The sequence below is a fragment of the Meleagris gallopavo genome, chromosome 13, assembly GCF_905368555.1.
Source record: "Meleagris gallopavo chromosome 13, MGAL_WU_HG_1.1, whole genome shotgun sequence".
Taxonomy (NCBI): domain Eukaryota; kingdom Metazoa; phylum Chordata; class Aves; order Galliformes; family Phasianidae; genus Meleagris; species Meleagris gallopavo.
Genome location: NC_139416.1, coordinates 16,372,804 through 16,516,982, shown reverse-complemented (window position 1 = coordinate 16,516,982; position 144,179 = coordinate 16,372,804). Strand labels below are relative to the sequence as shown.

The 144,179-nt window shown below is 41.7% G+C and overlaps 3 protein-coding genes and 1 long non-coding RNA gene across 10 annotated transcripts; 1 reads left to right on the top strand and 3 right to left on the bottom strand.

Annotated features, from left to right (window-relative positions):
* Positions 1 to 55,109: 55,109 nt before the first annotated feature.
* LOC100539929 (uncharacterized) lies at positions 55,110 to 65,065 on the bottom strand. 2 transcript variants are annotated; one of them, XM_010718106.4, is made up of 11 exons: positions 64,738 to 65,064; positions 63,620 to 63,754; positions 61,897 to 62,021; positions 61,511 to 61,579; positions 60,185 to 60,298; positions 59,801 to 59,916; positions 59,180 to 59,235; positions 57,669 to 57,721; positions 56,939 to 57,066; positions 56,588 to 56,744; positions 55,110 to 55,576 (listed from the first exon to the last, which is right to left on the bottom strand). In XM_010718106.4, exons 1-11 carry the CDS (start codon positions 64,939 to 64,941, stop codon positions 55,474 to 55,476), a joined length of 1,260 nt encoding a protein of 419 aa, XP_010716408.2. In that variant the 5' UTR covers positions 64,942 to 65,064; the 3' UTR covers positions 55,110 to 55,473. The 2 variants fall into 2 exon arrangements, with proteins under 2 accessions (XP_010716408.2, XP_085091123.1); XM_085234997.1 differs by lacking the exon at positions 61,511 to 61,579 and having other exon boundaries at positions 64,738 to 65,065.
* Positions 65,066 to 68,742: 3,677 nt separating this feature from the next.
* ZDHHC7 (zDHHC palmitoyltransferase 7) lies at positions 68,743 to 86,773 on the top strand. Its single transcript, XM_010718103.4, has 8 exons — positions 68,743 to 68,937; positions 73,958 to 74,041; positions 75,885 to 76,207; positions 78,245 to 78,369; positions 82,449 to 82,545; positions 83,017 to 83,098; positions 83,365 to 83,495; positions 84,528 to 86,773. Exons 3-8 carry the CDS (start codon positions 75,902 to 75,904, stop codon positions 84,702 to 84,704), a joined length of 918 nt encoding a protein of 305 aa, XP_010716405.1. The 5' UTR covers positions 68,743 to 68,937; positions 73,958 to 74,041; positions 75,885 to 75,901; the 3' UTR covers positions 84,705 to 86,773.
* On the bottom strand, positions 84,992 to 123,723 carry LOC100540396 (hepatocyte nuclear factor 4-beta-like). Of its 6 annotated transcripts, XM_085234664.1 has the most exons (16): positions 123,701 to 123,719; positions 120,737 to 120,861; positions 117,076 to 117,187; positions 113,698 to 113,926; positions 110,851 to 113,364; positions 110,010 to 110,156; positions 108,911 to 109,038; positions 102,183 to 102,387; positions 100,297 to 100,391; positions 94,789 to 94,895; positions 93,875 to 94,030; positions 93,437 to 93,524; positions 92,731 to 92,883; positions 90,780 to 91,016; positions 90,055 to 90,168; positions 84,992 to 89,031 (listed from the first exon to the last, which is right to left on the bottom strand). In XM_085234664.1, the coding sequence occupies exons 7-16, from the start codon at positions 109,023 to 109,025 to the stop codon at positions 88,895 to 88,897; spliced, it is 1,407 nt and encodes a 468-aa protein (XP_085090790.1). In that variant the 5' UTR covers positions 109,026 to 109,038; positions 110,010 to 110,156; positions 110,851 to 113,364; positions 113,698 to 113,926; positions 117,076 to 117,187; positions 120,737 to 120,861; positions 123,701 to 123,719; the 3' UTR covers positions 84,992 to 88,894. The 6 variants fall into 6 exon arrangements, with proteins under 6 accessions (XP_085090790.1, XP_085090792.1, XP_085090794.1 ...); XM_085234666.1 differs by having other exon boundaries at positions 102,183 to 102,354; positions 110,010 to 113,364; positions 123,701 to 123,723; XM_085234668.1 differs by having other exon boundaries at positions 84,992 to 88,820; positions 110,010 to 113,364; positions 123,701 to 123,722.
* Positions 123,724 to 123,829: 106 nt separating this feature from the next.
* LOC146543508 (uncharacterized) lies at positions 123,830 to 142,671 on the bottom strand. The gene is made up of 6 exons (XR_014886055.1): positions 142,460 to 142,671; positions 139,407 to 139,514; positions 134,576 to 134,729; positions 133,004 to 133,082; positions 130,356 to 132,436; positions 123,830 to 127,089 (listed from the first exon to the last, which is right to left on the bottom strand). It is a non-coding gene; the product is annotated as an uncharacterized LOC146543508 (long non-coding RNA).
* Between the last annotated feature and the right edge of the window lie 1,508 nt (positions 142,672 to 144,179).

Sequence of the window (144,179 nt, the reverse complement as noted above, 5' to 3'; positions counted from 1 at the left end):
AGGCTCTCAAGCTTCACACACCCCATCACACTCCCCATGGTGAGGGTTCCCAGGCTGCTTAAGTGGAGATTTCTGATGGCTGGGATTTTTCAGAGAAGAGGCCATTTGGAGCTCATCAGTGGCAGTTGGGAGCCAGCAGAGCGGGGGACTTACTGGCCAGCACAGAAACACGCAGTCATAAATCCCAGCAGGCAGCCCTGGGAGCCCACACAGGAGCTCGTCCATATTTCTCCAAGGTATCATTTATTTTACAGTGCAGATAATATTACTATTTTATCTTGGAGAAGAAAGGCAGAATATAACCCTTCCTGTGCCCTATGTCCACAATATCCTCCACAGGCTGTTTTGTCCCATGGCTATCCATACTGTTGCCAGACATGCTTCAGGATAAACCGTCTGTCTGTATGTAAATGGATAGAAATTCCTAGCCATTACAGCAGGAGCTGCCTTTCAGTGGGACATTTGTGTCCTGCATCCCAGATGACCTCAGAATTTCAGGATGGTGCTGTATGAAAATTGCAGTGTGGTAGAAACTTTTGGACTTTTTAAATAGCAGCAGATCCAAGGTTCTTGTCCAAGGAACAATTAGGGCTGTAATTAAAACAATAAAACCTCCTATGCCATATATTTCCATAATTAGAGCTTATAGCCCCAGCCGTGTTTAGCCATGGCTCATGATGTCAAACATGTAACACGCATAAACCCTAACAGTGACAGGAGGCCTTTATATAGCAGTTTGTTTGGCTTTGAAAATTGAAGATGTTGGGTAAAACCGTCTCTTCCTCCATAAATGGAACAAAGCAATAAATAATGTGTTGAAAGGAGTGGAAAGCTTTCTGATGGGATGTGCCATCTGCCGGGTGCTGGAACAAGATGGGCTTTTCCCTGGTGGGGGCACCAGGCTTTCCAGTCAGGCAGTAGCATGAAAGGGAAATTGTTTCTGTGGGATGTTGCAGGAGACCTCTTGGGCTGAAACAGGCATTGCTCTCTGCCGCAGACAGTTTTCCAACCCATGCTTCCATCTATCATAGCCACTCCCCAATATGACTCCAAAATTCCCCTTCTGCTGGGGTGGACCCAAGGCCCAGTGGGAGGCAATGGAAGCATCCGGGACGGGGAATGGACAGAGCATCTCCAGTACCAAAAGGATGGAAATCACACAAAAAGTAGTCACCTCTCAGAGGTCCTACCTCTGTCTCACCTTATAATACGAATCAGGGCATTGAGAATCTTCCACCTCCCACATGGGCTTAGTAGAGAATAGCTGCTGGGTTTATTTTTCTGATTTATAATTTGGAAGAGATTTAGTGTAGAGATGGGAGAGCTTTCTCAGGGAAATAATGTGACTTTTTCAGATTAAACTTCCAACTTTTGTTCCTGGTTTACCTCTTACTGAGCTGCTTGGTGGGAAAGGTTCAGTTGCACCATTCTCCTTATAGAGCACTCCAAATTATCATGGGTTTTCAAACACTTTAATAAACTTCTCTTCACACCTTCAATGCATATTTATTTGAATAGGAGCACAGCAACGTAGGGACATAAAAAATACCGTCCTCTGTGCTGCAGTGCGCTGCATAGAAGGCCACCTAGCTCTTTTGGCAGGCTCCCCTTGCTGTTGGCTGAACCCTGAGGTTCCTGTTAATAGGATAGCACTGTTTATTATCTCATAGAGATCATTATAAATAGATGCTGTTAAAGATAACGCCACATTGTAAATAAAGGCGCCATATGAAATCACAATATTTAACTAGCTGCTGTCAAGATATTTCTTTTCAGGAGAAAATATTCAACAGCCAACACTTTGCTGAGGTGAAACCATCTAAACAACCCTTGGTGACAGATCCTTCATAAAAATACTTCCGTCTATATTTGAAATGGTTCATTCCATGTGCCTTTTTTAATCTACTTCAGTGGATGTTGATTTGGAACCCCAAAATGATTCAAAATCTGTCACTTCTAGCAGAAAGTTTGTTCCTCAAACAGGAAAGCTGAAACATGAGAGGCATAAGCAGGTCATTGGTTTTTTACCAACTTGCAAATTCAGATTCAGATTTATTAGTCTGGAAAAAAATGTCTCTTTAGGGGGGGGATGGAAACCAAATGCAACAGCATTTTGGGTATCATATTATTGCAGAAAATACAAACCTAGCAAAAATTAGGAAATGTGCCCCTCAAAATGGCAACTCTTTTTACCTCAAAAGTGCCAGACTTCATCAGACTCCCAAAACACATCCCCTCCCCTTCCCTCCTCAGTTTCTAAATGAGTGAAAACCCAAAATTATTTCCAAATTGCCCCTTCTCCAGACTTTGATTGTCTTCCCTCAGTACAGCCTCATGCCCAGTTTGGGGCACCTATTACGAATGCAGCAAGCGTCTCTGTCCCAGACAGCCCTTAGCTTGCCAAGCACACAAACAGCAGCTCAGCATCCCTGCTGAGGAGCACCGAGGATTCGCTCTGAGTCGTGTGATTCCCATCGCACGGTTCCCAGAGAGATGACAATCGCTTCAGGAAGTCTGATAGCACTGAGAGGCTCCAGATGGGGAGAGGGCAGGGGGCAGAGAGGATGGGAAGTTAACTCTTGCGCCACCTGAACCAGCTCTAGAAGGCTCTTTTGAGGGTAGCAGTAGATTTGTGTATGTCGTTTGTATTTGGAGTTTTATCGTTTAGCTTGAGCAGAGCTGGTGGTGCAGCCGTTGATGGGATAGGTGTAACAGCATGATCAGAAGTCTGCACTTTCTGGCCCAAGTTGTTTGTAGAAGTGGTGTGCACTGCATGGAGAAGGGTTTGACCAGTACCAGTCTTCTACATTAAGAAAACTTCTCTGACAAAGAAATAGATCAAAGCCATCATAGAGAGCTGCTCTGCCATTCTCTGAAGGATATATCTCAAATGTCTGTCCTTGCCAACTGATCCCACTGCAGAGACCAAAATCCTCAGCTGCCATTCTTTGACCTGTTAAAGCAGCCCTCGGCATCAGGATGAAGCTATAATTACTCAGGATGAAGGATTTTGCTTAACAGAACCTAGAGGAAGCCTGACTCGGGCAGAAGCAGCAGTATGATAAGTCAACCAGGGCAAAAGGTCTGATTGCTATTTCCCTTCTGAAAAATGGGAAGAGTCAACTGGGGAGGGAGAAACAGTTTTTGTCCTCAGGCAGACTGTGGCTTTTCACTGCAAAACACCTCACCAATAATTGGCAGATGTTTCGTGTAAATCTGCCATAGGACATAATTGTCCAACAGGTCAGATGAGCAGATGTACAGATAGGGACAGGGAAATGGAGGAAACTGCCTTTCCTCTGGAGAAATACCAGGAAGGAGTTTTCATTAGTACTATGGACACAGGAAATGCAAAGCCTGGGAGCTATTAATAGAAGTGGCCCCATACATGGATGGTGGGGAAGGACAAGCCTCAAGGAATGAGGAAATGACAAACGGTTACAGATCTACAGAAGCACCCTTGAGTGATGCTGAAAGATATTCCTACCTGTGCCCTTCTACCAGGACTGACAGATCATGCTGCTGTCAGTTAATTTGGCAAACTCTCCCACTGGTCAATGTCCAGGAAAGAAGAGGAAGATGCAGTTTGGCCATGGAAATGCTCATTAGGGAGTTTATCCAAAGTCCGTGAGTCTGATTAGGATTAACAGAAAAGGTTTTTGGAGAAAGACTGCTGTCTCTGGGGAGTGAAGAGAGTGATCCCAAAGATGGAATGTGTGTTTGAGGAGAATTAGGGCTTTTCAGAGAAGTCTTTCCATGGATGCCATGGTCTTGTTGTCCCATGTGTTTTGTACTCAAGAGAGTACTCTATGCCTCCTCCTGGAGGCTATATTGTAGTGCTAATATTCTTTCAAGACTCTTTACAATCCCAGAGATTTGCTCTCTTCCTCGCTTTCCTAATCTGGGAAATGGAGATAATATTTAGCTATTGCACAGATTAATGTCACGCTACTGCAGAGATGTAAAACATCCTGCAAGTACTATGTAATTACATTATTATGGTCCTATAATAACACAAGCAAACTTATTTTACTTAAGTGTTGGCAAGAGTAACATCCTACTATACGCTAAAATTCATTCAATTTCTTTCCAGACTGCTAAAATGGCAAAATAATTCTAACTATTCCCTGTGGCAATAGCATTTACAGTAGTTAAAAATAGCAAAAGAAAATTAGTTCAAAATAATGAAAACAGAACATTTTATTTTCACGCTACCTACCTTGCTGTTGCTGAAAAGTTGGCTTTGAGGAAGATTGAAAAAAATAAAAAGGAAGCTGTTGGACACTGGCAACGGAATGTACATGTTAATGACCTTTTTGGGCAAAGCTTTGGCTTTCCATTATTCTGTGTACTTCATTGGTTTCAGATACCCAGCTTGTCTCATCAGAGTAAAAATTAGCCATTTTTTTGTCAGTCTTAATTATGTCACCACTTGCATTTGTTGTTTGTCCATTGGCTCACAGACCAAGCTAAATTCCCTTGAGTGCTTAAAGGATAAAGCAAGAAAGAGAAGCACAGTAGAAATGAAGATGCTGGGCCCTCCTACAGATTGGGTGGGGGTCTGGCTGGTGAGCACCAGTTGGAGATGTCTCCAGTTGGCCCCACCACCATTCTGTCAACTCATTTTTGACTCACCCAAACCCCATCTAAGATGGAAAAACTGTACAAAAAGGAAATATCTGAAGGTCAAGTTTGTTAATTTTGATTAATAGTAGACATCTTCTAGCTGGTTGATGTGGTTACCTTCATAAACCATCCTCTGTGCCCCAAGGAGAAAACGATGCAGGGATGACTCACACAGAATAAACCAAATTTATCCAGCCCACAGGAAGACACGGGAGCAATTGTGAACTAGTTCTCTCTTTGTGAAAGTAAACTTTCCACTTGTCTCTGTAGAGGGTGTTGACAGAGGAAAATTTGAAATCCATGGCTTTGGGAGTGATTGCAACATCACAGGCTCCAGTGTTCGCCCTGCACCCATCCAGTACACTGTCTATACACTTTAACACTCTGAACCAGGCTGAGGGCTGCAAAATTGTGCTTTGCGGCTGGTGTTGGTGGTGTCACCAATTAGGAATGCTCTTTATGGTATGAGAACAACTCCTGTTCATTTTGATGGCTGCTTTTCTTTGAATAATTTGCACTTGTTGCAAATCGGATATTGAATCCCCAATGGTTTGGGGTATATTAGCTAATAGAATTGTGCCTTCTCACTTATTTCCCTGGTCATGAAGGTGTTAGTTAACATTATATATTGTTTCAGTCCCTTACTGAATTCCAAAAGTGCAAGAAACCCTTTGACACAGATATAAGATTATTTTGCTTTTAAGCCATTAGCTCCACCAGCTCCTCTACCTGTTTGTCACACCATACTGTTCCATATTTTCATAGACCAAAACCAGAGTTCTTCCACTCTGTGGGCTTCTGATCGATTCTGTGAATCACTGGCTCAAATTCTTCTTTGGTAGAAGTTCACTTGTAAGGTCTGATCAAACCCTGCTATAACCAAGGATCAAACATCACATTGCCCATGGGGTTCTCCAAGGGGTGGTGGATCCTTTCCCTGGAGGATTTTGTCACTTAATGTCTGGTGTTCCTCAAGCCAAAACTGTTGGACATAGCTCCACAGAAGTCAGGATGCTGTGGCTTCACCAGAAGACATGGAGTCTGTGAACAGCTGAAACTTACCTGCAAAACTGGGACAACTTGCACGCATATGCATGGCAGGAAAAAAAAAAAAAAAGGAAAAAGGAAAAAAAAAAAAAAGGAGTGAAGAATTATGGTAGATTTTTAGGAAAAATAGGCTGATTATTTTTCCATCTTGGCCTGGCTCTGTTCAGAATGTGTGATTTTACTGGCCTTTGCCAAGGGCTCATTTTTTGGGGGTTATTTTTGTTTGTATAAAGGAATATGTTTTACAGTCAATATTATAGCAGAGGAGAAAATCTTTTGGAAGAGACAAATGCTTGCAGTTGCTGGGGTTTATATCCTCTTCTTTTTCTAGCTTTCTATTTCTCAGCAACCTCTATGCTCTCTCACTACAGGAAACCACAACAGCCCTCATGTCAACAACTGCCTTTCTTTTTCTCCTTCCCAAGGTGCTTTCAACTCTTCTCACTGTCTTCAGCATCTCATTGCCATCAGAGGTGAAAAAAGACCTTTAACTGCTTCCTCTGCTGCAGGGGCATGATTGAAGGACTCTCCATTCGAAGTGGCATTGCCAATCACACCTCTTGGGGAGATGATTGACATTGGTATTGTCATTTCCCAGCTGGCCCCAGATGAACAAGCACCTGAATTCACCTGTGATTGAGGAACATTCATTACTGCTTGACAGCCCTAAGCCCATTAGCGGAGGAAGGGTCATTAAAGAAGCAACTGCTGGCTTGTTCTTGCCATGACCATGTTTTATATGGTCCAACTAAAACAAATGTCCGAATAAACATTCCAAGCATAATAAAGAGGTTTCCATATCCGTTGCACTTTCATTGCACAACACTCTTCAATAGAAGTGTTCAGCTAATGGAAACCCAAAATTGCTCAGCACAGAAAAAAAAGGGGGGGGGGGGCGGAAGAAAAGAAAAAAAGGGAAAAAATTGCCCCCTTTTTCAACATCCTCTTTGCTTTCGGATGAGAAAGGAAAAGGGGATGTTGAGAAGAATGCAAAGAGCAAACATCTTAAAATGCCAGCAAGAGCCTTTTGGAAGCTGATTAGAACCATTTGTGTGTGGTCAACAAAAAAATTGGAGCTTGCAGAAAATGGAAGGGAGACAACCTCTGCTCTGTTCTGAGCCACAGAACAGATGCCAGCATTTCTTCTGACTTTACAACTTTTTCTTGGCCTATCTGGGTGAAAGACTGATTAAAAATGGGGGCTGAGAATGCCTGTTGAAAAACCTCCCAGATTGTAACCCTAGCGCAAGGGCAAAGGCAGACTCACAGTAAATCACTTCTTGCTGTCTGGACCACTTATCGAATACAGAGAGCAAAGACACCCAGCCACAGCCATAGGAAATCGCACGTCCGATGGTCTTCTCCTCTGCTTTTATTCTATGGGAAGCAGAGGGCAGAAAACAGATTACCCAACATTAAAGCCAAAGGCCGAAATAAAGAGAGAAAGAAAGAACAAGATTTTCTGTAAGAAAGCCATAGACATGGATGGAAAGAGATTTATCTCCTCCAAAACCATTTTTTCCTTCAGTGGTGTCCTAGGTAAAACAAAATAAACCAAGAGGATTGAATTTCACTGGGAGAATGACTGTGAGGTCTGCTGCGCAAGCCAGATTTTCCAACCATACATTTAAAAGCGGTTACTCAAGTTTGGGTAAAAAAACACTTACCCAATTTCCGAGCAGTCTGTGAATTGTAAGGTTCAGTCTGAGATACAGAGAAACAGAATGCTTGTTTACCACATGCACAGAGATCTTTCCAAAGGACGATAGCGCCGGGGCTTTTTCACTGCCCTCCTGACCTTTCTAGGGAGGTTGTGTCATGCTGTGTTTTATTTTTCACCATCAGGGGCCTTAGAGAACATAAAATTCCTTTCCCCATGAACGCTCCCAAGAAAAATGGGCAGCCAACATGAGCTGCCAAAGATCTGCTAGGTGCAACAGCCACGAGTGTCTTGAATTACCGGAGTGCCAGTTAATCAAAGGCGGCTCAAACTGGAAATCTCATGCTTATGGTAAATTTAGCATCTATTATATCCACTAGCAAAACCAGCTGAAAACACTGGAAAGGGAAACTTAAACATGAGAAAGCGAGGAATCCCATGCAAGAAGCATGTTCTCTATCAAAACAATAGGGCTGAAATATGGAAAGGGTAAAACCAAGAGCTCAAGGAGCACTGATTTATCAGTTGAGATCCATCCAGAAGTGGTGAAGGAAGAGGCTTTTCTTTTGGTGGATTTTTATAGGAGGCAATTAATTTGCTACAATTTCCACTGGAAAAAAAAAAAAAAGAGAGAGAGAGCTGTTTTCCAGAACTTGAGATAACAAAGCAGCTGGAAATTAGTATCAATTTAAAATTGAGAACTTAAAATTCTTTTAAAAGGTTTTCCATTAGCAGCTGTTAGTACTTCAGGCACATTGCCACCGTATTGAACCAAAATGCAGCAGTTTTTGCTTTTTTTCCCCAAGTTTTTTTTTTTTTTTTTCTTTCAAAACACAACAGTATTGCAATAAATGGTGGTTTCAATCTTTGAGGCCTTGTTAACCTCTATAAACTGGCTTCTACTTTGATGTAGCATGCCAGTTTTCCTTGTAGCACCTGTGTCTCCATATGAACCAGACAACTGATTGCATTCATTTTTCTGGTCGAACATTTCTCTTCCCTGTTTCTATATTTAACCTGACTTTCAACAGCATCATCGTAGATTTTGTTTTTGTACTGAACATTTATAACTTTTTTTGGCATATCATGTTCTCTTGGCACGCCCTAATGCTTCTAAATGGTGCTCGTATAAATCACTCCTTGGCCTTTTTCATCTGATGTGTTTTATGACTTGATCTGAAACAACACAGTTGCTCAAACTATCCAGAGGTGTTGTAATGGCACAAAGCAGAGAAAGAATCCAAAACCTGAGAAGAGGACAGAACTCTTCCGCTCTTCTTCTTAGCTTTGCAAATAATAGGCATGGATTCTGTGGCAGTGAGAAACCAGAAAAACCAGAATGCTCTGTAACAGAGAACAAAGTGGGCCACGGTTCAGTTTTTACAGAAGGATAAAAGTAAAGGTGTTATATTCCAGATTCCTGAGCTTGCAAATACATCTGTTGTTGGAGAGGTTTTGTCAAAATATGGAATGAATTACATCAGATACTCATCTACCTTGTAAGATCCATCATATGCCTAAACTTATCTGAAATTTTAATTGGCAGTGGGCCTTGGTTTTTCTCTGTAGGCCCCTTTCAAGTGAACTACTCTATTCTGCACTTTAGAAATGATCATAAAATTTGAAGTTCACATGCTACAAGCAGGAATCCAACAATAGCAAGGTCTCAGCTTAGTAAAATCTACTCCTGATATCTTCATGCTCATACCAAACACTAAAGAGTTGAAGTGCTGGATCTGCTCATTAGTCCTTCTCATTTAACTGCAGTTTCACAGGTTTATTCATATTTTCTCCTTTTTTTTTCCCAACCCCACTGGCTGCCATTGGAAGACAAGAATACGCAACAACTCTCAAACACAACAATTTTATTTCCAACCAGATGCATGGACATAACCTTTTATTTATGTAAGGGCCCATTCGCTCCTGGCAATGTATTAGGTGAGAAGAAGGAAAGGGGAGGACTGTTCATCACCCCAGCATGCCCCACCTGTAGGACCACACAGCTGCTCCCATGGCACACCCACACAAACCACAGATACTGATTTATTTCCCGTAAGAGCCAGAGCTTGGCATCAGTATGTATTACTGATAGAGCAGGTGGGGCAGATTTGCAAATAATTGCTCCTTGCAGATAGCTGTGTTAAAGGGAAGGTGGGGGTTGTGGTCATCTTAATTGGTGTTGCTCCAAGGTTGGTGCTAGATATGCTCCCTAGGCTTTGTTGAGCACTAGCTTTCAGGAATCAGGTAGTATACCTTATCTTTTTTCCTGCATTCCAATAGAAAAATATCACCTATTTTTTTCTGGTTTCTGAGAAAAGAGCTTCACTTTTTACAAGCCTAATGGAAAAAACTGAAATGCTATGAATTTGATTTTTCAGGTTTTATTTTATTTTCAGGTTTAGTTTTTGGTACTGCTAAGTTTAAGCAAGCTGTTTTGACATCCTAACAAATACCTAATTTAAAAAGATATACACATATATTTTCTGTTTCAGAGAGGAACTAATTCATTTCTTTATCTTCGTGGGAAGGAAAGAAACTAGACAGATATATTGCAGTCCCTATCACATTTTCTGAGTCTTGCACACATGCTGTTGGAGGAAAACTTTGGTTCAGAGAACATGCTAGTAGTTAAAGGAGAAGTATTCTGAGATGAAATTGGACGCTCTCTGTAAAGAGCAAGCCAAAGAGTGCAGTAGGGATCATCTCAAGTCCTTGCTCTCCTTCTATGCAGAGGAAAGAAAGAACTCTGGTTCCACGCTTTCCTCTTTTCTATTTAAAGTGAACTTTGCTATCTTGCTTCCTAATTCACCAAGAGTGCAAAGTGCTGTCTCTCAGAAAATAAAACTAGTGAAAACATCAGCTTCCTTGGAAATACTGCTGATGGGCTCACCTTTTGTAGTGAACCCTGGAGCAACATCCTGTTCTCTTATTTTTTTTCATTTTTCACTACTTGGCTACAAAATTTGGCTTGTATCGAATGGATACGTAGGCAGCTTACAGCAATATATGTAACACTTTTTTTATTTTTCACTGCCTGTCTTAATTCTACAATGTAAAAAGCCCTCTACACTTAAGTCCTGAGTAGCCTTGATATTGAGAAGGCATGCGTTAAGGTTGTAGCATTCATTCTGCTGGTTGGTTCAGAAACACTCTAATTTACAGCAGTACACGACCAGACAGCAGAATGCACCCTATACACCAACAACTTGTTCTCCTGAGGGTAAATTTTATGCTGTCCTCTGTTAAAGAGAAAAAAATATTTTGCTAGGAGGTGTTAAGCCAGGACTCTGCTTTTTACTCATTTGCTGAGAATGCAAGAAGCCTTACTACTGAGGGAGGAATCACTGATATAAACTGCAGAGCTATGCAAGTAGTTGAGTAATTATGGATTGAGGTTTCCAAATGTGCCTCTTGCTGAGGACTCTGCAGAATACTTCTCATTCTTCACATCAGATATTTTGTAGGTGTTATTCTGGTAATGAGTGGAAAGGTGGGCAAAGATATGAAAGGAAAGGTAGAATCTTTTTTACAAATATATTTTATTTCTGCCTGAAGAATGATAACATTTCTGTCTATGGAAGGTAAATGCATTTCATGTAAGCTCTCCTTTTTTACTGAATCCCATACCATACTGTAGGGATAGAGAACTTTGTAATGTTGTAATGGATGTTTTTTAATGTGAGGAGTTGTGTTGGTGCTCAGAACTTGATCCTACATCTTATCTGAAGGTCTGGAGGCTCACTTGCTACCAGCCAAAGCACCCACATTAGTAACTGAGGATACTGGGGAAAAAATTCTTCTCCCCAAGAGTGGTCAGTCATTGGAATTTCCCAAGCAGGTGTTGGAGTCACCATCCCTGGAGGTGTTATGAAAAGGACAGGTGCTGCATTGAGCGGTATGGTGTTGATGGTTCGTCTAGATGATCATTAGTGGTTTTCCCAATCTTAATGTCTGTGATTCAGAACTGTGGAGGCCCGCCAGGGTACTGTTCTATGACACCATTATCTTGTGAGCAATGGAGCCACATTTCCCCCACCTCCATCGACTCCTCAGGTCTCAGTTTTCCATCTCTGCCAGCAACTGGTACTAGCATCATTTTCTTGCACTGGGAAATATTTGAGTTGACACCAGCAGTGTGATGCTTTGTCAATAAATTTGTCACTAGATGTGCATGCCATGAGGCAAAACCTACCTCTGTTTTGAGAACACAGATGGAGCTCTTAAAACTGAGTCAGCTTCCACTTCATTGCAGTTTCCTTAGCAGTGACAATGCTTTCCTAGCAGGAGAAGTTCAGCAAATGAGGTCTGATTTTGGTGTTCTCTCAGCTTGTAATGGCAGTCAGGGGAGTGTGCCAGCACTTCTGTGTTTATAAGCCACCTGATGTAATGGTAATAAGATGCTAACAGGAGAGTCCACCTCTGATCTGCCAGCTGTTGGCTGCTCCAGCCCTTCTTGGTTCAGGAGTTTTAACAAGATGTTTCTGGTCTGTAATCAATGTAAACTTCCCATGCAAAACCTTATGGAACATCCTGAGTCTGGGATAAAACACTCAGTGCCTCACTTTGATTGTAATTTTGCCTTGCGTTAGCTAAGGCTCTGGAGCTGTAAGCAGCTTCTAATCCTTTTATCATCTAACACTCTAGAAAACGATGAAGCTGGTAGGTGGGATATTGAATGGAGACTAGCCAGTATGCTGGAATCATAATGTTCTTCAGCCTTACCAACATTGGCAGCATCTCAGACCATGTCTTATGGATGTGTAGCAGCTTTAAAAGCGTATTTTCTTTCTGTTTCACTCCATCACGAGCACACTAGCAATGTGATAAGTGCTATATTTAATGAAATAGCCTAACCTGTCCTCTTTTTGCTTGCAGGATTTCAAAGGTAAGACACGAGGAAGGCATTCTGGAAAACAAAGCTCACCACTTCAGTAGTGCTATGGAAAGGAAACGGGGTGTTAGGAATGCCAGGTTGATTTGAAACACAAATCTATGTTTTGAATCTGATTATTGTAGGCTTTGTTCAGAGGATGGGTTACAATAGTCAAAGGAGCTGGATGCCCATACTGGTCTCTCCTGGTACTCTGTGTTGGTTAGAAATCCTATGAAACCTCCAAAAATGAGCAAGTTAACGTCATGCCCTGTGTTTCTGTTGTCTCATTGCAGTGGAGAAAGTAATTTCCCTTCAGGCAGGTTCTGCTTTTGTTCTGTCGCTGATGGCTTGGAGCACTAACTGCTTACAAGGCTGGGGCAGAAATAGGGACATCCGAGGGTCCCCCACCACAATGCTATCCCAGGATGCACTATCATAACACAAACCAAGTGCTTTCTCCTGAATCTCGAGCAGAGCAACTTACCTTTGTGATACTGTCCCCTCTCTTGACTTGAACACAGGCCTTCCAGCTGCAAATTCAATACCAAGCGCCTGCTTTCTATTGAAAGCTGCTTAATTGGCTGCTATTCTTGCTCCTCCAGCTGAATTTGCATTAAAGAAAGACCTGCGATCTTTGGCATTCCCCATTCCAAGCTCCGTATTTAGCGTAGGGAGCTGGCAGTTCTCTTAACGCCCACATCTGTCTCTGCTTGCCACAGCTGATTTATGTTTAATATCTTGAAGGCATGTGGTGCCAGTCCCATGTTGAGCTCTGGATTGTGGTGGTCTGTCTGTATTTGTTGAAATTGGGCCCAAAGAAGCTGGCTTGGAGCAGAGACTGCGAGGAATGCGAGCCAGTGGCCGTCCAGACAGCTCTGTCAGCAAGCTCAGGAAACTGGCTGAAAAATACTGGGAAGAGGCCCAGGTTTTAAACAACCTGTGGAGCTCTCATGAGAACACTGTTTTAAAACAGAAAGTTGAGTGATACTCTTAATTACAGATTTTAAAAAATGAAGGTTAATGATGTCCTTGCCCTTGCAGAATGCAAGGCATGTTCCTCGAGCTGTGGTCATCAAGCGAGCAGTTTTGTCCTCTTGCATGAAGAGCACGTTTTCATGTGCTGCTTTAATCCGTTTTCTTCCCAGGCAGAGATAAAGATCAGGAGGCTCTTGGGGTCCCACAGCCAGGGGTTGACCTGTAACTCTGCAGCAACACTGGCCATATAAAGAAATCTTTGGTGTAAGGTTGATACTTCTGTGCCTCAGCAGGTGATGGTGGGTTTTGCATGTTAAAGCTGTAGTCACACAAAATAAAAATCTATCAGCACCAAGTTAGCTTCATCTCCAGAATTAATGAGCTCTGGGGTCTTATATCGGGGTGGAATACCTTGAACACAGATATGATTTGACAAGGCACGTGCTTTAGGGCTTAACATTGGAGGGATGGGGAAATGCAAGAGCCTGGGTTCTTTGCTAGATGGTCCAATGGACCTTTTTGGTCTTCAGTTTAATGAATTCAGGCTGTGATGGAGTCTGTCATGTTGTGTTGTTAAGAGTAGGGGAGAATGACCTACGAATTTTAATCACAAAGAGGCACCTTGTATCCTGTCTGCGCTCTTAAAGCAGTGCTTAGATGCTTTTTCTTGAGAAATTTGCATTGGGTTTTCTTTACTTATTGGTCCTGTGACTTGGTCTGCGTCTCTGAAGCTTGGGAAATTGAACAGATTTAATATTGGGCTGCCATTCATTTTATCTGAGTACTGGAGTCCTTCCATGTTGGGACAATGTTTCAATGCCTTTTCAAGTCAGGAAGTGACTATCCAGTATCTTGACTTGAATGGAGCTTACAGATCTCAGTTAAACCTGTGTTCCTAAAAGATTGTTCAGAGTTCACTCGATTCTTAGTTTTTTATCTCAATTAAAAAGCACACAGAGAGCAAATTTTAAGGCATTGAAATGGGCTGCTCTCAGAACGAGAACTTGGAAAAACCAGGAGCAAACTTAAGAGTAAGCCATTTTATTTAATTTGAAAATATTTCATATGAATGGAAAGAGGTTTCCTCCACTTAAAAACCGATCTTCCTATTATTCGACATGTCAGTGCTCTACAAACTTCTTTGAATGTTAGTGAAGATGCTGAGATGGAGAGAAAACAGAAAAAAACACATTAAAAATAAACTTTTGATAGTGACTCGGGGTTAAACAGGGTAAAGCTTTCCTTGCAATATTTGTTAGAGGCTGAAATTATGTGGTTCTTTAAAACTGACTATTGCTGTGTTTCACAAAGATTATCTGTTAAATACACGCTTCTTCTGGTCAGCAGCTTGGACGCAATGATTTATGCCAACTGGCTTAGAAACCGAGAACGTTAATTTATGGCTCATTCCCAGTTCCCTGTTAATATGTCTGTTTGAAAAAGTAGGGCTGCGAGAGAAGGAGGAGACTTCAGAATTTAAGTGAAATGGAAAGCCAGAGTTACAGACTCCTTAATGGCTATATTTAGTACCTCCTGATCCCTGATGGCTGCTATACGGGCAAATATTAAATGCTGGGCTTAATGGAGAGCAATGGAAGAAAATCTGCACAATTTAATAAGCTCTGGACAGAGCCTCCAAATACCAGTCCAGAAATAAGGAACTGCAAAGAATTTCTGTGGTCCATTTCCTCCTTTTAATTACTTTACTCCACCATTTCTGCAGGAAGTTTGTTCCAGAGCCCCTAGCTGCCAATGGAAGCGATTTGATCTCAAAAGACCATTCAGAAAACTAGGTGCTCTCTGATCATTTCTGTTCATTCTCTACCCGTGAATACCTTCCTGGTCAGCAAGTGCCATGTATGCCAATGGTTTGGGTTGTTGTTTTTTCTATGAGGAATATTCTCTCTTTTCACCTCTCTGTTTCCCTGGATGTAGTCTCAGAGAACAGTAATCTTTGCTCCATCTCTTCTTTGCCAAGCTGAAGAGGATGAGATTCCTTATTCTGTCATATTGCATTCATTTAGATTCAGATCAATGACTTGAAGGTATGCTGAACCTTAGGAAAGGACCAGCGTCTCTTCTGCAGTGATGAGGTCTCCAGGCTTAAACTTGTTTTTGTCTAATTTTGTCAGAACATTGATATTACAGCTGTTGGAGCAACACATGAAATTGATCTTTATGATTGGTCTCTTGGGAACTACCTGAAACCTCCCATCATCCAACTGTCTCAGATAGTGTGATCAGTTCCCATTTAGTGGATCTCTTACTGAGTTGCATCTCCTTGACTAACCAAGGACTTCCTCTGCTTAGAGAATGGGAAAAGTCTCAGGGAAAGATGCCATGTTAGAGCTGCTTCAGGTAAACTCACATTTTTTTCCTTTTCTGTTTAGCTTGATGTCTGTAATCACAGATTTTTCCTAAAGCTTTCCAGATTTCTGAGGACAGCCACAAGCATCTGTAATTACTCAGGTCATGCCAGTTGAATGCATTTATTTCTATGCTGACTACTGGATCATGCAAGCTTTTCCACTCTTCTGGGTGATATTTTTCCCTCTGTACACTGATTTCAGCATATTGAGTCCCCTGAGTTTTCTTCCCACCTCAGATGTGGTCATTTCCAGTCGTTCCTACGAGCCATGCAGCCTTTACCCCATATTCTATATGCTCTTCCTTACTGAAAGCACATGCAATATGTTCATTTAATTTTGGGAGTTATACTTGGTTTCTTTTAATCTCAGTGCCATGCTTACTGCACAGCAAACCCGTGTCTTTCCTTGCTCTCCTTTGTTCTTCTGGTTAAAGAACTTTGTTTATTTAAATATGCTTTGCAAGGTCTAACTCAGCTTGACTTTTGGCAATTCTCATTTTACCCCTATGCTTGCTGACCTCTGAAATACAGCTTCCTTTGCCGATATTTTTTTTTCTCACTCTCTATTCTTTTCCCTAACAAACACTCTGAAGTGATCCAGTCTGCTCAGGACCTTTCAAGTTTTTCTTCTACTATTTGCAATGTAAATTCCACACCAGTTTTCCGCTTCTGATGCACAGAATTTCCAAACGTTCTGCAAATATAAGTCAGCAGAATCTCTGTTGGAGCTGATTGCCCTAATCAGAGCCTTTTTATATTCAAAGACCGTGCTTGGAAATAAAAGTGTGCAAGCAGATCCAATAACTACAGACTTTGTGATTTATTCCACCCTATCTCAGAGTATCTGAAGTTTTATTTGAAGTATCTTCTGCCAGAAAATTCTCTCTAAGAGCCAAAAAAGGTGGAAATGTATTTCCCTGTTGCTGTTATCTGGTGAAGGTATCTGTTGGCAATGATATCTAGAGCTTCCATATCTTGCCCTCACCAGTAGTTTGTCCTTGTGTATCTGGCAGTTGTTGGTTCACATGTTGAAACAATTCCTCATGGCAATATGTTTTCTAACATCTCAAACAATTTCTTTTGGTATTATATTTCTAATAATGCTCTGGATCTTTGTTCAAATCCTGAAATGTGAATGTTTTTTCCTGTCAGTTGGAAGATAGCTCACTGATTTGAGCTTGGCACGCGATGGATAACATGGCAGACCTTACTCAGCAAAACAAGGTATTATAAAATGAATGAAATAAACATATCTCCAGCTTGAGAGATTAAAAATTCTAACAATACCAGCATAGAACCTGGGAAGATTCTTCATATGATACAGTTGTTTACATGCACAAGTAATTTGTGCTTGAGTTGCCTGAAAATATTCCTCCAAATGGTTACTTAACCAAAATTAAGCCTTTAATTCAGTGAGTTTCTCCAAGATCTGCCTGCTTTGGTTGCCTTCATTTTTAATTAAAACCTTGCTAACTTTCAGCATTTATTTCCAATGCAAACGGAGAGATGTGGGTTTTCTTAGTAATTTTTCAATTTTTGTGTTTACAGTAGTAGTTTGATTTTTGTGGCAGAAACTTGTGAATGCATGAGTAATTTTCAGGAAAACAAACTTTTTCCTTTACTTTTTTTTTTTTAAACAAACGTGTCCTTAGGATAACAATGTGCCAGTGCACAAGTTCAGTACTGAAAAGAGCTCCGTTTTTCCTTCCTGGTGAAGCTAGCTCAGTGTTTCATAAGCCTTTGAGGAACACGCTGTCCTACAGAAATACCAAACTGCAAATGAAGCTGAACTGCTGTATCTTCCATTGAGATACATGGGAGCTGAAGTTGCACAATCATGACTTACTCTTGGGTTACTATTTGTTTTACGCTTGCAAAATCCGAGTGAATATCCAAGTGAACATATTTATTCAGCTTCTCTGCCACAGCATCATGGGGTCCAAAAGAATGCATTTGGGAAGAGATTGGACAAATTAATGGTGGGTAAGTTCCCTGGTGGTTACTCAATATGGGAGTTTGGATGCAATGTTTGGCTTGGTTTGTTCCTAAACTGTTGGGAACTGAAAGGACGAACCAGGGAGACAATAATTTTGTTCTTGGCCTTTTTTTTAATCTTTTTTTTCCTTAATGAGTAATTCTTTGCTGCTAATAGAGCCAGGATATTGGGATAAGGCCACATTTTTTAAAATTCATATTTAAATAGATATTATTCGGATTTAAATAGTCGCTTGATACTCTGAGAGTTTTTGAGACACTCCTTGCCCAGGCTGTATCCTTATTTGATAATCTCTCTTAGCACCTACTGCCCAGCTGCCTGAACTGTAACATGAGTGCAAGATCAAGTATCTGTAGAATATGTTTCAATGATGTAGACATCTCTTTTTACCTTATGTTAAAACTAAAGGAATTCTTCCCATAGGTGTGCCACTAATTATTATACTGGGTTCCTTTCAAAGCAAAAAGTTTCATTTGAAGCTTGTAGGCACCACATCTCTGGTATGTGAATTTCTATTTTCTTAAATCCTGAGTATGTCTTGTCTTCTATTATTATTCCAAACGATTCATGTTTAATTTGTAACTAACAGGAACAGTATCCTGCTGCATCTTCAGAGTTATCTGTGTTTTCTCATGTCTTCTGAAGCTTTAGTCTTCAGATCAAGAAATGTTTGACTTCTTCAGTCAGATATAATTTTATCAGGAAAAAAATTCACCACAGCACACTAAAGATCTTAGTAATCCAATCTGACTTTCAGGTATCTCTTGCTGTATCTTCATTAGAATTAATTAACACTCATCATTACTCAAGTATAGATCTGTTTAGACAGCGGCCGTTCCTGATTTTGATATTATCCAGACACTCTTGTAGAATTGATTCCTGTATCAATATCTTCCAGGTGTTATGTACCACATCTCTGCTCTATCACTGTTCTTCATTAATGTCTGCCTTGGGATGAATTTTTCATTGTCCAACTGGGACAGTCCCCAGAGTCATTACTTCAGTTTCTATCTCGTTTCGTTTGGTCTTAACAAATTCTACCACATGATAATATTATGATTTTAAAAAGTCCTCTATTTGAAATGATAATCACTAAATGAAATATCTACAGATTATTTGGATGACTTTGTTGGAGCATAAAACAATATTTTGAAGAGGCTTGAAAGCATTTCTCTACTGCAACTCTGTCTACTATGGAGACAAGGTCCAACCCCAGTGCAGTTGAGCAACATCAGTGCAAAAATAATGGTAGGTATCCACTCATCAGGTGGTTTGACTCTTTAAACTGGATTAGATAAGAGAAGAAACGAACAAAAAAGGCTATTTTCAGCCAGACCACGAGATCTTGTATCTTACTGTACATAACCCACTTTCATACTCACTCCTAGAAAATATATAAACTTTTGCAGTGCTTTACAGAGATTAGTACAACTGCTTTCAGAATGTATAATGAGTACGTTGGTTTCTGGTTTACCAAATAAAAACAGAGAAGGAAAAACTCCTTTTTTTTTTAAATCTAGCCAGATAAAGCTGGATTGGCAGCCACAAAATGACATTATAATCAAATCTGATGTAAACAAAGATTTTTTTTTTATTCGCTAAATATCACTGGTAATTGTATGTCCACCACCAGATAAAAATTAACATTAAATACGTAGTATTTCTTGAAATGTGCTTTTGTAGTGGCTTGCGGAGTATCTGTGAGCAGTTTTCAAGGCCCTTGAATCTGTTCTATTTTGTTCCATAGTAATCCACGTGGGTATTTTATTCCAATGGATCCTGAATGTGTTTAGAAATATTGAAATTAGAGCTTTATAGCTCACTTTAGACAGACCACATATATACTTTTTCAGTGAAAAATACTGAAGGTTATTTGAACATGTAAATTCAAGGTTTGGCTTCTATAATAACTTGCCAATTGCTTTCCACAAATGTTTTCCTAGTACATTTCAATTCTTATAGTCCCTTATTAAGCAAAGTGCCTACAGATTTATTTAGATGCTAAAGTGTTTTGGTGAAAAAGAGGTGGAGGTAAGAACAAGCATAAAGTTAAGTACATAAGTAAATACTTTGCTGAATAAGACCAAATGATTACAAAGTGGGATTTTTTTTTTCCCTTAAATTCAAATGAATGCTCAGGGAAATATTTTGCATTAATTTCTCGCACAGTATTTGGACAAGCAAGGAGGGAGGTAGCACAGACTGCTGTAGCCACAAGTAAATTCTGCAAAGGTTTCATGCTCTGTATCCGTGCTTTGCATGGATATACTGCATGGGTGATAGGAAGCCCATGCTCTGGCACTAGGGAGCAGCAGAAGGCCCAAGGAAGCTAATTACATGGCAAACAGTGGTAAAGGAAAATTAACATGATCCAAAAAATCACATTTGAATAACTCCATAGCTGTGATTTAATATAAGAAAACTCTTTGACAATTACAATTGTGTGCATCTGCTTTACAGTTTAATTTAGGTATCTTGCTTATCTGGAACTAATTGTGTAGCTAATTATCGTCTTGCACTGTGGTATGGTTTCTTGTACAATTACACAGGAGACAAAGTTGTATCTTTGCTGGAAGGAATCTGTCAGTCAGCAAACTCTATTGGAACTCGATGGCCGTAGGCCAATTCAGAATCATAGAATTGTTAAGGTTGGAAAAGACCACTAAGATCATCACATCCAACCAACAAGCCATCACCACCATGTCCACTAAACTGTGCCTCTAAGCACCACATCAAGATGTTTCTTGAACACTTCCAGGGCTGGTGACTCCACCACTCTCTGGGGAGCCTGTGCCAATGTCCAACTATTCTTCTGGAGAAGCTGTTTTTCCAACCTGATATGCCATTGAGCTTTCTGCTCATGCCCATGAGCCTTAGTAAAAATAACAATTAGGAATTAGGGCTGTTTCCTGTGCACACAGCAAATCGTTTTGGAAGAGTCTGTCATTTTGATTTGCAGCTTCTTGGTGGAAAGAGAACAGGAGGAAGGATTTCTTTCCAGAAAATGAAGTATTCCTCTAATCCTTTACAGTCTGTGCCTGAAGCTCAGCAGCTCTTGCTCCTACTGCTGGGCAGTGGGCATTCATTGCTTTCCTTTATTAAACTGGAGACCTTGGTGGGCTGCTGGAAAAAAGCTTGGGAAGGGGGTGCTGGAGAGGGAGGTGAGCGCGTGAGAGAACCACATGTTAAAGCAGCCTGTGTATGAACAGCAAGCTTTCTGGCTTGACATTTATTGAAAAAATAGATCTTACGCTGTATCCACCCAACACCTGTTGAGAAACACTGACCCCATTACAGAGGTTGGATTTACACTGGCTCTGTATAACACTCTATAAAGGAGGCCACTGGTGCAAAAGATTAAAGAATGCTGTTAAGTAAGTTGTTTTATTTCTTTTGAGACTGAAAGAAAGCTGCAAAGTGAGAGAAAGCTTTCCTCGGTTATTTACTCTTCATTACTGGGGATCTTGAAGGGCCTTGTATAAACTGCTCTAGTCGGGTCACGACAACACTTTATAAGGTGCAAATGTTGAGGTGGAGCCAGTGCTGTACTGTAGGGGAAGCAAATGGAACAGTCCCTCCCGACTAAATGGAAAGTTAGTGCTAATAAAAGCTCATGGCTTTGGCATGGCTTCCCAGGCACAAGGGGCCCATGAACACAGGTTTGCACCGGCCCTGCTGGGCCTAAAGCAAGTGCCCCTGGCCGGCACACGGCTGAAGGCAGCAAACACTGCAATTGGTGAAACTGCTCCACGTGAACTTCGTAAAGTCCATGTTGGAGCTCAGAAACGTGCGCTTAAGGGCTGGGGGGGAAAAAAAAACCCTTCTTTTTTACTAGCTGCCGTATAATGAATAGCCCATTTCAAGGAATGTGTGAGTTCCTATTAGGGCCGAGCGAAAGTTGCAAAACACTTTCAGGCAATGTGTGTCCCAGTTTTTAAACAAATGGCTTTCTGTGCACTCGCTTGCTTCTGCCTTCCTGTCATCTGGAGGATTTGGTTCTACCTGGGCAGGAGCCGGTGGGAACAGCCTGCATCCTTCCACCAGCTGTGGGCCAAGGTTGTGCTCCTCACCTCATTTCTTTCAGTGAAATAATGCTCATGATGAAAACCTCAGGTGTTTGGGGGTTGAGTGGATTGTCTGGGAGCTGAAGCAAGCATTGAAAGGGGTAGTGGACTCAGAGCTGCGTCCAAGCAAGGCAGTGGATGATTGAGCTTGACCCATCAGTAGGAAACCAGAGCTTAAAAGTATTGCCCTGGGGCATTCTTATCTGAGAAATCTACAGGGGCCTGACAGGTTTGATACAGAGCTTGAGGAATATCGTATCCTTTGTCAGTAACGGTTGGAGTCAGAGACCTCTGCAGGCATCTCAAACAACATTAAGCACCTGCTCGTGGGTGCTCACTGGAGCCCTTCTTCACCTGCTGTCTGAAGGCTGGGAGTGTGGAGGCTCAGAAAATGCTCAGCCAAGACAGATAGAAGAGATGTGCCCACTATTCAGACCAGGAAATCACAAAACTGGGTAATACTTTGAGGCGTGAAGATCCCTGGTAGGAGACTGCTTCACTCAGTGCTCAGCACAATCCTCCATCTCTTCTGCATTGCCTTAGAATAAACCCCTTCCTTTGTAGAAGTTTTGGTGCAAAACCTGCATTCTTTCTTTTATTTATCCCATGTGTCCGAAAAAAATAAAATAGAATAAAGAGCACAGTTCCAACAAGCTCTGAAGTGGGCAAAGCAGCTCAGAGTCACACGAGGTTCCCTGTTGACTTTGGGACATCTGATATTCAAGCTGCAGCATGTTCCATCGAAAGGGCCATTTCAGGCAATGAGTTCCAGTCCCCCCAGGTGCTCCCATCACCATGTGCTCTCTGGCTGTGGCCAGAGGTGGACAGACTCTGGGCAGCAGATGTTAGGCTGTGAGAAAGTCTGCCTTTATTCAGCCGGCCTCTGAGGCAAGCTTCTTTCTCACCACACCCTTTCCACTGCTCTGCTTGGATGCAAACACAATTTGTGTAGGAAGAATTCTTTCATATCCAGGAAATATGCACTCAATGAGACCTCCTTTAAATAAAACAAAATATATATATTTTTTCTTTTTCTACCTATTTTAATCCCTCAGGACTGGGACTAGTCCCTAATTTCCCACACGGAGATGTAAGGTTGGCATGTGCACATTTGCAACGGTCAGAGCAGCTGTGCGTAGCTCCCGGAGTCAGGCTCCTTGTGCGTTAGAACCAAACCCTGAAGGTTCAATTTCCAGCTGTTGGAAATGAACCAACAGCTGATGATCCCCAGGCTTGTTTTAAATGGAGGAAGGTGGCTGTCAGGGAAGAATTTACCTGCTAAGGTCTGGATGCAGCTGGGACACACAGAGAGGCTGAAAAGCCGTAAGTCTGGGACCTACACTGTGATGGCTGCAGAAAAAATGTCCCATTGCTGTGGTCATAAGCAAACAGGGACTGTCTGTGTGAGCGGATGCTTTAGATTTTGATTTGCGTGGATGCTAGAATCTATTTGCTTTCCAAGTCACAAGCTCTGGAATTTTGTTCTGATGTCTATAAGGAGAAAGATGAACAGAAAATATGTTTGCAAAGTGGGGGAAAAGGTGGGATTTATATATTTAAAAAAAAATCCAACAGTTTTCTTGAAAAATGTAAGGGCCCATTAAGTTAAAAAATCTTTCCATTACTAATTTCAGTTAATTACAGACTTAAATAAATACAAATCTTGGTTACCACGATCAAAGGCTGGGCCTTCAAACTAAGGCAAATTCTCTTGAAGTCACAGATTTGGAAAAAGGCCTAAACACACAGCGTGGAGCTGGTGACGCTAAAGGGCTGGGAAGGTGAGCATCACGAGAGCTGACAAAGGAGGCAGACCTGGCCCCACACCTTCACCTGGAACATGGGCACAATCCCGTGTTGTTTCCACCATCCAGATCCAGAAGAAATCACGGGGCTACTTGCCGGCTTCTGTTCATTTAGGTGCTTGTGTTCCCATCTGGACAGCTCATGCTCTTCCTTTTGGCTCCTGCAAAGCCCAAGGTCAGAGTAAAACGCATGTGGCTGCTGCTGATGGATGACTAATTTGGGGTGAAAAGTCCTGCATCAGGAGTTTTCCACACAAGAAACTAAATTCCGCACTCTGGCTTTAATTCTATTTGAAGAAAGCCATTCAAAAAACAGATTTCAGAGAGAATCGGTTGAGCAAAGGGAAACTAGAAAGCTGGCTGAGTATTTATTTGTTGTATCTGTAGCAAGCAGTAAAAGAGGAGGAGGGGGGAGGAGAGGAGGGAGGAACAGGAACACTCCGGGATGACTGGGAAATGCACAAGCCTTTATTTATCGACTTTGTTTACTTTAAAATGCATCCAACTGGAAGGCTAGGTGCAGACATAAAAACTAAAATAGAAAACATCCTGGGCCAGGCTCTTGGAGAATGCAAATTGGCATGGGAGTTCCCATGGCTTCCAGCAAAAATCTGCCACATTTACACCACTTGCATTCAGTTTCTCTCAGTTTAAAATGAAGAAAAAAAGAAAAAAAAAAAGCCAGCTCCACCTCGATTTTGCAAGGAGATAGAGGAAGGGACAAACAGAAGAGGTCTCTGAGGTACCTGTGAGGAAAACCATTTGGGGCACGGTGAGTCTGAGTGAGAGCAGAAATGAAAGGAAAGCCAGCATGGGTCAAGGAGCGCAGGTGGGCTCCAGATATGAGCAGTACTGTGAGGCACTAAGCTGTGCTCAGCTTGCTGCTGTTCCTGGGTGGTCCAAAGGTGTAGTCCCACCGAGGGCTCGTTGCTATAAACCAAGCCTTTGCCTCATGGACCTGCCATGGAGTTGAGGGAAGCAAGTTCAAGTGGGGTCACAAGCAAGAATACGATCATTGAGTGGTAACAATGCATAAAAATTAGCAACAGACCATGAAATTCAGCCTCAGTCTGCTTAAAATGCTGCAAATCTGGGGAAAGAAAAAAAAAAAAGAACAGTTTAAAGTCATGTACCCAAAATATGATATTGAATACTTTTTTGAACGCTATTTATATCTTATTAGTAGAATTAAACCATGTTTCCTTAATTAATGAATCCCATGCCTGAGCATCAGGACATCTGGACCAGACAGCAGTGGAGTTTGGAGGGGCAGCAAAAATGCTCCCAAATCCCTGGCAGCAAGATTGGAGTGACCACAAACGTCCAGCTCTGAGTGGCAAATACGTTTTCCCTTGTCACAAATGGATAGGATTCTCTGGACAGACGGGAGGTGCAGAAAAGCTGTTTTCTGCTGGGTCCTGGATTACAAATCATGATTGGGTCCCATCTGAGCATCTCCATCATTTATAAACATTTTGCTTTTCTCCTAGCGAGGATTTTACAGTTGGCTCTGGGTTTCTGCAGAGATTTCCACAGGGAACATGTTCTTTTTGGATTAAGCCATCTTCCACGTATGTTACTGGCTGTGCAGTATTTTGATTTAGACACCCAAACAGCCCTTTCCCAAATGAAGCCCTTCTAGTTTATCGCTAGGGAAATCAAAGCTGAAACATTTCAAACTGAACAGGAGATGCAAGAAATAGAATATTTATTTTGCAGAAAGAGCTCAGACAGAATTAAGCTCAGTGCACATTTGATCAATTTTGCCTGCTTCGTGCACCTTTATGAGCTGAAGATAAGAGCCAGCCGACCGCGCTTGCAATAATACGGTCACAAAAAAATACCCCAGTGAACTCTCTCTGAGATAACATCTTCAATAATCTTTCCGGTGTAAAATAAACAGCCAGAAAGGAAAACAGGAATGGATCCAAATATTCATGTCTCCCTGGCAGTTGTGTTTCTGAGAGTGGAATGGTTCTGGATGGAGGATCCTACATATGGCTTAGTTAATGGGTCGTGATAGGAGTGAAAACCTTCCTAAAGAGGAATTTAAAAACGAGGGCTCAAAGAAGAGCCTTTCTTGTCATAATTTATGGGCTGAATGCTTGCTTAAGGAGTGCAAATAATCCTTAGCAGACACGACAGCCATTGACATCTATGAGAGCAGGCACTGCAACAAGAGCTGGGTTTGATCTGCCAAAAGATACTAGGGGAAGGTGGCTGCATGTGGTACTGCCTCTAAGGAAACTATTAGCTGAGAAAGCAAGTCACATTTCTCTAATTATATTAGTATTGGCCAAATCTGGGAGTTCTCACCTAGACTTTATTTGGCCAGAATTTTTCTTGAAGTCAGTTGGAATTTGCTCGAGGTAGGGGTTCTGTAATGGCTGAAAGTGTCTTCAGGACCAAAATCCACTGTCCGTTCTTTTGTCAGATGTTCTGATTAAGCGTCAAGAAGCCTCTGCCAGGGAATTTATGGATGTGTGTAGTACATGGGCTTGGGAATATGCACAACCACTGTAGGTGACAGTGAACAGTATTTCCTCTTGTATCTGAGCACTATTGGATGAAGAAAAGAAGATAGAACCATACTTGGAAATGTGAAACAGAAGCAAAAATGAGATGGAGGCATTTCTGGGTGTGAAGACACCATTAAAAACAATAATGATGATTTAAATTTTGCTGTTTCATCTGCATTTCTTCTATTTTTCATAAGACAACATGTTATATTATTCTGGTCCCCAATGGTATAATAACTTCCACATACAGAAGGATGAAAATGAAAGTGAAAATTATGAAAATAAGCCATTGAGAAGTAGTGACATTAATATATATATATTTTTAATGGGCTTTCAGATCTTTAATCTGAGCACGAGGTCTGTGCTATACTTAGCACCCTCAATAATTCCCTGTAAGCTGGATCTGAGATAAGATTGTATTCATTTCTGGTGGAGCAAAATGGATGAAGCAGTTTCAACTCCTTTGAGCCATGCTACTTATACAGCTTCTATGCTCAACATAAACACCTGCTTGATATCTTATATTTAATATTTATACACTCTTTTTTCTTCTGTTTTTCATTTTCCCGCTGATTTTTGTTATAAAACCAAAAGTGCATGTGTGTTTTGATATAGAAAGCTAAAATGTTGTTTTAGATAGGCTTGTTCAAGTATTCTGAATTTTTCTTTCTTTGTCTACAGAAAACAATAGGAAATTAAGAAAATATCTTTAAGCTTACATACATTAAGATTTGGTTGTGTGAGAGTGTTGTACGGGAACTGTTGAGTCAGGGCCTGAAGCACTGATTGAGCACCTGGGGAAAGAACCCAGTCAGCCCTGGGAGCACAGGTGAAGACAATTCATGTGTGAGACCAGGATGGGTGGATCCTGGCTGCACCTCTCTTAGACCTCATTTAAGGGCTGACTGCCCTGGGGAAGGATCTCTTTCTGGAGATCCCTGCTTGGTGAAGCTTTCCTCTGTGAACCTGGAATCTTCTGATACAAGTGAGCAATCTTCTTCTCTTATAGCACCTCTCTAGTGTGCCAGTCCTTTTGTCATCACACCTTTGTTGTAATGCCTTTCCCATTGTATTGATCTGTCCAATTGCTACAAGTATGTTGAAACACATGTATAATGCATATGTGTTTGCACACGTGTATGTGTATGAGGATGGAGAACAGTCTTTAACAGAGTGGGAATTTCCCAGCAGTAGGAAAGATAGATCATTTATCTTAAGATTTTTATAGGGATCCTTTTTGGGGCTAAGGTGTGAAAATTGGCAGCTCCTTTGCGTTTTCTGACAGACTGTTGAGGATTGGGTAATTAGAAATCAGCTCTGATTCCAAGTCAAACAAGTTGAGGCCATGAAGTCTTCATAGGATGTTTGTCTGAAACATTTCGGTGAGCGCTAATATGTTCAAAGAGAACAATATTGTTAATCCATGTTCACAAGTCCAATGCAGAGCTTGTTATAAAGCAAAACTGGTATAAAACTTGTTTTATGTGAGTGCTCAGTCTTCATGATCATTCCAGCCAGGAAATCGAGACCAAATCTTATGGTCTGTTTGTTATTTATGTAAGTGCTCACACCGATTTAAGTGCAAGAGTTAGCTTTTTAGCTACCTTCTGATGGTTTATTCAGCTTCCCAGCTGGGGTGTTTAAGGTCAAAGGATTTCCCAAAGGTTGTAACATTCAGTGATGCATCAGTCCCTATAGAAGCCCCCCCCACTCTCCAACCCTTGTCACTCAGCTGGCTCCTCTGTTCTCTAACAAGCTCCACACTGGTGAGGCTGAGGACAGAATTTTGGCCCCATTTCCTCAGCCTTATTAATTTCAAAGCACTCTTCTGCTAAATACACGCTACAGGCTTCACAAGTCCACATTCTGGCCTGAGAGGTGTGGTAGTTTCCCTAAAGACACAGTGGAAGCTTCATAACTCAAATTGCTCAGAATTGGGTCTGACAAAGCATAGATGAATATGTTGGTGTGAACAGAGTTCCTTTGGCAGAAGATGTCAGAGGAAAGAACTTAATGTGCAACATGCTCTCACGTATGCGTACTCAACATGCAAACTGCTGGTGGTCTTTGAGGCATCAGAATATGAACTGTGAGATGATAGCATATTCTTTGGTGTGTTTTTTCTGTCATTGTTGTCACTTCTTAAGAACGTTTGGAAAATATAAGGGGAGAAAAGTAAGCACAAAGTACTTAAGTTTTAGACTGATTTTTCTCAGCACCACACCAAGTGGTCCTTGGATTGTATGTCATGCAACGGTCAGATTGACTGTGGATTGAGAGATGCTGAAAAGCACTGTGGCAGTAGATGGAAATGAAAGCTAGGTTGAGAGAAGCCTTTTGCTTGTGTTCTGCACTGGGAGTAATATCAAAATATTCATTTGGTGGTGCTGGGGTCATTTCTGATTTCAGTCTCATACTGAGATGCTGGGTATAATACTAGATCAGCTTTGGGATCCAAGAGTTGTGCTTTGTTCCCACCACATCTGCTTTGACTTCTTTGTTACTTACATAGCTTCTTGTGTCTATGTCATTGTAAAACCAGGAACTTTTTAATGAGGTTCTCATCATTCTTCTGTTTTGACGGCTGTCTAAGATGTGTAAATTGTTGGCAAATGCCTGCTATTACCATACTGCTGGAAGGCTTCTTCCAATCACACTATCTAAATAGCTGCTGCATCACAGCCCTTACATATTGGGGATTGGCTGTAAAGTTTGAGATTAAAGTCTGAGTTTGGTGCACAAACAATGTTTACTATGGGAAGTAGGATTACTGTGTAAAAGAGCATTGACAATTCAGTACCATCGTGAAGGCAGAATAATAATTTCAGGGGTTGTGGGGTCTATCTGGGTTCATAGTGGTGAGATAAAGGGGATTCTTCTAAATTGTTTTGAGGATGAGACGAGGCTTTGGGCAAAAGCAAGGAGGGTAATTCCTTGTCTCTGAAATCAGTTGTTTTTATTCACTCCATGGGGAGATTTAACCTACAGAAAGAGAAATACCCGTTTTTTCCAATGTGAGCAGTTCACAAGAACAATGCCAAAAGAATGGGATCATTCCCCATCTTCTCACATCAGAGGTGTTGGATTCCTTAGGCTTTGTACATTCTAATGATATTGAAGTGTCTGTGACTTCATGGCCACTGTGGAGTCAAGCTGAGGTGCTCTGTGTTCCTGAGATGTGTGGTCCATACCACGCAGGCTTAATAATGCTTTTCATGCCTCAAATGTTAGCCTTTAAGCCTGTTTTATTTATTCTGACTGTTTAAACCACTATCTGTTTTTGAACACGGCCATTTTTTATAGATTGAGGAGATCATTATTTGCACAGTTATCTGTTCTCTCGTTCATTTTCAACTGTTTTTGTTATATACATATGAAGTACTTTGGATCCAGCAGAGTTCATAGAGTACAAAGGCTTGTGCTGGAAAAAAATATTTGCATTTCGCTAGCATTCAAGAGAAAGGTCAATAAAATAAAGCAAGATGAGAAATCATGGGGTGAAATGCTGGCCCCATCATAGTCAATGGGAGTTCTGCCATTGTCTTTAGCAGGGGCCAGAATTTCAGTTGTTGCCTCAGATATGGAGAATGACTCCTTATAGTCCACGTTTAAAGCCTTAGGAGGCAAATGGAATAGAAATAAATCAATATCCCATCAGAAATGCAGATTTCACCTTATTCTCTATGTTTCTGAATCCATAAAACATAAATTCCAGATAAAATTTGAACTGTGTTTGACTTAGGTTTTTGTTATTCCTTTGGATTTCCAGAGGACTGACTGTTACAGAGGTTGCCAGGACAGGCTCTATAGGTGGAACAACCTGAACGACAGACATTCTTATAAGATGAAAAGTTCCTCTTATAGATCCAGGACCGGACAGGCTGTCTGCTCCACACAGTAACAAAGACTGAAACCATATTGGCATAGTGCCTGTTACAACACTAAATGCTTCCCTGTGGCTTTCTACTCCCAGGGAGAAAGAGCAAGGAAATCAGCAGGGAAACCAGTGGAAGTCATGGTTTGACAACATCAAAGAACAGCTTGGACCCTATCCTTATAGAGAGAAAAAGGTTGCCAGGATCCCATGAGTTGGCTGACTAATAAGTGAAATTCTGCCAATGCTCCGATTCAGGATGGCTTGGGGTGACCCAATGACTGCTGGCCATCGCTGGTGGAAGAAGTTAACAGGAAAAAAAGCAGGGAGATAAAGAAAAATAACCAAGCAAATACAGGAATTGGGAACTCATAGGAGCACAGAGGGACTCGCCTCTTGAATCAGAAACGTCTGTTAGTAGTAAGGTCAACAGTGACTTCTGAGAAGCATTTGCAACATTCGTTACCGCTTCCGTCCTCTGACATAGACACATCAGCGTGTGGTGTTATTTGTCTTGTCCACACGGATCAGAATAATGGACAACGTGGCAGGGAAAGGCAGAAAATACATCATTTAAGAAGCAGGACGGCCAGATGTACATGAACACTGGGATTTCACATAACGCACATGGGTCAGCCCCTTCCAGTTATTATAAACAGCCTTGTGCTCTTTTATGAAGACCAGATCCTCAGTGAGGTCTGAGTGATTTAATTTGCTCAACTGTGCAAGAGAAAGTGGTTAGAGCAAGCCATGGTACTGCAGGGCAAGGGACAGGCAGCTGCCTTTGGGTAAGAAGGGCTGATGATTGATGGTAGGACTAGATGATCTTAGTGGTCTTTTCCGACCTTTATGATTCCATGATTCTAAGGAGCTTTGTGAACATGTTGTGGGTGAAGGACTGGTTAGGCTGTGCAGAAAATGGTTCCTAGTCCTCCTAAAGTGGAAAAGTCTTCTAAATCAGCCTAAATGAATTGGATGAAAGCTACTGCAGCCTTAAGATTTGCTGATGTGAGATGTTAAGGTGAGTAGGGTCCTTCTTCAGTGCGCCGATATGCTGTCCCTGTGCCTCCTGGACTTCAGCTCATACTGAAGAGCACTGCAGGACCTGGATTCCCCTGGAGAGGATACCAGTGCAGCACTAAAGCCAACATCTAAGTGAGAAGAATGATTCTACTGGTGGATCTCTGACCACAGACATGCATGCTGCTGGCTCATGAGTCTTGTTATCCCTAGATCATGGGATGACCAATGCAACAGGGCTGCAGGTCTGTTCACAGCCTCTTTATGTTTTAGAAAAATCGCTTTCCTTATTTCCATACATCTGATTTTTGCCTCTTTCTGGTTAAATTCTTAGCTCCTCAGAGAGGTTTGCAACAGAATCGTGATCTCTTCTGAGGCCTCTGAACACCGTGGTAATATAAATAATAAGAAAGCATTTATCAAAGCATACAAAGGAAACTCTTTGTGCTTTGATTTAAAGCATGTAAAATGAGTCTTGGAAAACATTCCTCCAAAGGAGTAGAGGATTAATTAACACTTGCCCAGCCTGCTGCGACCACAAGCAGTGCTAGGAACCCTGTGCACAACTGCGTTACCTGCAGGAGCATGGGCAGGCACCAGATCCTGCAGAACATCTTGCTTTAACTTGTTTTGCTTTTCTACACCAAGAACCCCAATGGAAACCAAAGGGGCACGCATGGAACTATTTCCTATTTAAAAAAAAAAAAAATTGAGAAGGTGTAGTTTAATATCTATGAGTATTAGCATACTTATTTCTAAGCTTTGATATGTTGCTGCATATTTGATTACCAACCTCTTTCAAGGATTGCAACCCAGAAATTTCCTCCAGGATGGCATCTGAGTGACATGGGGACACCTCACAGCTGCAAAGAGCAATGTTCCCATGTACCATCTGGTCAGAGCTCATCAGTCTTCCTTGCTGAAAGATTTCAGAGTAAAAGTTCATCGTCTCAGCTGGTTCAAATTGCAGAGCATGAGAAGGAGGGATGGTTTACCAGCTTTTAAGTGAGGATAATTTGTTTGCTTCTTTTTTTAATTGCAAAAATAGTTTAAATCCATCAAGTCACTCTACACAGTTATAGAGGTGCAATAAATCCTAATCTGTTTGGACTCCATTTCTGATTAATTTTTTTGCCAAGCACCCTAGTAAAAATGGATTATTTAAAGCTATGTGGAAAAAATATATAATTTTACAGCAGCTTTTTTTTTAGCTGGATTACAATTTTTTTGTATGCATGTTTGAATCATTATAATAGCAGTAAAAAGAACAGGCAATTACATTGCCTGTGAAGAGTCATTAGGAATGGAAATTTATAAAGCCCTGCAATTAATGTTACTACATGAGTACATGCACATGCACATACACAAATGTACTTGGAAAAAATATGAATACAGTGGATAAATATGGGATATGGAAAGAAAAGGAGGCTGTTCTGGAGTCTAAAAGAGCTGTCTTCTAGCTTTATTGGATTGGAGTGATCTTTGAGGTCTCTTTCAGCTCAAGCCTTTCTATTTATGAAATCCTAGCAGTGTTGAGGAGCATCTACCATGTGTAGATGTGGTACTTAGAGATGTGGTTCAGTGGGTGTTATAGGTGGTAGGTGGACAGCTGGACTAGGTGATCCTAGAGATCTTTTCCAACCTTCATGATTCTATGATTTTGTGATTATGTTCCCCAAAGAAGAAATTCATGCTGTGCATGAAGCACAACCATGCAGCAGACCCTCAGGCAGGGAGCAGTGTGGGATGTCTGGGGGTGAATGAAGAGTGTGCCACTGGAATGCAAGGAGCATCCCACTCTTGGGTGGGAATGCCCATGTGCCCAGACCCTGAGAGCTGGGCATAAGGGTTAAAACAAGGAGAGATCAGTCACACAAGTGCAACCTGCCCTCATTTCTCAACTGATCTCTGTATAACACTATGAATGCCAGAGCTCAACAGTTATTGTCTGCAGTCCTGGTCACTGTCTCAAATCAGGGACAGCAAATAAACACTGCTGGCCTGAAAGGCTCTGTTGTCTGTAGAGAGCTGAGTGTTTTTACGTGGTAGTATTTATGAATGCACTGTGATGAGGAGACAGTGCTCGACACAAGGTTAGAAGACAGAAAAGCATCTTTTGGCAACCCAGGAGCAAACCCAGCCCGACGCAAGGTTTTTTTAGCATGTGTGCTGATGATGAGAAAGCAGAACCAGTGTCATCTCTGCTCACCCCACTTCCAGCTCTCCAGGGAAACATGCTCAGGAAAAATGGGATACATATTGCAAGAAGAGAAACTGTGGAGAGCAGTGGGCTCCCATCACCTGAGAACAAACTTTCCCTGCATGTAGGTGGTCTGGGCTAGTTTAAATGAATGCATTGGAAATGCAAAGAAAAAGGCCAGGGGAGAAAAGCATCCGTCTCTCACAAGAGGATTATTCATAAACTTGTACTTTAAAAGCATTGTCAGACCTTGAGACCAGTTGTTGTATTACAAAAGGAGAAGCTCAAAAGCTGAAAGCATGGGTTCACTTAAATGCTCAAATTGAAGAAATTTTCCAAAAAAAAAAGTCAAACTTCAAGAAAAATAATCTCAAGTAACATACTGTTGCCAAATTCATTCAAAGGACTTTCTTGCCTCCTATCAGTTGCTTTTGTATCCAAGGACAACGTTATTTTCCCATTTTTGGAAAAGCTTTGGGTGGATGTTTGTTTATAATAACTTATTAGAATTTGCTAAAATATTTTCAGCATAAGACCCATGGCGTCAACTCATCTTTCCTCGCTAAACCAATAAGCATGTATTAAGGCACAACGCGTTGGGCTTCCTGTTTACATCCGCAGATGGCAAATTAATGCTCGCTCACTCTTCATCAATCTCTCCTTTTCCCACATAATCCATAAATGAAGCCCAGATGGAAAGAATTAGCTCAAAATCTCTCCTGTTCCCCCCCCCAAAAAAAAGGTGGAAGAGGAGTTTTGGTGGCACTGATTACACTGCAGAGTTGTTCTGTAATTCTGAGTCCTGAAGTATATTGCTGTCTCTCAGTCTCCATATGGGGTGTACTGCTGTGTTATAGATTATGTATTATGGTTTGTAGATTCTGCTTACAAGGCCAGGGATATTAAATAGAAAGTCTTGAAAGCATGAAAAGCAAGCAGCTAGAAACTAATAGAAACTAACCTGAAACCAGCAAACCCAGAGAAGAGACTCCCAAACAGCAGATATGGGGTTGGGCTTTTCAAAGTCCTACAGAAATTGAATCAGTGTAGGCTGTAGGCACTTACATTGTTTATGCACCTCTAACAGCAGTCTTATGCATAAAAATACATTCTGTGTTTGGTTTTCAAGGCAAAAACTTGTCATGAGATGCCTGTGATTCCTTCTGCTGATTGCTTCTTGGAAAGCTTTGGATAACATGAGCATGTTCTGAGGCAAATGGGCTGGGAAGAGCCATGTCCATCGCCCATCCAGACTCACTCGGAGAAAATCAGTGCCACCAGTGATTTCTTCTATCTAACCTTGGTACCAAATCTCTTGTCTGTTAGGATACTGTGTCATATTAACAATATTCACTTTATTGAACCCCACCTCTTGCTCCACTCAACCCGTTTTGGCTCCAGAGATGTTCATGGGTGGGAGCATCGCATAGCATTTATTTCTAGCCTTAATGGTTGGTTGGACTAGATGATCTCAGCAGTCTTTTCCAACCTTAATGATTCTGTGATGGTGTTCTATTTTATGCAACTCCAATGATGTCATGGCCGATTCGTGATCATTCTGAGTCAGTGCTTACCTAAAGGCATTCCAAACACAAATTCATCAAAGGGAATTAAAGAACTCACTCAGCCACACGTTCACCTCCTTCTAGTAAAAACAAAACCACAGATGAAGTATTTTAATCTGTAATTATTAAACCACTTTAAGGAGTGACACGGTGCCAGCGTGCGTGCTGCTGCCTGCCCTGAGCCGCCCATAAACCTGGGGAACATGGCAGCACTGAGCCTGAGTGCAGGAGCTGGAGTTCCACAAGGTAGAAATTGCTTTGCAGAGAGGACAGCTTTGAAACTGTGAGCCAGGGGATGAGCTGATAGGAATACGAGGCAAGAAGTTCACCTCCTTTGGGCCCTAGGCCACCGTATGCACCTTGAGGTATGGCATCTTCCTGCATTGTTTATACAGGAGTTACTGGCTCTAGTGAGAAATGACATTTTCTTTAACAGCTGATGAATATGAAAAGCTGACAGATTGGAACTGTCATGAAAATTGCATCGCTTCCAACAGCTGCTTAAAAAATATGAGTGGTTTAGGGGTCCTTTTTTTATTTTATTTCACGAGCGTTGTAATAATCAGAAATGTTACTGTGGTGTTTGAATGTGTGGGTTTTATTTCTGAGCATTTTTTTCTTTTTAACTTGTGCAATAATGTCCTTGGTGAGAAATCTGTGCGGGCAGTGAGGGAAACAGATTCAAACTGAACCCAAGAATCAAAGCGAGCAAATGAAAATGATCAAAAGTGCAGAAGTAAACTCAGTTTAATGGCAAACTGTGATCTTTGGCATAACCATTAAAAGAAAAAAAAAAGGGGGGGGGGGAGAGGGAACTTAGAAAATGAAGAATTTTGGAGGGAAAAAAAAAGTGCAAAGAAAATACTCGAATTGTGTTCACTAAGCATTGAGGATTCAACGATCAAGGTAGGATCCATTGGAAGGGTTTTTTTTATTTTTCGTTAGTTCTCATCTGCAAATGTTCTGGAAAAAAAAGGGGGGGAAGAAGAGAAAGAGGAAAAGGAAAAAGAAAAAGAGGAAAAAAAGGAAAAAAAAAAAAAAAAAAAAAGAGCTATTCAACTTAAGGCTGAGTTGTTAATTGTTGAAGGAAACTGTTTCCTCCAAGACTGATAAATACCATGGAGTATTTCAAACAACTGAGTAGTAAATCAAAGAGAAGTGCTGTTACATTATACAATGAAATCAAAGTGATTTGCAGAACCCTAAATGTTTCTTCGTTATCCTTAATCCTATACCATTAAAGTAATGAGGAACTCTGATAAGGTTTTCAGACGGTGACAAGGGAACATGAAAATTATGGGCATTTTTATTTAAAGCATTTCTCTCAGTCCTTTAGCTTTTAAATACAATGAAATATTGTAAATACTTCTATGAGGCTCTAATACAAGAGGCTGTAAATGAACTTTAAGCTGAAAGCTTTGTCAGAAGTCAAGACCAGGATAGAGTCATGCTGCTATCCTTCTAGATCAAAAAATATATAGTTGAATGTTTTGTGGTATAGTAGGCTTTTTACATGGCAACAAATGAACAATATTTTAAAAAAGTAAGTTATTTTTTCAGCAGCACAAAATGTATTATTTAAGAAGAAGGTGAGTGAAAATGATTTTTTTTTGCAAGCAATGTAGAGAAGACAAGCGTATATTATTATAAGTGTATAATATTACGAGTTTCCTCCAAATGTGCATATCAGGCATATTACACCAGATCTCTGCCATACATGAGATGCACACTGCAACTTGTAATGAATGATACATTGGAGCTGACACACTCAGTGCATGTGCTGGGATGGAGATCACACCTACTTTTGTACAGCATGTTTGTGTGGTGAGGAATGTGCGTTAAGCTTTCTTTGTGCAACAGCCGCACTGATAGTGTCTACACTGATTATTTTTTTTTTCATCAGTAAGACCACACATATGTGTAAAAAGACATGGAAAGCTACTTCTCTCTGCATTTCAGCATAAGAAGTTCCTTTTTTCCCATTCAGTGCTGCCAGTGTGAGTCCAAGCGGCGGCGATTGGAGGGCACTTATATCCAACCATGCTCTAAGATGAGATCGTGGACAAATCCCGGTCACTGTTACCCAAACCTGGATCATTTAATCAAAACTCCGTGCTCCCAAATGAGGAGAACACTGCTTTAATTCTTCTGAGCTGGATTAAAAGGAACACATGCCAATGGCCCCGCGCGGCAGTGACAGAGCGGCCATAACTCACTGCTACCAGCGAGCTCCGACTATTTATTTATCGAGTTCAGCCAACAGACTTCTAAGTGATTTAGATGTTCCCCAAGATAAAAACAGTGGAGTAGTCAGGGGCTTTGCAAATCTAGCGTTGCATCAGCAGCTGAAAGGGAACGAGGGAGGGCAGGGAGGGGGAAGCAGCTTGTGCGTAAATGAGCACGTTTTGGTTTTCTTGCTGACCGATATTAGCAAAGACAGTGAGCTGTGCTGTTCTTTAGGCACGTCCCTTATTTGTTTTCTGTGCAGAAAAGGAGACAGTATAGGGAGGACGGGATGGAGCAGCACACGAGATGCCAAATCAAAAGGCAAGTTTAAAAATTGCAAGGATTAAAACAAGGGAGGCCTGGGGGAGAGGGAAAAAAATAATCAGTTCCTATAGGGAATAAAAATGTCACCTTCGGAGGATGAGAGGAATTCCTTGTGTAGGGGATTTAGCAGTGAAAGACAGATTTTCCCTCACTCCCCCCCTTTTTTTTTTTTTTTTATTACTTAAAGGCAAAATATATGTTAAGCCTGACAAGCATTTTTGAACTTTGAACTCTCTGACCTTTGAAGCCTCCAAAATGAACCCGGGCTGACTCCAACGGAATGGCAACAAATGGCAGAGTCAGTCCCTCTGTTGGCTTCACCTCTCCTATACGATCTGTTCAAGGAAGGCTGTGTTTTGCCCCAGTTTGCACCTTTCCTCCCTCCTTCCTCCTTCTGTCCACTGCTGCCTGGGGCACATGAGACAGTCCTCCATGGTTTATGGATATTTTCTGAGTTTAGAGATATCGAATAAAAAAATATACGTATCTCACAGGAATGGGAGCTTATCATCCTGTCTTGAGAACAGTAAATGCCAGATATTGCCCTTAAACCTGGAAGTCTACATCAGCCACAGTGCAAGAAGAGTCAGGGGAAAGTACATGGAGCAAAACGTCTCACCTCTTCTGCGCTGGGGTTGCTGGAGCATTTCTGCATTGAGAAAAGGGAGAACGATGTTTGCATCCCCTCCTGAGTTGTGCTGCTGCCTCCCTACCTGTTCTGTGCCATCATAAAGTGTAAAATAGTGCCATCTACTGACACTGCATTTCACTGCTCTCTCCAGATGGCTCCTACAAGTGCTGGGCACTCAGAAGACCTCAAGAGCTGATTTTGTATCCTTTGGTTACTGTGTTAACTCTCAAACATGCTGCTTGGATGGCACCAAGTCAGCCATAGACCAACCACTGAGACGAATGTTAGTTTCTGATGGCACCAAAGTCACAGGGAAAAAATGAGCTTAGCCCCAAAGGTAAAAATCTACCACGCTATCACCTTGTTTGTAACTGCCATCACCCAAAAGCCAACCACAAGAGCAACCCAATGCTGCACGTGCTCCCCCAACACCAGTGGGGGGGGGGTTATTTTTAAACACACGCATAACTCAAGCTTTTAAAGTATATAAACTGTATGGAAGGTGTGCAAAACTGAGGACAGCCTCAGTTTTGGAATAGCTTGCACAACCTATAGTGTTACTCCCAGAAGGCGTTTTCCCATTTCCCAGCAGGTTTACCCCAAAAGCATCCTTTGCTGTAATTCCTATGTGGGTGAGGCACACGCAGCCCTCCCAGGCTGGCTCCTGCAAGCTGCTTAGCTCTCCAATCCCTCCTCCATCCTCCCAGCCATCACACTGCAGCACGCTTTGGCTCCTTGGCCAGAAGTCCTGACGTGACAAATGAATCTGTGTAACTTTCCATTTACCAGCCTCCTCGAAGAGGATATGCAAACGTGTGATTACAGCATGTTATCAGATACCAGCACTGGGATTTTTCCCTCTCCTGTTGTTTTTATGATGACGATGAGTTGTTGCAGTCTTTATTTTACAAGACAGCACTCATTGGCTTGGCCGTTGGAGCAGGGTCACTGATTGCTGTGACATCCCTGCAGGTATAAAAGCCAGTGATTTATGGTAGGGGAAATTCATATTAACCATAAATATCTTAATAACTAGCTGTGAGGAGGAGAAAGCAGGCTGTGCATCCAGCTCAGACTAATTGCTGTTTAATGGGCAGCGTCTAAAACTCTCTGAAACAATGCTCCTGGCAGAGGGTGTTGCTGAGGTTATAGAAAGGGCTTTTAATCTGCAAGAGGAAACAAGGCACTGCGGTGCGACTGCTGCCCTGGGCTCAGCCCTGCAAGCCTGTGTCCTGTGGGAGCTGGTTATCTCATGGCACACAGATGCTGTCTCCTGTCCCTGGCCAATGACTGGACCCATAACACCCGACTCTATGTGTCCTCCCAGCTATTGTGTGCCTAAAAGGTGCCTTCAAGCTCCTACACATCAGTCTGGAAACTCAGGCTCTGGCTAATTTCAGTGCTTTTCATCCAGGAAGACTTACAAGTAGCTTGAGGCTGAGTTGGAAGAGAAAGGTGGATGTTGAGATGCTGTGGTTTGCCATACTGGCTTCTTTCACAGTAAAGTGGGAGGTCTAGAGACAACTCTGCTCTTTATGACCACCCTGTGAGCCCCTTGTCCAAAAAGAACTGCTCACCAGCTCACCCCATTGGTTTTGTGTTCCTATTGCAGGAAAGACAGCTCTTTGGAGCAGTGCCTTCCCCCAGATCTCTACCTCCTTGCTCCTCTCTTAGCTCAGACTTCAAAGGAACCCACCCCCTGTGGCACTTTCACTGAAGGCGAGATAAATGAGTTTGGGGATTGTTCTCATTTTTCTGACTTAAATCCCATGGCTTTTGGTTCCTAGGATCTCTTTCAACCTATAGGGAGGTTTCATCTGTATAACGTCTAAGCCAAAGGACCTCCTCAGGGTTTACCTCCTTATTAAGGTATTAATGAAAATAAAAGGACTGTGGTGTGACCCATGGTTCTGCCTAGATGTAGGATCATTTTCACTTGCTTTGAGATTAGCTGGCAGGAAACACTGCTCGTATATTAAATATCTCCTGCCTTTCTATCCAGGATCATGGCTGGGGTTCTGCACAGAAGTGAGTGATGAGGAGCTGCAGAAATAGTTCAAAGGTCTGCCTGTTCCCCTGGTCAGCCATGCTATGTGATGGAGCATTGCTGAAAATGTTATTAATGTACTTACTGTTTCAGCAATGCTCCTCAAAGTTCCCTGCTCTAAGAGTAGAACTGCTTACCACCAATGTTAGAATCAGAATCATTTCAGTTGGAAGGGGTTTTAAAGTTCCTCTAGTCCAACCCCACTGCAATGAACAGGGATGCCTACAGCTCCATCAGGATGTCCCTGTTCATTCCCACTTCTCACTTTTAATGAATTTTAAAATGAGCTATGAAATAAATGTGATCAGTATATCTGGACTTCGAAGTTAGTCTAAAGTTCTAGAAATGCTCCACAAAAAGCATTTCTTGGATCAGAACAAGATGTCACCGAAGAGCAGAGGGGTTGATAAAACACTTGTCAAAGGAGACAAATGGTCCATCGTGTTGTATTTATTTCCCAGCCTGCAGTTAGGCTGTGTGAACTGTTCACAGCTCTCCTGAGGCCAGGCAGGCTCTCATAGCTCTCCCATCCTCAAACAAGCCATAAATGTGGGCTGCAGATGCTGGTTTATGGGACAATTGCACACACCCAGTAGATCCTCTCTGGTAAGTACAGAAAGCATGGAGATGTTGCTTCTCCTTCTCTGTGTCTCTTTTTTTTCCTTTGGCTGCTTGTCTCTGTTTTCACTCATCACTTCCCATTTAAGCATCAGTATCAACACACCAGTTGTGCTGGCTGCAGATAACTGTAATTGTTTAGGTGTTCCAATCCTCTTGTAGTCTCCTTGGTATCACCCAGAAGAGTTTAACAAATCAGAACCTGATAGGTAAATTGCAGCCTTCATCACCATGATTTGCAAAATCAACCTCTTCCATAACCACCTGGAAAAAAACCCAACCCCAATCTGCATAGCAAAGTGAACATTTCCTCCAGATATCAATGCCTCTGCAGCTCCAGCAAAAGTGATGGCAGATGCTGTCATCCCTTAGGGTTTGTTTTCATGGACTGAAAATCAGCTTTCTCAGCTCTTCTGAAATCAGGCTGCAATGCAAAACCTCCCCAAGTTCTTCTCAAATTGAAGTCACTTGTTTGTGTTGACAGCCAATCACCCGCATGAGCAATCTTCCCTGTCAAGTCATTGGAAAGGAGCACATCACTTCCCTGCCCCTATTTGAGTGATCAAAACAGAGATGGTTCCAATGCAGATGCACATTTGCATTTTGGAAGCAAAGCCAATGTGAAAGCACCAAGAGAATTAAAGTTGCCTGATGCACGTAGCTTCAACATGCTCCTGCCCCGTGGCACACAAAACTTTGTGTCAGGAAACAAAAGGGTGGAGGACACATTGCTGCATCCTGGGTCCACCCTCCACCTCTTCCTCACAGAGATGCATCCACGCAGGGACCCCAACATCCTCTTGTTCTGATTTGTGTTTGGACACTGAGATAACAAATGCATGTAAAATGTGAAATGGAGGTGGAAGTAGAATTTGTAGAAAGACGAAATGGGTTTTATAGGACTGACTGAGGAGAGGTGAGCTCCAGGCGTGCAGACTCCATCTGGAGATAGACTTAGCTCTGCCAGTGTTGAGCTTGCCCAGTTTATTCCAGAAAAGCACTGACTTTTCTCATCTCCGATCTGGTTTTGCAGTGTGAGAGCTGATGTTTAACCCAGGCTATCAGGAAACTGACCCACCATTTTTACCAACCAAGATGAAGGCTGAGGGGTGGAGGTACACCGAACTGCTGTCACTAGATGCTCTCCCAGATCCAGAGGTCTGGATGCTTTCCTTCAACAAATTGCCAGCAAACCCCAGCCATCTTCACCAGCTTTTCTTCTACCACAGCAACCCCACAAAGCATTGCCATACCTACATGAGGTGAGTTAACCTTCTCTGGAAACCCATTCCACATTGCAAGTGAGCAGCTCCGCAGCCCACACCTTATTTTTGTTCTTGGTAATAAATCTGACTTGAAAAATTGCTCCGATAAATGAACAAGCAGATTCATGGGATGGAGGGTAATCCTCAAGGGGAATGGAAAGAGTACAGTTTGGCAGTAAAACGCTGGGTAGTTGGTACATAAATTTCTCACAAGCATGAAGACAACTGGCAGGCAATGTCAAAGGCATTAACACCTACCATTGAGTGTAATTATTTCAGTCTGTTACCAGTCTCAGGGTTAATATGCATTTCAAAAACTCTGCGAGAAATCAAAGTCTGGGAGGTCTGTGCAAGCCATTTCAGGAGGCTGTAAATTTTATTTTAAAAGGAAGAATTTAGGATTGCATAAACAGTGAACTTTTTTCTACTGAAGAGAAGAGTGTTTTACAGCATTGGCCTTAGCCAACAATCAGGTTGTCTTTTGCATTAAAAATCTTTAAATTCAAAATTGCATGCATGCTTCAGGGGAAAATAGCTATAGTAAGACTAAAAGGCTAAGGGGAAAAGCCTCAACAAAACGTCTCCTCCCACATACATGCTTTTCCCATTAGACACAGTGTGTGGATTGTGATAAGACCCGTTTGTAGATGATTTACTCATGCTGATTGCTCCTATTTCCCCCAAAATGTTATCCTCAGATACAGCCATCTCAGCTACCTATGACCACCAGGGACCTTAAGAGAAGCCAGCTCGTGAAAATGTCTTCATCCAAACAACAGCAAGTATAATACTTCAACAGCAGATGCAACAGGAAAAGCACAATTGATGGCTGCATGGAGGCTTATCTACACTGGATATCCCTCCTGCATGGAAAAGATATTTTGCTGTCAGTGTTTTATAATACTCTTCTGAAATGTGGGTACATATTGTGGTGTTTAGATAGCAACTGGTTCAAAGCTGACACAGTTACTACAACATGGTCATATCCAAGGGACTTAGTTACTCAAGAGGACTTGAGCATCAACCTCTTGGAAGGCTGAGAAATGCCCCATGGGATTCCCATTCCCTACAGTATCTTTCTTCTTCTTCTCCTTGCCCTGGTTTTATTGATATCTGATTTTTTTAATTACTTGGGAATATTTTCTGCCAGATTACAAGTAATCTTATACAAGCATTCTGCCATTGTAATATGTTGCTTTTCAAGAGACGGTGCCATTTCATTTTAGCACCGAATGTTCAGTGGAAGATTTGGATGGGCTATTTATCAGGACTTTAAGCCACTTTGTCACAGTAATGGTGATGTGGCACTGCATGCTGAAGGCCTTTCCAGCCATGGCATCAGGAGCAAGAAGAAATTAATCTCCTTGTAAATTCTTCATCATTCATTGTCAGCAGAGCCAGTGGGCAGCTTAGCCTTCAGGTATTGGTCACTTGTGAAATAGGTTCAATCTCTGTAGAGTGAAGTTGAGAAAGGTAATAAAGCTCTCTGAAAATTATCTTCCTCCACTGCCTACAGCTCCCACCACCATCTGTTTGTGCACAGGAGGATGTAATTCCTTGTTTTCCTGTGTATGAATTCACCAAGATTAAACACCATGAGCTAAATCCTCATCTGAAGGAAGCCAAATTCTGTGGGATAATGTTGATTTACACCAGCTCTGGAGATAATCCTTTGAATCTGGACAGATCTTTGAGTAAAATAAAACCAACAGCAGCAATTCATTGGGGGTGGGGAGGGGGGGAAATAGCTCTATAAATAGATAGATTAAATGATGCCCAGAAGGAGAAAGAACTCCCCTACCCAATATCAAAGCTTGGAGCAATAGCCAAAAAGCTATGGTATCATTCAGGGGCAGATGAAAGAACATGTAAGTTCAGCATGATGTCATGGCTGTTTATGCAGTTAAATCGCTCTTTATCATACACCAGACACATAATGACTTTCTAAGTCTCCCACTGGACGGATGGTCCGTCTCTGTAATAAATGTTGACAAGTTTTATATAAAACTGTATATCATTTTCAATTCCCAGTGTAGCCATTTGAACCTGTGATTAATAACCTCACAAATCTTATCTGTTTGAAAATAAGAGGAGCTGGGTTTGTTTCCTTCAGATTAGGGTTCAGGGCTTAACAACAGGAAAATAGCCTGCTGAGATCACTCTGGTTTTCATGGCACATAAAAAGTAAAAATTAAGAAAATAGAATTTAAAAATACGTTAAACACTCGTATCACAAAGCAAATAAGATACTTCACGAGTCGTGATAACATTGATTCATGGAGCCTGAGACCAAACAATTGTTTAATATCAGGCAGAATAACTGTGAACGGAGAGATAGGCACTTGTACATTTAAATTAAAACACTAATTGGCTGATAAGATGTACCGCAAAAAAATAATCTCCAGACTCAAACGTCTTGGTGGTTTGTCAAAGTGAAATGAGAATGCTTTGGGCAAAGATAGAGGGCAAAATGGGGAAAGAATTTGGGATCTCAGATCCAAGTCTGGCCTGGTTATGGTTGGTATCCAGAAATGGGACAAAAGAGAGAATGTTTGTGGATTGGAATCCATGGGATGCCGCTGTATCAAAGACAACATTCAGGCAGTGGTAAAGCTGGTGGAAGATGGGCAATTGCTTTGGCTTACTCCAAGTGGGAGGACTTCCCATCCTCACCCGCTGCTCCTGCTCAACCAAGTGCAGTTGTAAACGTTAAGTTTAGTTAAGTTTCATGCTTAAAACTCAGTATTTAAAGCATTCCTACCATGCCCTCTGAAAAGAACTGTCTCTGAACCTCAACAATTCTATCCTCTTCTTCCAAACTCCCCCACTACCATTTTGCAGCAACAACCAAAGCCACCAGTCACCAGTGGCTGATGAAAAATGCTGATAGTCCATTTTCCTGCAGAAAACCAACTGAAAAGGATGAAAAGGAATGCATCCACTCTGTGTTTTTCCCCTGGTGTGTATCAAAATATATTCATCTGAAATATGTCTTCTAGTTTGGTTTTACATAGCAATTTTTTCCTGAGAAATCAGGCATTCCGTGCCAAGATTTTAATTTATTTGGAAATGCAGCTTTCCGCCCAAAATTGTCAGCAGATTTTCTTTTAAAAGTGCTTAGAGTTATTGCAATATTAAAAAGAAAAATTACCTTGCCTTTGACTTCCACACAGTGAGCTGCTCACGGAGGCTGGAGATAAGCACTGAGGACTGAGTGCACTTCTCAATTATATCTCCTTGATATAAAGCTTCTTGTCTGCCTTTGGTTTTATGGCACTTCCATGCAAAGTCAGGGCAGGGATGAAAAGAACCACGTTTCTTTTTTCTTTTTGTTCGGTGAAAACTTTGAGTGTTACCAACAATTCACACACAGTGAGGGAAGCATGGAACCAAAAAAAAATGAGGTTGTTTGTGGAAAATTTGAAAAAGATTTGGAAAAAAAAACCCACAGCTTATTCCTGCATTATCAGATGGATGTAGACATAAGGATTTGGGGACAAGAGTTGTCCCTTCCAGGGCACAGATCTGATCAGGTTAACACATTTTGGGGGGTAAAAACCACTGATTTATTTATTTATTGAGTGTTGTTTTTCAACCATTGAACACCTCTTCCTATCAGCCTGACGTATGCTCAGTAGGCCCCAGGTTTCCATTAACCAGATGGAAATTTTCTGCTTTGTGACATTGGAAAGGCAATTTCACTGAAAAATGAGGTCAATATTATAGGTTTTTAGGATGAGAATAGCACATTCCAAATAATTTCTGGTTAATAATGAATGTGTGGGAATACAACTTAGTCCTGCTGTTTTTTTCTGTCCTCCTATAGATCCATACTGTCTAAAAAAGTTAAAAGTACACAGAAACTCATAAACCCAGTTTGGTGAAATGCAACAAGGCGGCTACATACACCTGAATGATTTCACTGCTCACCAGCTTCAGAGTATAAGCATAATTACACACAAACAGAAAAACTGCAAGAGATGGTAACATGAAAAATTGTGGAAGTTGTCATTTGCTTGGTCAGCAACACAGAACCAGGACCGGCCTTCGTGTCACCATGGATCACCAATAACACAGAAGTGGGTGAAAGTCTGGGAAATTAATGCATCCTCTCACTATTGCAAACATGTAGCATGGAGGAAACAAGTGTGTTTGTCCACGAGAGGTCTCCAGAGCCCTGTGTAATCACAGGGTATTCCCATGAATTCCTCTTTGCGTTGAAATGAGAGGGGTGTTTGAGATGAGTTCAGCTCTGTTCACCAATGCACCTTTGGAGGGGGAAGAGCAAGAAGCATTAGACATCCCCACAGCTATGGTGATGGGTTAACCATGAATCCTTCTCTGTTAATGTGTCCATAGTACAGCACTGAGACAGGAATGGGCTGAAACCGTCATGTTCAGATCCCCACAGTCTGATGCAGAGGGAGCAGCAAGTTTGAGGACCTCTGCCCACTGCTTTTCCAGGGGGCTCTGGATGCCCATCTCCCCACATCAGCTCATAAGAACCCCCACGTGAGCCCCTATGGAGCCAGCCTATTTGTCCTTCCTTAGGTGGGAGAAAGAGGATGGATAGGAGATGTGAAGAAGAGGCAGGCAAATGTCCCCAAGGGGGAGAATCAGCATGCATCCATGCTCTCCTAGCAAAGCACATATTAGCCCACAGTTCAAGCGAGCAGTAAAGGAAGAGTGTAAATATTGCTCAGTATTCCCAGTTTCTGGCAGTGATTTTAGGGGAGCTGCATTGCCTGATTACACATTCTACAAATTTTGGGGCAGTTTCCTTAGAACCAACATTAGCATTAAGATTTGTCTTAATGTTCTAATAATCTCTAGGATCAGAACAAAGCAGCACATCACAAAGCCCAACGACAAGGAGCAAGACGCTGAAGGCTGTCATGGCATTCACAGATAACCAAGAGAAAAGGTATTTTTGCTTGTGAAAGCATCTTACCTGGTATCAAATCACTGGTCAGCCAACGATGGGTGAAGAAAGGGAGAAGTGTCAAGTGTTTTTTTTTTTGAAATAGTTTTACCTAGAGACCACTAACATGCTAGAGGATATTTGCCAAAGATGCTGGATTAGCAGATGAGTGGCTACTTTAGCAATTTCTCTGCTGAAATAGTGGGAACTCCCTAAAAGCTGTTGACCTTTCAAGTTTGTCAGCAGTTTGAATAGTTTGCACAGCTGTATTACTGGAGCATTAATATTGGCTTCCTTACAAATATTTGTCCTTCATGCACCTTGCAGGATAGTCACACAAAGTACATTATGATTCAGAAATCAAATTAAGTTTTGTTTGTATAATTGATAATCATGTCTGCTCTAATCAATGACTGACCAGGAAGCAGAAGAATTAATAAACATTAATATATGTAAATCTCCACCCCAAAAGACTTTTCTGAAAGCATTTACTCATGATATTGCACTGAGTGACATGGGTTAGTGGGCATGGTGAGGATGGGTTGGGGTTGGATTCAGTGATCTTAACGGTCTTTTCCATGCTTAATGATTCTATGGGTACATTCTGAGAATTTATTCTCACAGTATCACAAGAAAAGATTGTTTGTTTTGTTTGTTTTTTCCTGTTTGTTTAAACTGTAAGTTGCATACTGTTTGCCAGTTCCATCCTTCACTTCCAGAAGGATATTGTTTCTTCAGCCTCTTCTCAGCAAAGGGAAGGACAAAGTCAAGTCTGCAAAATTGATACCCCACTATATACAACTCCGTGCTGCAGAACCTCATTCTTTCTGCCAATCTTTCTACCATCCTGAGAAGAAAGAGGAAATCAGAAGAAACGAATTAAACAGCTCATTTCAAAGACAGCAGAAGATTGTATTTCTGCTTTCCATTTTTTTCTCAGCTAGTCACTGTGATTGGGATTCACGGAGCGTATGGCTGGAGGAGTGCAGAAGCTGTAATGGGCTGAATTAGCAGTGCTTATACCAAGCACGGATGCTCTCTTAAAAGCCATGTAAGCATAGATGGAGTATGGATAATGATAATCAGTGTGAATTGCAGCTACGGTGTGAAATATGAACTGCCTGCAAAGAGTGGAAAGGGGCTCAGCTTTCTCTCACCATAGGCCATAGCCCAAGACAAAGCACTTTGAAAGTTCCAGCAAACACTTATGCCCTTTTTAATTGTTGAGATTCATCTGATATTGCCATGAGGACAGTAGAATTCAGCACTATAACTTTTAAAGAGGAACAAAATAAACCTTTACCTCCTCCAACATGTATTCCACCAAATCCCCCTTGGCTGTCATAAGTAAGGCATAAATCTCCATAGCTAATACCTTTGCATATTCTTCCTTGGAACTCTTTTCTCTCGCTTCCTTTACCAAAAATGGAAGCAAATCCCTGCAAGACAAACACTGTGCACTGAGAACAGGGGCTCGGCACACCCGCTCAGCACCAGCTTCCTCCCATCACGACGCCTTGCAGCCTTCACAAAGGCAGAGGCCCCCAGAAGATCTGGGCTTTGAACAATGAATGCCTTAAGTGTGGTTTTCAACTTTTCTTTTTTTTTTTTTTTTTTCTGATTTGTGGACCATTAAAAATGATCCAGCAGGGATACAGGATACCCTTTAAAATATGGAGATTTCTGCATAGCATATGTGAACTCTTCTTTCTTTCTCCCCTTTCATGGAGCCCCAGGGAACTGCTGAAAACGCCAGCCCTGGGAGATCAAACAAGACCAGGCTCTGTTCAAATTCAAGAGACAAGACCCCAGCGGAAACACCCTCCGGAGTGGTTCAAAAAGACAAATTGGAAGTGCAAGTCCCAGCAGACAGCAAAACCATCCCGAGCTCATGAAAGGAGAAGGCAGCAACCTGAGGTGATGCTTTTCTGTGGGACTGCATTGTTGATGGGAGCAGAGCTTCCCACCAGTGTCTGTGCTGTGGCAACATGAAAGGCAGCGAGCACATATGGGTGCTCTCCTGCTCCTGCACAAATTCATCCATCCATGCACAAGAATTGTCAAAGATCTTTGCTCTTTAATTGGTATGAGGTCTGGGATACACTAAGTTTATATTGCTAACTCTTGTGTATTTATGAGAACAAAATAAGTGTTACAAGAATTCAGCCCAGACTGGTCTTTGGGAAGGACACTCAGCACAACGAAGAGCCTGATGTTTCAATCTGAGGAAGTCTTTGACACTAATTAGCATCCACTTGCCCTGTCACAGGAGAAACCCTTGCTGTTCTGGTTATGCCAGGGCTGGCTTCTATAAGGTTTGAAAGAAGAAATGATAAATGTGAATGCAGGTCTGAGGTCTGTCTGTGAACATCACCACATGCCATCTTGTAGAGTTGGACCTCTTTTACACCCTTTGCCACTATATCCTGTTAGTGACGATGAATAAATGTTTGAAATGATGTTACTGTCAAGTTGTAGTCCTTTAAAAAATACTTTAACAATTACTGGTGCTGCTTTGTATGTCGCCTCTGTAGAGTAGCATACAGCATTTTCATTATCCTATGGGGTATGTGATGAATATTTTCTCTCTGAGACAAATGAAACGACATGGAAACAGTGTATAAGGAACATTTTATCCACAGTTCATTAAGATGAGAGATAATTGATCTAATCATAACTTGTTTTATTGCTTCCATATTCTTTCCAGAATACCAGAATTTCCAGGAACAAAGTGCTGCACTAAATATCCAGATAACGCTAGCTGCAGCTTGAACTGATCCAACCACCACTACAAAACCCAAAGACAGCAGTGTTTTGAAAGAAAAACGTCGGTAATACCCCCACGATGTATTCAAAATGTACATTCAAAACAGAAGACTCTTCATAGCCATTGGGCTCTCCACAGAGCAAGGGGACAACTTCCCACCCACGACATGCAACACAGCCTCTGCAAAAATATTTGATCGTGACACATGTCCCACCCTGAAATGTGTGAAGGCTGCTGTAGGTCTGTGAGTGCCCACAGGGAAGCTGAGACAAACGGGAAGTAAACTCTGGGGTTAACTTGTAAAGAATGCTGCTATAGAATTGGCTAGACAGCTCCTTCTCTAGGGTTTTCCCATGGGTAAAACGCAGACCATAGCTCTTCCTTCCCATGAAAGGCACTTTGATCTCCCTTGATGAAATGCTTTATGTATTTTGGGAGTTAGCGTAATTGGTTGTGATGGCTCAAGGCTCTTCCTCATCCCCAAAACTCCTTTGTGTTGGTATTCGCTCTGAAAGCCTCACACAACACATGGCTGCTCTAAGTGCACGCCAGATCAAGAGGAGTGTATTTATGGCTTTGGGAAAGTCTCATTACAGATCATTTAAAATATTCCATCTTCATTATGAAACAGGCTTTGTGTGGCTGTTTTGTCTTCATGTGAGCCAAACCCCATGTAGTCACGAGGCTGCCTGACACATACAATTAGCCCACCTCTGCATGAATGCTGGAGTAATTTGTCATGCAAATGGATTTTGTCTGTAGTTATTAGGCATTTTTCCCCTAAGGAGCACACCATCAGGGAAGCCAAACGTTTCTCATCAGGACTGGGATGCACACATGTATCTCACATCTGCCTTTGTGCCAAGCAACTCTGATTTCCTCACCTCTCCGTGAGTTAATGCCATCTATTCACAGCTGTTGTTTTGGTGTGGAGAGCGTCGTAAACATGGCTGTATCTGAAAAGTCACTCATTTTGTTAATCTAATAGAGGAAGGAAAACATTCCTGGCATTATGGTTTTATCAGCTTATAAACATGTGGTAGAAGCCTACATGCCTTAGAATAACAGCAGAAACAAGACTGGGAAAGGAAACATTGAGATCTGGATGCTTTGGTAAAGACAGCCAGCAGCACAGCACACCATGTAACTTCAGGGCTTTTCCTACTCCTCATCCCTGCAGAACATGATTAAACATTCCTACAATTTCAGGGCCCCTAATTAGTTTTTATTTTAATTCCTTATCAACATATCATCCACTTGAAGGAATTTCTCATGCTTCATCCCAAAGGAAGGTTTAGAAAATTAATCAAAGCATGTCAAGTGTTCATAATTGGGGCCATTTTGCAGAAGGAAAAATTACGTTTCCCAAGGAAAATATTTCACAGAACTAGCAGCAAAGACCTACTGGCTCATTCTTGCAGTAGATCTTAAATGAAGAGAACTGTCTGTGCACTTCAAGTCATCCATGTTAAACAAACAAAACCAACAACGACAAATCTGAAGTATGTTAATATACACTGAGTGCAGAAAATATGAATATATTACCTCCTTGCTTCAGCAGTAGTAGAGTCCTATCTAGATGTGTCTTTCCCTTCAAGGTGCAAGCAGAAGGAGATCAAAGGCTTCCATCCTTCGTGCATAATTAAACGTTATAATTTTGTTAATTTACAAACATTTCTTCGCTTATGGCTTGGATGGTTGAGTTTACATCAGCCTTTTCATAAAAGACAGTGTGAAGACTTTGAGAAATAACAAAGAATTTGACTTTTAAGTTGAGTGGCACCGCCTTAAAATGAATTGAAATATCCAATGCCAATGTTTTCTCCTTGTGTGGGTGCTTTTTCACTAGTGCTTCGGCAGAGGTTGACTAAGATCCCTTTTCAGCCATGTTTTGAGGACTCAAACTCTACAGGGATATGGGCAGATATTTACTTGCAATTGAAAATTTCCAATTTGCATTTAAAAGCCAGTTTTATGGAGTGAGATCTCTACGTGCTACAGAAAGTTCCTCCATAGTCATGAAACCACAAAGGCTATAAATCTACGATTTATTTTAGAAAAAGAAAAGACAATCGGATGACAATAAAGGAAAAAGGAAAAAAGAAAATGAAGCTTTCAGGCCAAAGGGCCGAAGGGTAAAACCGAGGTCAGCTCTCAAGCAGGAGGGAAAATGAGGACATAGAGTTAGCCAAGGTGATGGAGCGTGGACATGCCAGATACGCCCCAGAATGCAGAAACTTCAGTCACTTGGTCACATGCAGAAGAAATCTTCACCTTGTTGGGGTCAGCACTGCTGTTCCACAGGCAATACAAGAGGACGCTCCAGATGAGCATGGCACTCCTGCTTTCCACTCCATATCTTTCCTGGAAAACATTATAAATATGTGAGGGAAGCTGCTGCGATGTGTCAGATAAGCATCTCCACCCCTCTCTGCAGTTTAAGAAAAAAAAGCCATTCACTGCTCAGCATATTTGGAAAGTCTGGTACACGGAGCAGACACCTCCAGACGTCTCCATCGATGACGTTATTTATAAGTGGACCAAACAGCTTGTTAGGCTAATTGCTCCTGGAGGGATTTAACTCTATTGAGGAGGCTTGAACAGGGCTCAACTGTTCCAGAGCATTAGCTGCCACTCCTGTCTTTGATTTACATCCATCGTAAAATTTTATGGCCAGATTAGAATGAACTTCACTTGCACTGTGTTTTTGGTAAGGTTTTTGTGCTGAATAAAAGCAAAAATCGATGCTGCAACTAATTACAACCTCAACCAGGAAAGGAAAACAGCTCCAAATGCTGGTGGAGACCCCAAAACCCCCGAGGAGGGATCCCTTCAGGGGCCCTGCTTCAGACACCTGAGCTCTTAGTATAAGAATGTTAGGAGAGCAACAGCAATATAAAATGACACAGTTTAGGGAAGAGCAATTTTGGATGGAGTAAGACTAATGTGGCTTTTTATGGTAAACAAGAGGGAGTAGGAGGCAGTTGGGTTCCAGTAAATACGAGAAGGGAGTGGGTGGTTATCAGCCACTACGTCTGGTATGTCTTTGAGTCACTTGGCTTGTTTTCATGGAGGGAAAAGTCTACTTTTGAAATAATTGGTTGCTTTGCAGAGGTAGTGCAGCCACAGCGGGCATTTTTTTTTTTTTTTTTTGATAGATTGTGGAACTCCCTGGGCTTTAGTTAATCAGTCACTTTGCTTCAATAACTATAAAGCTAAGCCATAAATCCAAACAGAAAAAGGGCTTTTTTCTTTTTTTCTTTCTTTCCTTCTTTTTGTCATTGAAATACAGTGTCACAGCAAATGACCTTTATATATATGCATACATGAAAGACTGCAAAAAGGAAGGAAAATAAATAAGCCTAGTAAAATATTTACTGTTGTAGACATCAGTAGCCAAAGCCAGATTGATGGGAAATGCTTAGTTTGGAGGCTGACAGCCTCTAAATGACCTCGTTACCACTGCCTGAATCTTGAAATTTAACATGCATGTGAGCTCCATTGGGATGTGCAAGCATTCTGTGCAAGCATTTTGCCGTGTCAGGTACTGGCCCATTGACAGCAGCAGGAATTACAGGTGCTTGGTTCCTCCCAGATGTGCAAAGCAGGGATGCTGGAGAGCAACTCATCCTGCCCAGGCTCCAGCTGCCCCAGTTTGTGCCGGACGAGAGCAGATTGTATGCTACATTTCACTTCTGGCCAGGATTTTCCTCCATTTACTGCTTTTTTTTTTTGCTCAGAATTAATGCTTTTGGGCTGCAGAAGCATTTCCCAAGGTGGATTTTTCCACCGAGAAAGGAGCCGCAAGAGAAGGACCACTTCATATGGTCAAAGCGTGGGGCTTGGTAGATTTATTTTAAATTAAATAAGTTCTTCCATGTGTCCTGGACACAAGCTCACTATAAACTAATTTAAAATCCATGGAGAAAACCCCCAAGAGCCATTTTTTCAGTCCTTCAAGCTGAAATACCTTACCAGTAGTTCATCACCTGGCAAATAAACCTGCCAGCTCCAAACTTTATTAATCATTTTCTGTACCCTACTTGAACTTTTCTAAACTGAACTCAGGAGTACTCTAATTCTCCATCCACTGGAACCAAAAGAAACAAGTAAAACATGTGGAAAGGGAGGAATGAAGGCTGCATCAACCTTCTCTACCTCCTCACTGTGGGAACACGGAACTTCAGAGATTATGTTCCAGGGGACATAGCTGCCATTTGCCCCACAGCATTCACAGCTATAGCTGTAGCTCTGTTACAGCTAGCTAGAAACAGCCAGACAGATTCCTTGCTCAATGGGATCAAAAGCTCTCGACTTGGGCAGGGGATATTTTTATAGAAATGTCTTCAAATATCAATCTGGAGTAACGATTAACAGCTTTTCTCATTATCTACGTTCTCTGGCTGAAGTGCACGCCTCAGAAATCTTTGCTTGCTGACATACCTATATTTCTTCTTCTAAATTTTATATTTAAATCTTTAAAAAAAAGGAAAAGTGAGAGGTGACAAAAACTCCACAGAAAGAAGTAGCAGATGTTCCTGAGATCATAGCAAAAACAATCCACATACTTAGTAGGAACAGATTGTGATGTATAACATTGATGTTTTTTCTAACCTTCCTAAAATTACCCATTTGACTGATTTCTTACGTGTAAAAAGAGGCATAAAGCCTTTGCTTCTGTCAAAGTACCATCGTCTCGAATAATTTAGAAGCTCCCTGTTTCAGTGCATTGAGACTTCCAGAGCACAGGCAGATTTAAGACACCTTTAAATTTGTGCATGACTCCCAAGAATGTGTTTCTTAATACCACTGTAACTAGAGATGTATTTATAAAAGAGCAGCCAGGATCCAAAGCTCTGAATCAATGGCAGTCCCAAAAGAGATGCAGTCATAGTGCTGCCTCGTGCACGCAGCCAATGGCCTGGGGTGCAAGGAGGGGATCCACAGCCAAATTTGCAGAGTCCAGTTCACAAACACCAGTTCCACCAATATGGAACCGCAGCCCTGAGAAACTGCTGACTGGGAGGGCTGAATAATTGACAAAAGCCATATGTGCCTCAACTCCAATTAGGCATCCCAAATTTGAATAAGAAGTCATTGCCACAGTGTACATAGGCTTGACAATGTTATATTTAAGCACTGGATATCTCTTCTGCAGATAACATTGCTGTAGTAATAAGTGCAAGAACTTCCTCAAAAAGGAGAACATCTTCTTTAAAATCTCTTTCATTACTGAATAAGCAGGAATTATGAATATGCATGGAACATGGGTACACATATATATGATTTTTATATATAATCTTCCACATGACTCTTTTCTGTCTTGACATATTTTAAGTATGCTTAATTTGCAGTATGTAATGGCAAGATATAACCAGGCAGAGAATGGACTGTAGGTTACATGGACCAGCAACTACCAGTGACTTTCCTGCATTCTGTGATGAATATGGCATCTAAGTCCAAGTGAATGATGAAATATTCAGATTATCATTGAAACTGAACTACCAGACTCTGCATTCCCTACACTCAATCAAAAAATATGTTTGTGTCACATATTTAATTAGCCTATATATAAATGCTATTCCTAGAGGACAGCCCATTCAGATCTGTTTCTCCCTATTTCTTCCAGTTCGACTTCTCATACAGTTAAAGACTATCAAACAGTGTAGTTTCCTGTAGTAGCTTATGCCCGTGCTTTAATGACTACACCAACCAGAGTTCAGACAGATAGAGCTTTTATTTCAAAAACAAAGCTGAAAGAACAGAGGAACTACTATGTGGGTCGGAGATCCATGTAGCCCTGTGCCCTGCTGTTCACATTGGAGAGCAAATGACAAGTCAGGAAAAAAACCAAAAGCCTGAGCTTTTCAATCAGCCATGCAGAGATTTCTTCTCAATCACCTCCAGGCAAGGTTAGCAACACTAAAAATGTTCCTCATTTCTCTGCAAATCCCTTTATATCACTGACCTCCAGAACATCCTGTGACAATGTGTCTCACCCTCAGAATTGTGCATTTTGCTGGAAATAACATTTCTGGAAAGCTGCTGCCTGCTAACACCACTGGGACAAGCCTGCAGGTGCTCACAGAAGAGAGCCATTGCTCACAAGGTGCAGGGAGGAAAGGTCTGGGCCTTCAGTGTTGGAACCAAGCTGCAAATTGGGAACCCTCTGGGCGGCTTCATCCCTGCAAGAAAAGCAAGGATGCTGAATGGTGAGAGGGAAGAACCAGATTGTCATCTTTTAATTTCTGACATGATTTTCACTTGGAAGTAGACACAAAGGAGGAGCCTATATGGAGTTTGTCAGCATTGCCATATGTAGACTGCTTAAAAATCTCCCAGGTGGTTCATGGATGGAGTGGAGCAGCTACCTAGCAGCAGCTACAAGCCACAGCTTACAAGTTCTAGCAGTGTGCTTTTTGGGGGTGTAGTGCCCTATTTTATGTGCTTTAGAAATGTCTGGTTATCAGATGAAGCTGAGCACTCAATTTTCTGAAAGTCATCTACGGCATCTCCTCTGACAGCCAAGAATCAGTGTTTATTTTAAAAAGTAATCTAAATGAAAACAAGCAAACTTGCCTATCTTTTTTTTTTTCTTTTTTTTTTTTTATGAGAGAAAAGATTCAAAAGGGAAAAGGCTGCAGTAAAAGATTGTTGTAATCATGTGGCAGGAGAAACAGCAATTCACTGAGAAACACAGATTTTGTTGATATAATCCTTTCCCCTATAAAAGGCATTGCTATATTGATTTTCTGAACATTTATCTGCTTTGTGCTCTACTCTGACAGATTTTTGTGTCAACAAATTTTGCTTTGTAAATGGTCAGCCTGCTCTTTGAGATAGAGGAGTCCTTCTATTTGGGATATGCCTAAAGTAAAACATCCAAGGACTCATTAACCTATATGGAGACCTATATAAAAACCTGTATAAAGCTATAAAGCAAGCAGCTGAACAAGTGTCTATGGCTTGTTTGCATGCACAAAGTGCTTGTACAATTGTTCTTTTTTAAATAACACGTAATTGTAAAATTAATAAACACATCAAGCTTTAAACAAAGAACACTTCCTTATGCCAAGCAAAAAATGTGTGTGTGCGCATCCATTATCTGTGGAGCTGTAGCTACATGGGACAATATGGGAAAATAGGAATTCTCTACCTCTTCCTGCTTGTAAAAAAAAGTTCTGTAATTATTTTACCTGTAATAAAATTCAGCCAAGCCCCAGCCTTGTGTTAACCCATCCAGTTGGAAATCTGCAATGCACTCATGGAAAACACCTCTTCCAGTCAGGCCGTTGTACACCACAGGGCAAGCTTGCTTGTCCAGCCTTGCAGAAACATCAAAGTGCTTGCCACCTTTCATAAATGCAAAAAAGGAAGAATGTTTCCAGACTTCAATTGTGTTTAATCTCAAAAATTCACAAGGTCTACTATTTTTGCATATAGATTTTTTCTTATGCTTTTCCAAAGAGCAGTAGTTTTCCTCTTTGCTTTGTAAATTGAGAAAGAACTTTGATCAAGGCATATTTTCAAATATATGTGTAGCTTACCAGCAGTAAAACTGACTCTGTACTCATCCTTGATTGCACCATCATCAGCCATCTCAGCCAGCGAGGCATTGGACCACTCAATCCCAGCCTTCTTCCCATCAGGGAAAAAGACATAACCTACAGTGAGGCTGAAGGGGAAAGAAATGGAGCAGAACAAAAGTTCAGCTAAAGCTCAAATGAAGGTCAACATGCTGACCTTCTAGGGGAGCTCAGCACTGAGTATAGCCTCCATTCCTGGCCAGCAGCGTAAGAGTGGTTGTATTGTGGGATCTTGCAAATGTTGGACAGGGGAGGCCATGGAAATAGGAAAGAAGATGAGGATTGCAGGAATTAGAGGCAGGTCATTTGGTCACACTTGGTCACAGAGCTGAAGGGTCAAGAATGAGGGGATCGAAGCTCCCCGCCATTCAGAAGCATAATATTAAGTTCAAAAATAGTGAGCAAGTGCTCAATTTCTACCTCTAAGTCCTCTAGACAGTAAGAAAGACAGCTTCATCAGCCAAATGGTAATTGAAAGGAAAGGAAGTAATTGGAGGTAAAAGCTGTCCTTATAACTAATTGCAGCTGGAAAACTGGGCTGAGGGAGTGGAGAGCATGAGAAAGAGGGTGTGGATGGAAATCTGGCTAGGTGGGTTCAAAGCAAGAATGTGCATACAGCTGTCTTGCTGAGCAACTTGTGTCACCTCAGAGATGTGTGTTTTCATCAGGGCAAACTTCCTGGGTTACTTACTTCGTTGTGGTAGCAGGCATATTTATAACTGTTAAATGTGCTGCAGTCCCATCCTGAAAGACAGGAATAAAGGAAAAGCAGTTTGATTGGCATGGGTCGTATGCTGACTTGACCAAGAAGACAAGAAGACCAAGAAGACACTGGATTCAAGTCAGGTTAAGCAGCATGCTATTACTTATTACTTTTAATTCTTCTCAGTCAATTTTCTCTGAAAGTGTGGCTGCAAATGAAAGTCCAGGAATATAAACCAGGTACACTGAGGACAAATTAAGGACATTAAGGACAACTGAAAGTCCACAGAAAGCAGATATAAGAGAAGAAGGAAAACAATAACTGCAGAAACCTCAGCTTGCTGTGTTCAGAACTGCAGAGCCACCTCTCACAGTTGGCCCTTCTTTGACAAAACATCTCTTCTAATCTATATTATTCCACGCTTTAAAGCAGCATATAGGAAAAATGTTAAATAAGGACGAACTAGATTCTCATGTTTTTATTCATTTCTATTCCATTCTTGAGTCTGAATCTCTTCATGCTCCACTTGGGCTGCTTGGAGGTAAATAAAAGCCCATGTTGCAGTTTTTTAAATGTACAGACATCAAGATGTGAGGACTCCAAATTTTAATCAGCGATTAACTTTAATTGTTTCTTACTAAACAGTTAGATGGCTTTTAATTAGGAGGGGAGTTATTTTGAGTCCTGAATAACTATGAAGAAAAGGGAGAGGTTACTGACCAATTATGCACATCACAACGCAAAACCACAATCTTATTAAAAGGTACACAGGCATAAGTTAGATCACAGCAGCAACTGGATCTGCACGTATATGGGATTTTCCAAGGTGTGTTTTTCTGCTGGCCTGCATGTGTCTGGGCAAGAATTTTTATTCTGCCTTCAGTCTCAACTCATGTAATGCTGAATATAACAGACATCTTTACGCCTGTGCTGGCAAAAGAAATGCCTTTTCAGAAGCATCTGCTCAGGTTGCATGCCAGCCTGGAATGCCAGGGTTCAGAATTTCCCCAGGCTGTGCTCTCAGCAGCCACTCCTCCAGCACAACCACCATAGCAAAGCAGGGAATTAGAGCTGAGCACGGGCAGAAATATTTGCTGACTGCTGTCATGAAGGCTTAAGATGCCTTCAAATATCTCAGGCTGTGAATCAGCGTTGCATCACCTCCTCTGAGCTCTGGGTATCTGCAGCAGGAGAAAATCTGTCCAGTAAAGCTGTCTAATTTTTTCTTAAAAAGCCAAAACAAACAGTTTCAAGTTACCAAAACAATTTTTAGTTAAGCCAGTGTAAAAAATAAAAAATCAACTTTTAAACACATGGCTCAGCTTTTTGAGATCTGCATCCAACACTGACATGTGCTAACAGTGGCAACATTTAGTGCTTCTGATTGCACACTGTGAGTGCTCCCGACGTATTATGTCTGGATATTTAAGTGTAACTGATAAATTCAGAAACAACAGTAGTGCCATGGTTAAGGAGCATACTGGCATGCTAATATCTACCTCAAAACGTGCCAAAATCATGACATAACGGTAGATCTCAGACCAGTTCCGGACACCTGCAAAACAGAACAAAATCAATGTAAAGTAAACCATGGCTGGAAAACATGAAGGAACAGTATCCGACTTGACACTGACTTCAGATACAGTAGTCCTGCAGTAACTGATACATGCTGAGTACGTGCTAGTCTCCAAAACAGCTATGGAGTATCATAGAATCATAAAATGGCCTGGGTTGAAAAGGGCCGTAATGATCATCTAGTTTCAACCCCTCTGCTATGTGCAGGGTCAAGGCCATTATAATTGAAAGAGAAGCAGAGTAACACGTCGAGTCAGACTGAGGAAAGGTTTATCTTGACCAAAACCAGGAAAATGTCTCAAAAGATAAAATTAAATTAACAGTTCCAAGTGTGTCAGCCCAGGAGGCTGAATGCACCACATCCTCTCCATCACAAGTCTCTACAGTGAAATTACATCCCATTCCTCTCTTAAAGGGGAATACTGTTGCCTGGAGGATCACCAGGCTTCAAGGAGGTGAGGAGATGGGGTGAGTTGTTCAGAGTGACTTAATCCCTACTGGAGTCTTCTAGGGGTGAACGAGGGGAAAATTTCTGCTGTTCTTACCGTAAGAGTGGCTCCGAACACCTTTGAGGGAAAGTTTGATTTTCTCATGATTTTCTATTTCAATTTCTCCAACAGACTGGCCCCACTGCTCATGTCGGAAATGTTGTTCCCTTTGTCTGGAAGAAAGAAAAGCTCGAATCAACATTGGTAAAATCAACATGGCTTCTATTAGGGAAACCACAGTGCCAATCTGATGGATGTGCATCCAAAAAATTAAGGTTTCAGAGCATCTAGATCACAGCTGTATCAGATCCTACACATCAGCAAACACTTTCAGATTTCCCAGCTATTACTAAATGCGTGTTAGAACACACAGGCATACCCTTGCAGCAGTCTGTAGAGTAATTATAACTAACACCAGAAGACATTATTCTTGCCTCTCACTTTTTGACCCTTTGGAAGAACTCGATGGTCCACAGTTCCTGGGCAAAAGCACGGACAAATGTGCTGGGATGACTGTCATCACGGAAGCTGAACACTTCTGTAGAGTTCTCCCAACTAGGAAAAGAAGGAAAAAAGCAAAAGCTGTTATCAGCTTGCGGGTTGCGTTAGGCCAAGTTGTGCACTTGCTACTCCAGGGATGATCTTTGCATGTTGTGGTGTTTGAAAATTTCTGATTTTTTCCATTTTTAATATGCTATTACTTTTCAAGATAAGGAAACAGAGAATGGGTACCATGTCCTGCAGAATGGCTCAACAAGGGTCAGCAGATTACCTAGGAAGGGGAGCTGGAAGGGCAGAGCCTCAAGTAAAAGGATGATGCTTTCTCTCAGTCAGTCTATTCAGAGATACAAATGCAGCATGATGCCAGAAATGCTGTGCTACTCTGACAGCAAATCATTTTTAATCAGGCAAACAGTCCATAAACCATTTGCACTGCTGGAAAGCAATGGCAGAATAAGGAAGCAGAGACAAGGATGGCATGAATTACTTTGGACACATGACCCATGAAAGCAATAGCTATGGGGTTAAGAGAAATAAAGCCACAAATATATGTTTTCAAATAGAGATTGTGGTTTTGGGGTGGTTATCTTGTATACTATTTCCTAGTTGTATGAGCAGAGCTTTTATCCAAATACATGCTAGAATCATTTTAGAACTGTTGCTTGGGTTTTATTTCTACTATTAACAGGGGAAACATGCAAGAATCATATCATACCACAGAATCATAGAACGGCCTGGGTTGAAAAGGACCACAATAATCATCTCGTTTCAACCCCCTGCTATGTGCAGGGTCACCAACCAGCAGCCCAGGCTGCCCAGAGCCACATCCAGCCTGGCCTTGAATGCCTGCAGGGATGGGGCATCCACAACCTCCTTGGGCAACCTGTTCCAGAGCCTCACCACACTCTGGGTGAAAAACTTCCTCCTAATATCCAACCTAAACTTCCCCTGTCTCAGTTTAAAACCATTCCCCTTGTCCTATCACTATCCACCCTCATAAACAGCCATTCCCCCTCCAAGAAACAATGCCAGACAGAAGGACCAGAGTATTTTGAGACCATAACACTAAATTCCTTTTAAAGCAGTTTCTCCAAAGACAAAAACACAAGACATAGAAGTCTTTGGTCTGATAACTCCCTAAATAACAAATACTGAAGTTCCCACTATGCAGTAAGTTTGGTTTCATTTCCTCAAGAATATACTGAAGAACCAACTCTTTAACCACAAACCCACAATGCAAACCAAAGCAAACTGTAATGCTCTTACTGAAGAGAGAATTTAACTGGTACAAGTTCTCCCTCTTCTTCACTCCACTGCTGTCGGTAGGGTCCTTTTCTATAAGAGAAAGCACCATAATTTTGTATAACTTCTAAACAGGTGACTTTTTTTATGTATTTGTAAATGGAATCAACAGAAGACGCTGCAGAAGAATGGTGTCATTGTGTGCTATGGAAGGACAGTAATGCTCCACTGCAGTGAAGAAGCAGAGAATAGAACTGGATGCAGATCCTACCAGCTGTATTTTCATTGCATAGAAGACAATGCATGCTATTGGTACCAAGTAGCTTTTGGTTCAAGCCTGTCAATTAGTTTTCCAGGTAGTGTTCAAGAAGCTTTGGCCTCATGTGTATGAGCCCGCAGTGCTGTAATACCTGAGGAATCCATTGAAGCTTATTTTCCAACATGCTTGGAGCTCTAAATATTCAATAGTGAGCCCTCCTCCACTCCAAATCTCTTCAGATTCATCATTCACCATCATGTTTGGGTGCTGTGGGTGCTAAAGAGACAGGAAAACATTTGTTTAACCCAATTCTAGAGGTGCAACACAGGTGAATTCCCACTGTGACAGCCCTCTGTAGGAGTAACATCTGATTGAATTGGCTTTTCAGCTCTGTTTGCTTTTTGGTAGCCACATTCTGGGAAAGAAAAATTGCATCTAAAATATTGGAGTTTCAGATAGTTTGTTATTGCTTTAGATAATACAACTGAACTACTTGTGTGTAGGAAAACCACTGTAACAACCCAGCTCATGCTTAGATCCAAGCTGATGTGAAGCCTTGGGGGGTAAAAGTTATTTTTAGGCTGACTACGATGAAACAAATGATTTTGTTTTAAACATGTTTTAGATTTTTAGTGCATGCGAGTTCTCAAAGCTCGTCAGCTGCACTTTGAAAAATATGCCTTATTTCCTAAGGTTGTCAGCTGCCTGAAGGAGTTCTTATCCCTGCTATAAGGAAGGGTATAGGGTTTATAACTTGGCTGCAGTTGCAAATAATAAAGCCACAGCTACATAGTACTAGGAAACCTAATAATGCACATCAATCTTCACTTTTGTGGTTTACTGTGAATAGGATGCCCCCTGGTCATGGCTACTTAGCAAAGCAAATTTGTGAATGTAAATGTATTGGTGAGGTGCAAAGGGATTTAGGCCAGATCTTCTCTTTTTCTTCACCACAGAGTCAGCTACTGACAAAAAGAAAATCCACAAGCAAAATATTTGATTAATACTGTTTTCCTGTTAGGATGAATGAAGTAGATGTACATCTAACTCCTTAAAAGCCTTCCTTTCTCTTTGAAAGAGGCACTTCCACAACAGTTTTATAGCATTCACTCATTACAGAAAGGGGAAAAAAACTGTACCATAACTGTACAGCATTGCTTATTAACCACGTGCAGCACATTATCACAAAGAGTGAATGCTCAAATACTTCCAAGAAGATTTACCAAGATATTTTTTTAGACAACATGCTATATTTAGTGCACTTATTGGGGAAAAAAAGCAATGAATATCAGATACCTGCCCTGAAAATAAGACACAAGAAGTAATCCAGCCTATTCTGCCACTGAAGTGAAATGCAATTTATCTAATGGAGCACCTTTCTGTTCCCCGTGCACGGATTGACTGAATTCAGTTCTGGAGCCTAATGGGGTTCACAAACAATTTTCTTTCCTTAATGTCTGTTGACACTTATCTTAATGAGACATTTGAGAAGACAACAGGTCTCAGGGTGTGTTTTTCTGCCAGTTGCATTCACTGCAAGTGAATTCTAATGGGGTGTTTCAAGAAGACAAGATCATGCAACACATGTAACTGCCTTATAACAGCACTGATGGTTTAGGATGTTAATCATAGAATCACAGAGCTACCAAGGTAAAAGACCTCCAAGACCATCCAGTCCAACTGCCCACCTATCACCAACAGTTTGCACGTGTCCCTCAGTACAACATCAGTGAAGACACGCATGGTAATGATGGGTTGACTGTTAGACTAGATGATCTGTATGATCTTTTCCAATCTTAATGATTCTGTGATTAATTTTCACTTGGGTTCCTAGCATAGCAATAGGAGTTAAGCACTGAATGTCCACCACTTACTTCAAACTCTCCTACTCCATCCACCCTCAGGAAGAGCCACATTTCACAGATGCCATTGGGACGCTTGGCAAGACGAGCAATCACAAAGCTCTTGTTGGTCTCTGCAAAGCCCGTGAAGTAAACTGAATCAAGTGCCTAGGGAAAAGGAAACAGATCTCAGCTCAGGCTGGAGGGGGAGAAAGAGAGCCATGCTTTGTTTTCCGTGGTTTTTCTCAGGAACTGGATTTTACTTTCATTTTCTGTATCTAATACCACATTTTTCATTAGCTTAAAAGCATTATTCCTTCCTCCTTTGCCCATTTACTTGTCAGGGAGAAGAGATGGAGCAGGTGATAAGCAAGTTTAACAAGGGACCGTAATTATTCCATGATAGTCATGCAAGGTGAGCTTCTTGCCATAGGAAATCCAGCACTTCACTGCCATGATTACCAAGTAATGGCAGTGTTAACATCTCAAGTCTCAAGAACATCTAGGCACAGAAATCCACAACTCCACTTCTACCTCCAAGGTACAACCAAGGTGACATGCCCACGTTGCCATCCCAGAGATGTGCTTAGGGGAGAAAAAGGGTGCAGTTCCAAGGTTGGGTAGTGAGTGAAGCCCAGCATTGGGACGCAGGGGAAGGAGGCTTCTGATGCAGGGAGATGCAAGGTGATGGCGTGCAGGGGATGCACAGGGGTGTGTGTCCTTGAGGGATGTGAGTCCCACACACAGAAGTCCTGGAGGGTGTGCATACATGGTGAATGGTTGTGCTAGATTAATGAGTAACCCAGAGGATGGAGGTCCTGGAGATGGCATGCATTGGGACACTGTGGGGATCCAAGGAGATGGGGGTCCTGGGGATGGCATTGCATTGGGATGCAGTGGATCTCCCAGAGGATGGAGGTCCTGGGCATGGAATGCATTTGGGCAGAGTGCTGGGGAGATGGGGCTCCAGTCAAAAGAGTGCCATAGAGATGGGATGCCAAGGAGATGAGGACACTAGGGAAAGGAGCGCCAGGGAGATAGGTGCCAGGCAAAAGAGTACCAGAGAAAAAGGTGCCAGGGAAACGGGACGCCAGAGAGACAGATGAGGTGCCGCGGAAGCGAGTCGTTCTGGGGCACATCAGGCCACTCACGTGGGGGTCGGGACTGAGCAGACGCGGCCTCCGGGGCTCCGCTGCCCCTTCGCAGGCAGCCCGCTGCTTCCAGGCGCCGTAGAGAAGCAAAATCCCTCCCAAGGCCCAACGCTTCAGCGGGACCCAGGCACGGGGAGCAGCCGCCCGCCGCGCCCCGAGCAGCGCCAGCAGCGCCGCCGCCAGCAGCGCCAGCAGCGCCAACATCGCGCAGCGGAGCGGAGCGGAGCGCGGGGCGCGGAACGGAGCTGCAGCCGCTTCGCAGCTGGGCCGATCGCTCCGGCGGTCGCCAAACTCCGCCTCGAAGCTGCTTAAGGGCTCGTCCTGTCTGCCGGCGCTCTGAGGTCACGCATAGAAGTTGCATTTGTTTATTGACGTATTTGTGAATTGGTTGCTGTTAGTATTACCGTTAGTAACGTTATCGAAAGTTGCATTTGCTCGGTTTATTTATTTGTTTATTTATTATGGCAGTTACTATCCTTGTCATTCTCGTTATTTTCCCAATAAACATGATCTCAGCTCCCATTTGCACAGCTGGACGGAACCAAGAGAAGTTCAGGCACACCACTGGTGTGGTGCAGGGGATGCGGTTTCTGTGGTTTCCTCCTTTCCAAGGCAATCTGTGGCTCTAAGCCTTAAACCTGAGGCTGCTCCCAGCCCCTTGGTTGGGATCTCAGTTCCTATTTCGATTTCTGGCTCTGTTTCATTCATCTTCCAGCTTAAGCGGGTCCTTCGCTTCATCCCACTGCCAGCTGCAGCCAATGGGCAGGGAAATGACTCGGCTGCACTCTTCATCCAAGCCATGAAGCAGAATCTCAGCAGGCATCCTTTCAGCCACCTTGGTAGGTGCCATTTCTGGAAGCTTCACTTTTGATACCTGTTGGCTCACCACACAATAGACCTTTTTATTCCTCTTACAGTTAGCAAGCATTTTGTCTCATTTCCCTACATTAGCTAAGATCCAGTCTGTCATGGTTAGTCTTAGGATTGAGGTGTAGCTGACCTTGCTTTGAAGAAAGACAGGGCTCTCAGATTCCATGCTTTTTACATTTAGTTTGGACTCCCTGTTAACTCTACAGACTTCTCACTGGGGGTATATAGACTTTTATGGTACTGATGTGTGCATGTACTCTGCCTCAATGATCATCTTCTGTCTGTCTTTCAAAAGTATTGCCTTAGATGTTCATTTTATCTTCTTAAAATTCTTCCTTATTTGTACAATTTCCCTTTTCTGAGGCTGGACTGTATTGCCTTATTACTGTTAATGGACATCAAAAGTAGACATGAAGGAGCTAAAAAGTAGAAGTCACCAATGAGTTTCAAAAGTTTATTTCTCTAAATCATCGTTGCTTGAATTAATACTCAAGGAGCAAGTGTTAAAGTTAACTAGCTATGGTAGACAGAGAGCCAGAGAGACAAAAAGGTGATTTTCTTATTTCAGATCATGCCATAGAATGGCTAAAAACAGCCACAAGATAGATTATGTCACAATGTTATCACTGCACCTGCAGCAGAGCAGATAATGGTTCAGTACAGAGGTAGGTTGCAATGGAATGTGTTACGAAGAACAGCTTTTATTTTTAGCTCAAATTTAAAGAAAACATTGACACAAAGCAATAATTCGGCGAGCAAGAATCCACACAAGTGACAAATCTTTGGCACTTTACAAACATGCATAATTAAACCCTAAACAACACTTGTCTTGAGACTTGCCTATGGGAAATGACATATTCTGCTGAATTGTTTTTGTCTCATGCAATCTGTGAGCAGTTTTACTGTGCTTTGCCAAACCATTGGAATCCTCATACAAATCATTTGAATGTCAGTATTTGCATTTCTGAGGGCAGGAACAACAGGGTATGCATATTTCATGTGTTTCTCTGATATCTGAAGTATTCCAAAACTCTCCCAGTTTAAACAGTGCATCAGTTAAGGTACTGCAGCCGTCTCTATGGAATCTGTAACAGAGATAAGCTCCATTCCTTCCTACAGGGACAGGAAGCATGGAAACAATTTGCTTTGTGCAGCATTATTTTTCAACGTTTCTTAGGTAATCTGTTGGAGGACTTGAATATATCTCTGACAAACAATTTATCTTGGCAGTATTGTTTGCTGGGGAAGTGGTTCCAAAACAGCAGGACTTGCAGAAGAACCAAAGTCCTGACATGTCTGGTAATGTTTTTAGCATGGCAAAAACAATAATTTGCATATTAAAACAGATCTGCCCAAGCCCTGCTCCACACGCTTAGCAAAAATGTGGGAAGTAAAACGTACAAATGATTTTTTTGGTTTTGAGTTCAGGAGGAAATGAGAAACCTGCACAGTGCTAAAAATACTGAGAAGGAAACAAGGTGAATTTCAGACTGATTTGCTGCCTTGCCCTATCCAAGCTCTCTTGAACAGAAATCAAAGCTTACAAGAAAAAAAAAATGGTTCATGGTCTCTAATCCTCAAAGACCTGCAAATGAATCTAGATAGACATCCATCAATACCAGCAAGGCTCACATGTGTAATGCAAGATCTGAACTTTGAAAAGACTCTGGTCTGGGAGAGAATATCCTATTTTCAGCCTGTATTTATGTCACATGACATTATGTGTAATTATTATTTTTTTAGTTGCTAAACAACTGCCTTGTCTATACAATTTCTCCCTCTATTTTCACATATGGAGAGATGCACACTGCTTGCCTAGGTCAGTATGACTCCAACAAGTTTTAAGATGCTCTCCAGCTACAGAAACAAGTGATGCACCATCCAGTGGACAAGAGCAGTTACACTGCAGTGGCAAATTACGAAATATCAGTTCCACTGATATGGGTTGCAGCATTTCCACTGCATTAGAATGACATGGAGAGAAAACAAAATGTTAGAGAGATCACCTTCTGTGATTTTTTGTGCATAGATGTTTGTGTCTAGGCACTGAATTGTGCTGCCCAGGGAGGTGGTGGACTCACCGACCCTGGAGGTGTTCAAGGAATGTTCGGATTTTGTGCTGAGGGATATGATTTAGTGAGTACTATTGGTAATAGGTGGATGGTTGGACTGGATGATCTTGTAGGCCTTTTCCAACCTTGGTGTTTTTGTGATTCTGTGATTCTGTGTGCTGTCATTTGAATAGCAGAGTTGGGGATAGACAGTCCCACCCACTGGATGAAATCCATCTGTTGGGAAATAGAAGATTATATACAAAAGCAAGTTTTTCTGAAGTCTCCGAAGTCTCCAATATTTTGATGCAGAAGGAGAAGGAAATGGAAAAAAAGAAGCATAGAAACATGCATAGACACGCAGACAGCTGTATTATATTGCATGTATCAGCACTTGCTGCCCATGTCCCACTAGATGGTGTTCATGCTACAAGAAAAATAAGACGGAAAAGTGTGTTTGAGCTGCATAATGCCACCCTTAGGCTTCTTCTTAATGTGCTTTAAATACTCCCTCGTCTCACACAGTGCTAGCTTAGCTGCTTTATACCTCGTTTTCAGAGGCAAATTCCAAAGGGGTTTCAAGGGCTTCAAAGGGGCAGAGGATGTGCTCACAGAAACACTCCTGGCCCAGCCGCCTGGGGCTGGGGAGGCAGTGGCAGGTTGGCAGGCTGTGGCAGGTCGTGCCCGGGTGTCTCAGGTCACAGAAGCACAGCAGCTCAGGCGTCTCTCTGAGCCGCCTTGTGCAGCTTCACTCTGTAATCTTTGATATCGCAGAGATATCGTTTCAGAGATAGCGTTTTCAGCCACAAGCAACTCTTTTTTCAGACACAGGGAAGGAAAATGTCTCGTTCCAACAGCAGGACGAAGCGCATCTCGCGCTGCCCATCAAGCAGCCCACTGTTCCCTCGGGCGCTCCATCACCGACACATGCGCACTACCCGCCCATCCCACAGCCGGCGCCAAGGACGACCCGCCTTGCGCTGTGCGCACGCGCCCTGCACTCGACACGCCTCTCCTGCCGTCGGCGCATGCGCATTGATCCCAGAGCCGAGCCCTGCCTGTCGCCGCGCCTGCGCAGTGGGGAGCGCTCGACTTCCGCCTCCTGCGGCGCTACCCTGCCCACTTCCGGGAGCACTGGGCTCCGCGGAGCGCACGGCGGTAGGGGCACGGTGGCGCCCGCGGTGGCCCGGCGCGGGGGGGCTCGGCCCCGGCTCGGCCCGACGCGCCGCCGGCACGGCGCCAATCACGGCTCTGAGGGCAGCGGGGCCGCCGCCCTGAGGTAAATGCATCTCCGGTGCTCTCCTTCTCAGCCGTCGGGGAACCGGTTCCCGTCAGGGTACCGAACGGGTTCGGGCGATGGATGAGGCGTTGAGACCGAGAGCTGGGAGAGTCCTGAGAGCTTCGGGAGGGGATCTGGTGCTGAGTTACGCTGCGAAGACATAATTGGGTTGAATTCAATGAGCTCCTTGGGGCTAAAACACTGATAGCGATTTCTATCTCTCTTTAAAATCCTCTTGCTTTTCTCTAAATTAATACATTTTGTGCCGTATTTTCCTCGCGATTTTCCTGTTTATGCCTTTGATGAGGGCATAGAACTGTAGGGGAGCAAATGGTTTGCATGCTGCAGTGGTTGAAAGGCCAAAGAACGGTGAGAACAGTTTGTTTTTATCTGATATGGAAAAAAAAAAAAGGCTTTAACACTCTTAATCCATACTGATAATTAGCAGTGGAAATATTTCAGCTCTGATCTGTGACATTGCTTGGAACCTTGAAGGGAAAATCACATGTGTATAGGGATATAACTGGTGGAAAACTGTGTTGCTAGCCTGAGGTTGCAGTGCAGTCAGCGATGGTGATATGCAAACTGTCTTCAAATGAATGTAAGGATATTGCATAATGTGAAAAATGCAAAAGTTGCAACAAAAAATTGTGCTCTCAAGTAAAAAGTGACATCCATTTGTCATTGACAGAAGAGCAAAGCTTCCAGCTTCCACGCAACAACGCTGGTAGTTGTTTAAGCTTTCTAGAGTCTAATCTCAATTTGAGTTTGTGGCCCTGTTCCAATGTAGGTAAGCTATAAAGGTTGGCCATTACTCATGTTAATTGTGCTCGTGTCCGTCCTTGGGTGAAGGACAGGGTTTGTTCTTGAGTCCAAAAACTGTTTTGTCCTTGCTCTTGTAGGCTAGTGAACTCATGGTAAATTAGTTACTGTATTTCTTTGCTGAGCACTTAAGTCTTGTGAAATGCATTCTCTTCCCCTTCCACATCTATAGAGGAAAAAAGCTGTTCTCAAAAAAAAAAAAAAGATACCTTGCTGAGCATCTCAGGTGTTACTCAGAGTTTTGGTGCACGTAGAAAAGTGACTTAATATTGCAGCTCTAATCAAATTTATTGCTGATGAGCAAAGGGCTTTAATTCATCATATAGATGAACGTTCTGAAGGCTTCCAGGATTTTTCTTGTATTTTGCATTACTTGTGTTGCCCAGAATTCACATTCCTGGGTTGTGGGGATCTTTGTAAAGAGATGAGTAATTAGATGATAGGCTTCCCAGTAAAACATCCATACTTGTGCTTTTGTTGCTTCTGTGTTCCCCTTCTATTTCTGAGAAGCACGTTCCCTTTTCAGAGCTGAAAACCGAAACTTCCACTGTTTTTTAGTGTCCTTCTACTTGCTGTATAAAACTGGCATAAGGAGAAGTGGCTTTAAACTTCACTGTTAAGTACATACTGAATGAAGATCATCTCTTGAATTTGCTGCCAGTTGTGCATGCAAACAGCATCACATTTGTTATACGTTTCCACTGTAAATTGTGCCCATAGTAGAGGATATATTGCTTAGTACAAGGAAGGGCAGCAAAGCATAAACGAGGCATTCATGAGACAAATATGGTATAAAGCATGTAAAAGAAGGATTTTAGAGAGATGGTCAGCTTTGTCACTGAGAGCATGGGACAGAATTGGGGTTATAGTTGATTGTTGTTGGACTGATTGAGGGTTGATACATAGTAGGACTGTTGCTTGGGCTGAAGAGTGTTTTCCATAGAGTTACTGCTTGATGGAGTTACTGGAGCAGTTTTATTTGTTTGCTTTGAGGTTGTTTGCTGGTTCAGTCACTGAGAGAAGTCGAAACAAGCCATAGTTTACTTATTAAATGGCTTTTTAGTTTGGATTTCTGTAATGAAAAGCTAGTCACCCAGATTAGACATGGGTAGTTTAGTTGTTATCTGATGGGTATCTATCAGCAACAAATGGTCCAAATTGCCTGTGGTAATGGGCACAATAGTACACTTGCCCATTTGGTGTGCTTTTAAATTTTGCAGTTTTTGAAGTTAATGGTTAAACTGCCATTCTGTGATTTTTGATTTGCCACCAACACTGTGTTTTCTATGCAGGATTTGAATCGATCCTATGTAAGCACTGCTTATGTAAGTGTGTGATACCTGATAGCATCCCTACCACTTCTGACTTACCAGTATTTAGTCAGCAAAGCTGAAGGAAAAGAGTTCTCTTTACTGCGTTGTCAATGAAATAGGAGGAATCTAAAGAGCTGTCCACTGTGCAGCTATAAAGTGACCCCAAAACATTTGAGTTTTGACGGCTGATGGATTTTAGACCTGCATATCAATTCTTATCTGTATATCAGTGAAAAAAGTTGTTTTTTTTTTATTTCTAGGCCTAGAGAGAATTGTCTTCCTCAAAAAAATAACAGCGAGAAAGGACTGGAGTTGACTTCAGAGTGCCCTTTTTTCTTATTTCTTGGACAGCTGAGGGGCTTGCCAATGCAGTAGTAGTACGATACCATTCATCTTTCTGAAATCCATGTGACCTTATTCCAGTAAGCCTACAGATGGGAGATTTGCTGTTGCAGTGGCTCTTCTTTAGCCCCTCTGGAACACTGCAAGCATTTCAGGCACAGTCATTTTACAAGACCATCTATCCACTGATTTTGACTTTTTAACATAACTTCAGTTTTTCTTCATATTTCCCCATGCTTTCTAAGCAGCCTGCTTGTCACTTCTTAATACTCTTGTTATTCCAATAAAGTGCCTGCTGTTTGTGCCTGCATTTAGTTAACAATGAGATGTAGGTCAGATAAGATATACTTAACCTGAGAATTTCAAATAACACCTAACAGTGGAATTGCATTAGATTAAATTTAATATAATCACCTGTGTAAAGGGATTATGTTTTGCATGAAATGTTGAATGATCCAATGTTATCTTCCAATGATAGATACATGAAAAAGGCCGAATTAAAAACCATTGTTTGAAAATATTAGGTTTAAAGCATTTTGCTTTGTCCTGGATGTTTGTACTTAAACTCTGTTTAACAGAGACACAGTGTAAAGGGGGACAAACACAGTTGACGGGGACAAACAGTGCAGTGAATAAATCAGCCACCTACAGGAAAGCTGTGAGTGTCTTGGTGGGGATACATGGTGCTTGATAAAGTGTCAGTGCTTTTCAACTGTTGATCCTTCTCTCCTTGAAGGGGCCAAGACAGGGAGTAATGGGGCAGGCAGCTATAGAGAAGTAGCAAAAATGGCCAGGCAGGGAGGAGTCACATCAGAACAACTGTGCCTTTTATTCTTGCAAAAGCTGACCTGTGATGGCACATCCATGTAAAGCAAGAACAGGAGATGCTGCAAGAAACACTGACATATCACACACAGCTGCAGTGAGGATTAGGGAACTGACCAAACAAATCATGTCCCTGTCTTGTCATTGAGTTCTCTGTTAATAATTTCAAATGATTCCTCTGACTTCAATATTTTACCTGCAGAGGCTTAACATGTCTTCTTCAATTGCTTGTCATCTTCAACTCAGGGAATGGGTGGGTGATGCTGCAAGCTAACGTGATGTACTCAGCCTTTCTTTGCTCTGTGAGCTTCTACTTCACTTCCTCAAAATGCCACGTCAGTGACAACTTAATGATCCTAGTTGTCACAACATTGTGAAACCTTGTTTAACAAGAGTATAAAAGGTTATTCATAAAGCAAAACAGAATTCAGTAGCTTTGCTCAGTTATACGTGCATTAAGAGGAATATTCATTACCTTTTAGGCTTCTATAGATGATACAATTTTGTTTAAATAAGACATGAGTCTTCTCGTTTCCAGGGGAAGTCTGTCTTGGTATAACTTCCCTTGTTCCAAATGCCACGTGGGGATTCAGAGAATGACCTGGGTTGAAAAGGACCACAATAATCATCTCGTTTCAACCCCCTGCTATGTGCAGGTCACCAACCAGCAGCCCAGGCTGCCCAGAGCCACATCCAGCCTGGCCTTGAATGCCTGCAGGGATGGGGCATCCACAACCTCCTTGGGCAACCTGTTCCAGAGCATCACCACCCTCTGGGTGAAAAACTTCCTCCTAATATCCAACCTAAACCTCCACTGTCTCAGTTTAAAACCATTCCCCTTGTCCTATTACTATCCACCCTTGTAAACAGCCATTCCCCTTCCTGTTTTATGTTCTCTTCAGGTACTGGAAGGCATCTCCAGAATGAAACTGCTGACACTTTTCAAGCTTTGAAGTACCTGATTTTCTAAATAAAATGTGTTCCCATTCGTTATGAAAATGGTTATGAACTTCTAGGCTGTTTAAAAGAAATGCTCTCGCTTCTCACAGGCTGTCTTCAGCTTGAGTGTTACATCCCAATGAAAAGGAAGGAACGTGATTAAAGTTGGTGAAACATTTGTATTGTGAAATAAGACGTGGTTAGACTTTCTAAATGCATATTTCCATTGGCATAATGGTGGAGCATTTTCTTTTATATACAGATTCTGGAAAGAGTAGCTTCTTTATTTTAAATTGTCCCTGTTTGGATTAGTAATTAGTTTTAAAACATTTGCTCCTAGCGTATGTTAGAATTACAGAAATAATGGTAAGCATACTTGTTAACAAAAACCTTGCTCTAAGCAATGAAGTCCATCAAGTCAAGTTGGTTTTTTTGTTTGGTTTTGCATATTTTATCTCCTATTCATAGAGGAACAGCAAACAGGAAACCCAAACTTTTTGGCTACTTTAGTTTGTGATCTTAAAAAAACAAACAAACAAACAACAAAAAAAAAAAGAACAAGATGGATACAGTGTTAATTGCAACACTGTCTAGAGGTTTTTAGAGTGATTTTTATGATAACTTAAAAAGTCTAAAAGACTTTTATCCCCTCTGGTCAGAAGCTTGCTTGCTGAACTTACATGCAGTATACTCCTATGGTAGTACATTGTTTCTGCTTAACATTTTCCTGATAAAGCAAAAGTGCTTTACTAATCAGTTTTGTGATGATGTCTTTTCAGATTTCATTGGATATGACTATGAATATCCTAGTGTAGCCCTAAGGAAGGACATGATGTCAGAATAACATACAAAACAATTGTGAGGTATGGTTTTGTTGTTTTTTCTTTTTTAATTTTCGTTTTTCCTGTTGTGTTAAAAATGTTTTGGGTGTTTTTTAAACAATTTAACAAATTGAATATAGCAATTTCACGCCATTCTGTTTGCATGCTGGAGTAGTTGTTTGCAGAATTAATCTAAAATTCACATTTGTCAGGGAGTATGCAGTACTGACTTATTTCTTTTCCGAATCTTGACGTCCTGATTTATGATGATAACTTGTTGGTCTGAGCAGCTGAAAACTTGCCTTGATTGAAAAATAATTGCACATTTCTACTGGAGGTACTGCACCCTCTCTGGATGGAATTTAAATTTGTGTTCTGTTCGAAGCTTCAGAACTGGAAGCTTGATTGTTTTGCTTCATTGACTCCTTTCAAATAGTTGGAAACATCTATGCAGCAAAGAGATCTTGGAGGAGCACCTATTTTAAATGTGACTTTGGAATCTCTGCACTGTAATCTGCATATATTTGCTTTCATTTCAAGTCTTTGAGATGATTCCTGCCTATTTCTAACCATTAAAGTTTAAGGGCCAGAAGCATTTGTTAAGCAGAATGTGTTTATCATTCATGATTCCTGGTAGGTAGGACTGTGAGATTTTTGAAGGTTCTAAAAACATAGAGCTTCATTTGAAAGCCGTCTCCATTGTGAGGCTTTTCACTTGGTGCTGGTTGCTTTGCCCCTCTCAGGCTATATTCAGAGTCCTGGGATATAACCCAAAGTCTCATACAGACTACCTTTATTACAGAGAAAAACCTGAGACTTCTTCATAGCTGTCACCAATCAATATAATGCTTTCACAGCTCTCTTTGATATGGGTTTTAATAGCATGAATCAATATAATTTTTGGAACACAGTATGCTTCAAGGTAAGAGCCCAATCTTAATGTTTAAGCTGTCTCTGGTTGTTGACAGCACTTCTCTGCTGCCATTGTGTGTCTTTGCTGGCTAGAGATGTTTGAAAAATAACTGTTTTCATGAAATCTGATACAGTTTTGAATCTTGTTTTTGTTTCACATTGGAACAACAACAAAGCCTTAAGAGCATTTTGATGAAATTAAATTAATGAATGTGTTCTTTGAAAATCTGGTTCATGCAATCCATTGCTGTGCTAATTTAACCACTGCCATTTGTTTCCTTTAGGTCTGGTCTGATCTGAGATGTTTTTCTCAGTTATCCAGTCTTCTTTTTTTGTAGCATTTTTGTTGTGTGGTTATGCTTTTGTGGGTGTTTTCTTGTTGGTTTTTTAAATTTTAAATACAATTGCATTTCTGTCAACAAATTTAGTTGCTTTCAAACTTGGTCTGCTTTTTATTAACAGTGTTCTGGAGCACTGGTATTCTACTTTTCTCTGAAGTTATGAAGCAGTAAAGGCAAATGTCACAGTTTGTAATTTTCTGAGAGACATAAACTGTAATCTGACAAAGAGTTTGCCATTTGCAATGATTAGGGCTAAAAGAAAGAGGTTACATTTTTAGCAAAAAGAGATGAGTAGTTTACAGGGATAGCAAGGTGGAATTAAGGTTGTTCTGAAATCCATTTATCAAGCGTCAAATTAACATGATAAAAATAAGTTCTGGAATTAGAACACTAATGAAGTAGCTTACAAAATTATTGCTGAAACTTTGTAAATTAGTGTCTCATAGAAACATTTAATCTTTATCATCTTTATATCTCTATGACTTAACAGCCATAGAACTGTTAAGTTTTGATCATGCAATCCCATTCATTGCTTTGAAGCTGAATGTGTTTTATTTTACAGAAATGGAAAAGGAGAGCACCCACGTTTCTGGTTTCCTCATGTGTAATAATGGTATCTTTGCTTCCTGCAGGGCAAGTCCAGAGAACCATGCAGTCATCGGGGCACAGATTCCGTGATGTTGAGCACCACCCACTTCTTGCTGAAAATGACAGCTATGATTCCTCTTCCTCAGAGGCCGACATGGCAGAGAGGGTTTGGTTCATCCGAGATGGCTGTGGTATGGTCTGTGCTATAATGACGTGGCTTCTGGTTGTCTATGCAGACTTCGTAGTGACTTTTGTCATGCTGCTGCCTTCCAAAGACTTTTGGTACTCTGTGATCAACGGTGTTCTCTTTAACTGCTTGGCAGTGCTAGCTTTGTCATCGCATCTGAGAACCATGCTAACCGATCCAGTAAGTATGCAATTGCTCCTTGGTGTTGGAGTATTCTTTCATATCACTCATCAGCAGCAGAGAAATTTGGTATTTGTTCCCTCTTACTAGGGAAAATAGTGTTAGACCCAAACTCCTCGAGTTGGAGGGACTATACCTACACTTCACCTGTTTTTATGTGAATGAAACCACAAATCAGAGGTAGACATGCTGAAAAACCTCAGTCACATACTCACTGTACTACATCATTCATGCATTGCCTCTTGTGGATATTTAGAGTCAGTGGAAGGAAAGTGTAAGTTTAACTGCCCCGCTGTTGTGACAATAGCTGTGAGAGGTCCTAAAACTATTCACTTTTAGGACTTTTAATTTAGGAATTCAAGAGATTAAATTGTTTATTTTGTACTTAGATCTATTACTTCTAAGTAATAAATCTTTGGAAGAGGGATGAGGGGAGGGAAAACTATTTTCTCTAGGACTTTGAAACAGTTTATGGAATAATTGATTAAAATGTTATGACTTCTGCAGACTGACAGCTAATACAGTTTAAGGATAGGTTACTTCAAAATATGCACTGGTAAAACTGTGTCTCTTTCTAGACCTGTGTTGCTCTCACTGCAAGAGATGAATCACTACTCTTTTTTTATTCACTCCTCTCCTCCCCTCTCTTAGCATGGAAGACATGACTATGTGATAGAAACTAAGATTGAAGGAAATAAGAATATATCACCTCTAAACTTATGTGAATTACAGCATACTGTCATAGCTGTATTTTTTTTTTAATTGGAAGGAGTTAGCAGCAGTCTGAGAGTAGAAAATATATAAGTAGAGTGTTTTTTATCATCAGAATGCTAAAGGAATGATCTGAAGATGCTGTGCTTAGGTACAGATGAGTAGGTGAATTTGTGAGATGTTTTATAAGCATAGATTCACCTGGAACAAGATAAATTTGTGCATTTAGGAGTAACGTCTGTCTTTGAGATAGTTCTCCATTTCTACACTGAAGTACTATCATAAGTTAAATGTGAATGTTTAAGGTATATATAATATATTGCAAAAAAACCACTTCAGCAATACAGGATGGTCTTTAAGAAGCTCTCTTCCAGTTTGTGCCTCTTCAAAGACCAGCTGGTTCACGTTTAAAGCCCCATTTAGCCAAAGAGCTTTGTTGTGCTGCAGAGTTTATCTGGGGCAGGACTTGAACTCAAGTCTCTCAAACAGTATAAATGCAAGATTGTTATCCATTGCCTCTGATACTGTTACTGGAAGAAGCAATCCTGCCAATTCCTCACTGTTCATCATTGCCCTTTGTGTCAAAACAGCTGCTAGTGAAGCATTTTGATGAACAATTTGAAAAACTAATCAATTAAAACATGATTTCTTTCCCTGGTGGTTTATTTTTCTTCTGAAGTGGTTCTTTCAGCTGTCTGCCATGAAGATCTTTCACAGTAGCAACAGGCAGAAGGAAATGCTGGGTCCAAAATGGAGAAGCTGATGGTGGTTATACTGGAGGTGTGCAAGCTAAAAGCTTGGGTGTAAAGGGAAAAAAAGAAGACGTGGTTCTTAAAAACTTGTTTACGTGGAATGGGTAGCAAAAGCTTGGAACTGGAGAGTTGAAATAAAATCTTTCAAGTAGTTGCTGAGTTTATGGCTTTTGTGAATGGTTTAGCCTAACAATAGAATGTCACGTTTATGTGAAAGCATATTTCTTTTTAGTGCTAAACTTGGAGTAACTTATAAGCAAATATTGTACCTGTAGTGCCCACATTTGCATGTAATGGTGTATCTTCCTCCTCATTCTATTTAAGCAACAAATGATTGTGGCAGAAGTATGCCAGTACTTGGCTATAGCTGTGTCTTGCTGAAATGAAATAGACCTTGAGGTCATGATAGCTTGCTCATTTGAAGTGGTTCTGGCTTATGGCAGATTAACTTCAAGTAAATGAACTTATTTCAGCAATTATCCTGAGATTACTGGTATGGAGTCTATAAAATGTATTATTAAACACTTTCATACCATTTAAGCAGCTTTTTCTGTTTTAATTGAAATAATTTCAGGGGGCTGTACCCAAAGGAAATGCCACTAAAGAGTACATGGATAATTTGCAACTAAAACCAGGAGAAGTGATCTACAAATGTCCGAAGTGCTGTAGTATCAAACCTGAACGTGCACACCATTGCAGGTATGCCCTGGTTGGTTTGTTTTTTAAAGCATTTATTCATGGTGTGTCTTCCTGGTTTATATGTCAATTTTTCCTCACAGATATTTTTGATATTCAATAAAGTTTTCAGAGATTTATACGTTGCAGAATGTTTTCTACTATAGCATGAGCGTGGATGAGGGGAAGGAAGCAAGAGATGCTGTTAAAATCTGTTTTCCTTTGCATCATTTCTAATTATGGCACACGTTGGTAATGGGGGGCAAAGGCAAGAATCTCAAGGAATTTTTCAGATAGAAACTAATGAAATGAGTGACTCCTTCAATCTTAAATCAAGAAAATACTGTTAGATTTTGTAGTGCTTCACTTGAGATTAACCTAAATTGGTTCCTTATTTTCTCAAAGTTTTATGAATAGTCAGTTAAATGTATTTCTGTTTGTTGAATATTCATTTTAATTACAATCAAAGTGATGGTAATTTGAACTTAGAGGGCTATGCATGGGATAGTAAATATGCACATTGTTGATCAATTCTCAGTCTTCTGAATTTTCAGGCAGTATAAATGTGCATTTCTGATATTTATTGTGCGTGTTGAAAAATAGATATGCCTGCATAATTAGGCTCACATAAATATGTAAATGTTTCTGGTCTCTCTTTCTAGGTGTGAAGAGTATATGTATTGAATTATGTGGCATATTAAGTTTCTGAGCTAGTAGCCTTCAAAAGAACAGAAGTCTTGTCAGGACACTTCACATGTTCTGTAAATGTGTGGTTTCTAAATTAAATGTCTCACTGTGTGTCACATATCTGTGTGAAAGTTACAGCTGAAAAGCTATTTCCATTATAAATACTCTGCTTTGGCACTGAAATCTTGCACTCATCTCAGATGTGAGTGGGTTTTTGTATCTGGGATGCGAGTGGAAAGGTGTCATATATAAATAGCCTTGTATAAAATTATCTTTCGGTAGATTTCTCTTTGTTTCAGGTTAGTTGTGGCATGGATGCAGACACCAGGCATGGCTTCATGTGCAATGAGTTTGATTCTGGCTGGCAGTATTAGCTCCAGCAGAGCGTTACATGAACACAGCTGTGCTGTTAGCTGGGCAGGCTTGGGGGTGGAAGCAATGCAGCTGCTTTCTTGTGCTAGAATATAAACTGTTATCCTATGGGGAACCAGAACAGCTTTGTGCCATCTGTTCAGATTGTGTTGTGTTCCTGGGATGCAGCAAAGGGATACCCAGAGGCTCTGCTGAGTGTAGGTTGGATCTTGTTAATTTGCTCATGGCAGATTTAGGCTGGCTCCTACAGACTTTACAGGTATCTCTGGAAAGTGTTTCCCACATCTTCAATCCCTATAGAATTTTCTAATTTGGAAAATGAAGACATTTTATGTTGAACTCTACATATGAACAAAGAAGCTGGAGAATTGAAGAGCCCAGAGCCCATGCAGCTGTGTGCATAGGCACTGCTTGAATGGTAGATCAACAACCCTGGGGGTTTCAGATGAAACTGTAGAGCTGCTCTGTTACATCTGAGCCTCCTCCTGCAGACACAGCAACGTTGGGTGTTTCAGTAGCCTGGGATCCCAGAGAAGGCAATGCTGATGGAATAATTAGTATTCTACATGGGCAGGCTGGTCTAGTAGAAGTTGTCCCTTCCAACCCAAATCATTCTATGATTGTGTGACCTTGTGATTTTTATTTTTTTTTTAACTTTTCTATGCTTTGGTAAGATACTTTGTGAGATGTTCTGCGTTCTGAAAGGTGGAACCTGAAAGTGTTTTGTGAGCCTGCTGTCATGCTTTTCTCAGCAGTTGGAAATCCAGTTTAACTGTCTTTCTTTGTGTTAGCCATATCGTGCTGCTAGTAGTTTGTTAACTTTTCATAAGTGAAAACGAAAGAGTTGGGTTTTTTTTCCTGCAGTTTTCTGAATGTTGAATATATGTTGTATGGACAGGTAAATGGGCTGGAAAACCCCTACTAGAATCTGTCTCTTTACCATGGATTTAGCACTGTGTTCCATATAGGAAACAAAGAAGTTAGTTTGATTATACTGCCAGCTTCTTATTGACTTACAAACCCATTCTGAGTATATTAAGATGGTCTTGTCCCAAGTAGTCAAATTGGCAACTTGCTGATAAAAAGAGAGTTGAAAATGCAATTGAAGTCAGTTCCTTTTGAGAAACAGTTGCACTCAAAGCCACAGTGCAGATTTGGAGTAGCAAATTGTTAACAGAAGAGACTCTTATGATGTAGTTATGAAAATTGTTGTGCAACACTGCAGGAGTTCTTTTGAGGAAGAAAAATAATTTCATAGTACTGTTAGTGATGGGAAAACAAACAAGAAACCTTTGTTTACAACTCGGATATCTGGCCTCTTGAACACTTGAAACCAAGATTTTACTGAGCAGTTAACACTTTCAGCATAAGGAGGAGGTTATGCTGAGTGAATGCTGTATTGTTTCTGCAGAAGGACAGCTGTTGTTATTTCCACCCTGTTCTGAGTGCCTGTGTTTCTGCGTGGAGAACTGATACTCAGAATCAAGTCACTGAGATGGTTGCTTCAGCTTTTCTGTGAATTTCTGTTATCCAGGCCAATTTCTGTTAAGCCACTGGCTGTGTCTTCCCGAATCTTATCCTTGGCATTCAAAACTGCAATTGCATCTGCAATTGCCTGAGTGCATTCAGCAGGCTGGAGAAGACTTTCCTTTGTCTGCAACTTCTTCTTCTTACTGCCATGCTGCTCCTTCCTCTCATGCAGGCATCAGGGTTCACGCAGCTGTACGATGAAATGACCCAGATTGCAGCAAATGGAGCGATTTCCCCGAACTCTTGCTGCATGAATGTCAGTGCTGGAACCAGGGAAGTAACAGCATACAAATGGCTGGGGTGGGAGGAAAGCTGTGCCACTGTTTTCAGCATCGCTGCCAGTTTGATGGCAGGAAGCATTTGTTGAATTGTGGTGTTAAATTAGAAATGAAGGTGAGGTTCCAGGCATCTGATGTCTTGGGGGAGCTGAGTAGGCTTGTGAGAAATACTGAATGAGCAAAAGTGATTCCTGCCCACTTCCCATCCTTTGAAGTGGTTGACTTGATTTGAATCCGGATATAATTTTACTCAGTCCTTCACCTTGATAGTGTACTTAGAGTGGCAGTGTATTTTCTGTGTTCCATGACTTGCATGGTCATGGTGATGAGCATTAGCTCATCTTTCCCTTACAACTCAAGAATTAACAGGAGGCTGAACGTAAAGGCTCGTGCTCTGGAAGGAGAATCTTTTGGAGAGCCTTCTGAACATCTTGTCATGAATCATACCTGTTTTCTTCTGAGCTGTGTTTCCTCATGGTAGTGTTCTTGTGTGAGAATGGCGCTGTTCGAACAGTGATTTTCATCAAAGGAGTTGTCATGGATAAAACAAGAAGCAGTGGGAATGTAGGGGTGGGTCGTGGTAGCCCAGAGCAAAGGGAATTCAGAGGGGCTGTGTGAGATTTGGGATCCCTTCCTGTTACCAGCATGGAAGTGTGTTCTGCTTCTTCCTCCACTACTTTGTAGTCATCCATATGCAGTGATTTAAAAATTACTTTGGGCATGGGAAAGCTGCTTTTTTTCCAACTTTCTCCACTCGAATAGTAATCTGGCTTTATTTTGTGGCTTGTTGCTGAAGCATTCATAGATATTATGCATAAATAAGCACATGTTTTGAATAATAGTGCCTGAATTTGTGAGGCTTATTGAGCTCTATATTTGCTGAAATGAAAATGAGTAACGTTTTGAATGTTTTGCAGGAAAATGTGAAACACTCTGAGTCTGTGCTTATCTTAAGCTATTGATACAGGGAAGAAGTTCAACACATTTTCAGCACTGTTTCTCCCATACAGCAGTTAATATTTGTCTGCAGGTGGGCATGGATATAAGAGAATTGAGCCCTTTGGTGCTGTGTAGCCAGATGTAAGATGAATTTTTGAAATATTTGACTTTTTCATTTTTCAGTTCATCAAGAAAATTCATTTCAGTGCATCATCTCCTGGCCACTGAAAACGTTTATTTCTCTTTTAAAGTACAAGCTCTGGTTTCTCAACTAAAGTCTTGTTTTCTTTCCCCTAGCATTTGCAAACGATGTATTCGAAAGATGGATCACCACTGCCCTTGGGTGAATAACTGTGTGGGGGAGAAGAACCAGAGATTTTTTGTTTTGTTTACGGTAAGGGAAAATCAACAGCAGCATGATTTTAGTACGAATCTACCTTCGATGTAACTATTTTGATTGTGTTTGTAGAGAGTAATGGCTTAAGGGCAAAGTTACTTTGTGATTATTTTTGTTGTTCTTTTTTCCACCCATCCAAGTTATTCTCCAGGTATTTCTGTCCATATTCATTTTAACCTGTTTTGTAAAGTGCTGTTATTTTAAGTCATCTCAATTTTGCTGTTTTACATAGTAATGATTTGATATTGAACTTGTAGTGTGAGTGATGGAGCTAATCTTTATAAACATTCATCGTTGCCCATGTTTTTAGATTCAAACTTAATTAGAGTTTGTTTGTACATCATTGCATTGAACTAAAATTGGAAATAGGAAAGTATATTTGCTGTGGAGTGGTAAAGGCTGGCTGAAAACAGTGTCTGGTTTACTACCTGGCAGCAGTCACAAGTAAGCACTCTCTCTCATTTCCAGATGTATATAGCCCTAATTTCAGCTCATGCGCTCATACTGTGTGGGTTTCAGTTTTTCTCCTGTGTCCGAGGGCAGTGGACTGGTAAGCAAACACTTAACTTTCACTAAGTTACTAAGGAAAAGTCATCACTTCCACTTACTTCAACCCCTTGTGTGACGTGTTATGAGACTTTAGCCTTTTCCTGTGAGGTCTTAAAGATGTTCTCCTGCCTGTTAAGTTTCTTATAATTGTGACATGTTTCAAGAATCAAACAGCTTTTATTGCTGTTTATTGAAGAGGAAATAACTTACTATGAACATGCTCTGCAGATGTATTCTTTTTCATAACTAAATATGTTGTTTTCACAGAATGCAGTGACTTCTCTCCACCTGTAACTGTGATCCTGATGATCTTCTTGTGCCTTGAGGGTTTTCTGTTTCTCACTTTCACTGCAGTCATGTTTGGCACCCAAATCCACTCCATATGCAATGATGAAACGGTAAAGATTGCTACTTTTGTGTATAGTAACAATTCTTCTAGAAAGATGTGGTTAGATCTAATTTGATTTACATGGGGGAAAACTCTCATTTTGTACAAAACCTGAACTCTGAAATGAATCACAATTTTTAGTCTCACTCATAAAATTGAGAAACTACTTTGATTTATGCTTTCTAGCAGATGTTCTTGCATTGTTTCCTTTTCTGACATCAATTTTATAGTTAGGTTTTCAATTATGCATGTTGCACAACTTCTGACTTCAGTTTGGACTTCTCAGCCTTCAGAAACTCCTGAAATGAGGAAAGCTGAAATGAACAGCTTTCCTCAGCTGTTTTGTTTTAATTCTTCACATTTCTTCTCTACTTTGATATATTTTGTTCAAATATAACCATAGTTTGGACATTTGATCCCCTTGGCCTGTGATGTGCAGTTTCAAGCCTTGAGAGGATATTTGATGCCAGATAATTGACTCAAAACATAAGGAATTTGAACACTGTGGCTATTTAGAATTTTCTCATCTGGGGCTGTTTAAAGAGTACTCCTGTATTAAAGGCCTTTGTGTGTTACAAAATGAAAAACAAATCAGTAAATATCTGGCCTTCATTAGTGGGAAATTAAGAAAACAAAATGCATTTGGGAGAGTAAGCCTAGCTTCAGTAATTACAATACAAGCATCTTCTTGGGAGCCTTATTACTTGATGCCATTAAAAGAGTAAAGAACATTTGGTGTAGGTATATTGTGTGAAGATCTTTTAGTTTTAGCATCAGCTTTTCTGCCCATTTTGTCTTTCAGTTTGGAGGGCTGAGAGAAAAGGTAGAGATAGGCCAGCCTGTCTTGTATGTATTGTGTGTTTTAAGTCTTCCTCTGTCTACCTGCAGGGCTGAATCAGCTTTTCTCATTTCGTTTGTGTTAAATAAATATCAGTAAGACACCAGTGAGCTCTCTATAAACTAAAAGAATGTGAAATCATCAGATTTGGTAATTACTTGTAGACTTTGGACAGTGTGTCACTGCACATCTGTTTGTATACAGGAGATTGAAAGACTGAAGAGTGAAAAGCCAACATGGGAGCGGAGACTGCGATGGGAAGGAATGAAATCTGTTTTTGGGGGTCAACCTTCACTCCTGTGGATTAATCCTTTTGCAGGATTTAGGATCAGACAAATCCTACTGAGATCAAAGAAAGGAGGACCTGAATTTTCTGTTTGAGTCTAGTTATGCTGGAACTTGCAAGAATACTATATAATATTTATTTGGGGCCAGAAAAGGCTGTCTACATATAATCTGTGACCAGGTGAAACTGATACCAGACATTTGCTTGTAGCAAGCAGAGTTTTATACGTTTATCGTCACAGACATCTCATTATCTTTCAGAGACACAAACTGGATCTGTAATGGTCTTAACAGCAAGATAACATAGAAAAAAGCACGTGGTCACACTAAAGAAGCCAAATGTTGTCATGCTACTGTAATTTATTTTTTGAGATTAATTATGCTTTTTTTTTTTTTTTTTTTGTTAAACCCTTTTTATTTGATAAATGTTTGGGGAATTACCAGTGTGTTTTTATAAAAATTATATACTTAAGTGCAGTTGTCAATCATAAGGAGAAGCATTCTGGTGAAAGTTGATCTCAAATGAGACCCAGCCTTCTAAATCCAGTTTTCAGGGAATAGTGGTTTGTTCAGTTTTGATTTATATTTCAGCTTGTCCTAATAAACAGAGCTATACTTTTGTGTCCCACCTCAGACACACATTCTTCATATGCAAGTGATTCAAGGGACTTGTGCACACGACAGCATAACATGTCAGAGGCACTATTACACCCCTGCCAAATGTCTTCCCAGGCTCACAGAAGCATGTCTTGTGTTTAGCAGTATTAATCTCATGTGGCATTTAGGTAAGTTCTGAGTCTTCAGTAAATGACACTTTTAACAGCTGAGAGCAGAATTCTGCCCTCAAATATGCATCTTCAATTCTTGTGCATTGATTCTAGAGGAACTTAAGTGTGTAGGTGTTCTGAAGTATGTATCTTGTCCTCTGAGCGGGGATAACTGGGGCCAGTGACTGTTAAAATGAAAAATACTGCAGATTGGCATCAATCTACTGAGAACAGTTGTCTTTGTAAGGTCTTGTTCTGCTCCTTTTTTTTATTGTTTGGACTTTACATGGAGGAAAAACTGTTAATTCATGGTCCCAGGAGCAGAGAAATGAGAAGAATGAGGAGGTTCCTTTAGTGCTGACACAGCTTGCCTCTTTCTCAAGTACAACATGTCTTCAAAGTAGAAAAATCTGCAATAAAAGGGACTAATTTCAGTTTTGCCATCTTCCATCCAAAATTGCTTTCAAGAGCAGAGAACAGTATAGATCTAGAACTGCTTTATGTGGGCCTGACAAACAACAGTAGTGCTCAGAAACGTTTGTAAGTCTGCAAGTAATGAAACGCAAATTGCCAGTAAAGAAATTTAACTACAGGTGGATTCTTGAAAAATTAAAACTATTTTTTCTTCTAGAAGTTACTGACGATATAAAGGTTAAAACAGGAGCCTTGATGCAGAGCTGGAAATCGTGCCTAGAAAGTAAATTGCTCCCTGTTCTGGGACTTGCCTTAAAATTGTCCTGTTCTTGCTTTTGCTTTGCAAGTTGCGCTGATGATCTGTCCCACTTCAAGCAGTTCAGTGTGCTCAAGAATCTTACATTAGTAAGTTTACTTACCACAGCAGTTATGCTTCCTTTCTTCAGTGACCAGCTTCTCCATTTCTTTGTAGTTGTCTGTGGCATCTCAATTCATCAGGTTTTATACTATTGTGTGAGTGAACTTACCAAAGGGTCCCTTTGTTACCAATCACCCTGCAGACAGAACTGTGCAATACTGTGTAGCACATTCACTTTGCTTGGGGGAGGTGGTGTGTGAGTCTGGAGACTGGACACTGGGTGGACACAGCCATTGAAATTGCAGCCAATTGAACAAAGCTATCTCTCACACAAGTGAAGGGGAAGGCAGAAGTTCCACGGGAATCTTTGCATATTCAGTTGCACATCTTAAATGCTGGGAAAAAAAAAAAAATGTGTCTGGCTTTGTCATGAGGCTCTCAATGTGTATATTGTTTAATAAAATATCCTGATGAGAATCAGAAAATATCACTTCAAACGGATGAACTCTGTGACTTAGCAAGTGTGTGCGTGTGTGAAATCAGGTTTACTTGGCTTTTCAAACCCTTGTTACGTTGTAATTTTTTAATGTAAAGAAAGAAATAAAGTAATTAATTGAAGTCTTAAAGTTGATTAACTTCTGCCCCATATGTATAATTTGTTTTTGCACATATATGTGCATATTTACATCTTTTCAGGGTAATGGTGTTGCATCCTTAGGTTTGTAATCTATGTATATATCAAACAATGGCTGACACTGCTCCAAATTAAATATGTTCCTTCCAAAAACATGGGTTTAATGTAGAGGTGGTATTTGACGTAGAGATGCCTGAAAGACTTTTGCTGTGATTCTGTTCTGGCCCTAAATGCAGGCCTGTCATAAGACAACAAATTATTGTTTTCTGAAGTCTCTACCAGACTAACTATCCACTGGAACCTGAATCTGTTACCTACTTGTGCCAGATCAACTTTATTTTCTTCTATTAAGTAGTGTCTTAGATTGTTAATTATATTGATCTCAGGAGGATGCTGTATTTTGCAGACATAGATGATTCTTTTGCTTATATTATGGGTATATAATCCCTAAGGCATTTGCGTTGCACAAATCAACAGAGAATCTTGAAAACTTCAAATTAAACAAGAAAGGCAAGCTGTTATTTAAAGAACTGTGAACCATATGGAATTTATTTCCACTAGATTTATTTTCTTACCATTAATGAGTATAAATGTATATTTAATTTCTAGAAAAGGAATGTAGTTTACACGATGGAGGAACTGGAAGCGATGTTACACAAGAATGGACGCAGCAGGAATGCTTGCAGTGGAATTTGTTCTCCAGCTATAGCTGTGTCAAATCAAAGTTATCAGTATGTAATATCAGGTCAAATTCATCATAGGCATTAGAAAAATAAAACACTGAGATGCCGAGTGGAATCAACCCAGTCTTCAGTGGTTTTCAGACCTCTGTTGCACTGTAGAAGGGTAACTCTAAAATGTCTCCCCAAGCAGTGAGAAATAACCTGAGTACAAAGTAACACCCTTTGGGGGCAGGTTTGGCTGCTCTTCCTTTTTCAGTGAGATTGCATTTCTGTAGCGTGCTCCATCTGAGGATCTCAGAGTGCTTCACAAGCCTCACAAAGCCTTTGCTGGGCACTGTCATCTCAGCATTGTGATGGGCAGGGGTCGGTGCTTGTGGGCTGACAGTTTAATGCGCCATGCAAGAACAAAGAATTCCCCATTGCACCCTGCATTTCAGTACGAGTCCATCTTAATGCACCAAGAGCTGACTGGTGAAGGTCATTGGGCTTTACAGGAAGGAACATAAGCTCCATAGAAATCCAGGAACCTGCTTTCTAGTGATGTCCAATTTATACAAATAAACACAGTACCAGTGACTGTGCTTCAGGAACGTTTGAGTTGTATAGTCATCTGTTGGGATTGTTTTAAGTAGTATCACGGTTAGAGGTGGTTTCTTGAGCTTACTGCTCATTGTGGGTTTTGCCAGACCATAGTCAGATGCAGAGCTCCTTTCTGCTGTCTGAGTGGTTTTAGATGGATATGCCAATAAAGTAGAGGGGGCAAATGACTCGTGGGTGGACTCCAGGTACATTGTGAAGTATGGAAAATGACAAAATGTGGAGCCCTTGCCGTTTCTGATCACAACTAAGAACTGAGCAGAAGTAAAGGTTAGCTGGTCTATTGTGGAACAAGTCACATCTGGTAGGATAATGAAGATGAAAGAGTTAGGAAGATATTCTTCCTAAAGCTTAATTTGCAGTGGCAAAATTAAGTGTGATTACACTTCTAATGGGGATAGACCTTTCCATACTGATAATTCTATGCAGGCTGTACTCATTGCCAATGAACAGGAGATGCATCAGGTATTTGTTTTTATGATGAGAGCGACCAGAGGCTTCAAAAGGGTTTTGACCACAGGGAGCTAAGTGATACCAAACGCAATCAAGACCTGCTCTTAAGAGCTTACAGTCTTAGTCCTACGAGACGAGCATTAACCCCAATCACGTGTGAAATGAGGGTGAGATCAGTGGGATGAGCTGTGGGATGACCCGTGCTGTGAGTCCTGCTGCAGCTTGGTGCCCTCTGCTTTACTCACTGACAGGGAAGAGCGTGACCCCCAGGTCCGGTGGCAGGCAGGGGATTGCTGTGCTTTGCCTCTGCAAAAAGAAAGGACCTGGTTCACATTCTGTGTGGTTCCCACATTGCTCCCAGCTTCTCCTTCTACCTCTCCCTATAAAATCTCCTGCTTGGGTATCAGTGTCTGAGGTAAGAGCTGTGCTACGGCGCTGGGCCCTGCGCTAGAGCCTAGTTTATAGTCTTCGCTGCCTGTGCTTGTAGAAGGAGATGGAAGGGATGGTTCAGGAGATGCTGTAGGAGAGAAAAGAGACAGAATTAAAATGGACGTGGATGTTGTGCAGTGAAGCAGCACCCAAATAAAATCAGCAGACCATCCTATGAACTAAAGAGCAGAAGCTGGGGGAGCAGTGGGCCATGTGGGAGCGATCCCAAGTCCAGGCACATCCTTCCTTCCTGGGTTGCAATGAGGCCTAGAGGGACTGATAGGCATACATCAGCTCTTTCCACTATTCTGCCCTTGGAAAATGCTTGCCCCTAATTGCTTTTCAATCCTTCCAATCTTAGAAGATAGCTCAACCTGCTGGCAGCTGGACTTCATTTACAGAACATAATGTTTCTCCATCAGCATCTCTCTAATTTCCCTTGTGCAAGATGGCTTTAAAAAAGAAAAGAAAGAAAAAGGAAAAAAAAAAAGAGAAAGCTAGAAAACACGGTGTAGATTTATATGGCTGAAAAATAGCAAAATATGCTGTAAGAAGTGTATGATCATAACTTGCAGAAGTGTGTAAGACATGATTACAGTAGCTGTGAATAGCATGGTCCATTTGCTATTACAGTGCATAAATGCATTAGCAAAGAGCCATTGCCTGGCAGCAGTGTCCAGAATGGTTAAAGATTGACATGTGTTCATGTTGTATTTGGTTCTGGTTGACAGCAACCAAGATGCTTTATGTAGGGCACCTCTAGCCCCTGCTAACTGTGTTACCCAGCACTGTCTGTGTTCATAGACACACAGTCACCACTCTTCATTTCTTTTTTTTTTTTTTCTTTTTTTTTTTCCCAACTCTTGTGTTCGGTAGCATCTCAAAATCCATCTGGTATTAATTAATTAGTGGTATTAATTGAAAATCATGCCTTCTCTTTGGAAGATGTCTCCAGACTTTATAGTAAAGGAAGTCGACAAGGAGTGGTGTGGGCTCAGATTCGTTGTGATGCTTAAATAGATCAATAAATCTAATTATGCTTTCTTAATCCTTTCCCCCTCCCAGTCCCCTCATTATGCTGACACTAACAGCAAAAAAAATGGGCACATACGGTCTGGGACAGCGTGAATCACAGAGCTCATGTTGCCTGGGAGGACATGTCCTGGCAATGGGTCCAGGTTGATACTGGGAGGTCCTGACTGGTACTGGACATCAATGGTGGTTCCTGCGGTGTGATCAGGAAAAGAAAGACATTATTCTTCACATCATTACTGAGAAGCCAGATGGTCAGGCACAAGGCTCTTTTTTCAGGAAATATGGGAGACCTGTGTGGGTGGGGGTTAATATCTTGGCTCCTCTTTGTTTCCTTCCTGCTCCTGCTCTCTGTTCTTTTAGCCTTTTTGCTCCCAACTGGTTGGGGTTTCAGCTAATAACCAACCACTGTTCATTTGTGTGTATGCTTCACAATTACTGCTCTTATCACGGTTTCCCATATAATTTGGTATATTCCTAGCTAAAATATGTTGTCTCCCTGCAGCTTGCATCAATTTAGTAGGCTCTGTCAAGCTCATGGCTGCTGTGAAGCACACAGAGCATACCCACTCCTATAAACTGTCCCTGGGGTTACATTTTCAGAGATAGGCTAGAAGGGAACCATTTGGGAATTGGACTTGAGTGAGAATGTCCCATGTTCGAGCTACAGTTCAACCTGATCCTTCACTTCCCTCCTCCCAGGACCATGTTATCTTTACCAACATCCTCTAGAGGACAAAAATGTAGGCAGGAAGCCCCTTAAATGGCTTCATAATAAAACCCTTTTCTCAGCAGCGCTCCTACCTCCCAGCAGCATCTCCTGCAGCAAGCTGTCGATTCTTGCTACACCAAAGAGCTTGATGAACTGGACCTGCTCGATCATTTGCCAGGTGATGCTCTGCAGTGGGGGCAGCAGCAGGAGAATATCACTGAACCGGCCCCGGGAATCGTATTGGCGGTCATTGATGTAGTCCTCCAGGTTGACCTGGACCTGGAAACGCATGTTTTTCACCTTCCCTGGCTCACTCAGGCCTTTGCAGTCTAGGGAGGAGTGGAAGAAATGAAGTTAATTGATGACCCTTGTAGCCAAGAAGTGTTACGTTGACAACTATGCTCCAGGGAGGGAAAAGGCTGAGATAGAAATGACTCTCTGACAGTTATCTCTGTGTGCAGATGTACAATGCACTGTCATTGCTTCATTTCTCAGATGGAATAGGCTATTTCAGTGCAAATAGAAAGAGCTTAATTCAGATGGATGCATCTGGGTGCATAAGCGAAGAGGAAGGATTTAGAAACTGATTTGTGTTTGTCCTGTAAACTGCTGAGACTTTCACCCATACATTTTGAATCTCAATTCTTCTCACTAAATCCATGCAGGTTTAGAACTTATCTGTTTAAATATATGAGCTTTAGCACCAGGTTCTTCTCTTGATTTCGTGTCTTTGAGCCATGGTCCCTCCATTTTCCATGGACTGCTGGTCTAGTTTTGCTTAATCAAGTAAAGGTTCAAGGCATGTTGAAGTGCACAATTTACAGCTTTCCGCTCCTATTTTCCTCACACCCTAAATCAAATTTCTGGCTACTGGACTATTTCCTTCAGTCTACAAAGAATGGCCAAGCACTACGTTCTAGGGATCGTCATGCCAAGAGATTAAATGGAGTGGTTAGCAAGTTATTGTATGGCAACATGCAACTCCAAGGATAAGCCTACTTGTTAGCATGAATGAATTTTACTTCTGTAGAACTTGGCACTCTTCTTTCAGATGAAATCATGGTGCCTCATTGTTGCAATGATCTAAAGCTTGAGATACCAATCAGCTGAGGAGCTAATTAGTCTAACAACATGATAACACCATCCCTATACAGGTTTGCAGCAGGCACTTTGGCAAGCCAAAGTTCATGATGTTTGTAGAACTCCTGTATCTTGATTTCAAATCAGAGAACACAGCAAAAAATGATTAATGGAAGATGGTACTCTAATTTTCCATGCTAGTAGATGCCAAAGACAAAAGGGCGTTGCTCTCTGCTTGGAATTGTTCCTCCTCCTCTGCTCCAAGCTACAGGGCAATACACCTAAAGCTGAATGTTCTACTGAGGGGACAGTGTGCATGCTGTAGGCATTTGTTTGGGGGGAACCTGAGTGGGATGTTTGTGGAGTGACACTATAGGGATGATGCATAGCAAGTTTTTCTTTGCTTTATGTTTCCCTGCTCTCTTCTCCACCCTGGGCTGCCCAGCTCTGCTCTCGCTGGTGCTGGCTGCCAGCAAGATCCATTAACAGACATCCTTGATGTTTCTGGGTACTCAGTGCCCTGAACAGTCCACAGCTCTCTGTGGTTTTTAATTCTCATCTCAGAACTCTGATGGATGCTTCAAACTGCTGCTCATTCAACTAATTCAGCTAATGCATAATTCAGTATGAGCATATTCGTCCTTAATAGGCATCTCTTTCATTTCAGACTAATGGGCTTTCCTGAAGCCACCTACAGAAGCAGCAAAACTCCTCTGAATTCTGCCAAGGCTTGCACATCTGGCTGGAACTACTACGTGCTAAATAGCAGTGTTCAGGAATAGGGTGAAATGCAGAGCTGTTGCCAAGGGGTTTTCAGCCTGGCTATCAGGGTTGCTCTTAGGAATGCAAAAGCAGGAGGAAGAGCTGTGTTTCCCCACCCACTGCCCTATTTCCCATATCCTCCTATAACACAATATCTTCTCAAGCCCTGTGCTTGCTCCAGCAAGCAGGAAAGTCACATACCTGGATCGAAGAAGATGATGGCTTTAAGGCATGCGTACTCGTTGTCATCAATCTGGATGTCCCTCAAGGGCTTCACCAGCTCATCTAAGATCCTGGTGGCCACACGAGCGATTTCTAGCTCTGGACAGTGCATTGGGATGATAAAGTCATTCCCTGGGGACAAGGGAGAAATTCAATGTTGAATGCACTGCAGAAGTGGTCTCACCCATCAGTTGCCCAGACCTGGGCTGCCAGATAGTCCTACTGCCATGCAGAGTTGTGAACAACACCCAGGTTCACAATGGAAAAGCAAGGTGTGGATTTGACTCTTTGGTCCTTAGTTTTGCACATATCAGTGCATTAATACCATTAAAACCATTCGTTCCATCTTCTGCTCTGATTTACAGTTTTCAGCACCAACACCCAAATACCTCACTGTGCCCTGATAATCTGTTGCAAAACCATGACACAGCTGTTTGAGATCCTGCTTAATATTGAAGTTTTCCCAACGACAGCTTCAAATCATAAGGGCACAGGTGTAAAAAATGATCTCAGTGGTCTTTTCCAACTTTAATGACCCTACGAAAAGTCACAGTGTATTTGCCTCTCCCTTTCTACTCTTCTCCAGAGGCCTCCTTGTGCACTCAATCCTGAGCCAGATGTGCAGTGACCTCTCCAGGTTCTATGTGTGCAGATAATAAAAGCAGGAGTGCTTTCAGTACTTTACCTAATAATAGAAAGTCGGTGTAGGGTATGGATCGCTTGGCTACCCCAAGGAGGAGGTGTTCCCCTGCGTGGGCTCTGAGCAAGGCGACCTGCAGACAGCACAGAAGAGAGAGGTCTTAATAGATCTTCAACTCAGAGAGTAAAAAGAGGGATGGCTTGAGTTCTTAGGAAACAAATGGCTTTTATATTCATCTACCAGGTTTTAGTAAAGGGAAAAGCTCACTGCCTGGATCCCTGTGCACACTGGAGTGACCAGTTCTGTATTTTTGGGCTTTTAGGCTACTGAACTCATTGTCTTTGTCCTTTATTATTCTTCATCTCCCGCCAGTTTATTGCTCCGCATATTAATATATTGATGCCAGATTTCCCCATTGGAAAGTACAGCTGGAAATCAGCACGGAAAGTAGCAGCACTACAGGGAAAGGCATTTGCCCATTACCTGGTCATCCAACGGCAGCTCACAGAACGCAGGGATGTACTTGGCCCACTCCACCAGCACCAGCAGCTGCTGCTTCATGGACTCACACACATCATTGATGGTCGCCACTTTCTTCATTGCTATATCAGCGCTGTGCACGGGGCTCAGTGGCAAATACTGAAAGAGAAGCAATGCACACCCAGATCAGCGCAATCCTACCACCCAAAGTACCCGTCCCCACGCTCTTAGCAGCGTCTTTCCTCCGTAGCAATGGCTGCGCATTTGTTCCCCAGGCAAAGCACCACGAGGTGGTGCTCGGTCCCAGCACCACGTCCCATCCCTGCTTCTTTCACTGCCTGTTCCGTGTCCCCGTTCTTACAGCAGTGGGGCTCAGCTTCGCAGCAAACCAGCAAAACGCATGCAATGCACTCCCCCGAGGTGGGTGCCTGGGACGAAACCCACCCACTTTTCATCTCTACAGAGCTGCACGGTGGGCAGAGAGTTAAAATGTAATGATTTTTGCAAGGGAAATGGATGCATTGTTGCATGTAATCTGCAACATCTGGACCATATGCCTCAGTGGCGAGAGGCGATTTGCATAACAATTTAAAGGACACTCAGGGCGAAATTCGTTGTGAAACCAGAAAGCAATCAGCGTCTGTTTAAGACAGCAATTTTGTTAGTATTATTTTTCCCTGGTAAAAACGAAGTAACAAATAAAAGATGTAATTGGCCATGATGGGAACATTGTGTTCTGGCCAGGACACATTGTGCAGAGAGAGCTGAACTTCTGCCTGAACTTCAGAGAGCTTTTAGGGTGCAGCAATAATTGGGGTGGGGGCAGAGGGGACCTGGGGCATCCCTCAGTATTGCAGCTTTGCATCTCACACTTCAAAGGCTGCGTCTTGTCAGGGGGTTGTCCTTGGGGCTCCTACCTGCTGTGCCATTGCCTCGGCCTGGGTGAGCACACTGATGGACAGCGAGCCGTTGTCTTCATAGCTGCTCCTACGGATGCTGATCCTGTCGCGCTCATTCTGCACCGCTGCAAAGAGAGCCGGGGAGCAGAAGTCTCCTCATTAAAGAAGCTCAGAAGAAAAGAGACTTCAATTCAACCCACTGCTCCCCATTACAGCCATTGGCCTTGGCCCTGCCCACCTCATTGCTCCCTTCTCAGGTTCCCTTCAGGTTGGATACTAGGAAAGATTTCTTCTCTTGAAAGAGCGGTGACGCACCTGCGCAGGCTGCCCAGGAAGGTGGTGGGATCACCATCCATGGAGATGTCCCAGAGCCGTGGGGATGTGGCACTGAGAGATGTGCTTATGGCATGCTGGGGTGGGTTGGGGTTGGCTGGGGGATCTTGGAAGTCTTTTCCAGCCTTAATGATTCTGTGGTTCTTTGTGCAGGACACATTTCTCCAGATTTCTCCAAACCGGTGGAGGAGCCATGGGCACCATTTCCCACACGAGATGGAAAGCTGCCTGGCTTATGGGCTTTTGTCAGCTCAGGTCAAACCTCTTATCTGTGTTCCTAACTGGCCCCCGATGAGAGGCCAACAGAGTGAAAGGGCAGAAAACAGGCAACAGCAGCAAAATCAATATTTCCCATGACGCATAGAAATCTGCTGCTTCTTTTCCAGGATCTGGCACTCAGCTTTGCTGGCAGTTGAACAGGGTGGGCTGGGCACGGGGCTGCCAAGGCTGACACACCAGAGCCATTTTTAGGTTTTACACCTCAGAGCCACCTTTGGTGGAGTCCATTTGGAAGAGGTACTCTGCATACACATGTAGCAGTGCAGCCTCTTCAGTCTGAGACAGTTAAAAGGTGATTTAAAGAAAGATGAGTGGACACTGGAAATACATCCATAAGCTATAGTTAATCTTCAGAACAGATTAACCCTTCACAGCTTTTTTTCTATACACCAAGCAGCATCCAGCTTTGAACAGAAAGAAGCCAACCCAAAGCCAACCTTTTCCCAGTAGGTTTCTGCCCTACTTCTCACATCTGGTTCCATAGCAGATGCTCTCTTTGGAATGAATAGACTCTTTTTACCCACTCCCAAGACAAGATAATTTTCCCATAGTAATCAATCAACACAACGACATAGCTCCCACAAACCTCTCCTGCTCCCCTCTGACAGACTTCTTTAAGAGCCTCCAGCTTGTTTTTCACCAGTCTGCTTTTATGGCACATATTTCAGTGCTTTCCTCATGCCCTGATAAGCTCAATCTCAAGTGTAAGTGGATGTCCTGGCTGACTTTCTCAAGGTGATTTGGGCGTTGTCACTGAAAGTACCCAAGATGCTGTGGAATTAGATACAAAAGGGAGTTAATGTTTTACCTACCACAAAAATAATTTATTGCTATGTGGTAATTATATTGCCATAATTATTGTGCTTGTAAAAGGGAAGGTGTAGGTCACGGTGGTGAGGTATGGCTGTGCAGAAGGTGTTCTGGATTGGATGTGATCTTGGCTTTGCTGACAGTAAGAAAGGACTAAAACTCCACTATTTCCAGTATGTGCCCACCAAGCCTCACTCCCCATCCTTTTTCTCTCATGCTGTCCTCAATTCATACTCTGATTTCCAAAGCCAATGAAAAGAAAGACCTGGATCAGGCTGATGGCTGAGGGACCACACATAGCCCACAGAATTACAGAATCATTCAGGTTGCAGAAGACCACCAAGATCCCCAACCCAACAACAACCCAATCCCACCATGCCCTCAGTGCCACATTTCCATGGTTCTGGAACACCTCCAGGGATGGTGACTCTGCCACCTCCTTGGGTAGTCTGTGCCAATGCCTAATCTCTCTTCCATAGAGTATTTTTTTCCTAATATCCAACCACGATGTGCACAGCTCCACTCTCCCACCCCAAATAGCTCAGCATCCCTGCAGGCAGACGGGTGCCAGGGATGAGAAGAACCCCAGCAACTCCAAGCAAGGAAACGTCAGTGGAAAAACGTCCCTGTGATGCTGTTGGCCAGCGATAGCGTGTCTCTGACCTTGACTTCTCCCCAGGGAATTTGGAGGGAGGGCAGAACGATGCCCGCATCTCCCTCCAAGGAATTCACCACATGTCCCAGCCTGTGGGAAGCAGATGAGAAAACAAACATCTCCTCCATCTGACGTTTCCATACTCGGAGCAGCCCCGGGTCCTTTTGCCATGAGCACACTGAGGATGCTGGCGTGCGGAGTGCTTACTGCGGCTCTTGGGTAAACAGCGGTGTGTTTGTGGGATTGCAACAATCCCATGTTTCCCAAACATTTTGTCCTTGCTGCCTTGCCACATCGGCACAGAGCACGTGACAAGGAACCTCTGGAGAATCCAGTAGATATGGGCACAGTCATTGATTTGAAGCGAACAGCAGCAAACTAGTAATTTTCCATAGGAATTGCAGATGCTAAAGCTCTCCTTTGCCACCTGCCTACATAAGAGATGCCATTATTACTCTGCTAAAACAATCCTTATTTAATGCCAGTTGGGTTGGAATTGTGCTAATAAATGAGCAGCATACAAGGAGACAGCAGGAGGAGGAGCTCTGAGTGCTCCATTGGAGCTCACAGTGTGCCCATCTCTGCTGACAGATTCACTCCTTCTTGTTGCTGGATTAAGTTCTATGCACAAATCATTTTTTTCCCCCATACTTTCTCTGATTTCGTAGGGGTGGTATATTTTATTTGCACGTAAAAGCCAATGGAACATGCACATTTAATCCTTTCACATGCTGAGGGATGGTTTATGGCCATCAGAATGCTTTACCTTTTCCACCTCCCTTTGCAATGCACTGCAGTCCAAGAGCTCTACGAGTTGGCAGAAAAGACGTGCAAACAAAAGGTATGAAATGCTAACAAAACCATCCTATAAACCTGTCTGATTTAACAAGAATAAACAAATAACAGCTTCGGGTCCTCCCACTGTGCAGTGGTAATAATCATTCTTTTTACTTCTGCATAAAACCAGAGGAGCTCATGTACATTCATAAATTTCTTTGAAGGGGACGAGAGGTTAAATATTAACCTCTTTTTTCACCAGCGAGCTGCATCCTGACAGTGCGGTGCTGGACATTTCAAAAGGCACCAAGGTTATTAGCTCAGCTCCATGTGAGCTGGTGGCCAGGCTCGTTGGAGAAATCACAGCCTGCTAATTTGTTCAAGGTCGAGCATGGTGACAAATAGCTGCTAAAAATAGTTTTGGGGGGTGTTTAATATCAGGTGCATTCCTTGTTCATAGATGGTTTCCTGGCCAAAAACCTGTCTTGTAGTATTGTGTGAAACAATAGAGATCGAACCTTCTTCTGTGCAGAGAGGGAAGTAGAGAGAAAACCAGAAAAGGCACGGAAGGGATGGAGATATCAAGGTGCACATCGACTGCACTGTGGCACTGCCCTGACCTTCACCACACACCAAGAGAAAGGGAGCAGATCTGCAACTATCCGAGATTTAGAGAGCATTCAAGCAAGTCTTTTCCTCACAGCTTGTCCTGACTTCAATGAGTGTTTGCTTATTAAAGTGAGTTATAGATACGAAAAAATGTGATAGGAGTAGGAGTGTTCCTAAATGAGTTAATTTCTAGGAAATCTGGAGACTTTTCTACAAGACTCATATGTTGGCCCTTCTTTACTCTCGCTGTTGACAACCGGACCTGGATCCCTTCTCATGGCACAAGCAGTGGCTGGGTATTTTGGGTGTTCCTTTGCCAAAATTTCTCACTAGAGGTATAGGGCTCAAGTGTGAGACACTTTTTAAATAGCAGCACCAAATTCAGAGTGCTCAGACAGCCATGCACCTGCCTGTATGGACAGGTCAAGCTTTTGCATCATACAGCTTCTCCTTTGGGCAGAAATTCCCATTCTATCAGACTGGCTAGCATAGCCACTCTCATTCTCTTATCCAATAGAGTTGTTTCCAGCATGGAAACAAGGAGAAAAACATCCAGAAGTGTCACATCGTGTCTTACAGCACAGGAAGATCAGACAAGAAGAAAAATCACTCTGGATTCAAAGCTCCAGCTTATCCATTAGTTCTGCCAGGCTAAGGACACGTAGAGAACAGCAGGTTTTCCAGTGCTGCACACCACACCATGGAGCAGCATGGTGCCAACCACTGAAGCAGGCAAAGTGACACAAACCCACCTCCACACCCCAGGTGTATTGTCACACCCAGGCTGGGAAAAGGATCGTTTCCATCTTTTTTCTCTCTACAGTGAATAAATAGTGCTGTTACCACACCCTGGAAAGTCTAATTGCTGTTACGTGAGCTGGTTGAAAAATGATGTGCCAGAGAACAAGTGTCAAAGTGCTGCGTGCCAGCACTGGGACAATTTGACACACTGAGTGTAGATGTCATGGATCTGGCACAATCTGGTGCATACCACTATAACATTTGTATAAACACTTTTGTCATGCTGCTCTACCCCAAGACATGGCTTCTCTTCTTCCCTTGTGCTTCGCAGTACTGTTTAATATTAATCCAGAACCAACCAAAAGCAAACAATGGCGTTCTTTTTTGTACACACAATTGTGCAAGAAAATTTCTTTCTGAGTTCTGCACATGTGTTTTGGATACAGCTCTGGTTACCTAGGCTAATTCCTACAGAGCAGTTGCTCAAGGTGCTTTAAAACCTTCTGTACCAAACACATGAGCAGTTTGTGAGCACACAACCTGACCATGCACTCATAAAATAAGTTTCAAGGAATGTGGCGATGTGGAACTTGGAATGAGTCATCATGCATCAAGCTGCAATCAATAATGAAGGAATGAGCCAACGTTTTACAACTTTTACCATAAAACCAATAAAAATCACGCTTCAGATGAAAGAATGGAGCTGATAACCAGATTTCAGCCTTTCCAAACTGTGGAGTTTGCTGCACTGGTGATTGGCCCAGTCCTCATCTAGAACTGAGAGCAGATTTGGTTGGCTAATATTACTATGAGGACTACTTTTTTTTCCCAGCTTTGTATTTACTCCATTTCTCCTAAACTAAACCAGCAGGCATTTTAGCTACAACCATGACCTATCCTAAATTGCAAGACACCCTGTTCTCCAGGAAAACAGATGGTCAGGGATTTGGAAAGAGATTCTTGTCATCGTTGGTGAAACGTTATGAATTACCAGAAATGAGTGAAAAATTTCCCATTGGTTTCTGTAAAATTGTGATTTCACCCCTTAGGTAAAGGGCAAATTTGGTGGCAATCCCTCTCCCAGTATTGAATCACCTAAAGAGAGAAGCCTCCCGGGATGTGTGGATATTGGCACAAAGCTGTAGCTGAAATTCCCATCTGAAGAGATAGAAAATGGGGTTTTCAGCTGCTGCAAGAACCCTCTCACTGAGGAACACAGCATCAGCTCAGACAAGAGCTGCTGCTTCCCTCCACCACCTCCCACAGATGGAGCAAGGCCAGAAACAGCAGCAGGCAGTTCTGAGCAGTCTCCTCACACCTACCTTCTTTCTTCATGCCGGCTCTGAAGCACTTCTTCAGCCTGCAGTACCTGCACTGGTTCCTCTTGTCCTTGTCTATCACACACTGTCGGCTGAACCTGGAAGGAGATGAGAAAGATGGAGCAACGTGGCTCGTGCCCTACTCACCCTGAGCAGCCCCAATCCCAGGACTCACTGAGGAGCCAAAGGCCTTGCAGGGAATGGGTGGAATCAGTGCTGGTTTGGCCCCACTCCCCATCTTCCCACTGCCAGCTGGGAATGCAGCAATTTTAGACCACCTACCCCACGAGGACTGTGATGGTTTTGGCTGTTGTGATGGTGACACAAGTTGGGCTGGTGGTTGGCGGAGTGGGGGGTCTTCATCTTCCACTTTCAGATGGTTATCAGGTGTCCAGTTTGGACCAGCTTGTTAACACTGTCTTACTTTGCAGAGAATAAATGCACCATGGCCCATAAGCCCTTTTGTGTCTATAGACTACTTTTGAGGCAAGTGGCCTCCACATTCCTCTTCATTTCAACAGGAGATAGAGAAACATCCAAGTGATGGCCCATGTAGACCAGGCCCATATGGGTGAAGGGATGGAAGAAGAATCTATTGTGCAGGGAGGAGGCAATGTGGGTTGCTCCGGGGCCATCATTAGGTTGTAAAAGCTGAGGCACATTCCCAGGCTGGTAAAAAGCCAAAGGTACAAAAGCCCAAAGGCTTTCCAAGGAATTCAAGTCTGCGATAAACAACAGAGCTTTGAGCTGGGCTAAATACAGCACGGCTCACCAAATAAGGATTCACAGACAGGCAAGCATTTACCATTTGCTTGGCTTACACACTGCAACTCCCCAGGCTGCCAAATGTCACAGTGATTCATCGATTCCTGGGGAGGGGCAACAATTATGCTCCCAGGAGAGAAAGAGCCAAAATTTCAAAGAAATCATTAGTAGCTATTCAGTCCTCCTGACAGGATCCTGCAGTGCATGGGATGGGCACCGTGCAGGTGGAGACTGATATCAGATTGGGTGTCTTTTGTGGCTGGTGTGACCTGGAGTGATAAATAGCCCAGAAGCAACAAAAAGAGCAACGTGCATTACAAAAATATGGAACTCCTTTAAAAGGAAGAAGAATTCTGGAACAAAAAGAAAACTTCCAGGTTTTAATTACAGATTAAAAGTTTAAGGGTGGGTTCGAATTTTTTTCTCTTCCTCCTGTGCTAAAATAAACACTATTTTTCCAAGGCCAACCAAGATAGCTGCTTTATAATTTATGGCATCCTCCTGGAAAAAGAAATCTCTCCAGTGTATACCTGTGTGCCAAAGTGGCTGTGAATCATCACTGGTCCATGCTACATTCTCGGAATAATTGTAAAATTATCAGTGATATGTAAGCATGCATAATTTAATGTGTCTGAAAACAAAGATGGAGAAGGTGTGGTGACTCTGGAAGTGACGGGTTCTTGGATGCTTGTTGCTTTCATGTTGTTAGCAGGAAAAACAAGACTTTGAGAAGATATCTCTGAAGCTTTGGTCCTTTTTCACCCTTTGCTTTCCCTTGCTGGTTTGTGATGAGGTTGTGGTGTCACTCCACATCCAGAGGCTGTATTCTTACACAAGCCTCATGACCCTATTTCTCCCCTGATTCACACCATGACGGTATGAACTCAGAGAACAGATTGCACAGTGTCATAAAAGGTACCAGCATCCAAGATGAGATAGGACATAGCTTATTCCTTAGCTCCCTATCTTCTGGCCACAAGCTAAACTGCAGCATTATTGTCAGCATTCACGCCACGCTAATGCAACACAAGGGATGGGGGGGCTTCACTGCACGACTTGATCACTGCCCCACTTACTTACAGTATCAATAAATAGCATTTAAATCTCACAGAGTGGGCAGGTACCTGCAGGAATAGACATGGTTCTTGCGGACGCTCCTCCTGAAGAAGCCTTTGCAGCCATCACAGCTGGATGCACCGTAGTGTTTGCCCGTCGCCCGGTCCCCGCAGATGGAGCAAAGGGAGCCGATGCCGTTGTTGAGCAGGTTGGTGTTGGCTGATTCAGCTGCGATGGTCTCTGCGGGCATTGAACAGCGCCCGTTAGCCTCCTCTGTGATGGAAACCAGAATCAACAGACAGCAGGTTGGTTTTTGTCAGATAAATCATGCACTGAGCCCGTCCCATACCTGCATGTGCACACACCGTATGTGTTGGTTGTTGATGAAACCTCCAGATGGAAGCCATGCTGTTCTCAGCCTCAGCTGGCACTAGCTCACTTGGCTTTGCTGCTGAATACTGGTATTTTTCTTAGCCTCAGTGAGCAGGGAGACTTCGAGGCTTATAACCCAGTGCGTTCATGAGAACTGAACACTTACTGCTGCTTTTCTTGACAAATCATAGAATCATATGAGTTGGAAGAGATTTTTAAAGCCCATCTGGTCCAACTTCCTTGCAATGAACAGGGACACCTACAGCTCCATCAGTTGCCCAGAGCCCCATTCAGCCTGACCTTGGGTGTTTCCAGGGATGGGATGCCCACCACATCTTTGGGCAAATCCTTCCAGTGCTTCAACTCCTGTACTGTAGAAAACTTTTCCCCTGTATCCTACGTAAATCTCCCCTCTTTTAGTCTGAAACCATTTCCCCTTGTCTGGTCACAACAGACAGTCTCCTTTTTTCTTACAGCTCCTTTAGATACTGAAAGGCCACTCTCAGGCCCTCCTGGAGCCTTCTTTCTCCAGGTTGAAGAGAAGGCTCTGGGGAGACGCAGAGAAACCTTATCTGGATGTGAGATACACGCTGTTGAGAGATGGGGAGCCATCTCTCCAATTAGACACCTGAAGAACATGATCCAAAGCCTGCACCACAGAAAGCACTGGAAGAAAAACATTGTTAGCTCAAATAAATAGAAAGCAGAGAAAAGACAGACGAAACAGGAAAGATGAACTACTTCATGCACACAATAGAAGTGAAAGAAAGACACCTTGGGGTCACCGTTGCAGCTGGGAGAGAGACAGAAGCTCAGACAAGAGTCACTTTGCTTCCCCTAAATGTGGTTCTTCCTCTGCTTTACACACTGAAGAGGGCCATTACCTTCCACTGCTTACAGAGGAGTGCAGGACCTTCTAAATCTGGCACCTAAAATTATGTCACATGAATGCCCACTGTTTGCACCTACTCATTTGGGGCAGGAATAGCTCTGCCTGGGTTGTGTGCATACATTGCTGAAAGTTCCCCTTTAAGCTTCTCCCCTGGCCTTAACCACCAGACTCACTGCCCTCTGAATCCTCCTAATTCGAGGCAGAGCTTGGGTGAAAAAAAAAAAAAGAGAGACATGAGAAGATGCAGATGACACTGTTTACATCTTGCTGAGAGAAGGAATGTTTGTGGAGTCTGTCCTGACCTGAGCACTCACTGCAGGAGGGTTTTGTGAATTTATCACTCCTCTGGGAATGTGTTCTTTGCTCCAGAGGAGCTGATCTTGTGCTACAGTGACCTAAGGAAGGCTCTTGGTGAAGAGAGCTGGGCAGAAAGGAGAACAGCTCAGCTGACGTTGTATCGAACAATGAGAAAAATGAGAAAATTACTTGAAGGGGAGGAATTGGTAGTTGATGTGGGCAGTCTAGAGAATATTTTCTAATGCATAATGTGTAAAAATATCTTTGGGTCATCCTCACGCAACTTATATATAAATACACAGAAAGAAAATGTTATTTTTGTATGTAAATACTCATCGAAAATTTATAGGGAAAATATTTACTATGCAATGAGAATCATAATAAAAAGCCCCCTCGAAAAGCCAATAAGGCTTGATTTTATTTTTTTTTATGGGAATTTTGTTAGCTAAGGCTGAGATGAAGACATTTTTAGCTAAGACTTCACAAATGCAAAGGTCAGATTTCTTTTTGCATCCTCAGAAAGACTTTTTCATCTATATTTCACCTTCTAACACACAGGTGAGCAAGTGAGTAGGTTGGAGTGAGTTGGGAGCAACACAAGAATTAAAAATGACAATACTGAAATAATTCTTGGGTTGTAATGACAGGAACTGTGATTTACCTGTTCCCATCACCCATCTGCCATGCTACAGCTCTGACATTCATCAGTAGGTAAGTGCAAACAGAGTCCATGTGAGAAGTGGTTAATGGTAATTCAAATTGATTTTTAGATGCTTTTACATTGATTCTATATTTCATATTGATTTGATAACTCAGTTTTAAGTAAGCTGTACTGGAGTACTCCTTCAAAGGTAGCTGTACTGCTAAACATTTGTGCTTCTGTTGCTTCATCTGTTATTTTTTTGAAGGAATATATGAACAAAAACAAATACACCAAATGTGCTGGATCCCATTAAAAAAAAATTGCACAACAGAAATAAAGATAAGAAAGCCAATTTTCTCCTCACTCCACCCGTGCTTTCTCTACTGACTTCAGAGGAATCAAGCCAAGGTCATACAATTTGGTACTTAAATAGACTCTTCATTCTTCGGTTGGGCCAAGATTGCAAAACAATGCTGGAAAAGCATTTGTTCACCAGAAAAGGGTGTTGTTTTGTACCCTGCATGGGAGTAAGACATGTGAGGAACTGTGTTAGGTAAGAAATTCATATTCTGGCCTTAAATCAGGTATTATTGGAGGCATAGCCACCAGCTGCATAGGTGAGGACCCATGGAGCCAAATTTTGCCCTCTTCTATACCTATGAAACCACAAAGAGGGACATAGGCTACAATTTTGTTGGGTGGCTATATGTTCAGGCAGATATACAGCTAATAGTTCAGTCCTCATTAGGTGTCCACATGTCCTCTTCAGCTGAGCTGGATGAGAGTAGAAATTTTTAAAGATAAAAGAAAGCCACAAGCTGGCATGCGTATGTTACTTGCAATGATTAATTTTAATTACAAAATCCTGTCACCAGTTAATCCTAATGAGAATTAGCTCAGAAAAACAGAAAGGACACAAACAATATTGTGTGCATCCAGTAACTTTTGTTGGGGCTTTCAAACCTACTCAGTATTTGGAGAATGTCTGGCTTTTCCCAGAACTAATCAATGCTAAGAAAGGCAGAGGAAAGCCAGGATCCATGCTATCATTGTTGCATGCCTGTGAAATCACCTGAAAACTGTAGGCTCTTTCCTTGAGCCCTTACTGACACAAGACAAGGACCTGCTCAACACATCATGGAACATACTGTACCTCTCTAGAGGTGTTGCTGCCTGGCATTCATCACCGAGATGTCCAATGGTATTCAGTCATCTGAACCAAGCTTATGACTACCCTCACCACCCATGGGAGAGATGCTCAGAAATGAATCAGTTATAGGTGCTCAGGCTGTGATACAACAGATCAACTCCTAATCTATGCCAGCACAGTACCTCTGAAATTTCTGCTGGCAAGGTGAAGATGAGGATGTTCTCCAAGCAAAGACCATAACTCATCTTCCACTGATTGGGTCCTGAGCTGAGCTGAAGACGTGTGGTTGTGACCAAACTCCTCATTAGGATCATCCCTCAAGTTTCAGCTGCGTGCCATTTGTGAGCTGTGGGTTGACGGTTGGACCAGATGATCTTGGGTCTTTCCAACCTTAATGACTCTATGATTCTATGTATGAGCAACATGCAGCACAGAAACCATAGCCTAACTGGATTGCTGAATTTGATCATTTAAGGGTCTTTCCCAACCTAAACGATTCTATGCTTCTACCTAGCCATGATTAGCATATCCCAGTGTCTTTGTCAGCTTTGGAGCCAATTAAACTTGCAAACTTGAATGCATATAACTTTTTGTTATGTATTGCACCAATATGTGAGCCGTTACCAAACTAGGGCTGCAGTGAAGATATATTATATATATAATATTTATATATTATATATATATAAAATATTTACAATGATAAGAAATAACAGTGAGGATGGTCTCATGCTGCAAGGGAATGGTATCTGGCTTCCATTCAGAGCTGAAGATCAGCATACCTGACCCCTCAGACCTTTTTTCTGCTTTTCCTTTCAGTTATGCTATTGGTTGCCAATCTCTTCAAGGCAATCTCTTTCTCTTCTGAATGTATATTTCACACCAAGCAGCGCTTCCTGGATTTCCCTTCTGTGCACCAGAAATCTAAGCCAGTCTTGGCCTGTGGTTATGATGCACATCGGTTGCACTTTTTAACGGGCAAATGTTCTGAGATGGTTTTTTCATGCTTTGAGCCAGGTCAGGGTGCAGTGGGGTTGGGAACAGAGTTTTGCCAACACTTGCCAAATTCTCAAGGTTCAGTGCTGTGTTTGAGTGCTGAGAAAGGAAAAGGAGCACTGCAGTGGGAGAAAATGTTCACTGACACTTGACTAAAGAATTAGTGCAATATTTTAATACTGCTTCATATTTTAAGCAAGATGACAACTCTGACAAGAGGAAGTGGATATTAGCAGCACATAAAAACCAAGTGAGAACATCACTTGCAATGCCAGCCAATGTAAAGAAAACAAGTTTGTACCAAATGGGAGTTTCTGCAGTTACAACATGTATTTTTATAAAGGAAATAAAGGATTAACACTGATTTTCATTGACTTCCTTTTGCTTTTCTTTCTATTTAAAACAGATAGTTTTTTAAACTTCCCCTTTACTCCCGTAATGGATTCTACTCTTATTTTGAACTACTGTTTGGCAAATTATGACCTACTTAGGGGTGGAAAATTCAAAATGTATCTAGTCACATCTCGGAACTGTAACTTCCTGAATCTTAGCCGTCGAATCACTCCACATCATCAATTAACCCCAGATTTTGATAAATAATATTCCAAAGTAGAAAAGAGTTGTTTTTAAGAATGAATTGCCTTATTTGAAAACATTCTATTTTTCACTTTCACATCACTCAGAATGTAAGCAACAGTTCTGATACCATTAAAGTTCCTGTGACACCCCATCCTGTTCAAGTTTATATACACAATAAAATTGCAGTTCTGTTTAGTAAAGGAAATAGAGAATAATTTCACTCAATGAGGTAGATTTGGTTTTAAACAAATCCATTACATTTTTCAAACTATCTAAAAGGAAATTAGTTCTTGATTCCAACAATTTTAAAGTATTTCTGAATCTCTATGAACTTTAGTTTTGAGTTATCTACAGGAGATGACTTGGTTGGTTAGAAATATATTTCCAGGCATGGACATCTGAGCTCTTTTTTCAAGTTATTTTCACAAACTGTAGAAGAGGACACTTACCCAAGACAAACAAGCTAATTTCAAAACAGCTAGTTCCTGAGAGAAGCAGTTACTCATTAACAGCTAAACAAATAACCCAACACTGATCAAGATAAACTTCAGAAAGGCTCAGCCTGTCAGTTCTACTGAATGAAAAAAAAAAAAAAACATAAAGATCCCCTAGCAGGTTTTGATAGTTAATTTGCAAAATTATACAGAATTTTGAGGAAATTTATACCACTCTAAAAAGTAAAAAGTATCTTGCTGTTCGGCAGAGTGATAAAGTGAAATATCTGTTAAATATCATTTTTGGCGTAGAGTGGTGTCTCAAAACCTTCCCACAAAAATAAGAAATAAAATCTGTATCTGGCAAAAAATAAAAATAAAAAAATAAAAAAAATTAAAAAGAATGATCCTACTTGGGGACAGAGAGAACTTTTCTTGAAGCTAATTTTAAATTCTGAATTCTTCAGGCCTTTTAACTTCATTTTTCTCCTGACAAATTCCGTGTCCCACTATAATAATTCCAAACATTTTATGTTTAGAAATGTTGATTATTTTTTGATGAGGAGTCAACTAATGAGAAAATGTGAGACCATAAAAATCCCATCTCCATTTCACTAAGCTTCTTAACAAGTTAAATGAAATATTGCCAAAACTCTCCAAAGGCATCACCAACATTAGAATCTCAGTTACATGATTGGTTTTATGCTGTACGACTTAAATGTTCTCTGCTTTTCTGTGAACAGTTAATGTCATAGAATAGTGTTTTCTTTAATCTAGAACACCTTTGACTGTGCAAATCCCAAATATCACACAATACACTTTAATTCTGTGACCAAAGTGAAAGCCTTTCTATATAGAACTTAATGAATCCCACCACATTCTTTATGTGTCCTAAGAGCTTATAGAACATCTTGATACCAAGATACCAAAAATAAGTCAAGCGATCCTTTGGATGTTGCTTCTCAATCTAAGTACCTATGAGCAAGTTATATCAGACACATGGTATATTGTGTGAATAGCCATGCGGGTGGTATTTTTTTTCCCAACAGTTAAATATGAACCCAAGTCATATATAGGAGTGAAACATAAATTTTAAGGCAGAAATATTGATAATGACTTTTTGCATAAGTCATGGAGGGAGTCAAATGCATGGTATGCCATCAAGAGCTCCACCAGCTTTTGCAATATCTTGTAGGCTCTTCAGGACATGATGCTTCACACACCGAGGAAGTGAGTAACTCCAAGAGGACCAGGAAGTGAAACCATCCCATTTCAGCCCAAGTATTACTGCCGATCCAACTGAAGTTGGAAGGTCAGCTGCTTAAATACTGCCTCTTCACCCTTTGCCCCACACCTCCTACCTGCCTGCTCTACGCTTTCAGCTTTTTAACAAAGGCGGTAGAGGTTATTACAGAGGAAGCGAATAGGAATCTCACCAGTGTTGTTTGGAAGAACCCGAAGGTTTTCAAATTCTAGCATGGTATAAGAGGAGTCCAAGGAGTCGACGTAATCTGGCATATCCATGTCCATGATGGACTGACACAGCTTCATTATTACTTGTCAACTGCAAGGGAAGCGGCAAAAACAGCCCTACTGTCAATCACGGCCAAGTTTTCCTCTGCAAAGAGAGACACCCCAGCCCTCTCCGTGACAAATCATTACCCAGCTCTGCCCACAGTCTCCTCCCCGTGCCAGCAGAGAAGGGACGAAACCTTTCCTTCTTGCTCGCAGTCCCCTCCCTTCCCGGGGTGCATCTGTGCTCTCAGTCCTGATAATATGGTACAGATAAGGCCCAGACTCAAACAACCTGGATTGCATCTTTGGGTCAATACAGCCCAGTTTATGGCCATTTCTGCGCAAACATTTTGAAAAGGACTGCAGAGAGGCGTTCACATATGCACTGCTTTTCCCGTGCCACTGCAGTGTCACCTTGCTTGGCTACCAGCCTTCGTGAAAAGATCAAGTGATGTCACTTGAAGCTGCTGAAGCCATGAGTCAGTGCCACCACTGGCTGACGACCGTTAAGATAGATCGGTGTTCAGAGCTTGAGGCATTGCCAAGAGAACATGGATCACATCCCAACCTACGACTGGAAGGGGAAAATGAGGAATCGCTACAGCCAGATGCATGCTTTCACCCTGCCCCACAGACAGAGGAAAGGTAATTTCTCCCACTAGTCCTGTTTCTCCATCCTCCTGGCTCCAGGCAGCCCAATTTCTCAGAACTCCCACTGAGCTGCAGTTGCAAGTTGTTGGGCAGAAGATTTCAAGTGATGGCAAATGACGGAAATGGAAAAGGCTGGAAAGAACCAGGCAGACTCCCTCACAGATGTGTGGTGCTTCATTTCACGTTGACTTATGTTTTCCTTTCCTGGGAAAGGCCCGTGTTATGGAAGTATAATTCCAGCTTTTCCCCAGGGACTGTGCTATTGGGTTTTTAACTTACCAAATTATGCATAAAAGTCTTTTTCACTGTGAGATGTAGCACAAAAGACTGGAAATAAAACACAGCCATAAATTTCCCCTAGAATTGTACCTTGGAGTGGTTGATTTACTCCTGGTTTCATCCTCCAGATGCCTTCCTGGACCTTACAGTTCCCTCTCCAGTGACGTTGTTGTGTGTCAGAGAGCCTTTCCTTTCCATGAGCTGTTCTGTGAGATCCAGTTCAACATCCTGTTGAATCTAGAGGAAAGAAGTCTTGAGAAACAGGGAAGTGCGTTGCCAGAAAAAAAGAGATTGCCAGATGGCCTGAACTCTCACTGAACCACAGATCAGGGCGGTCCCGTGTATCCTAGCAAGCTCCAAATAGCAAGAAATATGCCAAAAGTGAGTTTTTAAATGTATTAGACGTATTCAGATTGATTTCATCTACACAATCTTCGTTTCACATGTGGGCAGTCAAGATTTGTCCACATCCTGGGGACCTACAGTAGACTTTGCAATGGGTTAACTCTAGATAGGCTTTTCCCCTATAAAGATTGGGTGCAGGAACACTTACCTTTCCCTTCTTATCATTTCTGGGGCATAAAATAATCTCATGTGCCGTAGATACTTTTTTCCTTCTTTCCTTTTTTAAGTACATGTTGTAACCAGTGGTGCACAAATGACTCCTTGGTTAGATAAGACATTATGTTTTTATCCTTGGACTATGTCCCCAGGCTTTCAATAATGCCAGCATCAGCTAAGTTAGCATCTGATTAGTCCTTCTTACCTCTTACTCAATGTCATTCTTGATTATGCCTACTAATTTGGCACATCTTTTTGAACTGAGCTATGGGCACAATCCTGCCTGATTCTCAGCACTCTGCTGCCATTGCAGACAAAGGAGGAGACTCAGGTTTCCATAGATCCAGTGGGCTTTGTATGGGTTACTCACCATTAAAGTAGTCATATATGCATTCACCATGCTTTCGGGCATCCAAGACACAGAGAGAGGATGTTGGGTCTCCTACCCTGATATCAACAGCTTAGAAATGCTTCAATGTCCTCAATTTCTCAGTACAAAGATCCAGAGTTACGACTCTTTTCCAAAGAAAGCTTGGCAGTGAGGATGCGCTTGAGCACTTTTTGTTCTGGGAACAAGAAAAGGGCACTGGGAAAGAGAAAAGGTTATAGAGCAAAACTCACAGTTTGGGACCAGATTCTCAGTGTCACAGCCATGCTGATAATCAGAACTGACTTGTTATGGAAGGTGGTGTTGGAGTGATTCAATGCCACTTTTCTATCCGTTACAAACAGATGTCAGCACCCTGTTCCCAACCACACCACCAGCCCTGAAGAATACTGAAACTTTGTTGAGGGGCGAGCAGTTTCTTCTTTTTCCTCTCCTCATTTTCTTGCTTCACTTTCTGAGTTACAGCTGCACTTCCACTGCTATCGTTACAAGGCCAGGACTGAGTTTAATTGTATATTATATACATATATATATATATATATATTATATTATATACACTGCAGCAAGGACAGAGGGTAAGCTCTTGCAAACACATGGTCACTGTGAGACGACAATTATTCCTAGGCGTAAAATCAGATGCCTTTGGGAGAGCTTATTAGACGAGACGAACTACAGAAAAAATAAGAAATCCTTGACTAATGAGGTAAGAATACAAACTAACAAGAACACTCTGTCAGAAGCAGCATTTCTTTGGCAAGGTAAGCAGTGGGAGATGTTTGCAGGCTTTTGGCTCAAAAGTTGGAGAGTTTTCTGCTTTTGCTCTTAGGAACAAATTGAAAACCCTTATCACTAATTTCTTCACTCGAAAAGTGGCAATAATTATATTCTCCCCTCCCCTTGCAAGAGTTTGTGAGTATGAATTCACCAATGCATGGGTGGTTCTCCAATACCAGCAGTGATGGTAGGTGTAACGTTACATATCTGGAGACAGGGTGGCTGGGCACAACCAACTACTGAAAGACTGAAGCCAGTAAGGCCTTTTCTCTGACTGAAGTATAATTAGAGCCAGCATGCTGCTGGGATTGTAAACAGTGTGAAATCATATCATTAGCATATGATTACAAGTTCACACATGGCAAATTCATCCAGACCAGATGTCTGCTAGATCAGTTCCCTCCTTTCTTATGGTGTATGACAGCACATCTTACTTGTGATACAGTTAACACAAGATATAGTAGAATCTCTCTTGACTTGTATCCTTATATAATAAGTATTTCTTATTATGATTAACAGTTTCATGGCACTGACTTCTTTACTGTACACTTGAGGGGCTGCTTTTCCAAAAATCACCTAGGTAACTTAACACCATGTGTTTAAAAATCTGGACAGCAGATACCTTGGGACTGTCAGTGTCATCACAGCTTAAACTGAAGGTTGCAGGGCTGAGCTGACTGTAGAGGATGCTCATAAGGTTAAGGTTGACAGTTATTGAGATGGGGTTGCTGTTTTCTTACTCTTTGATCACATTTGGAGAAGGACGTGCAAAGGAGTCTCCCCAGGGTTTCCTTCCTTCACAATGTCCTGAGTTAGGACATGTACTTTTCTCCAAAACGACTTGATAGCATCTACAGGCAGGACGGCATTAACCAACCAGCCCTGTTTGAGTCCCCATAATGGACCTAGATGTGATGGACAATGCTGTGATGGACATAGGATAACATCACACATCATGTATAAGGATGCCTTCTCTGAAGGAGGAACAGTGACATGGAAGGCATCAATTTTTGGGTAAAATGGAAAGGTAAGCAAATTTTGATCGCTATGTTGAAACAATTCTTTTAGGATCATTTTTTAATTTTTTTTTTTTTTTTTTTAAGACATGTCTGGGTTTGGGTGCATTTATGGATTCCAGCCTTTACAAACCATCAAGCATACAACACATAGACCCTGCTGCCAGACAAGTCAGTGGATTTATGGAATTCCCAGTTATTTCTATGATGTACTTACTGTTCAACACAGATGAAACCTGAGCTGGATTTGGGAAATAAATCTGAGATGTCTCATATTCTTCCAGCAACCAAAGGTTAACCTGGTAGTTTGTTCTTTTCAATTTCATGTCACTTTCATTCTTGGATATGGTGCATTTGGCCAAGGCCAGAACTTCAGAAGCGCTAAGTGCTCATTTAGATATCTAAATGAAACAATCTGACCTTCAGATCCGTTGAGAAACTCCCACTGGGAATAAAGACTGGATTTGCAGATGTCTTCATGTAGCCACAGGCCATTCGTATCTTGGAAATAAATCTCCTGTTTTGAACACTTGAGTAAAATCAGATGTCACAGTCTACACGGAGTCTCCTGGGCTGTAACTGCCTTTGCAAACCTGTCTCTTTCTGGTGAACACATCACAGCAAAACTTGATACCTACATGCAGCAGTTTGAATTTCTGTTCTGCAATTTTTTCAGAAGATGAAGTCACAAAAGATGAATTCTCTCCTGACAACAGAGAACGCAGAATCATTAAGGCTGGAAAAGATCACAAAGACCATCTAGTCCAACCATCAAACCATCGCCACCATGCTCACTAACCATGCCACTCAGTGCTACATCTATCTTTTCCTTAAAGAACTCCAGGGATGGTGACCCCACCACCTCCCTAGGCAGCCTGTTCCAATACCTCACCATAGCCATACAGCTCACATAGCCATCATGAACTAGGCTAGATTCCTTGGCTGTGGATGATGTTGGCCTCTGACTAAAGCAAATACACAAGCATGAACCAGGGCTGGCAGCAGGAGAGAGGAGCCAGGCGTAGGGAAGCAACATTACCTAATCTGCTGCTGCTCAGAGTAGGCAGGGGACTCATCTGGAGCATGCTGCTGCCTGTGGGCAAGGTTTTGGCTTTACTTGCTGAAAACGGCATGCCATTAGTCAGGAGTAACCAACCCTGAAAAGCGTATTTGCTATGACTCCCATCTCCCCTGCGAACGACATTCCTGCTGCTTGGAGCTTTTTCGGTTGCAGTGTTGACACTTCTTCAGATCTGTCATTAGCTCAGCTGAAGGGAAAACAGAAACGCTATTCAGGCCCCAGACCCAATGTGGGAGGTTAGGAGTGCAAATTCTCACTTCACACTGAAAGCACGATGAGTGCTTTATGTTACTGTTGCTCTTTCTATTTTAGGGGATGTCTTTATGAGACCTTTGCTGTCATACAAAGTAATTTTTAATGTAATCTAACAAATTAATGTTATTAAAATTAAATTTTTCACATTTCTGAGAATTAGTCTTGAACTTCTTAGATTTTTTTCCTGCACCTTCTGAATATCTACCTCTGTTTTTGAAGGTGTTTAGCTATTTTGCTGGTTTTCTTTTGTATTTTAAGACTTCTGTGGTGAAACCTAGATCCAGCTCTATCACCATGAGGATTCGAATCTCCCCCCAGATGCACTTTTTCTGGTTGTAAGTTGCTGATTCTGTCTTCATACTGCATTTTCATTACATTGGACAAAGATCAATAGAATTTGGCTGAGTTCAGAGAATAGTCAAAAGCAATGAGTTGACCTGTGGCTTTGTTCACCTGAATCTGTGTTCCAGTAAATACAGGAGCTGAAAGCAAGTTGCCTATCTGAAAAATCATGCAGCATTTCTGCGGAGTGGTTTTGGTTTCTGTTCATGGCCCCTAGATTTTCTAGCTTTGTCATTTTGCAGACGAATTCATAGTTCAGAACAAACGTGGAATTCATCCAAATTACTCATTTCCATGATCTTTCGTAAGAAAACACTCAGCAACATCATTTTTCCTTCCCTCCACATTTTTTACTACCTCACCCATCTGACAGCAACATTTTTTTTGGGGGGGGGGGGAAATCTGGGAGTGTTAATGGATAAGATCAAAGAGAAGGGCCAAAAATAAAAATGAGAAAAATCATTATAAAATATAGTTTAACCTAGAAAGCTGGACAAGAGCAGACCGTATTTTTAAAACAAAATGAGGAAACCCAATGGTCCCTAAGAATCAGTGTCTCCCTCGCCTCTAGGGCCATGCATCCAGAAGCAGTCATTATAAACCATTCATCTGAGATGGACATTAAAGATAGAAGATTATAATTATCAACATACATTTAATTTAGCAGTGTAATTCAGTAGTGTATCCTGTGGTTTCTCCACGAACCAAAGCTCTGGGAAATACTGCTGGCATTCCAGTGAATACTGAGAAGAAATGCCGGTGTCTATTAACTGCATATTTGTAACTGTACAGTCCCTGGACTAGTCCAGTATACCCACCCACTCTATGAAACCATCAGCCCTACAACCCATGAGGACTTTTCCTTTTTCTTATTTCATAGAATTATAGAGTCATTTGAGTCGGAAGAGACATTTAAAGGTCATCTAGTCCAACTCATAGAATCTTTGGAGTAAATTTCTATTTCTATTTGAGCAAATTTATATTTAGAATCATCAAGGTTGGAAAAGACCTCCAAGATCACCTAGTCCAACCGTACACCTACTACCAATATTTCCCGTCAAAATAATGTCCATAAGCACTCCATCTAAAAGACTCTAAAATTAAAGACATACCTAGTAGGAATATCTTTAAAAAATACCTTAGTGACTGTGAAGAAATCTGATATAATGTAGTGATCCAACAACAGCCATAAATCAAGAAGCCGTTGTTCCTCAGAGCCAATGAGTACCAGATGCATCTTGCTCAACTCTTGACATTTCAGGCTTACTGCATTTCTCTATAGGTGGTTATGTTCTGCCTTCCTCACCCAAAGTGAGAAGCTATTTTAAAAGCATTTGGGTCAAAGTCAGACAGATTTTCTTACTAAAAGATTCTTCCACAAGAAAAAAAAAGTGTTAAGTAAACATACTGACGTGTTGAAAAGATGCTTTTTATGACTGTAAGCTTGGGAAATTATTATAAGCATTAAGCTATATTTTCCCCATAATATAATATTTTTGAATAATTCATTCTCTTCTGGACTGCCTTACTCATAATTGCTGCTCTCTTAGACTGGTGGGCATAGTAAAAGGAAGTGTTTACTGAGTGACAAATACGTTCATATACAAGACTCCTGGTTTTGCAGATGTTTTCAGGAAGCTATAACCCCTGATAAATCTTTGCAGACCACTGAGATGAATAATATTTGTGGATGCATTTTTGAGGCTACCAGACTGGAGAGGTATTTGTGGCTGTGGTCTTTACCACTCACACAGAAAATTATGTTTTCCTTACATCCGTCATATAAGTTATATTTTGCCATATGTCTTTAATTAGGCCAATTTCATGTTATGAAGGGTATGCAAAATCAAATGAATTATTTAGAAAATGGAATTAACCATTAAAATGCAGTGTCAAAATGCACTCATAGCAAAGCTTTTAAAACAAATGCTCTGAATCCAAGTGCATACTAAATGTTGCATGGATTCAGAAATTGTTGAATCTAGCCTGAATTGAATCTAAACGGACATGCTTATTACAAGGCAAGTTGCACAGAAGCCTTCATTTCATCATAATGACCTCATGAACCCAAAGTGAGTTACACTATCTTCTGCCTCTAACAAGCAAAGTTCTTCCTAATTTGGAGATCTGAGCTCATTTAGAAGTGCACACTCACCTAAGAGAGTTTGTTGGCCATGATTTCACAGTGCAGTGAAAAGTGAGCTAAAGTGAGCGTTCCTATCAATTCAAATTGGATCTGGTGTGGCTATAGCCACAATCCAACTGACTCTAGCCAGTTTTGGAAGACTGCAAAGGAGGAATCTCTTCTCCATTCTTCATGGCTGTACTGGGAAAGGGATTTCTTTTTGTTATGACGACTGTGACCGCGATGATTTAGGTCAAACCAAACACAGAACATCCCACAGCACCCTCCAGCCAGTTTGCTGACTCAAAAACAGCTATCTGCACACTTCCAGATGCTGAAGTTACTCTCAGACTGAGTAAGTTCATGACCATTTTGCCTCCTCATAAGTGCAAGACTGGGAGGGAAATTTATGATTGCGTTTCACACCAAATTTCAATTTCTGAACACCAGTAATGATTCAGATTCTGTCAATGCTGCAGTCTGTGCTGCTAATCTGTGAATAGCAGGACACGAAAAAAGGCCATTTGTCTGCTTTCTCCTTTCCCACCGTTAGATTTGCTCGTGCATTTGTTCACTCTAACAAACAGTTCCTAGAAAGCCCAGTGCTTGCTTACCTTGACAGTCAGAGCAGTTATCCTTTAGCTGCTGGTAATTGTGTTTGTTCAACAGCAATCCCAGGGGGAAACGTTCATCAGACTCCCAGATTCAGTGCTACTGGGTTCCCCACTGTAAAGCAGAAATGCATTCCAAATTAAAAACAAACAACAAACAACAACAAATCAGCAATGGCATTTACAATATGTTTTTAAAGAGAAAAGAGAGCACATATATTGTATTGCAGTATTGGGGTATTGCAATACTAGCAGTAGTGCACTGGAGTATATATAAGTATATGGAGTATATATATAGTATATATAAGTATATATACACAATAGGGTATATAGAGAGAGAGTACATACATTTATGCACATTAAATACATGTATGTACATATGCATATATACATCTACATATAATACACATGCTTTCATGCTCAGCCTACTGCAGGAAACCTGCTCTAAGCAACGGCATTGGACTCAATGATCTTTGGAGTTCCCCTTCCAGTGCTTGGCAGCCCAGCCCACAACAGGAGTTGGAAATAAATAATCTCTGAGGTCCCTTCCAAGTCAAGCTATTCTATGATTCTACTATTCCAACTCCTATAAAATCTATGATTCTACTACTCTATACGTGTGTGTATGCAAGTACACATATGCAATGCAAAAGTCATCTCTTCCACCCCAGCTTTGCTTCCCAGCTTATGTCATGGCTCGGAGCAGAAGATAAAAGGAAGCCCTCCGTCCACTCTTGCCCTGCTCTGAATTAATCTTGTGGTTCCCCTGTAGGTGCTGGTGAGCCAAACCCAGTAACAAGCTGGCCACATCTGTCCTTTTATTTATGGCCTAACATGCATTGATTCTGCTTCCTTATGTTACACTTTGAAAGAGAGAAAGAAAAAATAATGGAGGAAAAAGAAGTAATGGTAAATGGAAGCTTTTCACCAGCTCCAATAATAATTCCTTGCAGGAGCCTATGTGTAAGGGGAAGAAGAGGCAGGATTTGTGTTAATGGGATGATCTACGCGGACATAGCTGAAGTGCAATGCCAAATAATGCGCTCAGATTCCCAGTGCTACAACTATATTTCCTCTACCATGTGGAAGAAGCTGACCTCTGTCCTTTATTTTTGAGGTATTTGCAATGGTGGTGGGGAACTATCCTAAATCCTGAAGGAGCTCTCAAACCCAAGTTTCATTCCTCATTTCAGTTATGTTTAGAGCACAATATGGGTTTGTTATTCTCCGTCCCTTGCTGAAATAGGTCAGTGTGGGCTCCCTAGCTAAAAGCTACCTGGCAATTATGCTTTGCCCCAAGCCAAAAACACAGATGGAATATTAGCACAGGCAAAAAGATTCTTATTTATATTCCAGCAGCACTAAGGGGCTAGATGCTTTTAGACCAGGTGCTGTTCAGAAATGTGGTAAGAAACAGTCCCTCCTTGTAGCAAATAAAGCAGAAAGAAAGTAGGAAGGAAAACTGAAAGTGAAGCAAGTTGTCCAGGATGAAAGCAGAGGGCAGATCTGCTCAGCTGCAGATAGTGTCTTTCCCACCGAATTACACCACTGCATTATGGCATACTCCTGAAATCATATCTCACAGTGTGGGAGAAAGTATAATCGTGCATGTAATCATTTTAACTTAAAGAGGCACCAGGGAGTTGATCCGCAGCACTGATTCGTTTATACAAAAGAAGAAAGACCATGGCAAGTATGGAAAAAAATTTAGCACCATGTCACCAGCCAAGAAGCTGTCCACAAGTTTAGACTGAGTAAAACAACATCATCATGGATTGAAATCCATCTAGCTTGGCCAAAAGTTCATTGACGCATATAGAAGGTAAAGATAAAAGAACATATTAATTCTTTTTTCATGGTTTTATAAAATGTATCATCCTACCATCTCTATTCTGTTCCATGTTGGGCATTAGGACAAATTTCTTCTCAGAAAGGGTGGTCAGGCATTGCCACAAGCTGCCCAGGGAGGTGGTGGGGTCACTGTCCCTGGAAATGTCACACTGGAGGTCATGGTCAACGGGCATGGTGGGGGTGAGATGAGGTTGGATTGGATTGTACCTTGGAGGTCTTTTCCAACCCTGGTGACTCTTTGATTCTGTGAGTCTATCTTTCTCCAGGACACCTCCAGCATCTCTGCTTCCTTCCGGTTAGGACTTTGTAACATAAGTTTGCTCCTGTGAAAAACTATTCCAATGGAAGAAGGCAATTTACACCACCTGGCTGCAACAGTTTTCTGCTCAGGATTATAAGCAACACTAATCAGATTTATTTTTTTTTTCTTTTCTAGGAGAGTTGATTGAATCACAGCCAAAAGGCATATTTCCCTAGGCAATAGTCTGTTTAAATGAACTCTTATTGCTCTGGAAATACTTGCATTTTAATCTGTCTAAAAGAGAGACTGGGGAAACAGTGTTCTCATATTACTTGAACGCTTCATACCAGACAACAATTTCATTGTACTTCAAAGAAAGAGTGTGATTCATGTTTTGTGATACTGAGGGAAGCTGGACACTTTTCTTTGCCTTTTGTATTTCTGCTATCAATGACACATGACTGGATGCTTATAATGCCCATGAACAGCCTAACATCTTTTCTCTGTTCCCATATTGCTGTAGGAATAAGCAGCATCAAATCTTACCCTTGCTTAGACTAGGAGTATAAATAAGGAGCACCTCTGCTTCTGTAAACTGACTTATGTGAGATGTATACTATCATAATTGATCACTGAGTTTAGTTGAAGACATTAAGAAACCAACCAACATTTGCTGTATGCACAACAGATGATGCACTGATACTCATTGCTAAACCACATGGCTGTACAAATATAGTTATCTTTTTAGGAAATTCAGTCTAATCCCTGATTGAAAAATAAATCTCCAAACAAGAGCTACAATGATAAGGGGCTTTTCAGAGTAAAAGCAATGTTCAGCCAAGTTCACAAGGTGGATGAACTGAATGATGAAGCCTACCTCTTTAATTACTATTTTATGTTTGTGTACTATGGGTAATCAACTTCCTGTGCATCTTGAGAACCTACAGATAACAGGTTCAGACTGCTGGCTAACTTACCACAGTGTAAAGTAACTGAAAACAGGGAAACCATTCTCTTTACTATACATATGTAAATCTACACCAGCACTACAGAATCAACTCATTTAAAGCAGAGTCATTTGGGATTTATTATAATTTTGAACAGAACTCAGCCCAGTTAAATGCATCAAGAGCACAAAGAAACCATGCTTGCAATGATATATGATGCAAAGTGCAGCATTTAGATTTCTTCTGTTATTAGCTTTTCCTTGCAGAGGGACACTGATCGTCAGCCACAGATACCCTGAAGCACTACAGAACATGAAAACCTCTCCTGGCTCACACAGAGGCTTCACAGTGCATTGCACATCAGATATCACTTTGCTCTGGCTAATTTAATAAAGCCACTCTGAGCAGCTCTAACGGGAAAATGTTGACCCAATGCTCAAACTTTCCTCTTACTCAAGATGGCAGCAGAGATACTATGAGTCACTCAGGAGAGCTGGCTCCAGCATTTATTTTCTGCACTCTACTCTCGAGTCACTGGAAACAGATCTATCTTGTGTTGGAACAAGGGAGAGTCTAATAGAAAATAAAACAAGAGAGTCAGGAGATGTTTCCGGATGTTACTTACTGTGTCCTGTTGCTCCTGGCCTTCTCCACTTCTTTCCACGGAGGAACACATGATGTTTGCATGGCCTCCTTAGAGAAATGACTTGTCTCCAGGTTGCGATGTCAGAGACAAACCAGAGGAGTGCCCTGGAAAAGAAGAAATAGATGATGTGAAACAGATGTTTTCCTTTAATTGCTTATTGCAGATGCAGCCCAGTAACTAACCCACCTGCTATCTTCCCATAGGGATAATTCCTCCTCTCCACAATCCCAGCCAAATGAATTTATGTTTCCATGCCACATTACACCCATCTCCACTTTGCCCAGTACTATGCACCAAGACCCTTTCAGTTTGCAAACATTACAAAAAAAAAAGGGGGGGGAAATAAAGGGAATGCCGAAAAAAATGCAAGTATTTTTGATGTACTTAATTATGTACATAGATTCATATGGAAAGTAGGGTTTTCCAGAGTACCTATGGATGTTAATTCAAATTATCAGTGAAATCAAGGTGTGTCACAGCCATAAATACAGCACGATGCATATCTAAAATCTCTATTTCTTCAAAGAGCAGTTTCGTCACAAGAACTGACCAGAAAGACACAATGAAGATTTTGTTGCCTACACCAGGCCACCCCTTGAAACAAGATCAGCTCACATCTCTGATGCTGCATGGTGGCACTGGCTGTCCTCATTGCCAAGGGAATTGGGTTTCAGTAGAGAAGCCAACAGGCAAGCAATCTGAGAGATGATCATTGACTGAATTTGATAGGAATGAAAAAAGAACGTGACCTGAGCTACAAGCCTTGTTATGGTCCTCATTAATACAGCCTTCATCTTTTCTTCTTTTTAAGGGAGCTACTTATTTCTCTGCCTCAGGCAAGAGCAAAAGCCAGCTGGAGATGATTTAGTCCTACTTCACTAATGTTGACATCTCTGGATTTAATATTGGCTTCTTTGGAACCCTACTATGAATCTTTGGCTTGGCGAGGTGGATCAGGTAGTTATCCTGAGCATAATATTTTGTTAACCAACCAGCTGCAGATCTATTTCAAATATGAAACAGGATTCTGGTCAGCCAGGACTAACAAAATCTCCTCAAGCTCTTTCACTGCATGATGTTCAACAGCCACCAACTCTGGGGAATGTCTTCAAAAGGTTTTCAGTGAGCAGCTTAACTAATGCCTGCTGTAGAAATACACAAAGCAAAACCAAATCTTCAGAAAGAAAGGCCAGTGGCTGGAGAGATGGGTGGATGATGCTGGGTATAGCAGAGAGGGAGCTGCAGAGGGCGTTGAGTCCTACCAAGGGACGTCACCACGGACAAGGCTCAGCAGAAAGGGCAGCCATTCTCAGCCAGCCCAAATCCCACTGCTGTTCATATGCCCCATGTTTTCCAGTGTCTCTGGAGGCCCATGAATACCTGATTGAAAGGGACTAAGCAGTGGCCAAAGCAGAAACTGGAAAAGAGCCCGGAAACAGCAAGTCTAAAGAACAGACAATAAAAACCAAGGCGTGTCATGACAGTCTTTGTTCACATTGCCCTCCTTGGGGGCAATGGCACGTGACAGACAGAAAGCTAAGCATCAAAATCCCTGCCAAACCAAAAAGATGGAGCTGAATTGAAAAAATATCCTGTGCAAGACTGCTCAGGCAATATTTTACCTGCCCTATCTAGGGACATTAGCTTTGCATTGCGTGCTGTTCTTCATGAGCAGGACTATTTGGAACAGAAAAATATCAGCAGATACAAGGTTTGCCCTCATTACTGTTGTATAGACCTTCAGTGGCACAAAAGCACCAGAAAAAAAGAAGGAGAATGGTGATTCAGATCCTATGAAAAAATCAAGTCACTGTATGTTTACAATGATTTTAACTTCACCTAACAGCATCTGGACTTCCCTCAGAGTAAATCTCAGAGATTTTCAACAGAAGAGCAGTGATGGATTTGAAATATCATTTTGATTTCAGTTTGAGTAGTTCATGTCCAGTTTGGTGCCCAATGGACACACAGTTCTGGTGAGAGAAGTTGCTACACATAGCAAATTGAGATAAATGTCAGTGGAGGATTTCATGATCTCACCTGCAATATCCAGTGTCTGTTATTATGTCCACTTACAGACATGAACAGTTCCCATTACTTGCCAGTGGTGTGCAAAAGCCCAGGATATAACCAAACAGTTTCAATGTCTGCTTTCACAAAACAATATTAGCTATAATATTTGAGGTGAAAGAAGTAAGACCAAAACGAAAGCATATCTAAACAAATTAAATTAAAGAAACCTTTCAGAATAAACTTGTCCATGCTTAATGACAATTTGATGGAAATCTAAATCATCCCAAATTTTATCAGAATAAATCATCTAAACAAAAATCACTTCTGAAAAGGACAGATATTATTACTAGCCATCTGGAATGCATTATTCCTTTCCAAGCAGCACTGTTGATATTGAAAGTGTTGTAACAATATCCTTTTCTAATGTGGTTCCACAGTGGCTCCATCCATAATAAAAGTAGTCAGGGCCAGAGAACCCACTTAGCATGACAAGATCCCCAAACCTGGATTATCGGGATAAAACTCTGATTTGACATTCTGAGTTTCATGGTTTTTATGTATTATATTTCTTATAATAATTTTAAAGGAGACCAAGGAATGGGCATCGTCTAATCTGGGGAAATGATTTTGCTGAACCATACATCCTCTAAATTCTTGTAAATCCTAACCCCACACTGAGAAGAGATGGAAACTGAAAAGGAGGAAAATATCCACTGTTTCCTGTCTTGCAAAGTCTAAAATAACCATACTTTTATACTTTCTAGACTGTTTGGCCAGAACTGCAGTATGGCTACATTCCAGATTCAGGTGTACACTGCAGAAAAGGAAGAATACACAACATTCTCATGTATGAATACTCAAGATACAATGGCTTTATGCCAGTATACCCAGAAAGTCATCTTGAAAAAGCAGAAAAAGCTGGATACTCACATTTTTTTAGATCAAGTCCATCAAAGAGTGGCAGTCCAGTCTGTCAAATAATGGTATTTCTACATTAACGTTGTTGAATGTTGAGGTGTCATTTTTCCTAAAATAACATTTTAATTTCAATTTGAACATGCAGGTATTTATTTGTTGCTGTACTGCATATCCTAGCACTATTCCCTCTTTAAACTTAAGTTAATGATCAGATACAGACAGCTGGATAACATAAGATTAATTTCCCTATGAAATTAGACCAAAAATGATAAAGTTCCCTGGACTTTGCTGCTAGGTGTCTACCCTATTATCTTACACTCCTTTGTCCACATGCCTGTGCACTATGTGATCCTGACTTACATACATAAACTCAGTTTTTCCAGCTGTATATATTTGTGATGATAAACAAAAAATTCTCCTCCTTTGTAAAACCTTTTCGGAGCTTTGTGGGGAAAAACAAGAAGTGATTGCAAAATAAATAAATAAATAATAAAAACATTATGACAGAGACTGTTGGGTGCTGGAGATGACCAGTTCCAGCTGTTCTATCAGCCAAACACTTCCAAGCAATTTAGCCCACAGCAGCAAATCTCTATGAAAAGCTGCTCAGGATGAGAAGAGTCAGAGCCACTTGAGAACATCTTTGAAGTCTTGGTCTTCACCATCAGTCTGCTCTTCCCTGAGGTCCCTTTACTCTGCGTTAACCTAAATACCATTCCTTCTCAGAGAATTAAAGAGCCTTGGGTGCAACTTCACATTGTTCTTTGCCCACACTGGAAATGAAGCCCATGATTTGCAAGAAGCCACAATACCAGCAACAAAACATTGTCCATGTGGCTGTTGGCAATTGCTGGGACAAACATGGCTTGAAGTCATAACAGGACCTGGGGTCCCTCCCTCCACCCTCACCACCCTCTCTGAAATCCAGCTGTGAGCCTTTCTTCTTGCTTTCTTCATTCTCTGTGCTGCCTGATAGTAGAGTCCTGCCAGTCTACAATGAGAAACAAGAGAGCTGTGTCTTTGTCCTTTGGCTGCCCAAGGATAGGGCAGTAATTCATTTTGCCGACATGCCAAGGACTTGCCAACAATTTCAAAAGCAAGTTTGTTATAAATGATTCTTCATGGTGAATTTCCTTCACTCACCAAAGGAGGAAAGCAAAGAAAAATGACAAGGAGCCTCATTCCTTTTCTTTGGAAACTGAGATTTATTGTAGGCGAACTGAGGATTCCAAAACATTACTCCTATAAGGGAAGGTAACTCAATCTCCAATAAAAATAAACAGCCATGTTTAAATAAGCCTTCTGCAATTTGTTACTGCTGTTTTCCCCCCAGAAGCTGGGGGAACATTTCGTCTAATTGAGCTACTGCACAAGATGCTGCTAAGTGCCTGCTCTGAAGAGCCAGAAATCTCTGCTTTGTGTGGCCTGTTAAGCAGTAGGAAGGATAAAAGGCAGAAAAAAAAGGGAAAAATTAAAGCATGATGAGCTGCATTTGAAGTGCCTGGCAGATGCTGGTTTGCTGCTCATGGGACTGCCTTCTACATCAGAGTAGAGGTTTGCCCATCCTTCTGCCCTGATTAATGTGTATACGTATAGAAGGATATATATGCAAAGTCTTCCCCTGATACATCCTACAAGCCAGTGGTCAGTGGTTTAGGGACTTCCCACAACTTTTCCACGAGTAGTGAAGTAAATAAATCACAATAACATTGGGTTCACATACCCTGCCAACATCTGAGGACTTGCGAGCAGTGAATGGTGTCCCACTTGAAAACCTTGGGAGACAAAGCTCAAGCCAGTGAAACAAAAAATGGCAATACAAGAGTCTCATTTCACCAATACAGACTGTTTGACCCTACTTTCAAAGCACACATAGTAGAGCTCATAGCAAGGCGCCGACATCAAGGGGACAAAGTGCTCAACACAACGAACAATAAATGGATTGAATAGAGTTTGAAAATAAATGCGGACGTTCAAGGAAAAAAAAACAAACAAAAAAAAAAAAAAAAAAAAAAAAAAACAAAACAAGACATGGGCAACCAGCCCAGTGAAGTTAACAGAGAAATTACATCTACCTGTGTGACCCTTGTGTTACCACCGTGTTCTTTGTTCTGCATACTTTTGTTCTGAACCTTTTCTTCCTGAGCATGAGCTGTCAGGAAAACACACGGGAGAACTGTGAATCCCGATTACCCTATCGAGATAAGAGATAATTAATGACACGGGGCAAATTAGTCGTGGAGCCACTTGGGATTGCATGCACATGTGAATGCACCTCCTTGACTTGGCAGATTTTGCCTTGTTAAGCCCCTTGCCTTTCAGGAAGGTTATTCCTTCTCATTTCATTAGCAAGAGAAAGGTAATTACAGCACTCAGAAGCCATTAGGATAAAGAAGGGAAGAAAAAAACAGCGGTTTACCTATTTGGGGATTTCTGAGATGGCTAGAAGATTCACTGATAGTGCTGAGCTGAGCTCCTCTGCCCAGCTAAGAACCAGGCTAAGGACCAGAGATGCCCAGCTGGGGGGATGCAGTGGCCCTGGAAGAAGTGGGAGACAAGTCTAATTCACTCCCTGTGAATGAATTCATTCCCTTCATGCATAACTTTAGGCAAATCAAGCAGCATTAAATCCTCCGAGGAGACAAGTAGCCAGAACATCCTACGGTGTGAAGCAGAATACTGCTGCCAAGGCTCCTTTTCCAGTCTGTGGAGACAGCAAGACACCTGTGGACTGGGCTCTTGAACAGCTGGCAGGGGAGGCAGAGGGATGCTGGCCAAAGGAAAATGCCGACAGAAGTATGCCGACAGAAGAAGTATGCCTTCAAGCCACTGTCCTCAGGGGAAATTAGGTGCTCCAACTGCTGCCTCCCGTTCTTCCCATGACAATCTCCATGTCTGGATAAAAGACCTAATGCAGACTCTTCACAAGAGCCAGCTCTCACTGTGCATTCGCTGAGCTATGTTGTGAGGGGACAAGTTCTTGAGGCACGAGACGTATCTCTCATCTCTGTGCCAATAATTATGTCAATATCTTCTTCTGTGCGCTGGATCCTGGGTGACAGCCCTTTTCTCCTCTTGGGCTGGTCAGTGTAGTCATGCCAATTGTCATTCTCTTTCCAAGACTGCATGCAATGGCTACAGATCCCTTGGGGCCACCTCCTCTTGTAACCAGATTCCTCCAGAGAAGGGAGGCCAAACAGACGAGAACCCAAATGCTTCATGGAAGAGAGCTCATGGAAGAGAGGGTGGGATGAGGAGAGATAGACGCCTGTACTTCTGCTTCCATTTTTCTTGAGGGTGGTGATAGTCAGTTGGTCCAGAGACACAGTGTGGCAAGGTTCCAGGAGGGGACATCGCTGAGGAAATGAAGATGCCAATGGCTTGTTAGGGGCTTTCCGAATCTGTAACAGCCAAACAAAGGAACATTAAGGATCTGTACTTTGAACTGAGACATGCTGAGCTAAGCCACTACCAGGCAGCTACTTCCTTTCATGGCTTCAGTCCCAGGTGCCCAAATTGTCGGTTTATAGGATTCAGTTCATTGTCCCAAGCCCTGATGAGGCAGAGAGGTAGCACCTGAAACCCTCTGCAGTGCTCCTAAACCACACAGGCTGGATAAATAACCCTGCAGGAAAGCTCAATTTCAAAATATTTTGCAGTGAAAGTAAAACAACTCAGCATAAAAGTACAACTTGTTCTTCGAAGTACATTCTAGTAAGTACAAGTTGTTGTGATCTTCTATCTTTTGCCAGACTGATTATGAATGTATTTTTTATTATTATTATTATTATCTTTTACAAATTAATCTTCAGAGTGGGTAGAAAACTCCTTCCATGTTGTGTCCTCCTGCTTCTGTCTGCGACAGACTTTGATGGTTTCTAAGAGCTGTGAGAATTGTCTCATACTATCTAATGGAGCTCCAAAAAAACCACTTGAAAGAACTCAGAAACCATCATCACGAAGTGACGAAGGGAGTATTTTAAGAACCCATCTCAAGTATCATTCAGAGACAGATATTTCACTCAGCTGCAGGGCTTTTTTTCTTTTTTTCACAGAATAGGTAGTTTTCTTCCCAAAAAAATAGAATGCTAACGCTTTTGATCCCAGTTCTCCTTGGCAGTCTTTCAAATTTCCATCATTTTGCAACCTAGAAAGGATTAAGAGACTTCCTGATGTCCTGCTCTTCTCTGAAAAGGAACGCATGGCTGACGTACTCCTTTTGCCTGTAATATTCAGGCACACAACCAATGGGGATGTCTTGTCTGCTTTCCATTTGTTGTTACCTCTTCTGCTGCCCGTGCTGCAATGGTCTGCTGAAATGCAGTGCAAATGCAAGAGTTTTGGACCAAGATAGACTTTAGCATGGCAGTTATCTTCCTCTTTCTGCATCAGTTCCCTGCTCTTGAAACCTTTCTGAAACTGTGAAAACACAGCATGGAAAACACAGCATCTACATGGTAACAGAGCTTTGATTTTGCTGGGTTGGTTAAAACATGGAGCAGATCTCAATTATTGCCATGAATCAGCACATCCTTAGCAGATCCGATTTAGAATTTGCCACTTACCCTGGGCATCTCTGGACAGAAAAACTGAATGGAAACCCAATGATTAAAAAGAGTGTGTGTTTGAAATGCTAAAAGATACAGATCAGCCAGTCATAAGACTTCTGTAAATGATTATTTCATACATAATCACCATAGTAGCCCCAATCTATTTGTGGCACTCATACATCCTGAACCTTGGCATATTTTATGACTTTATCTGTAGATTTTCCTAGTATCTGAATAATCAGGGTGCTATCTATAAGGGCGGAAAGCCCATGTCCAGCACCACAGCCATTTGCTTCTCCCACAGGCCAGGCCATGCATCTTTGTGCCATCATGATAAGAGCACCCACTGCTGTAAACTCAGAAATGTGAGTTCCAATAAATGCTTCATACAAAGTATTTGAGCTCTAAAGACTCAACTGGGTTCTTCTTTGGTGCAAGGAAAGACAAACTCCCTCACTGACTTCATTGAGCCTGTTTATGTGCAATCTCCATATAATGAATGAGAATATTGATGTCTCTCAGGAAACTACAGACTTGTCTGCCCTTGAAGATGATTTTTTCTACTTGACTGTCCTTAAATTTGGGACTATAGCTGCAGTTTCAATGCAATGATTACTTGGCAACTGAATAAAGTACAGACCTAATCTTAAACCTAGACCACCGTGGAAGTTTTCACTGTATACTTTATTCACACTAGCTCTCTAGAGGAAGCCTCTGAACTTGAGATAGAACAAAAGGGAGAGTCAGCGTGAAAAGAAATTGCAAGCTAGTGCATTCTATTTTTTACTGTATTATGGGTAGTAATCCAAGAAAAAATTATTTAATAAAAGCCAAGCAATGTTATGTTTGTAGTGTCTCACTGCAATGGTTTTCAGATGGATAGATATAAAATAACCCCACATCAAAGACAAGTGACATGCTGGTTTTATCCCTTTCTGACGTGTCTGCCGCCAGATATGGTCCAAGAGAGGCAGAAATGGAGGAAGTGGTAGAAGTGTGGATAAGTCATATAGCCAAAACCCACTCCCGGTTCACCAGGTTCATTTGAAAATTATTGGCATCTGCACCTTGCCACTCAGTGATATTTGTCAAGATATTCTTCAAGCAATATCCCTGAAAAGTTGCTACTTGACATAGGTACCCTGTTGTAAAGCCTGTCATCAGATTGCTAGGGAGCATCTGGGATTCCCAACAAGACTAGAGCTGGGAGATGCTGTGGAAGGGATCTGCTGTGGCTGCCAGTAAGAATTACTGTCACTCAGAAGCATGCAGAAGGAAAAGGCACTTAGAGTCAACCAACATGGAACGACAGAGCCACAGGGGATGAACTTATCCATTCAGTGGTATATTGTAGGTCAGATTTATAAGGCAGTTTCTCTCATTAAAATTCCCCACTTTTAAAGTCAGCTGTGATGCAGTAAACCAGGATTCCAGGCACACACGCATTCACTGCATGCACTTTCAAAAGTTTTAAATCCAAAAATAATGCAGAATTAGGAAAAACCCAAGTGTGATTTTCGAGCACCTGTCCATCCACAAGGTCAAATGTATGGCAGACCACCTGAAGATGGGAGAATTTCATAAAGAATTAACATATCTTGATTAGTTTGGCATAATAGAATGTTGCCAGCACAACGCATGGAGTACAGATGAGTGGGAGCTCACGTGTCACCCACAGTTAACCACCTTTGGAAGAGACAGACTTTGGACCTGAACAAATGCACTTGTAGAGAAGCAGCATTGACCTAAAGTCTTGTTTAAAGAACAGATTGACCTGGAGGAACTGATTCAGCATGGAGTAGTGAATTCCAGCAAATACCAATGGAAGAACAAAATCTTTGTCCCTCTTGTTTACAAGAAGCAAAAACTCAATTCTGCCTATTCTAGAACATCCACCATATCATACCTGGGAAACAAGTTGCCAGTAAAGTTAAGTAAGACACTCAATCACTCACTTCCATCTTTAAAAAAAAACAAACAACAACAAAAAAATAACCAACAACAACAACAGTAAGGAGAAGGAATTTCTTGCTTTGCATTTCCTGAATTCTGGATTGCTGTTAACAGGCCATCCTAGCTGAACCACAACCAAACAACGACCTTACCACACACAGTACCTCTGGCTGCAGCAGGCAGGAAGAAGTGAGGCTGTGATTTCTCTCCTGTCCCCAGGGAGGTGCCCACTTCTGACATGCTGTTGCCAGCCACAGGTTACACCATAATTCATGTTCTCTACCGCAGCCCTTTGAGGAGTGAAGGAAGAAGACATGTCTCAAAGCCTTCTGTATTTCAGGAATGAAAACATGAGAACAGGCTTGTTCAGGAGTTCCTTCCAGGACTCTGAAAAAGAAGTCGGAGATTGGAAAGGAGAGAGCGTTCCCAGTAGGTGAAGTCCCTTCTGAAAGGTGCAGTGTAACATATCAGTATTATCCTAGTAAAGTAGCTTGCACTATTTACTTTTACTAATGAAATTCAAGTCTCATATCCGAGCTCTATAGAATAATAGAATCATTAAGGTTGCAAAAGACCTCCATAAATCATCTAGTCCAACCATCCACCTACCACCAATACTGCCCACTAAACCACGTCCCTGGGTGCCACATCTCCACTGTTCCTGAACACCTCCAGGGATGATGATTCCACCACTTCTGTGGGCAGCCTGTGCCAGTGCACGACCACTCTTTCTAAGGGCTGTTCTTCTCTGGTTGATGCTGAGGACAGCAGTTTCATGCCTCGCATGCTGTCTTCCATCTGGGGTGTCTACATTGTGAGCTGGGCTGGAGTTACTGGTGGAGGCATCTTCCAGGAACAACTGCTTAGATTATATTTTTCTTTGGGCTAAGGAGATTTTTGGAACAAAGACTGCTTCTTCTTACTGTACTGTGGATAAAATGAGTCTGAAGTCTCAGCAATCTTCTGGCCATGCAACACAGTCCATCCTCTATGATATTTAATCTCCCCTATGGAACGGCAAGAGAAAGGGAATGGGAGGATCACAGTGTGTGTGCAGGAAAAACGAAATGACCTACAGCTCTTCTAATATGAGTGTTTATTACATTCCCAATACGATAAAGCTGAGATCAGTCCCTTTCATGCCAGTACTACTAAGCTGTTATTGTTTCCTGCATGTGGAGGTGGAAATGTCGTATTTTAGCCCTGATTTACTTTCTTCTTATTTTGTGGTTTCCATGTACTAAAACTGACTAAAAGGAGTAATGTGTCCTCTGTAATGGTCAGAAACAGCTGCCTTCATGTGATCTCACAGCCCATTAAGCAATGCCAGGCCTAAAGGTGTTATTGGAGGAAGCATTTTTATTGCCAGTATTCCTTGTGTCTCTGGGGTTGAGGCACCAAAGCAGACTGCTACCACTGCTCAGAGAAACAGCAAAAACCTCTGTGCAGCTACTTAGACTAAAACTGGCTGAGTTTCCTGCTAAAATGGATTTGTGCATATTTATGATTTGCATGAGATTTTATCACAGCATGCAAGTCTTGCTTTTCTGCCTCAATGCAGAGATTTCAAACCCAAACACATGTCTCTCTCTGTCTGCTTTCTTTTTCTGGAACAATTCTCTTCCAGTATTTTCCCTACCAAACCAACAACCAACTGGCTTTGGTTTTCGTTACAGTAAGGGCTGATTAATCTGGCACTGATTGCTCCTCACTTTATAAGGGCACAAGGCCAGTGCTGACATACTAATAATGAGAGTCACCAAGACGAGTGCAGAAACCAACTGCAAGAGACATAATGTCAAACCTCAGCACCTAAATTACTCTCCTGTAATACATGGAAGTAATTTGATGAATCTGAGCAACGCCAGGTCAGGGAGAGCTGGCAAACAGCATCCCTGACCCTTGAGAAAATTTAAGCAGCTCTGACATTATAATGGCATAAGTAAGCTATTATCATTACATCATTAGTTTTAAGAAGGAGATAATTTCTACCTGCCATTGTGACAGATGCCAAAGATAGACTCTGCTTTTTCTACTCTCAGTTACAAACACCCCTAAAATGGCAAGGTCCTGAGGGATGCAGTAGATGCTCTACTTACCCATCTAATTTGCCTAGCAAATAGTCAACATCTGTACATTTGCATGAGCAATTACACATGACTCAATACCCAACCAGTCAAATACCAGTTAGCCTTCTATGGGCACACCTTTCCTCTTGGCAGGTTTCCTCTGGGTCCAAAAGTGCCTGGAAAAGAATGAATTGGTCCAAATGACTTCACTCTGTTAAGTGAGTTTATGTGTAGCAAAAGAAATATCGCATAGATTTTGGATTTTCCCAAAGCTGTATTAATTCTCCGAACTACTGGGCTTAGAAATCAGATAAAACAAGATGAATCTGACAGTATAATTTAAGACATCAGCTTACACTTGGGACTGGCAATCATAGCAACAGGAAAAGTCCCAGACACCCTTCCTTGCGAACTCAGTGCTTACATAGAGAAACTCCAGGGTGATGGGACAATCCCTCTTGACAGAAAACCTCAGAACTAGTAAAATACCAGATTTTCAAATTAATGTAATTTTAAACATCTGTTGTGACACTGAGTAGGGTGAAATCTTCCATAAGAAATAGATCAGAAGCTTCTTTTTATTCCCCACTTTTAGAACTCTGCAAGAGAAGTCACTTTCCTATTATTCTTAACTTTTAAAATATGATGTCTTCTTGAAAAGCTCGAGAATTTATTCTATATTCTCATTTTTCCCTAAATAATTGTTTAAAACATTGTTTTTTTTAAAGGCAAGAATTTCATACACCTCATTCATGTTTCTTCAGTTCCTGTGCTCTTCTTGGGATGATGCTGCAGAGTAGACCACGTGTCCTTTAGCATCTTCTAGGAACACAAGGAAATAAATAAGTCTTTCAGGTTGTGGGTTATTCTTTTAAACAAAACCAGAACTAATTGCACTTTGCCCTCTATTTTTGCCAGAGAACCTCAGAAACTTGCTATAAACCAAGGCAAGGTGCTAACAGCAGAAATAAATAGAAGCATGTTCATTACATTGTAAACATAAATCAAACAGAAACTCTGTGGCTGCCAAAGTGTCATCAGCAATGGGCATATCTCATGATAGCAAGCAGCATCAGTCAGAAGATGCATAGCACAAGGGCCAGCATGAGTGTGCGTGGTATATCCTTGAGCTGAGGCATGCATATTTTGAAGGAGACCCAGACAGCCTTTACGAGAGGCTCCTGAAGGTCTTGGTGCTGTTTGTGCTTCCCTCCATCTCTCCTCAAACTGCCAGCACATAGCTGAAGTCTAACCATTGAAACCACAAGGAATTTCTCTTGGTCCAGCCAGGAGAATTCAGATGTTCCCTTTTTATATATATTTTGGTCTGGAATTTCTCAAGAAAAAAAAAACGTCTGCAGTGACAGAATGTCTATGGGAAAAAAGTCACAACTGCCCCTGCCAGGACCGAGGGAGACCCAAGCAGCTGTCAGGGCTCTGTAGGTTTCTGCTTTCACTCTCCTATGTGGAGTTGCCATTCTTTAGGAGCCAGCGATCAGTGATATAAAACCTAAGATCAGTTGTATTAAAAGGAGTTCATAGAACTGTAGAAACGTTAAGCGTGGGGAAGCCCTTTAATACTGCCAAGCCCAGCACAACCCATCCTTCCATGCCTACTGACCACGACCCTCAGTGCCACGTCTCCACGTTCCTTGAACGCCTTGAGGAACGCCTTGACTCCTCCACCTCCCTGGGCAGCCTGTGCCACAGCATCACCACTCTATCTGAGAAGAAAGTTTTCCTAATATCCAATCTGAACCTGAGTTCCAGAGGAAACTCTCATTTCCACTACTAGTTGATTTAGCATTTCTGAAGGGAGAGGAGAAGGTATGTCCAGGGTCCCTCTGGGGAACCAGGATAGATAGTATATCTGTGCTCTGAGGCACAGCCTCCACCCAAACTCTGCAGTTTCCCTGAAATAACTCCTACTAAGCAGTAATTCATGGTTCCTGACTAAGCTATAGCAAATCTTATGGGAATCTAAGAGATAGATTGTCTTTGGGTTTCCATAAATAGAAGTGATGGAAACAGAGCACTAATGCTGTCATAGACACTGCCAGAAGGGTTTGCATCTTCTCTGCTCTGTGAAATTATTTTTCTTTGTGCCTAAAAACATATTTACACTGGGAACAACAGGCTGTGTGGAAATGGCATCTTTTTATCCTGACAAATCACTGGAAAATTAAGCCGCAGTCCTTGATAGACTTCTAGACCACACTGAAAAATAGAACTGAGGAAAACATGAAGAAACTTGAATTGACTTCAGTAATGGTGAAAAGCTCTGGCTTTGCTAGCACTTGCACTTTCAAAAGTACCTCCAGTCATTCACGTGCATCCTCCCATATCTCATCACTGTGGTCTCCTCTGCTTCACCCACGGACATCTCTTGTTGGCAGGACAGATCTGACCCACTTTTCTCTTGGTATTTTGTCTTCCTGAATAAAACTCCAGCACTCCCAGCTAGGTAGGCTGTTGAAGCAAAGTTAAATCTATTAGATACAAATGCCCCTTTAGTTGCATTTAGAAATGTGAGCTGGCAGCAAGGAACCCTCGGTGTCATCTCACCTAGATTCTTTTGCAGCAGCCACAGTTCTGCAAATGGTACAAGAGGTAACAAATTGAGTCCTTCCAATCCAGAATCCAAAATGGAGAGCTATAGGAATAAATAGCTACAGTCTACAGTCAGCTACAGTTGATTCTAAGCACAGATTAGTGCATGAAACCAGTTTCTTCAGCCTGGATGTTCATCAAATCCTCCCTTGAAAAAGCCATATTATTCATTGTTTCCAGAAAATTAGACTTTGCAACAGACACCACAGTGCACATCTTTCCTTCCGCAGTTACTCATACAGCTATTACTTTCAGTTTTCATCAACTGATTTGAATAACATCAGATTAATTATATCCCTCATTAATCACCCTGACCCTAGACAAAATTCCCATATACAGAGAAAAACTACAGAATCTGGTCTGGAACTGCTCCTTCATGGGGTCATACTGTTTCCCCGAGAGGAAAAGGGTTCATCTTCCTCGATGGGAAAAAAAAATTGGCCAAGTGGCAGGAAACACATGGAGTTTTCTTTTGATGCCTCTCTCAAAACATTCCCACTCTTCCAAGGGCAGGGCTGTTGGTATTTTCCTTCCCGTCCTTCACCAGGACTCTTCCTCCTGACACTGCTAACATTTATTTGTCATGGCTGGGGAAAAGAGGCAGACCAAATCACACATATATCCATTTCTAAGAAAGGCTTTTAAAACCCTCCAAGATGCTTTCGTCTAAGTGTTCAAATGTATTGTCTGAGCAGCTGCCAGACCACCAGCCATGAGGGTCTATCAAGTTGCAACAATTCTTTGTTATTTTATATATTTCTCCAGTTGGAAATAATCAAATATTTCTCACATTCCATGGAAAATCGGTCTTGAAAAATGAGTGACATTTTAAGACAGAAATAGGACTTTCATCACATAATAATAGGTGTGATCATCTTTAGATCTGTTTGGGTTTTTTGGTTTTTTTTTTTTTTTTTTTGCCACTGTTCCTAGAATACCACTGAAAGGAGTTGTATTGAAATTATTAACGTTGGAAAGGCCAGCAAGATCATCTAGTCCAACCATCAACCCATGCCTGTGACTTGAGTAATGATTCTTCTGCAAGTACAGTGACTGAAAAAAGATTTTAAAATAAGAAGTAAATATTTTCACAAATTCACAGCATCTTGGATCACGTTAGCCCTAGGATTTTGATAAAAGTTCACAGAATTCATATTAACATGTCAAATTCCATCTCTGCAAGGAAGCAGCCATGGCAGAGAGCATGAATTTATAAATACCAGCCCATTTCTATTGCTTGAAGTTTGCTTCCACTTGTACACATTTTACAAATACATTTTACAATTTCCTCCACATATCTCTTATTCTAGCACCTCTCCTCTCACAAATAGCCATCTATGGTAGCCTCATTGAAATGGACTGAAAAACAGACAAATCCCTTATAAAGATATCCTTGTCTACTTGGTCAGTCACTGAGGAAATCTAAACCAGCACAGGATGCTACCAACTCAACACTGCATTTGCATTTTCAGCTCACTTAGGTGCTCTGGAATGACTTCTTGGATGAGGGTCAAACTATGAGAGTCTCAGTAGGTTCAGGCATCTGCGTGGGTAGATGACCATTATTATATAGGAATGGAATGGAAGCATCCAACCATGATGGATAGCTGCAGAACAGAGGCTTGAAGAACACCAGGTTCTTCTGTCTTGAAGCCATTATCTCCTTTAAAATGCAAAAAGCCACAGTTTCTCTCTATGTGAACTTGCACTGAGCAGAGAGTACCACCTGCTGCTTTCATTCTTGGCAATCTAAGGCATGTTAAGTCAATATTATCAAACGAAGGCTGCCAAAATGTAGCCTTCTTCTTCACCCTGAAGAATTTACAGCTTAAACTAGATTAGGTTAAAAAAAAAAAAAGAAATACAAGAAAATGGGCAAGACAGATAAGATATGCAACACTTCCTGGTGAAAACATGAGAAGTAGGATTAATAGAGATATTATTTAGAGAGATTTGTAGAAAAAGAGAGCCTGCAAAGTATTAGGGAAATGAACTGAAAACACTTCTTGCTGCTGGGGAAAAGACTGGATCTTTGTTGAAAAACACAGAATTAAAAACAAAGAACCTTTTGTTTTCAAGCTGTGTCAAAAGCACTTTCAATAGTTTTGACAACCTTTTAAGGGAAAGTTTTTGACAAATCCCATACTCAGCCTTACAAAAAAGGAGAAGAGGGCAGGATGCTGCAAGTGAATGGAGGCACAGGTACCTGAGTTCCAGAGGGAGACAACTGTGATGGAGAATGGAAGGAAAACACCAGGAGAAGTTAGTTATGATGTCAGTGGTGTGTATGTTGCAAAAATGCACGTGTCACATGATAACAAAAAGCAGAAATGGAATGGTCAATGTTTCATTCCTCACAACATGGAGGCACAAAGGTCTAAAAGTCATTTTTGGAGAAAGCTGGCCCCATTTCTCTCTGTCCCTGACAACTCTTCACCAAAGCACCATGAATTAATAACCTATCTGAAGTTGTAGTTATACTCCCATGTTTGATGCACAGCAGTGAGAAGGTGGGCAGGCAGCATCTCGGCTGCTCTAAAAAACACTTTGCAAAGACCAAGAGTTAAGAAATAACTAAAAAAAAGAAATGACAACATAAGATAGTTTGTTACTAGGGATAGGGGCTGGGAACGAGATAAATCAGTGCTGCCAAAAGAAAATCTGTACACTGCACTGTGTGCTGCCTTTCAGGTCGTAAAAAGAAATATGCTGCACATGAGGAATTTGTTCTTAGCTCTGCTTCATGAACTGGCAAGCAACAGCCTTAAAAAAGTCACTGTCGTTTTTATAGAACAAATTTTAACAAGATGTTCTGTCCTTGAACAGCGGCTATTCCCCATGTCCCTGGGCACCTGATCCTCATAGCCAAAGCAAAGCATGTGAGACTGGAAAGCAAGCAAATGAACAGCCTCCGTGCAAAGCGCCAGATGCAAACAGGAGCTGCTGAAATGGACTTTCATCTTGTCAAATACAACGTAAATCTCTGCTTCCGAAGCAGCTCCCTGAAAAACAGCTGCTCCTGGACTCTGCAGCAAGGTGGATTAGTGAATAGATCTGTGGGACCTCGGCTGCTGCTGGCATTTGATGCATTTGCCAACTCATCTGCAATGTCCCTCAGCTGCTGCTGCTGCCTCCAAGCACGATCCTGGTTTGGTAAACATGGACAACTCCAGGGTAAACTAGCATAAACTTCTCCACACCATTTTCTTAATGTCTGATGAACCTTCCAGGTGAGTTATCCCAGCAGGTCTCAGCAATATGCCTGTCTCTCCCCTTGCATGGAGAACAAAAGGTGGATTATTCCACCACCAGGCAGCAACACATCTCCAGTGGATGGCCTGCTCAAAAGGCTGAGGCATCATCATTTCCTTTCTATGGTTCAGCCACTCATTTCACCGTGCTGTGGATGCAGCTACCACTCTTGCAACACTACATGGGAAATGCTTATTCCTCTGCAGGGATTAGTAGAGTGGATTTCCACACTATGAGTTCAAGCAAAGCCTTCAAAAAGCCACATCCTGTGTGAGTCAGGTACAACAGTGCATGTAAAAGACACACTGGCTTTGTAGTTGCAGCAAGAAGTGATGTGATATCCTGAGCAGCTGTCTCCTGTGCCTGCATGTCCCGTGTTCATGAATAAGCCAAAGGGTAACCCAGCTCTAAAAGACTCAGTCAGTCCTCAGAAGATCTTAAGGGTTTTGGACATGAGTAAAAACACGTTTATGTTTATTCACAAGTAAATATAAATAACATGGTGTTTTTCTTACTCTGTCTGACTTTGACACGTCGGATATTTGGGTGGTAAGACATGATGCATTGACGGTGATGGGACCTTCCTACAGGACCTAGCAAAGGCAAAGCATCAGCCAGAATATTTGGGCAAAATCTGTACTCGTTTCCAAGCCACAGCGTTTATTCAAAGCCTACTGTAAAGATATTTTTCTTTCCAACTGCTCATGATTTGTGCTAGGTTATTGTTGGCTACTCTGTCATCTGTAGATAGTTTCACATCTGTTAGCCCGCAAAGAGCAGCATTGTTCTCTCCTTTCTCTGTTTCTTTTTCTGGGATTGTTTTGGAAAGGACACTTGTAGGTTACACAGGTTTCACCTTGTACTTAAATCATTTCAATACTCAGGTGGTCAATTCAATGCCCGTATAAAAGAAAGACCTGGTTTCGCTGTCGAAAGTCATGGAGATATCAGTTCTCATTTACTGCTTGCCATCTGCAGAGTCAAAACCTTTGGCCATTTTCATCAAATTCTCAAAGATGACCAAGAAGAATTCAAAAATTATAAGGTCAAATGTACTTTGAACGCAATATGGCTTAATTTTAACCAGCAGAAATTTCAGAGAAGAAAATAGAACTTGTTGACATGAAGTATGTCAGTGTGTGAAGTATAACAAGCTACGTGGAGTAGCTCATCTAGTATTCTGTAAGAGCTATAAATCTGTCTGGAAATGAGTCATAAAATGTATCATAAAAATGTGCAATCAGAACTATAACATCAGCTTCAAATTTATGGTAGGCAACTTACGGAGAGCATTACATATGTGAACTTCAAATCCAATGCTGTTCAGCTGTATATTTCTGCAAGCTTTTGAAGAAAACTCCTTTCTTCTCTTTCCCTTCACTTGAGACAAGTCTAAACATTTAAAAAAAAAAAAAAAAAAAAAAAAACTTTCTATAAATTTGGTATTTATGGGAACAGTAGTGAAAAATAAGTAATCTGAAAGACAACACAAACCTGCCATAGAAATTGAGATATAGGAGAACACATCACTGATTTCTACCAAGTCCTTGGTAGAAAAGATAACTCATTAATTTTAAAGAGAATTCTTTCTCTCCTGCAAAGATTTGATTCACTCAACAAATACATATCTCTGTGTTACTTATTACCTTAAAAGATTTTTTCTGACCTCTATAATTCCATAGTAATTATCTTGTTGGTGTTAGCTTCTCTTTTTTCCTCTCCTAAAAGACAGCCATGTTGTTTCTGTGAACAAATTAATTACTGGATGGTGAAAATGGGGAAGGGACATTGAAAAGGGACATGGTTTACTGGGCAAGGTGGTGATGGGTTGATGGCTGGACTAAATGATCTTAGAGGCCTTTTCCAACCTTTGTGATTCTATAATTCTCTATGGACCATCCACCTGAATTTTGCTATGCCTGGTGAATATGGGTGAGCACCATCAAAATGAAGTAATTTAATTACTCTCTAAAATCTAGTAGAAATCTTTTTATTGGTTTTAATATTGCACCAAGGAAGTGCTAGTCAGTATCCTTTCAAATTACGTGAGGTCAGAGCTTTATCTCATCCAAATTTCTCTGCACCATAAAGCAGCCAACAAATTGCCCATCACAGAATCACAGAATCACAGAATGGCCCGGGTTGGAAGGGACCTCAAGAATCACGAATCTCCAAACCCTTTGCCACATGCAGGACCACCAACCTCCCCATTCAATACGTGGGCTGCCTAGGGCCCCATCCAACCTGGCCTTCAACACCTCCAGCGACGGGGCATCCACAGCCTCTCTGGGCAGCTGTTCCAGCACCTCACCACTCTCTCTGTAAAGAACTTCCCCCTGACATCCAACCTAAATCTTCCCTCCCTCAACTTAAAACCATTTCCCCTTGTCCTGCTGTTATCCACCCTTTCAAAGAGTTGATTCCCCTCCTGTTTGTAGGTTCCCTTTAGGTACTGAAAGGCTGCAATGAGGTCACCCCGCAGCCTTCTTTTCTCCATCACTCATGTACAACTCTGTTAGTCTGCAACGATTACTCAAGAAAAGCAAGCACTGCAGTAACGATTCACTTACCCGTAGAAGGAACATTACCTATGACTGATTTCTAAAATAAAAAACTCATTTTTTCTGCTGACATCAGCTAGTCTTCCTGATACATTCATGGTAATTTTTGAAAGATGTAAAAATGAATCTCTGTCCTTGCATCCAGCACATAGAGATATTCATGGCAGGTATACATAGGTATGGAACAGTTTCATCTACACGTTAGTTGTATCTGGGATGTGCTTTGCTTTTCACTGTTGTTTGGCTCACAGGAAGACGGTTGTGCAATCTTTCATGCGCAGTTATAATCTGATGCATTTCTGCCAGCAGTAGTGGAAAAAAAATTCAGAAAGTAGTTCCTTGGCTGGACAATAAACAGTCTTAAAAATCAATTTCAGGGTTTTGCTAAGGCTCAGCATTTGGTATTAGAGACAGCTGATGTGTCCAAGGTCCCAAAGCACTGCTTCACTCTTACTGCCTCTGACTGTCTCACCATGTATTTCTTTGCTTTGGGGTTACTCTCTGTTTGCCCCTCCTCCCAAAAGACTACAAGCAAAGTTTGATTTTGCTTGAGTATGAGTACTTCCTTATATTTTGACAGCTAATTTGTAGTTTATGTCCTGATGTTATCTCAGCAATTTTACGGTCCCTTTACCATTGTATGATAGCATCTTCCAAGCAAACAGAAATTCTTTTTGTCATCAAATCATCGTGCCAAAAACAGGTTTGCAAGCCGAAGTGCAATACAGAAGCCTCCAACAGACATCATAAAAACTCTGAGCAAGCTAATTCTGTGGCCAAAAGTAAATATCCATATTTGAGTAAGACAACCAAAAAGCTGCCAAAGCCTGACCTGTTATGAACATGTGACATAGGAAATGAATTCTGCTGAAGTAGCTCCAGAATAAACCGGACAGTGCTGCCACGGGGCAGACCAAAAGACCAGAGAGTAGTACAATAAATAGAGGAAAAATTCAGAATTTACAGCTAGGCAGTAAGTCCTCTGCAATTCCTGAGTAAGGGGAGGTTCAAATTGGATATTAGGGAAAACTTATCCAAAAGAGTGGTTGGGTACTGGCACAGGCTTCCAGGGAGGTGGTGGTGCTACTGTTCAAGGAACATGAAGATGTGGCACTTGGGGACATGATTAGTGGGCAAAATTGGTGGGAGGTGGATGGTTGGACTACATGATCTTAGAGGTCCTCTCCAACCTTAATAATTCTATGATTCTAAGCAGTAATGTGTGACTGTGTGACCCCAGGACTTACAGCTGGTGCCCAAGGTTTCTCCTGGACAAGGAGAAGGGGAACAAACGCCTTCATCCCTTCAGCCTTGTTCAGGGCATCTCAGTCTGAATACAGAGGCAAAGATTTCCTGCCCTTCATCTATACATGGGAGAAAACAAGGCAGTTTCCCAGTGCCTCTTCTGTTCATGGCAAACAAAAAAAGTGGAAAAACCTGGGTAGAAGTGAGACAAATGGCCCCAAAATCTTTTCCTTGGTACAAAATGTTACTCCCAGCCAAGCCTATCAAGAAACTGTCACTGTCTGTCAGGGGAATAACAAGTTTTGCTCTTCTTTACAGCTCAAGAAATATTAGAAGAAAGTGAGAGTGAAACACAGAGGGGAAGTGGCAGGCAAAGCACAGGAGCACACAAAAATGCAGATTCAGGGGTGGGAAAAACCATCCACCAAATAGCTTATTATTTTAAGCAGTAGTATATGGACTATATCCTCCTTCATAGATTTATGACATTATCCACTGTTATCCACATGTCACACTGTATCACTCACTTACCACAGATCTACGTGATGGATTTTCTCCCCACTGGTGACACAGTGCTTTGGCATGTGGCAGGACAAGAAATATTGATCTCTCTGAGCCACTCCTGACTCCAGCACACAATGTCCTGTGCTGCAGTCCAAGGCTTCAGCTGCCTCTTCTGCTCCACTTTATCACTGATGTCTTGGCTGCATCTTCTGCTTTTTCTTTGCCTTTTTTTTTTTTTTTTTTTTTTTGTACTTTTTGTACTTTTTGCCTTTTTTTTTTTTTCACAGATCTCTACTGAAGTGTCAGCTGGAGAAGCAGCGAACACAGAGCTGAGATTTATACAATCTGAACGCTCAGACAGTTGTTTTGGATGGAAACTAGAGCCTGACAGTTGATTTTAAGCAAACCTCTCTATCTATTTATACAACTCCACTCACTGTAGTAGCACCTTTACATGCAAACCTTGTTGACATATTCACCAGAAGCACTAGAGGAGCTGCAGAGACCAGCAGCTAAAGCAGTGAATTTGGGCTCATGTCTTTTGCTCTGTTGATACCACCGCACATTCCTCCCAATGCCTGTTTCCCTCATAGGTCCCTAAACATACTCAGCACTAGGCTTTGCAAAACCTCCAGCTTGTTTGTGTAGACCCTGTTTCTGGAAAGCCTGATTCTTGCTGCTTTGATTATTATTATTTTTTCTTTTGCTTAAAAAAGAAAGGCATGAAAAAGGGGAAGATGATACTTCCCCAGGGGAGAGACACCATCCGGTAAGAATCTCAGCGCTGGCACAGCTGTTGTTAACCTTGAAGCTGGAAATGACCGACTCAGAAAATTCATAATAGAAACTAATTAATTCAGTATCCCAGAATGGGGTTGCATAGCTAGGTTACCTTTGTCTTCCTTTCTCAACCCAAAGTGCTGGAGGTCACTTCAAGCCTGAGTTGGACGGGATAAGAGGATGCTTGCAGGGGAAAAGCAGGAAGAGAAAAGTTTAAGTAAACAGAAGTTATTGCTTTGCTGGGATGTGGCCGTGGGCGCTGCTGCTTCCTTGAAGCAGAGTTGGGCATCCACCTGCCATTTGAATGAGCTGGGACATGCGCCAGAAGATGGGGCCATGCTGGGGAACAAGTACTCCTTGTAATGGCATATCCCAAGGATGGAGGAGCTGTCACTTGGCTGTCCCCACTGTGTAGCATATACTGTTTCGTGCTGCAGGACACCAAAAGGCAGAAGGCAACCTTGTTTTGGATGGGAGATGCCATGGGAGTTCTCATTGCAGGGATTTGAAAGAAAGCTTCATGTTTGTGATTCCCTTTGCATGAAATAAAAGGCATCAAGATTGACTCTGGCCTGAGCCTGGCTCTTTGCCTGTGGAAAACATAACAGTATGCAATGTTCCTCATGCCAGTGGATAGCCCAATAATAATTTAATTACTGTTTATGGTAACTGAATCTCAATAGAGAATTCAATAGCACATTTTTAGGTTCTTAACTCACCATCATACATTCTTTCCACATATTCTAGGTAGGATACTGCATTCAGGAATATATTGGTTCAGAAACACAATAATTATGTCTATGGGTAGTCATATTATCTCAGTCCTTGGCAAATGCAACCCAAGATTCTCCCAGACAGTTTTGGTTGGTTTGAAGGGCTGATGGGACCAGAGGTACACTTTGCAGCTTTGAGCTTTTTCAAAGAGCAATCACAACGTGATAATGAATAGCTGAAGAACAGCGGAAAA

Excerpts from the sequence above, each read along its gene's own strand:
- LOC100539929 (XM_010718106.4), bottom strand. The coding sequence starts at position 64,941 with ATGTTGGCGCTGCTGGCGCTGCTGGCGGCGGCGCTGCTGGCGCTGCTC. Across the intron at positions 59,236-59,800 it reads TGTTCGGAGCCACTCTTACG|GTGTCCGGAACTGGTCTGAG; the intron begins GTAAGAACAGCA and ends TCTGTTTTGCAG. Across the intron at positions 55,577-56,587 it reads TTGGCTGAATTTTATTACAG|GGATGAAGCCGCCCAGAGGG; the intron begins GTAAAATAATTA and ends CTTTTCTTGCAG.
- ZDHHC7 (XM_010718103.4), top strand. The coding sequence starts at position 75,902 with ATGCAGTCATCGGGGCACAGATTCCGTGATGTTGAGCACCACCCACTT. Across the intron at positions 83,099-83,364 it reads TGTCCGAGGGCAGTGGACTG|AATGCAGTGACTTCTCTCCA; the intron begins GTAAGCAAACAC and ends TTGTTTTCACAG. Across the intron at positions 83,496-84,527 it reads CCATATGCAATGATGAAACG|GAGATTGAAAGACTGAAGAG; the intron begins GTAAAGATTGCT and ends GTTTGTATACAG.
- LOC100540396 (XM_003209879.5), bottom strand. The coding sequence starts at position 109,025 with ATGAAGCTGTGTCAGTCCATCATGGACATGGATATGCCAGATTACGTC. Across the intron at positions 93,525-93,874 it reads AGCTGCCGTTGGATGACCAG|GTCGCCTTGCTCAGAGCCCA; the intron begins GTAATGGGCAAA and ends TGCTGTCTGCAG. Across the intron at positions 91,017-92,730 it reads CATCATCTTCTTCGATCCAG|ACTGCAAAGGCCTGAGTGAG; the intron begins GTATGTGACTTT and ends ACTCCTCCCTAG.